The following is a 139,815-nucleotide window of genomic DNA, read 5'->3' as shown; positions in this document are numbered from 1 at the left end:
TTGTTTCGTATACAAAAGTATGAAATTTTAACCAACAGCCCATTCGGACAGTTTTGTAGGCTCGTGCCCCAGCATAAAATATGTTGTCGAATAAATAAAGTGTTGTGAAATACACAAAATCAACGAATGTAAATCTTTACCCTCACTGAACGATAAAAGACTTGACGTTGCTACCATCGTTTCAATATCACGACATCTATTTCGATCGCTAAATTGGCCAAATAATGACCTCTAATTGAAAGAGACCCCTAAGTGTACTTATGCCAAACATTAATTTCTTCTCCTGACCACTACTCACTCACTCATTAAGCTAAATTCCTAAGGAAAAGATCATTAGTAAGATTTATTTCAATCCTCGTCCAAAAAGCCGTTACACGCAGCATTGGGCCCCCGAAAGTCATCGCCATTTCGTCACTCGAGTCACTCGGAGCCCAATTTCGCATTTCAACGCCCGGAAAAGAAGGGGGCCTGGTGCCGGGGGCCAGAGCCACCCGCCTGCCCACTGCAGATGCAGCGTTGTGGAAAGCTTCCCCTTTCTGCAGCCCAGAGTTCCAGCGCCCAGCGCAGCAGCAGGAAGAAGAAAATATAGCCATCGCCCGATCGCACACGTAGTGCGCAGCTCAGCCCTCAGAATGCCTATCATTATATCCCCTTTTTTCTTCCCCCTTTTTTCTTTTTCATTCTTCTTCCCTCTCGGGCGACGGCTTATCTAGATCGCAACGGCTCATTTTTGTGCCGTGGTCCGTTGTTGCTTAATATCTTTTCCAATGTGCTGCTTGTTGTTGTGTTTTTCCCCCTTTCGCAGATAGAACCGCGGCCTGTGACGGCCCAACGGCGGGTGGAGGGACCTGGTGAGGAGGCGATCGATGTAGTAACAACGCTAAAACAACGAACTGTTCAAACGACATGTTGTGTGCTTGTTGTGGCCGTCGGAACAGATCATCAAACGATGCGAACCGTGGCGGTCGGCCTTTGGAGCAGGAGGTGGAGCAGGCGGAGGACTCCGGTATGGAAAACCGAAAACAAAAGCCCTGTTAAGTGGCCCCCAACCCGGTTAGGTGCCGGAACGTGGGCCACTTCGCCCGTTCGCTCGCTCGCTCTCTGTCGTGGGCATAGAAACTTCGCTCGGCCAACAGATCAGCATCATGTGTGAAACATTCACGCTGCAACACTAACTACGGGACCCGGGCTTCTCCGCCGGACCCCCGTCTCCAACCACGCACTGGCCATCGGTGGCCATTATCGTGACGGAACGCGATGGCACCCATCAGCGCTCGGCGAGTGTTTATATGCATATTTTCCATTGTACGACCGTAATCAAACTTTAATGATAATAATAGTTATAAGGTAATAATGAAAAGCTCTCCTGCCTACCCTCGCATCGCCGGATATGCTCATTCGTAAATGCACAATGCCATTTACAGCGCGCACACACTCACCGACACACACGATCGACAGTTCATTACGAACTTTCCAAGCCAGAACGTGGCCATAATGGCCCCGGTCACCACTCCATCGGGTTGCAGTGGCACCGACGCAGCAGCAAATGGCGTTAGCTTCATCGCAATGTCCGGTGCCGAGGGCCAACCCTTGACGCCAGCCGGTCCCATCCCATCCCTGTGCCGACCCGGGCTGTTCCGGCGGAAATGCGTCGGACATTCGTCGCTAATTGTGCCTCTTTATTGAGCGACACGGACAGTGCTAGCGATAGAATGGCTACGATAAGCTGGGCATGCTAGTTGGTCTGTGTACGGTGCGCCATTTTAATTACTCCACGTTAGGGGGCATGTACCAGCGTGACTTTATTTTAGGAGAATACCATGCGTCTGCCCTGGACATGGTGAGGTAAGGAACTTTGTGGAGCAGGACTTCGGCTTACCAACGAGCGATGGTTCGTATTTATATCTTTCGATGCTTGGGGTCCCATGAACATACCCTAAAAGCATTAAATAAATTGATTGAACTCTTAAATTGTACTGAACACAACAGCCATAGAAACCTTCAAAATTGTATAAAAGATCAGCGTTTGATACGATCAGAAAAACATTTTGGCAAATAGACAATCTTTAGACAAAAACCAACGTCCTTTTCGACCAGAATTCGCCATCATCTTCGGCAGACATCACAGTCGCCGTTGCATCCTGATTGGACCTCACGTTGAGTCCGTGGTACTTTAAAAATTGAAAATAAAATTAAAAGGACCCAGAAACAGATTATTGTCCGAGGTGCGGAATGATCGCAAACGTAGATCAATCGTGCCAATAAATGAAATCAAAATGAGTGAATTTTACCCGCCTTTCCAAAGACTTTTCCGTTAAGTTCGCAAGAACCGCAGAAGAAAACAAATGTCTTTTCTTGCCTAAAAGTTTCTAGTTTAAACACAAAAGTAAAAATATTCTATCGTCTTCTGCTACAGCTACGATTTCGATTCCCTTTTGGCAACGCCCATCAAGTTTCAGAGGTCCCAAAAATGGAAAATTGCTTGTGTCGGGCTTTTGTGGCACTACTTTTTGGGTGAAGCTGTAGAGTGTCTAGCTCTTGACCCGAAAAGGTTTACTTATATAAGGTTCGTATGAAATCAAAGTATCGACGAGAGAGACCACGACGAGGGGCACCATCACCAAGACCCATTTCGCACGCCCACGAAACGACGGCTTTTTTCTGTTTTGAGCAAACGACCCGCGGGATAAGTGTTTCGATTAATAAAATGAATACATTCCTTGGAGGATTGGCTCCAGGGGTCTCGAGTTAATCAAAATCATAACGAACGATGAAATCCACTCCGGCCGTCCGGCAGTGACGCTGACGCCGACGACGACGACGACGGTGAGGATCAATTTTAAATGCAAATTTTGTTTGTTTTATTAAGCACACCGGTTGGCAGGCGGGAGCCGTGGCAGCCGGGGCTTGAACGGGGCTCTCCGGGGCGTATATAATACGCATGAAAGTTGTACATTTGCACCTACAACTCCCGAGCGCCCGCCACCCCCGGGGCACCCCCGGGGTTGACGAAAGGGAAAACGTTCTACTTCATTAAAACACAGCACTTTCCACCGGCCATAAGTTTATGGCCGGAACACACGGGCCACACAGCCCTCGGGGGCAGTCGGAATAAAGTTATTAAATTAGCAAACAAGCGGTTCCCTTTACACGGGTAATTTCGATAGTGCAGAAGATGCGCTCAGCGGTTTCGGTGCAGCGGTGGAAAACTTGGAACCAAGAAATAGATCAAGCTGAATGCATAATTTCCACCGATTTGCCGGAATCCGACGATCCGTGCTCCGGAAGGCTCATGCGGCTCATAAATTGTTTTTACGAGATGGCAGCGTTTAAAAAGTTCAACCTATAAACCGGGCAATAAAAGCAAATCAACCGTCAAACGAGGGCGTATAAAAGTGTAATCGTTTAATCACCGCCGCATCCCCGTAATGCACCTCATCAAAAGGCGACACTTGAATGTCGGAATACTTTCCCAGAGCTCACGCATAAAATTCGATTCATGGCCGGTGGTTTCATTCATGCTCATCAGCACGCGAGCAAATTTTCAACAACAACCCCGTGGCCGTCGACGGCGCGACGACGGCGTGAACGTATCATAAGCCAAAGGTACAAATTATCATCGCCGCGTGCAATTTGCATAAGTGTGCTCAAATTCATTCCAGTCCGTCTTGCCGGCTGCGGGGCTTTCGTCTGTTTGTTGGCCCGCTCGCGCTTCGCGTCTGGCCAAGATGCTCGCTCGGGAATCGGTAGCAGTCTTTAATCTCATAAAAACCGCCAGAATCGTCCCGCTTCCACCCACCCAGGGCGGGGGAGCATATCACGATCGTTTACATACCGAAATTATAAGCGATAATAAGATAATCATAGAAACAAACACCTAATAAACAAGGCAGCAACCGTAGGAGTGTGTGGCGCCACGGTCGCCCTCGTGGCCTCGGTGTGGCCGTAAAATATTCAAATGATATCTTAAAATATGCAACGAACTTTGAATAAAAATTCAATTTGTTTGGAAAACTTTTCAGTTTCGGTTCGCTTTGCTCAGATACGAAGTGAGCGACAGAGAGAGAGAGAGAGACCCCGTCGGCTGATTAAAGGATGAAAGAGGCGTTCGTTCCGGGTCCGGGCCGGAGCGTAAGTGAAAATCCCTAACCTTACTCACGCGATTCTTGAGTGCGGCCAAGTTCTTCGGCCCCCTGAGTGCGGACCGGTTGCGGTTCCTGACTTTTCCCGGGTCCATAAACAACACCCCAACACAATCCCGATCGGATGCAAAACCGGGAACCCCAGAAGAGCGGCGGGCCTAAATCATTGGTGGCCACGCTCATAACGACTCCCGGCATAATGAAGCTGCTTCCGACGATCATCTTTAAAGCCGGGCCGGCCGGGCCACCAACAAAAAAATCTCTCCATTAATTCGTGAAACGCGAGCCTCGTCGTGCGGCCGTCGTGGCGGCCATTTTACGCACCCAGACGCGCGCGCGGCCGCAACGGCAAAAAGCGACCACAGCTCCAGACGGTTTGCATCTGATTAAAATAATTTAATATGAATCGTGTAGTGGCCGATTTCGGGCGGGCGATTGTGCAGGGATTGTGCATCGTTAATGCATTATTCACGATGTGCCCGCAGCACATCGGGCAGGCCCGGTTTGTTTTATGACCGTTTAACGATTGATCTCCGGGATCACTACGCCCTCCGGGGGTGTTGCTTTAAGAATACTTCCGCTGCGTACGAACGTATGAATAATGCGAATTATGAGTCGAGTGCTCGTGCGTGGGCTCGATGGTAGCTAATTTTTTCTTCATCCCCTTTAAAGTGTTTTCAAGGACTATCGGCCACCGGAGAGGCGAAATTACTTTTAATCTACTTCAATTCGGTCTCAAAATGATTGCGCTAGCCAAACGTTACGCCGTACGGTGCAAAAGTCGGCCACGCCAGTCGGTCGGTTCGTTGGTCCGCTTTTGGGAAGTCACGTAAGCCGTTCGATCGTTCGCAAGTGGAGCGAATGGCAACCGCATTGGAATGTTCCGCGCACATTAAGCTAACCGTTAACGGTTAAGTGCAGTCCCCACGTTCCCAGTCGGACAGAGGCTTGCGATTGTTATCAGCCTGAATCCACATCGTGGTCACAACATGGCCCGCGATCGGGGTAAACACGTTGATTAGCATTTCACGTGCCCGATGGAGGTGTTACTTTGGGCACACGAACCAGAGTTGACCCCCCGAGGAAACCCCGCGATGCTTGCAATGGCGTGATTTCTTCATTAAACTTACTTTGAACGTTGACCGGTATCGGAACGATACATTCTTGCCGCAATGTTGATGGGTTGCTAGAAATGGGACTATTTGTTTGCCTCAAAACGCAACGACTGGATCTATCGTCTGCAACTGAAATTTGCCAAGAATTTGAATTTTTTCCTTCCTCGATAGAGTAAGTATTGAACCATTAGCAGGGAAAATCCATATGATGGTTCTTTTCTGTGACTCACACGACTGCTCAGTGGCTAGCTGACAGCCCTGACAATAATTGATCACTCCAGCAGTCGGTTGTTTCAGCACAGCCATTACTACGCTATTGTTTTTCGAACACCACCATCGGACCATCGGACGGCTTCGGTCGACCCGGTCAACTTATGCAAATTAACGAGTGCAAGCTCGACTTTGGTCACTGCGACAATCGACGCTGGCCGTTTTTTTTTCCGTGCCGTTGTAGGATCCTTTTCCGTCGCCGAAAACCATCGCGAAGGCGTCCAAAAGTCACTCCCCAATCGCTTCTTTGCATGCCAAGCCACCGTTGCCAGGCAGGTCGCTTTCGGGTTCGCCGGACGCCAACAAATCACTGCAACATGTCCGAACGCCGCGGAGCCCGATTCCCGATGGAGTTACAAATTTTCATTTAATTCGCCACAGGTCACAGGAAACGCCTTCAGGTTGTTTGGGCCTTCGCCCACCAGGATGTCACAGAGCCAGCCGGAGTGCCGGAGCCTTCCAGAGGCCAAGCTTGTTTCCCACCGAACGCTTTCCTTTATCTATCTTCCGCCCATCGACGGCTGACGGAGTGCGAGTAAGCAATCAATCCAACGCGACCTCCCTGAGGGCCTGAGAAAGTGCGATCGACGGATAATACGATCCTCGATACCTAACGGCGGCAGAAGGCGTCTTGCCGTCCTGTCCGTGCGCAGCGAACCATGGAATCCGGCGGTTCGCAGGATAACGGAAAGTTTGGGCCTGCGGTGGACACACGGCGCGTCACAATCACCCTAAAAGTGCACCACATTTGGAGGCATTTCTTATTAACGGAAGGCCTCCCGGTCCGGGGCCAAGTCGCACGCCATCACACGACATTTGGTGAAACCGTTTAACTCATTGAATATTCATGATTTTTGTTTTCTTGTTTTCGGTTTTTTGTTTATCTTCCCCCCACGAAAACTCCTTGAGCCGATTGGGAGCCTACCGCCTGTCCGCAAAGGGGTCCGTCCTATTGTCATACTTCCTTTTTGCTGGAGGTTTTTGTTGTTTTTTTCGATTTTGTCGAAAGGCTTTCTTCCGGTTTCCTGTGGGCTGCTCTTTTGGAGGGTGGCTCACTTCCTACCTATCGATGGTTCCGTTCCCCGGTTTTAGGATAATGTTGCAGAGTCTGTTCAATATGACGCCGTTTTGTTTCTTTTCCATGAATTTATATATTGGTCCTTCAAATCACTGTTGAATTTATGCTTTACTCTTAACCATTCCAAACCTTTTGCCTCTTCTTACGAGTGAAATGCTTAAAAGCATAGTAAAGAAACGAAAAACAAACCCACAATCGCAGTGCTATCAATAATATCCTCTGCCGTACTCTCCATCCACACAATCATCTGAAATAAATCATTAAACCTACAGATTATCGCTCGCCGAGCCAACGGTCGTAATGAAACGTTTCTCGGGCCGTTTGCGATACGCTCGTGCCGAATGCCCACACCGATACTGGGCCAAGAAGTCGCATATTTGAGACGTTCTTTGTTTAAACGTCTCATTAAACTGCACGCCCAACGTTGCACGACCTATGCCGTTGGCATGCCATCGGCACATTAATCAAACAACGACCACAGCAGCAGCAGCAGCAGCAGCAGCAGTGATTGGGAGCAATAATAGACGCCAATCTTTTTCCACCCATCGTGACGATTTCGTGCACTTTCTGGCTGGAACCATCGAAACCGTCGTCTGCGTGCGTGCAACGGTGCAGTTCCAGGCGACGGGCACGAACCTCCGGCACTTCGGGTGACCGTGACGATTCCGGTGGTTCTCCTGCTGGCAGGGAAATTTTTGAGCCACCTCTTGACAGCTCCGGCTATTATGGGTGGACCCCCGTCTGTGTATGTGGGATGGGAAAATCTGGAAACAAAAAACCGGCCAGCCAGCCAGCGAGCCAGAGAACACCCATCAGAACGTCCGCAGCGCACAACGATGGGATAATTATCCACCGGCTCAGCACAATCAGGCATCACACGCGCGGCACAATCAGTGACTACACGGCGACGGCGACATACACATGCACGCACCGGGCGGAAACAACCGCAAAAAAATCATGGCCGCTCGAAGAGGGCAGACCACCCCAACGGGCGACCCCTGGGCCAGCGAATGACCTTCGACGGGGGAAAAACGTTCGTTCGTTAATGATACTACCCCAAGAAACTGGTGTTTGTTTGATGAAAACGGAAGAGTTTAAAGGGAAAACATGCTGAAAAATGGTGCCTCAATGGCCGAACAAAGGTGGGGCCCTTTCGATAAGCCTTCATTTGCTCTGGCAGGTTACCAGGGCGGTCTGGGCGAAACAATTAAAACTCGATTAAAACTCGAGGAAAAACGGGGCATTAAAACATCATTCGAAAGTATTGGCCATTGGCGACGGTGTGCTGAAAATTACAATCAATGTTGGACCCAAATGAATAACATGTCAAAATGTAACCGAGCTATGTCGCAAGGCGGAAATAGCTGACAGGCGTCTTGAGGCTCCCCGCTAAGCTGCCGATTGTTGCAGAATGTGCTAAATGTTCCCACACATACACATTTCACGGCCGATCGTTTTCCGGTTTCCTGGCACCAGCGAAGGGTGCATCCGCCGCCGCCGCCGCCGCCGCCGGAAAGCGCAGCCATCTAATGAATGCATTCGCACCCGGCGACGGATTTGAGTTTCGTTCGCTCAAATAAATCCATCGTCGGCCGGCTGGCCAGCGTTCGGCGAAGAAACAATTAATGTTGGGTGCGTATGCACGAAGATGTTGTTGGGACGCGTCGGTTGTTTTGTTCGTGTAGCTGGCTGCAGTCGCGGTTGACGGATGCCGTTGCATTCGAGCACCGTGGTGGGGTCCGGGCGACGCATCGCACAAAACAATTGTGAGAATCGGTTAATTGCATTTTTATTATTCTCGCACATTCCGGTGCGCGCCGGGAAGGTGCAAAAGCATGTCTGCCGGTGCCGGTGGTGGTGCAAGGGTCACTTAGAACATGGGCCGCAAGTGTCCGCTTGAGTCATTGTTCGGCGTACACATTTTTTTCCAGTTTTCGCCATTCCGGCCCGGAGCCACCGGAGTACATCATGGGCTCACCCTTTAACGATATTCCGGGTGGGGCGATGAGAAATGTTGCCTGTGGGCCGTTGACGCTACGATCGTCGTGATGCAGTGAAATTCATCAAAACTTGGGAGATAAATTATTTTGCTGAACAGCCAGAGGTTCATTTAACAACACGGTAAAACAGGAAAGATTGTCCTCCAACTGGTACGGGTAGCTTCTTGCTCAATGCCATATGGTGCCCAAGGATACACCCGTTTTTAAAAATGGTGTCACAACGATTTCAATATCAAGATTCGAGGCTTAAACCAGTCTCTTGGTTAACATCCTTAGGTAAGTTTGGGATCCCCAAATCGCTCGTTAAGGTGAGCTTCAAAGCTTCAAAGAAGGAGAGAGACAGCAACAGTTTCACACCGAGCTAGTGCGCCGAGTGAACGAGATAGAGACAGCTCGGCGAGCATCGCCCCAAATCATGGGGATGTCTCTATGCCAACGCAGTGCGAAACTGCGCATGCTGTGTTTAGTTGGCGATGTGAAAGGTCAGCAAGCTTGACAAGCTTTCTGACGTCACTGTGTGGATAGTGTAGCAATGTCAGTGGACAAAATTTCAATTTTTTATGCTCAACACTCAATAGGTTAATCGACAATAACATGGCGTCTAACGTTCTGCAGCAACCTATCGCCTTTTCAGGCGATTGTAAAGTGCAATAGGTAACAAAGTTGAGTGTCGACAGTTTTATGGCGGTGCCAATGTCTCTCTCGGCGAGGGGCGCACTAAAACCGTGTGATTAATATCTCCGGGTCTCGGAGTAAAAAGCCCCCCCATTACAGCGTGGATTTAGCAAAGGCCCAGGAAGTGAAAATCGCATCCGACGGCCAAACAATATGGCGGTCCGTAACGGTTCGTAAGCAACTCTTGTGCGCGAGTGGGCGCGCGCTTTACGACATGCATTTAAAGAAATGACACTTACGAACCGAGCTGTAACCGGCCGACCTCGGGTGCGCATCACCACCGAGGCTGACCGTTGGCTAATTAAATCAGCGGCCGGAAAACACAATGGTGCGGTAAACATGTTGCCGCATTTCGGAGCACCGGATTCGAGGCTTTTCCCGCCCACTCAACGGGCGGGCGGGTGGTGTCGCCACGCTTACGTGGCCCAGGCTGGACCCATCCTCTGCTTAACGCAGGTTCAATGAGCCGTGCCACCGTGCACAAGTCATCGTGCGGCTCAGCTCACTCTCCCGCACGGCCATTTGCATTCATCATCGTTGCCCCGGGTCCCCCGGGTGGAAAAGCCTCAAGCCTCGGCCCGGTTTGAAGTCGCCGGATGTTCCGAAAATGGAGAAAACTCTCACTGTTGGCGTGCTGTGCCGTGAGGGGCCGTGGAAAACGGCACCGGTTGGGGGGGCTCGGAAAGAAAGGTGTTACCAGCACCCACACACACACACGGGCACGCACACCTCCACCGAGACACCTTCCGAAGCAGGGGTCCAAAGCAGAGGGAGCGGTAATAAAAAAATGTACAAAACTATTTAAAATTTTTACTTGAGCAACCAAGCGCGGAAACAAAATGGCTCTATAGAAAAATGCTCTGTGTGTGCGGGGGTTTTCTTGCTGACCAGCGGGCGAGGGGATGCCCCCGGGGAGGGGCTCTAAAAAACGGCAAATGCACGCAACATAGTTTACAACAGTGTGCCTTGTCGTGCCGGGGCCGCAATGGTTGGGCCATTGTTTCAGGGGCTCGCCGCCGCTGCCGCCGCCGTGTCGTTTTCACGGTGGCCACAGTGATTTCGCCGCTTGTTTTGTCCACCTGCCTTTTCACACACTGCACGCCCCCATCCGGGGGTGGGGAGGCCAATTTGTTTGGAGGGCCGGAGGAAGTGGCCGCAAAGTCGCATCCGCAAAGCGTGCTCGCGGCGCCGTCCAGCGAAGCCATAATATTTTTCTTTATTTGCCCTGCACATTACTGTTATTGTTTCGTTTTATGTTTGTTGTTTTTTTGTTTTTCATCGTCCGCCCAACATCCCGCCGCCCGTTGGATGCCAGCGGCCAGCTGGCTGTGACGGGGCGAATTAATTTCCTGCGCCACATCCGTCACGGCGCGAAATTAAAGCTTGGCGCAATGTGCATGTGCGTATTGCGCGATGAATGCAGCGCCATTACACCTTAATCCACTGCCGTTCCCGGGGCAGGGCGGACCGGGGACCAGATGCTGCACCAACTGCGGGCGGGCGAGGGGAATTCCGGTGTGTCCGGAGCCATTTACGATGCCCTGATTGCGCTGGGGCCCGGTGAGCCAACTCGCGAGCTGCACAATTTAATATCGCGGTCGGCCGTTTCTCAGTTATGGCACATTCCTGTGCAAAGTTTCAAAAATGTTTTCATTTTTTGTGCTCTCCAAACATGGAATTTTTTGTGCGGTCAACTTGGAAGATGTCTTAATTAAGTTGAACCACAGAATGTTTCATCGTGCGCAATCGGTTTGTAAGCTAATAAAATTGCATTTTGCTGTGCCCATAAATTAAAAGATTCATTATAAGAAGAACATTCGTTGATTGCTGTGGTTAGTAGCTCAATTTTGAAAGGATCTCCCGCCTAAATCACATACGCGCACTAGAGGAGCATCAAGGATTTGATAAAACTCTGGTACAAGTGTACTACTTTGGCCAAAAAATAACAGGAGCCACTTGTCAAGGGTCATTTGCGTAATGCTGTGCGTAAAAAATACCGGATTTATGGAGAAACCATTCTTTAACTTCTTTTTGATGTTTTTGCATCACAATTTTACGATCATTACTAATCATTACTACTAAGATCATAATCACAATTTTACGATCATTAGTATGGGACTTAACTTAATGCCAAGCAGAAAATGAATGCTTTTATTTACTAATAAATAATTAAATAACTTAAATAACAGATAACTTTTAAACAGAATATCTCTTTAATCAGACTTGTCAATCAACTATGTCAGAGTAAATTTCACCAACACTAGTCCTAAACATCATGGTCAACATAAGAACATGCTTATAACATTGTTTATATTCTCTTTTGCATCTGTTAACGCCGAACTAATGTTTCCGGAGCGGTCATTGTCGTTCACTTATTTCCTGCCCTTTTTATAAAGCGTTTACCACTCACAAACATAGCTTCTGCTTTGAATAAATTGCCTGTATGTTTGATGGTAACATATCTAGAGGCCCCGAGATCCAAATTTGACTGTTACACCTATATGAGTAGTGCCGAAGTTTCAGAACGAAGATCGGAGAACTAAGCAGGACTTAATTTTTTTAAATTAAACATCAAAAGAAAACCGCAACAATAACAATACAACCTAAAGTAACAAAAAAGAAACAAATGGAAGATCCATTGCTAGGAATGCCTTAGAAAATTCTCGGTAACTTTGGAACGATGCATCGGTAGAAAGAGACGCGCAACAAAGATGCGTGATTCAAAACGAACATCGTACAATGGCATGGTCCGTCCGTTGAACCATCCTTGAAACGGCCTTTAAATTGAAAACGAAGAATCCTTAAAAAGTCATCATTCCTCATAAATGTCATTGCACTGGCCGCTCGTTGGCCTGCTTCCGGACGCACGACGCTCCTCACGCGTATCTTGCATCGCCGTAACGCATTTTCATGCTACCAATTAAGCGCCCGGCCTCGACCTCTCGAGCGGACAGGGTAACCAATAAAGCGGTGGACAGGTGAAAGTGGACCACTTCACGATCGTCCTGCGGAGAATGCGTACAGACGCAGGACGCCGGGCAGTGCCGAGCAAACAATCGTACGTTACAAACGGATGGAGCTCGGAAAGAAAAACACACGCATCCAGGACGGAGCGCGATGTGAAGAAATGATAATCGAAACGAAGCGAAAGAAACCGGAATCGTTTCAAACCGGAACGCCGCAAGGACCTTCGCCGCTGTACGTCATTAGCCACCACACACAGACACACGCGCGCGGCGTAACTGGCGATGATAAGCGAAAGGATCTTCATCGCTTCTGTACGATGACCCTGTGACGCGCGCGGTCTACCCAGCGCACCAAGGATGCCGTGCTCGGTGCAAAGGACCTTCGGGCAGCCGTCCGGTCCCGCGGCGCTCGACACGGGCCACCGAGCCGGGCAGGTGCAAAAGGTGGCACCCGCGGGCCCGCTCCTGCGTCGGCAATATATATATTTTCCGTTAATTAATAATGATACGGTTGCCTGTCTGTCCTTTTTTTGCGCACCGGACCCGAACCCTTCGGTGCCAAGGTGCCAATTGGCCGGAAGAACGATGGCCCCTGCGGTGCGCCGAGTGAGAGTGACTTTAATAAATGACTTTATGGGGCCCGACTCCACGGGACCGGACCTTGCTTCTTCACTTCACTAGCAAGATAGTGAGATTAAGATCGGCCGACCGCGGGACAGCAGCACCGTTCGGGGTGAGCCGGTTTTTTTTGGGGTAGATTGGAGACCCCTTCTGCCGAGGACATGTGATGGAACGTTTCGGAAGGTCACCGAACCAGAACCGGGCGGTCGTTGCCGGCGAAAAGTAGAACTCCCGTAGATCGACAATTGCTGATCGATATCACTGGAAAAGTAGCGTATAGTGATCGTGATCTCGTGTTACGAGAGTGCTATAAGGACGCAAAAGGCCATTAGCCGAAGAGGAAACCAAAAGAAGGAACAACGCATTCAACGACCGCACAACTGTTCGGTGTCCTTTGGGGTGAGCCAGTGCGGAAAGAGCATAAGAAAACAAATAATGATGCCACGGAGTGTCGCATGAGACCGGTTGAACAAATAAAACAGCAAAACTAAGACCCATTCACTCGTAGAAGCTATCAACGATCCGTTTCCTAACGTTTCTTGTCAGATTATTCACATGGTCAAAGAAAGGGCTACATGATGAATCAGAATGCAAAAAAAAAATAATAAAATATCATCTTTCAGTGAAAAACTCGCCACAAAACACTGTCGGATCGTTTCGCACCCGGGCGTAATCATCATTTTTCAACCAACGCACTTTTCAGCGAAAGGGGACAAAAAAGGGAAGTCCTCGCTCTTAAGTTACGAGAACCCTTTCGCCCGGCGTCATCCTTTGAACACGTCGCCCAGATTAACCTTTGGAGGTCGAGGCAAACGAAATGCAAATCAGCCCGTACCATTGGCCACCGGCCAAACAACACTTCCCACTACGCACAACAAGCGCCACGGGATTTGCAGGGCCGTAAAATAGCAAACCAAACAAAAAACAACATTACAACAGCGAGACAGGCCAGGGAGGCCGACTTCTTCAGATTTTTCGACCGTTTTTTGAGTCAATACTTGAGCGAAAGTTTTTTTCCCTGCGAGTTTCCACTGTCCCTTGCGCACCGATTGGGCGCTGTCAGTCAAAGATCATCGCGCGACTGCTGACGATGATGTTGATAAAGCGCCCGCCATGGTAAATATCCTGCAGGAGCGAAACTTTTCGACGTCACCGTGCCGACACTTAATTCCACCCGAATGGACTCCCCGTTTTGTTTTTTTTTGTTAGACGAGCAGGGCCCTAGGTCTAGGGTTGTGTTGGGCGAAAAAGGCCGAAGAAGGTTTTCCTTCGTTGACTACGCTTTCCAAACATCCTAAAGTCAAACATTGTCCTGACGCGGTCGCTTCCTTTCCATTTGCGTAATGGCGTTTTAAAAAGATGCAAAGAAAGAAGATCAAACACACTTCGGATCAGCACGTGGCCGAGCACCGTTTCCTGGGCTGGGCCGTTGGCAATCGTGTAGTTTGATTGCAGAAAAGTGTCAACCGAAATTGACGAAAGTTCTTGGAGAAGTTTTGTCTTCTTAGCCACGCGCTGTACTTAAATTGACACGAATTATTCCGATCCGCATTTTTTCAGCCGCCCTAACCCGGCTATGCGGTACTAATAAAACAAAGCCCACCAAGCAGCTCTCCGATCGGAATAGTTTACTTTTTTATGCCCCATTTAGAGAGCCACAAACGCACTACTCCCTAGGCCACACTCGCATCATTAAAGCTCCATAAACCGTCATCTTAAGATTCGGAATTAGTTCATGCGCCCGGTCTCGGCCATGTTTCGAGTGCGCCTTGGGAGAGACACTTGGGCCCGGGGCCAGGGTCGCCGAGCTATAAAGCTCAGTTTACACCCGAAATATACCCGCGACGAATGTTGTGTGCTTTTTATGTCTTAATTTGTTTGGGCCGTGGGCCGTCGGCGGATGCACAACGAGCACCCCGAACCGGAAAAGACGGTTTGTAATGTGTCCGCCGGACCACAAATAAGCCTTCAACCGGCCGCGGCCCCGGTAGACAATTGTTCATTTCATATTTCCATGTTTACTGTAAATTAAAAAAGACGCCGAACGACCCTTTTATTGCCGCGTATGAGAGCGCGCCGACCGCTTACGGTTTTTACTGGCCCCCCAAAAGCCAACCCAACCGACCCGGGGTTCTTATGTGGTGCAAATAAAAATCAAATTAGAAGGATAATATTCCGCTCGTAAAGCAAACGGAACGGCCCAAATCCGCCCGACTGGTCCCCCCGGCACCCGGAAAATACCGGGCTAATCTGCTCCTTAAATTCTTCGATACGCCTGCATACCGCGTGGCGGGTCGACTGTGGCGCAATTGGGGCCCGCCCCGAGATTAATAAAAATTTTATATTTTACGATCACGGTCGATATGGTAACAAAAGCGAAGGACCTCAGACCCTCGGTTGCGCAACATCGACGCAACGTCAACATCTACATCTCGATGCCCGCCGCAGCCGTAAACCAGGCTTCGGCATAAAATGTAGCGAAACCATAAGGAATAAGCACAAATTAATTAATGCTACGCATGGCACCCGGACCGGGCATCTTGCGAGAAAATACATCCTTCGACCGTTCGGCCCACCGTCGCCATCAGGCAGTCAGAATCCAGCACCCGAACATTTACACCATTGGGCACCAATCTTCCTGAAAGCTTTTTACTCGCTCGCCACAACCATAAACCACGACACTGCGCATTTGATAGTTTCTAATTCAATATAGATAACGGCATAAATTTGCAGCTAATTTATTGGCAAGGTTTCGCCAAACTACGGGCCACGATTCAGGGCGACAGTTCGGCCAGTGTGAGAAAGAAACTTTTCCGAGCGCTTCTTTCGATGCGGTTCCTGCCGAGTTTCTCGGTGTGGAGCCGAACCGTGCCGGTAAATAACCGCAAACTTCTCGCAAGGAAGGCTCGTAAATCTGTCCATGATCTGGATGCGGTCAGAACTGTGTCCTGATTCTATTTTCTTCAACAATGAAAGACACAACAGTCTTATATAAACCCTGGAGTATCACAATAAAAAAATCGAAATAGATAAATGAAAAAAATCTTTTAATAAAATAGAACATTTCCACGACAATGCGATTTAGAATCTCTACCGACTGAGTTAGGCGAGCCTCCGATAAGTCGAGCAATATTCTACGATATTCCCTCCGGCAACGATTTAATGTGGGATTCAAGATGCTCTTAAATTACTCTGAAGAACGCTCCGTCAAACCCTCAACGGAATGACGACACAATCCGCAACACATCAAAAGAAACGCAACCAGCGCCAGCAACAGCATCGGCTGCCCGCATTTGGCATCCCATTTCGGACGCGCCAGCGCCCTGATGAATGACATCTGATTTTTTATCGCGATAAAACGTGAAGCATTACTCAAGCGGCCAATTACTGGGCCGCGTTTATTAAGAGAACGCCAAACACGGCTTGAAAAATATCATCGGATCTCTCTCCATCATAAGCGGTGCGGCGTTGCGTGCGTAAGCACCATCAAGATGCACCTACCCGAGGCCTGAGGCCGGTGTGCTCCAGGTGTGTTCCATTTACCGAACCCGAGCCTCGCTGTGTCCCTCGATGGTGCAAGTGTTATGTTAATTTCCGGCTTTTTATCAAACACGGCCGACGACGATTCTCGGCAGAAGCGAACCGAACGGAAGGAATCTTCTGATACCGCGCTATCTGCTAACGTCCTGCGGGCTTCGTCCTGGGGCTTACAGGTCGAGTGGCATAAATCGGAATAAAACTCAGCCGATCCGTAGGGGGGAAATGAAATCAAGAACCAGCGTCATTAACCGCAGCGGATCGCGTAACATTACGGAATTAATTATCGCAATCTTCTAGCTCCTGGCTAGCCCTCTACCGGAAGATAAAACGCATTCGACAGCCAGGGAAGCCAGGTCCTTCGGGCACGGGCAAAGGGTCCTTCGCGTGGTACGCTGTGTTGCACATTATCGGACACGTTTCGCCGATCATTAACGTAATGGTATGGACGTGTAATCCGACAGGCGGCTCATCTATTCCCCGCGGTCGCCAGCTTGTCATTTCGATAGCACACACACGGACACACCCGAGTCCACCTTAATGGGACGGTCGAGGACAGGTCCTCGTCCCTTTTTTTGGGGAGCTCCGTACTTTGGCTCCACTCACCAGCACTTGGCACTTGGCACTTTCATCTCGATCTCGTCCTTCTCGGGCCCGGCCGAGAAAATGATAGAACTTTCACCGTTGTCGCGACCCCCACGCCGGTGGAGTAAAAGGATAACAGGACGCTCCGGTGGAAATCTGTATCGGTCGCGGCGAAGATGAGTTGGGGCGCGAACAGGAAGTCCCAGATCGCGGAAGGAAACAAACTGAAAGGCCGCGCGCGAGAGAGAGAGAAAGAGCAGACGAAGAAAAAAGAAAGCTACACTGAAACAGCTTCTATGCAATAAAATTTCATGAATTATTCAGCAGTGAGAAGATATTTATTTTTCTTTGTTAGGACACAACCGTCCCAACGGGTGGGCGCAAACGGTGGAGTTCGCTTTCCGCGCCCGCACTCAACTCATTCGCTTGAAGTGGTTTTCCGGGAAGGAAACGGGCCACCGGTTCGCCGGTCCAGCCGGTCCGGGAAGGACATGCGAGCCCGGTGACGTCCGAGCAGAATGCGATCCGGGGAAAAAGGAGAAAAAAAACATACAACGAATGCAGGTCCTGGATTTATTTGTGTCCATCTCGGATCCCTTGCCCCGCCGAACCATCCAACGCTGGCCCTTACAGCGACGACGACGATGATGATGATGGTGATGATGTGATAATGTTGTGTTGATGTTTTGCCCGGGATTCACTTAAGAAAATAGGACCCCAGCTTGTTAACGGTCAGTTGAAGTTAGTTTCGATCATAAATCATATCCATCAGTGGACCCGCCGCCGCACAGGCGCACTTATCGATGTCCTTCGATTCAGTGAACCGCAACTAGAGCGCATCGGAGTTGATCCTGTCAGGCGGCTGCTGTCGTTACAGCGGCAGCAGTTCAAAATACCCTGTCCCAGTATGGATTCAGATGAGCGGAAAAATCATTATGCAAATGCCGCAAACCTTGGCTTGAGCGCGTGGCCGCTCTAAACAAAACAGGGAAAAAACACATCGCACTCCATTTCCGAGCACCATCTCAAGGACTCCGCCTGAGCGATCTGACGACACCGCCCGGCTGACGTGTATTTGCTTTTAAATAACCACTCCAGACGCGGCGACATAATTCTAATTGCATCGTCGTCAACGTCGTAGGTTTTTATTTTATCCCATTTTCGCCGCGGCCCACCCGGTGGACGTCCGGAATGGAGCCAGAGTAATGAATTGCAGAAAACAACATGTTTGAAACGAATGGCACCGGAAAATGGCAGTGGCGTCTTGTGAAGCACACCGGAGGACACAGAAACAGGACCAAAAAAAAAACTCGGCCACGAAAACTGCCAAACACTGCCGTGGAGCCCCAGGAAGGAAATGTTCATCATCCAAATAGACTCATTGCATAAATTTATCATAATTTAAAAATTATTTCGCTATTTCACTGGAATTGAAAAAAGTGTGTAGAATGTACAAAGTAACACTACCCATTTTTTTCAATGGGGTTTTCCTTTTTCCTTGCGCCTTCAGTAGCATTTTCCGGGACGGCACCGTCTAGCAGAAGCAAAAGGATGGAATAAAAATATGCATTAACTGGCCCGCAACATAAGTCTGGTCGTTGCATTGGCTACCTCCTGTTTGGTAAAGGTTTATTCAGTGCCATCCATTTGCTCATGTCTGATTTGAATATAATTGTAATGCTGCCAGACATGTGCCGACCTTACTATACTTTATCATAATTTTTTGAAAAACATCACCGACAGCAATGAAATATTGTTTAATAGTTTGAAGAAATAGTAAAAGTGTCTGAAGAACCTAATCTAACCAATCCGTCCTTTTAATAAAAATCAGGCACTTCCCCCTAATAAGTAGTCCCTTCGATTGAGTCCTCAGCAACAAGTAGCCATCGTTGACTTAAAAGAGAATTATTGCCAAAGTTTTCCATTGTTGCCAAGGCAATCTTTACGAATCCCTTCTACAATTGGGCTTCCGTAACGTATTTTTGATACATGAGCTTGTTGTAAACGGTGGATAGAAAGACTTTGAAAGTTGCGAGAAGAGGCGTTCAAAAGATGTAATTTATGGCCAGCTCTGAAGCCTGAAAAGAGACTGCAAAAAAATTTCTAAACTAACTCGATACCCGTGTGGTTCCGGCGTGAAGTAACCTTGACATTGGCCTAACCACACTATCGATTTGAAGACAACGCACCTAAAACGGTCATTTCCTTCTCAGTCAACAAGGAAGAGCAGTGTGTCTATGAAAATCTCATCGGAAGAAGTTACTGTGCTTTAAAACGCCTTAGTGTCAGAGTCAGGAACCCGCCCTTGCGAACTCGACGGTGGCAATGGGAGCCCATCATCGTATAGGGGAACGAACGCCACGACGCCGTATCCGTGAACCGTTTCGGAGTAGGCAAATTGAATATTTTAATAATTCAGGACGGAATAAAATTACAATCATTATTATGATTTCACTCTGCAGTTGGGCGTGCGGCGGTGGCCCCCTAAGCAAAAAAAGCGAGGACCACCGAAAGAAGGCGTGAAGGTTAGAAGAAGTTGTTTCATCTCCACCACCGCCACGCGCCTGATCCTTGGCGATGAGCCTGGCCCCGGTTGCCCGAATGTTGTACTACGTTGACTGTGTGCATTTAATTAAATTCAACGATGCAAAGCAGTTACAGTTCCGTGCGCGATTGCTGACCGCGAAAGCAAACGGGATACGAAGGATCTCACACTCGAAAAAGCAACCGTCTGCTCTCGGGGCGCGGCCCTGTAACATAAGAAAGGACATTAAAACATTCCCGGTGTGTGTCCGATACATTCCGCGGTGACCGCGGCCAAACTCGTCGGGCTACAAGCATTCCAGAAATCGAAAGCACTGCGGGTGCGATTTTATCACGAGTGTGAATTTGTGAGTTGATAAAGTTGATCTTGATTTAGGGACCTCAGTTCCTAATTTACATGCCTAATTAATCCATCGGCACCGAAACAACGAGCGAGGGTGCCCGTGGGGGCGGAAGAGGCAGCAAAAGGATTACATCAGAGCGACGAGACCCCAAACCGAACCGATGGACATAAATCAAACCGAACGAAAAATGTGTTGCTAGAAGGTTGTTGTTTGTCGAAAAAAAAGAAACAAAGGGTACGACGCGAGTCCTTTGCTCAACACGCGACGGCAATCAATGGTCGACGAGTTCGGTCTTCATTTCCTGAGAATGGTAATGAAAAGCGATGGAAATTTTTATGATAAGCCACCGCGGCAGGAACATTTCATGCTTTCGGGAGGCAATGGCCCAATACAAGTTCCCCGAAAAAGCCGGGGGAACCGAAGGATAATCGTATGCGCAACGCGTAATCAAATAGGCGAATTTTGAAACATCCAATCGGGATTGTGCCCGGTTCCAGGGAGCTTAGCAGAACTACTTATCGCCATTTAGCACCCCGATTTGGGTAGCATCGTTTCTATTCACGCCCCACGACTTGTTATACAACTAATTCGGGCTTAGTAATGAACACAAAAAGCGGAAAAATTCCACAAATACCTCACATACCTTCCAGAGTTGCGTAAAGCATTCCAAGCCGGGGCCCGAAACATGATAATTGATTCAAATAAGTCACGATCGGCGTCATTAAATCAAACCAGCCTCGATAATGAGGCTCCAGAACATATGCTAAGTTTCCCCATTTGGTGGTGTTTCTGCTAAGGCTTTCTGCTTGACATTAATAAAATCCCCACAAAGATGGCTCATAAAACCCAAGCCAACGTTCGAGGTCAACAATGTGGCACACAAACACTCTCGGTGCCAAATGGCAGCTGGTTGTGTTTTTTTTTTTTGTCCATAAATAAAGCCATCAGCTAACGGTACCCGCCAGCGCTTGCCCTCGTACGCCAAACCGGCCAAAGTATCCCCAAAAGCTCACGTACGCGCACTCCGGCGATGATCTCCATCATAAGTCACGGCGTTCGGTGTGCCGCTCCCCTTCCCGACCCGACACAAATTGGTGCAACATACTTGCATGCTAAGTGCGCCAAAGTGCCATTCTGCCACGCCGCCGGTCGGTTTCGCTCCGCAGTCACAGTCAATCGCCAGTGCCATTGGCGTGCAACATAAATTGAGTTCCCGTCCCGTCCCGTCCGGTCGTTTTGGGATTCGTTTCGTGCAGCTTTCGACTTTGTCTGCGGCAGCTTTCCACCACCGTCAAAACGTGTGATTAGTTTAGCGCAACTTTTGTATAAAACTGAAACTGATCTCACGAACTTTTCGTGAAGTGATTTTTACTTTTGAAATAAACAACGCGATTTTAGAAGCTATCATGTAAACCCCTTTTATGCTGTCTTCTTATATGGCCCCTCTCTCTTGCTGCTCTACCCGGTCGGCGCGCACCAACCCAGGCCCGAGCAATCCGGTTTTTTCCGTAACAGTTTAATGCTGCACTAATTGTACCGATCGCGCAATTTGCATGCGTGAAATGTTTCGCGATGTACGCCCCACAGCAGCGGGGCCCCCGCGGGGGGACCGCCCCTCCGGCTACATTCCGCCGGCATGCAAACCCATCGATCATCGAGCCCCCCGTCAGAGACGAGTGCACTTCATCAAAAGACTTCAATTTGCTCAGTACCCGGGCCCGATCGGAGGGCGAGCGAGCGAGAAGACTTTGGCCGGAGCGGGCCACGATGCAGCGATGCATTTTAAGCATAACGAGCCCTTGACTGACACCCTGTGTGCCTGTGCGAAACCGGCCCACCGTCGTTCCACCGTCGGCCGGGGCCACCTTTTTGTCCGACGCGCTGCAAGCTATGCTGTGCGCGCAAATTTAATGCTAAACATTTGCTATCATAATTATTTGCAATTACGGAACGAAGCCTTCGCACGGCTCCGTCGTCGTCGTCGTCGTCGTCGGCCGTGCGCGCCATATGCTCCGTCTCGGTCGCTCCGTCGGTACATTTTTCCAATCGCCTGTCAGATGATTGAAAATCTTGAGCCTACGCACAGGGCGGTTCCGGTTATCAGGCTCGCGCTCGGCGGGTGAATTTTCCACATCCACGTCCACGTCGACATTCAACGGCCTCGAATCTGTGGAAAGTGGCTGTGGCGGAACCCTCATTAAACTCGCAGCCAGCCGCAGCAAAACACGGCGAAGTGATGCGAAATGTGTTAATGCATCTGCTCAAACATCTTCGAAACACGTGTCGGGCCGTGTTTTGCGGCCAATTGCGTGCGTTATGGCTTTGCGACCAAGATGATGCACGGGGCCATGCGAAGGATGCGAATGCGTTTCTTCCCCGTGCTGCGTCCGCGACCGAGTACCGCCAAGATTGACGGATTGGGGTTGGTGCGAATTGTTATGCTGCGGTGGCGATACTGATGAGTACCGGGAATCATCGCGCCGCATCGCGCCTGCATGCGCATTTCGCGCAATCCGTGCGTTGTAATCGTAAACCGGAGCAGATCGGAACCATTACGATGACGGATTGTCGACGCTGGTAGCACAATGGTTTACGAGCAGCAATTGAGAAACAATGTTAACACAGCCCGGGGATTGATGTTAATAATGCACACCCATTTTTGCCAGTTTTTTTTAACGTGCGTAACGTCATTGTTGCGCATTGTAAGCAACAACATAAAACACTGATTCGTGAAATCGTCACAGTCCTCGCCCTTGCTTCCCAGGCTTTCCGGCGGGCGAACTCATAGCTTCACGCACGGCTCCGGCTTGCACGTGCGCCCCGAGAAGTGGCGTTCCGTCTTCGGCGCAAACCTGTGCTTCCCGTTCTCTGTCTCCGCGGCGCGGTGTCGTAAACTACTTTCGCGAGTTGTCAGGCGTCAGGTTGAGCGTTTTATTGGCTTTCTGCTCAATCAATTTCAGCGAGCTCACTGGCAGACCGTACCGAACCCGCACAAATGCTGCGAGTCTGTCGCGCGGTTAGCATAAATCTGATTGCGCGGTTTGCCGGTTTGAAACCCCCCGTTAATGCGTGTGTTCCGACGATGATTTGCTACCGTGCGCCAGGCAGGCACAATGGCAGCATTTTAAGCAAACTTTAAAACGCACGCAGGAACGCGCAGATAAAACCCACATAAACCTCCCGTTTTGATGGCCCTCTAAATACATCATTCGAGGCTGGCTACCGGGCACAATGGCCACGCGAGTGCGGAGCCACGCTTCCCGGAGAACCATTCCCGGGGCCTCGGGAAGAACGATCGTCGCCGGGTTTGAGAGTTGGAGTTTTGAGTAACGATCTTCGCTAATTTCGTGTTCGGTGCTTTTTCCGCCCGTGATCGCAATAGTGCTGCTGCTGGCCAGGGCTTGCGCCTTGTGAATAAATTGTCAAATTATGTGAAATGAATATTTAAGCATCGTTTGTTTCGGACCGGGCACCGGACAGGACACCCGATGAAGCGGGTTTCACCTACGAGAAGAACAACGGCAGCTTGGTACTTTAGCGAATTTTCGAAGCATTCTAAAAGCACTTTTAGCACAGCTTTGGCAACACTTTTAATGCTCCCGTGACCTTGATCACTGGGGCTTTGTGGCTCGCGTGGTGCTGACGGCTTCGTAGAGAAAACATCCCTGAAGGAGTTTGATAGCTAGCGTGAGGTTTGCGACATCCGTGACGTGCGCTCCATGCAAGGTCCACAAAATGGCAATGAAACAGTTGCAGTAGATGGTTGCGGCATTTCATTCAATTGCGAGTTTGCATGATCGTCGAGCACCGGAACCTCCGCCAGGGGGCTACGATTTCTAGGACGACCGTGGACAATCACGGCAAGGCCAGAGAGTCGGCACTCGAAGTGTCGAACTCGATGAAAGTTCTCAATCTCATCCTGCCCACCCGGCAGTTGATGATTATTTAATGATTGATTGCCGCTGAGATGCACTTTTAGCACCTTGGGCCCCCTTTCACGCTCGCGATCGGTGGCTCAAGTTGTGGCTCAATTAAAACACCATTAATATGTTTTCTCACCACGGGTACAATGTTGCGAAAATCGAGGTGCGCCTGTCATGATCAACCTGCAAGTCATTACGAACTTTTTCTCGCCATACTCTTCGCTACTTTGACGCGGCATTCACGCAAGTGTAACTCACGGAGACGGGGCCGTCGGTCCGGCGGAGAGCCATCGTCAGCCATCTCGGGGCGGGTTGGTGCGAATGCGTGAATGTTTTCCTTGACTGCTTCACGGGGGCCCCCGCGCGATCGGCGAGCATTAATTAGGGATTAAATGATCTGAAAAAATAATTCAGATGCTTTCGGGCGGATTGAAGAAAGCGGCACCCGGGCCGGAAACCTAGCCAAGCGGTCACTGGCGGGCGTTTGATTTCATTAGAGCCTTCGGACCCGGACCTTCCATCGACCCAACCCTACCCAAAAACCACTTCCCTCGATCGGACTTATAATTTCTTTAATTAAACAGCGTGGCAAGGCATCGACAGGGGGCTGCCGAGCGTGTATGTGTACCGCCAGGCTCTCAGTCCTCCACCCCGCACCCTGCGTGCCCTTTCAACCCCTGCCCCCGGTGGTCAGTACCTTAATGAACCGGAATTAAAATAATGAAAAGCGCTCGCGGCCAGATATTGCGCGCTGGTTGAACGCATTTTTCCTACCGATTGCTTCCGCTTCTGCTGTGACCCACGGCAAACACCTTGCACACACCACCACCACCACCGCCGCCAGCCGCTGTGACATCCCGGGGGCCGAAGTGGGACCCTTCCTTTTGCGCACAACGCTACGGAGCGTTTTGTTTTCCTAGCCCTTTTTTGTGTACTCCGCGGCATTCGCGTTTCCGAATTCTATTAGCACATGATTATGCTCGGTGTTCCGCCGGAAAGGCTCCCCCCAGCTGAACTGAAAGGAACAAAAGCCTATCAGCAAGCTTTTCATCCGGTTAGGTAAATTCATTAGGCTCTTCAGATAAGGCGGACGGTCGATTAGGCTACCGAACGGAGCGGGCCTTTTCCGTGGTCGTTGAAGGCTTTCAGCGCCAAGGCTTGAAGCGTGGATTATTTTTGCCCATTGTGTTCTACCGGGGATAAGGTTTTAGTTCCGACCACAACGACGGGGGCTGAAGTGATGGTACTGCTATAAAATGGGTAAGTTAAATTACATTAGCGCAGAAGCGCAGTAAAATATTGTTTCTCGGCTCGCAGGGTTGGCAAATCGCACCAATAACGCGGATTGATTTCGTCTTCGCATGCCACGGCACAACTAGCTCCATCTCGTTCGTCCGATCGGCCGTCGGCAAACTGCGCAAGCTCCGGACCTCTTCCAGTTGGCCGAGAGATAGTGGCACTTCCCCTCAAAATCTGGGGCCGGCCGATTGCCCAACTTCTTCGATAGAACAACGCACCCAACGGGGTGCAAAGAGTATGTAATTTATGAAAATAATAAACAGTAAATTGCATGTCTAAGTTACTGTTGAATGCATAAAAACTGTGTCAATAGCCACCGCCATTTACGTAGCCAGGGGTCAGTATGTTGTCCGCCAATTTTGTGCCGTAATCTGCCAAGCATCCCTTTATGCGCCGTTAAAGAGGAGGTCTTTGGGTTCGGCAACAGAGCTTCGGAAGCATCAAGCTTCACGGCGCATATGCAATTTCGCCGGCAAATCGGTGGCGCGCCCGACGTCCGTCCGATAGAAGGCGGAGTACCTGTTGCGTTTTCGAGGCTCTGTTGGAGGATATGAGCATGCTCGAAAGGTCCTGCGGTAGTTTGCTGTCCCTGCTCGAGCGAGCAAATAAAACTGCAAAAAACTGCAGATTGACAGAAAAAGGTGGAGCTTTTCCGAAAAAGTGGTTGTGCTTCTCTATCTGCCGTTGGGCAGTTAGGGGGCCCACTATCTCCGGCTCCGGAACACTGGGTAGGTTCAGTACCGTTCCGCGTGCTAGAAATGTTTTAAAAGTCAATCGCAAAGCCCCTCAAATTCGTTTGCTGGACAACCTAGCACACATCACGGTGCCAACATTAATCATAAAGCGTCCCATTAGTAGCAGTAATGCCCCACCGAATAATCACGGAAACCGCGGCAAACGCCGCGGTCAACGCGCAACGCGATTAAGATAAAAGCTAGCTCCCTTCGGCCCATCTGTAACCCAATTTCCGGCCGCAAAGCTTAAGTCCATAATTTTCGGACTTTATTTGCGATTTATTTCACGAAACACCGGAGCGGAGCGCCGGTACGCCGGGGTTCTGCTCCACTACGCGCCGGGCACTTGTCGCTGCGATGATGGAAAGGATGTGGCTACTTAAGACGCGGCAGCACGGCCGCCACGTTGTAGTGGCGCCCAGTAAACCGCGGACCCGAGCCGTGGCGGAGGTGCCGTTGTTTTACGGAACATTAAAATTTTTGGAAAATTTCATAATTTAGCTTCTCCGCGGCCGCCGCGAAGTAGCGGGCAAGCGAAAAACGGGGAAACACACTCTAATCCAAATATTAATCGTCCTGGTACGTTAAGTATAATGTAGCTTCGGGCATGAAACATTGCTGAACCGGGCCGACCGGCCAGCCGACCGACCGAAAGCCACACAGAACAGAGCCACGGCCGGTAAGCCGTGTGCGTGGCATAAATTATGTAATTAACAAACTATAAACTTGAAAGAATGGACCATCGCGGCGCGCCAAGGGTACGAAGCGAAAGGGCAATAAAATTGTTAGATTCTTACCGTGCCCCCCGGGCTGCCCGGGTTCCATCTTCACGCCCCGTCCGGCTCCAGCTGGTCACTCGACGCCGTTGGTACCCCTTCACGGAGCTGGTGGTACTTTTATGAGGCCCGCCATAATCCGCCGGCACTGTGCTCGTAAAATGTCGTGTTTAAAAAGGATTTAGTCACTATTTACTCTCTCTCTGGCGCGGGCGCGGTGTAATGATTAACGCGGCCCTCGGCCTACCTTTAGTTTTAATGACGATTTGTTCCCCGGTTTCTTGCGCTTCTGCACAGGGCCCCGGGCGCAATAAAAAGTCGCGAAAGTGGCCGCTTATCGTCACGAAAATCGGGCCCAAGAACACCTTTTCATTGCTTTCGGACCAGATTATGGGCAATCCGGAGTCCGAAATCGGCCGGTTCCGTCCGAAGAAAACAACAATCGCAAGACCACAACACGAAGTAATTTGTCCGACGGAAGTGTTTTGGGATTTCATTTTCAAATGGATGCTTCAGATGAGGATCACGGAACAGAATAACCTGGGCACTGTTCCAGGTTCCATTCCGTCGTCTTCGGAGCGCCAACTACTTAGCTATTCTTCGATGTTTCTTTTCTTTTCTTGCCGGATCTTTCAGAAATGATTTGCACACAAAAATAAGCAAACAACACTGTTATGATATTTCACTGTCCCTATAAAGCTGTTGGCACCGTCAACGAATGCCATTACAGTCAACAGTATTTATTTGAGAGCATAAATAACAGTCCTATACGTTGTATTCATGAGTCGGTCCACAGCCAGCTACGATTTCAGGTGAGCGTGCACCTTGGCAACGCTCCATCGCCCCGGATTGCTACAATTACATTTCTGTCTGCTGCTGCTGCGCCCTGGAAAATATGAAGTCGAAAGGCTTGGCCATCGGGAACCATAAATCACGGGCCCACACCGCCCGGTGCATTAAGAATCAATAACTTTTTCCGGCCCGGCCAACCTGCCAGCCCGGCCAATGAATAATGCATCCCGCGCCCAGGATGCACTGCGCCGGTTCTCGAGTTTCCGCAAAACATGCTTCGGCGGCTCTTGGTTGTTGTGAGAAAACGTGTGCCCACCGAAAGCCGGCCGAATGGAAAGGTGTCTAAAAGGACGCTGGAGCCCCGGTTCCGTGAGCCAGTTCTGAAGGATAAATTCATGTTGGCTGGGCGGAAAACGGGCACATGATACTTCCCACGAAAATATATATATCCGCAAGGATAGGAATTATAAACTTTTCCGGCGCATCACTGGGTCACAGTCTGGGTTGGGGCCTTTTTTAAAAGACGCACCCCAAACAACTCATCGCGATCTTATTTTCGCGACGTTGCAGTGTTCGTATTCCTTTAGAAGTTGGCGACACAGACGAACCCAGTGGCATGTTTTAAACACAAGATTGTCATATCTTATTGTTTACTGTCTTCGTTGTTCCCATTGTTGGTGGGCTGTGGATTTTTTTCCGTATCAGTTATCTTCTCCACGCACCAGGATCGGTATCAGAGATTCTCGTCCACTATTTTTCTCTCGTCGCTCGTGTCCGTTGGCGGCCTCTTTCTAGCGCCCAACGACTGCGCAGCGGCCCCCACGTGCGTTCTCTCTTGCGCGCGCGCGAATGGCGTTTACGCGAGTTGTAGGCGTTCCGCGAATCGGGAGAGACCGCGGCGAGCCCACGAGAGAAAAAGGCGTGGTTGACGGTGGCGTTTGCGTTGGCGTTCGCGCGCTATAGTGTTGCACATGTTCACCTTCCGGTTCCGGTTTCCACCAGACACCGGACCGTTGGGACCGGTGAGTTATGGCAATCCTTTCGCCCACGTTCCCACTAGCAGTCTCACTCTGTCCTTTCGCCCTGCATATCACGCCAACGATTGGTCTCACTTAGCGCTCCACGTCTGACGACAGATTGCATACTTTGTGCAACTGCACCCTGCACTGCACAAAGTCAACAACAACAACCGAGAGAGGAAAAAAAACAATGTGCACCTCCCGAGCTCATGGTTCGCCGGTGAGTTTTGCTGTTGAAATAAAAAACTTTTCCCGTACCGAAAGAGCGAGGTCCCGGTCCCGGCACAACTTCGTCCTGTTTTAATTTCATAATTTATTACAATCTTAACAGGTCGTAATTAAAATGATAATGATATCCTGCGCCAGCGAGCGACCGCGTGTTGAAAGTTTTTCGGTTTTCCGCTGCCGGAGCTAGGTTCTCGGCCAGGACCATCTCCGTCAGGGACCGTGGCTTTCGATTTAAGGAGCCCAATTGTGGCCAAGTTTTGTTGAACGCGGGAATAACTTCAACCCAAGCTTTCGGTGCCCAATTTTTGGTGCTTCTTTACGGGCGGCGATGTGAAGAATTTATTTGAAGTATTTTGCTTTAAGAGACTTGTTTGAACCGGAAGCGAACAAAAGGAGACATTTATTAGTTTTACGTTCTTTTCCCCGAAACGATTCCTTTCTCCATTGCATTATGAGGGTATTTAACGCATTGTTAAAGGGATGACACCCGTTTAGCATAACTTTCTCAACACTTTGTCCAGATGCTATCGACTACGACGTTAAACTACCGCACACCTGCGCGGTTGAGGGCGCTGTTTGTGGAGCCGTAACTTTACGACTCTCCCGAATGCATCGCATCCCGGGTCGAGGGGTATGACTTTTCAAACCGCAACCTGCCACGCTCGGCAATCCTGGGTGATCCTTAAAAAAATAAACATCTTAATGAAACATCAGGTGACTGCGTCTCCGAAGATTACCATAATTAACACAAAAATCCAAAATAAAACAAACTAATTAGTATGCAAATGACTTAAGCTTTTCGAAACGAATCAAAGCTACGCGTCGCGGAACCGAGAGATGCTATCGTTCCGGCGCTGCGGGAACGACGCCCCGGGACGGGGGCACCACCGCACCTCACCCCACCCCGGGTTAGCCTGGGGAGCCGGTCCAAACGTTGATGGGATTCGCCGTGACGCCTGCCACATTCCTCGATTAGTAAAACAAACCGGCTCAGCGATAAGGTTCGGAGCGAACCCGAGCGACGGAGCATATCACCTAGCACCATCTAATCTTCACATCTCGAGTGATAATTTCACATCCATCGTGGTGGTCCCCGCAAAAAAGGTCCTTTCCCCGCCCCCGGTTGGGCATCCGTGTGGTATGGTGGTTGACCTAAAAAAAGATCGGCCCAGGTTCAGGTTGAGGAACGTTCAGGCTCCCGAAAACGGCACTTTCGGGGGTACCTGTAGGTGACACATTGTGCCCCTTGCAACCTCACAGCCTCTCGCCACGGCTCTCGGAGACGAATTTTATGCAGATCCACTTCCCGCCCGGGCTGGGCGAACCACAGAGCCATGGGCACGATTTTCCCACGAGCTAATTCGTCAAGGATCATCCCGAAAGGGACCGGGCTGTCATCGGCGCTGTGGCTGCCACTCGCGGCGATGCCCACTTCGTCACAGTTTGAAAATTTTAATTAAACTTCTCCGAAATTGTGACACCAAATATAATTAAAACCCACACAGCGACACAGCATTCAGCATTCGGGTGAGAATGATGAACTAACGCCGGCAACCATCGTTGCTGGTGGGGCGACAAAAAATAGGGGAGCGATGCTCCGAATGCTCGTCCTCCACGGTGGACACGGCCAGCAACTAATCGGATAACTTCCTAGTTGCCAGTTGGCGGTGCCCACTGCCCAGAAGAAATTTGCTTATAACTCCACCACCCGGATCAGCCCTTTCGCTTGCTTTCTGCGCTTTCTTTTCGTGCACCGAGAAAACTCACGGCAAAGAGTTAGGGCCACAAGGACCACAACTAACTGGACGGCCGGAAGTTCATTAAACAAATATTACGCTTTTCCCCTCAGCACGCTCAGGTTACGCCATTGATCTCGTTCGCCTTCCCGGTTCCACGGAATGCACGGCGCGCCGATTTCTGGTTCTGTCGTAAATGCTATCCGTGCTAATTAGACTTAAATAAATTTAATTAAAAAACTTTCAATTTACATAAACGCAAATTGCTGCGGATTGAGACAGAGGCCAGCGGGCTCGGGCCACGGATTTGGGAGATCGGATTTGCTGGGGGATTTTGTTACACTTTAGCGTACCTAACTTTCGTCCCGTTTCCACAAGTTTCATCCGTTTAGGCTTATAAACATGTTATGCGTGCGATTCGAAGAGATAACAGTCATTTCACCGCAGAAAGTGAATTATTGCAATCGGCGATAAATAAATGAGCGATGCGCAATGTTTCATTCCCAAACCTAGCTTAAAACCTCGAATGTTGATTCTCTCAGCAACAAACTTAAAGTTGTAAATGATAACTGTTGAAACGCTTAAATTTAGGAATGGGTTTCCGAACTTTTAGCAATTACTAAATTCACATTTTCCCTTTTATCTTCTCGCCAGGGTTCGCCCGAATTAGCTGCAGGCAATCGAAACTTTGCATCTCATCAATTTGTTGTCTTTCGCCTAACTCATTTACAAAATACTTTGTAACCAGAGCGCCGCGCCTGAGTACAAATCGTCAAGAAAGAACTCAAAATTTTGCTCTTCAAAGAAGTCTTTGTTCATTTGTAAACTACTTCAGAAAAGTGTTCCGTTTTGTAGAAAACCGTAACGAGATTAATCAAGTACTGTGGCACGATAAATGTGAAATCATATTAAAAGGGGAAATGATTTAGGATCACCCTTTCTCGAAAGCTATTTTCACCGCTTCGAGGCTAAAAAGTTACCAGGCAGGCAAAAAGAGGCTTACAATATCAATGTAAATTGAAAATATTCCCAATATTCCACTCTTCTATTGACGTAACTTTCAAAATGTACGAGGCAGCAGCATTTTTGCCACGGAAAACCTAAATTCGTCACACTGCCTGCTGAATACAGGTTAGAGGTGCTACTCCAACTGGTGCCGATGGAGCTATGGTTTCCTCACTAAACGATTTTCGTACCGGCAAAATCCTTTTAAAATGCAAATACCCAGCCCGGCTGAACGAAACTATTTTTCCATCGCAGGTCATATTTTGCCACTGGCAGAGAGCAATTTTTCGGTCGTCGGCAAATAACAGTGGGTCCACTGCACTGAATGATTTTTGCATAGTTTGTAAAAAAGACCTGGAAAAATATGATAGGAATGACAAATTGTCGTCTTACTATTTCATACAAGCATACCATTCGAAGTATTGGACCTTTCGGTTTTTTTAAGTGTAGACCTTTATTTTGCAATCTACTTTTGTACTAACATAAAATGTCGTCTTGCTCAAAGACTAAAACTCTCCCTCTAAACCATTAAAACGAAATATACGGAACAAATCAAACAAGGAATGTTTATCTAGACACACAAAAGTTCCACCCTCCAGATATGGGGAAACAGTCCTTCGGCACCATTTAGCAACCCTCTCTGGAGGGGAACGATTAGCACACGATTTGACATCACTTAAGCAATTAATTAATTGACTAATTTTCAATAGCACTTCAGCTCACCGACCCGAACCGAACCCTCACGCAATCAAACGATACAAATCACTCGCCTGTCGGGCGAGTTCCTTATGTGGGATGCTGTGCAGGGACAACAGGAGCGTCAGAGTGTCATCGAAACAGGTTGCACAATCCGATGCGATGCTCGAAGCGGCTCTCGCTCTCCTTCGAGGCAGTAAACTGTTACCACAACTGTCACATTCCATTAAATCACTCGCAACTCATCGACCAATCAACGATAAAAGCTCGCTTCCCTTTCACGGAACCTGCACGGCGGTCAATGACTTGAACAATAGTTTTAATGGACACTTCCGACCGGCTGGTCACCCTCCGCAGCACTACGGATGGGATCTTCCGAGCCAAATGTAAAACATAGCAAATTAATAGCTTTTTACCGTTTTCACTTTGTCAATTGTGATTTCGATCCCTTCACGGGGTCGGCGGATGTTATCGATGTGATGTTGCCCCGTGCGGTTTTGGTCGGTCCAGGGTGCGGTCGAGAGGGCGCAAACGGACCGTCATTTATGGGGTACCGTAACATGTGTAAAGCGAACAGAATGATGATTGTGCACTTAAGTTTTCGGTTAGTTAAGTGTCTTTCATCAATTGGTTTCTGGTGCTGTTTTTTGCCCCACCGCCTATTATCTAATGAAATGGAGCAACATGTCCGTTACTGTTAATTATACTAACAAGACTGTGAAAATGTATTTAACAACTAGTAAGTCTAAAATGGATTTGATAAAATTTCCATCTAAAATTTCAACCAAATTTTTACATTTGAAAAAAAAACATTAAATTTCAACTAAAAAACATTTTCAAAGCATGACTATATAAGGGTAAGGAATAGGCCGTCAGTCAGTCTCCTCCGTACTGAGCCATGGCAGTGCATTAATAGCACGCTGTTAATGTTGCCGGAACGAGTCCTCCGAGGCGGTAGACCTTCCCTAAAAGCGTATCAGTCCTTTAACTGTTCATGAAAACCACTTAAAGCACCATTACCGAAAACTCTCCCAATCTAACTTTAAACAACATTACAGCACTTTGATAGACCGCACACGAACACACAGTAACGGACCAGCGAGGTGGGTTCCCGGAATCAACACTTACCTAAAAACAGCTCGTTACCATTTCACTTAAACTACGAAAAACGGGACGGGTCCAGGGTGCCGGAGGATAAACCGTATCTTCCAGGCGCTCCAGGAGGACAGAAATTACGGTTAAGAGAAAGAAAATCTGCACGACAAATCCCGAGGCCCGGAACGCGGGCAGCAGCCCCGAAATTAGCATATTTCAAATTAGAAAAATTCATCACCAAATTCATTAAATCATCTTTTCGTTCGTTTCGCGCGCTGTGGGCGACCGTTTTCGCGAAGTTTTTTTTTCTATCCCCGACTTGCGGTCGGCGACTCCCCTTTTCCGACCGCCGGGAGGGCAAAACAGATTTTTCTGAAATCCCCGCGAAAAGAAATCCGTGCCCCGAGGATCCCAGGACGGAAACTTCAAGAAACGGAAACTTCTAACCAATCTTGCGCAGCTTTTTGCTGGCTCTTGCAGCTCAGCGACACGGGCGTTATCCTTGGTAGTTCATAAGTTGAAACTCCGTGGCCACCGGACCACTTCGACCGAGTTTCCGACGCCCAAAAGAAGCCCTCCGTTCCCGGGATTAGCCTCAAAGTTCCGCGGCGCCCACGAAGAGTTAACGAAGAAAAACCAAACGCTCGGCCGGCCAGCCGGCCCCGGCTGAAGGAGAACCTGGCAACCAATTTGTGGCCGTGGTTCTTCGGGACCACGACCGGGAACATTATGCGGAAGAGCATTAAGGGACAAATAGTATATCATCTGCGACTGCGGTGTGTTTAACTTACCGACCGCGGGCGCCCTGTCCAAAAAGGTTACGCACAGGGACCCTTTTGGCCGTCGTCTTAAAGCGTCGTGTGCAAATTGTGTAATCGTGTTGTTCTTGTCACTTGCGCTGTCGATGTTTCTGTGAGGCAGAAGATTGCGATTCCCCTGTCACGGACAGCTGTTACGTGGTACGATGTCTGCTTTAAGACTGCAGCCCTATGGGGAATGGTTTAACATTTAGACGAGAGTTGTTGCCGGCGCTTACAGCGTTTGACGAGTTGGACATTACACTCCACTGATTTGTCTGAATCTAGAGCAAGGTGGCCCCCAATCACGGATTGTATCATGACAAATACGTTCAATTGCACGCAAATGAGCCAATAAAACCCTATGCCGGCCAGCCACTTACAAGTAATGGTCAGCGAAGTGATTGCTTCATCATGGACGGATAAAAGGCTTTCCAAATGTTCAAAAAACGGATGCCAAAAAATCAGCGAAAAGCTGAGTAATTTATCATCAATTTCATGATTCATCCGTTCGGCCGATACGATCGGTAGCCAGAGTGGCCGCGTCCGACTGTTGGACTAATGACATTTTGATATCGTTGCCAACATGTAATACATAATAAATCGATCATATAATTCAGCACGATGTTGATGTACGCGCGGATTGCTTTTTTCTCCTCAATCTGGCGGCCGTTTTTTTTCTTTTTTGACCTCTCTCTACCGCTCGGTCCGTCCGGGTCAAGGGAGTGATATCCTTCGCCGACTGCTGGCCGTATGCACCGCACACGCCCAACACGAGATTGACGCTCGATTCGTCAGTCATTTTTATTATTTTCCCATTAAGACGTCCGAGCGTTCGTCGGAAAAGCAGACCTTCGAATGGCCCCGGGAAAAAAGGATGAGAAAGGGATTTCTTGGGACGGCATGCATGGCGGCATTTCTACCGAAATTCTACTCCATCATCCAATGTCACTATCACCGTCGTCGAAGCGTCGGCCCATCCATCGGTCATCATCAATCTTGATTGCGCCGTTGTTGCGCCAGGATCCGGACGGCTTAGCGGGATAAATCGATCCGATTGCGCTATCTGCGTTGACCATCATTGACCATTAGTGGTCTCATCATGTCACCCTTCACGGGGATAAAATCATATTTCATAAACAGCCAGCCAAACAGTGACAAAAAACGGACGGCCGGAGCATTATTCTTTCCACATGATTCGAATATATTTCTATCAACGAACGGGGCACGGCCATTTGCAGGCGTCGAGATTTTGATTGTCGTTTACGGGTTTACTAAAACACTGCTGCACTTGATCCTAATGGGCATCCGAAGCGAAATTTCACAACTTTATTAATTTAATCACCGGCCACCAGTGGATTTAAAATTCAATTACCGTGTCTGCGAAACCTGTTGAAAAGTTAGCAACGTGTCGGCGCAAAAAAAAATCATCGAAAATTACGTGCACACGACCGAGTGGGAAGCATAAAAACATTATATTAATATTCCAACCACTCTAACCGATCGCTCGGTGTGGTGTCGAAACAAAAAACAGTTTTTAACTTTTGACTTTTTCTGTCACTTCCACAAAGTGCTAGCAAAAAAAGGTGCACAACTGACTGACACCATCAACGCCCGGCCTCGGCCACAGCAGTGCCGCCGGGTTTGACACGGGCCCCGAATTTAGTAGCCGGCGTGCTTGACGTCTCAATCTCACGCTAATTAATTAAACTCGTTTGAAAGTTCCCACGTCATGTCGGCGTCAGCGCCAGTCGAATGGGATGGAAAAATGGCCCGGCCCTGGCCACGAACACACAGTCAGCAGCAATAGAAGCCCGAGGGAGTGAGCCGGGTAAGGGAGCCAGCAAGCCGGAAAGGAAGTGTATGAACGAAGCGTCGGGTTGATCAACGCGAACCGCGGCGGTTGATAAATATTTTGACATTCGCCGATTGTTGGAAGGCTCTATCGCCAGGCCGCCAGGAGCGTGCACCAAAGGGGTGCCCGTGGTCGAGTCGAAATCCTTTCCCATTCGGGTACGGCGAAGCGGAAAGTGATCCAGATTTCGCGGGGCCTGTGTCACGAATGTTCACACCGTGCATCGGAACCCCTCATTTACGCATCACTTACACCAACCATAGCGACGGCGGCTACGCAACACGCGCGCCACCATCGGGCAAGGTTTCCTCGGGGGTTCGAAGATTTTTCCGCGTGTCACGCCATTGTTTAACCAATTGCCAGTGACACCCGCTCCGTCAATAGAGCGCGCGGAACGTGTGTTTGACTTGCTGCTTTTTACACACATCTATCCCTTCTCTCTCTCTATCGTTCGGAACAAACACAAATCACCACGCGCTCTAAGCGAACCTCAATCGCGGACTACAATCTTGGCACCATAACAGGGTGTAACGCATCGTTGCATAGATCCCCCGGATTGCCGGGACTCCTGTGCGGGCAGAACAGGTCGCAAAGGCTCGGCCGTAGCTCGTTGTCAATAATTTTTACCATTTATTAGATCGGCGCGTGCTCTATTTATTGGAAGGCGCGCGGTTCCTTTTCGGGATCAGTCCTCCCGCTTCTGCACCGACATTAATCTTGTCACCAGGACTGGTGTCGAACGTCAACCAGATTTGCGCTAGCGTCTAATGACGTTCGAACGAAGGTGGCCCGAAGCCGTGTGGTTCTTTGCCGTTCCAATTAGGATGCACTCACGCTTAGTTTGGCTCGGGAACGCCTTAAAAATGCATAAGGACTATTGTGTCCTAATGAAGTCGATTGAAGGACGATTGAGTATTTGAACTCGAATCGAGAGGCACGTAAGAGTCTATTGCTGAACACGCTTTGTTTTCAATACTGACAAAGTTTTTTCGTCTATTATCTTTTAAAAATAGGTTAAGATATTGTTCATGTTGAAAGGAAACAGTGTTGCGCTTTTTGTTAGTGTAAAGGGCCATATCTAGTAATATTTTCACTTTCTAATGATTTGGCCATTTAAAGAATTTCTTTCAATTTAAAATAATTGGTCTTTTGTGCAACATAACCATAATTATCTTAAATCAATCCAATGTCGTATTTTCTTGAGGCTTATTAAGTTTTAGCTCATTGGCATATTTGTTATTCAATGATTGCATACTGCAATGCCACCAAACCAAAAGTTAAAAAAACATGGCTCTTCTGCAAAATCTGCAGACAAGTCTTGTTATTTCCGAATGCTTCTGAGCATTCATTTAAGATACGGCCACCATCCATCTAGCGCTTCTGCGCCGGATAGAAACATCGCTTGTTACCTATCAGCGACATACGCCGCAGACATGTTTCAAATTCAACTGCAGCACAAAACTAGCGACCCTTGAGCTCCGGTGCCAAGACTTTGTGCATGCTGTCGTCTTCTAGCCCACGACAGTGCAAAGTAGTTCTTGCGACGGTTCCGCGACAAAACATCTTCTTTGGCCCTTGAACCTTTTTGTCAATCGCATTCACGCGGAACGATTTATTCTATCTGAATTATTTTTATTTAGTCACGGTGACATCATCAACAACGGCCGCCGACAAAAACGACCCACCGAAATCCTTCGCCCCAGATTTCGGTGCAGAGCGCCGCAAGTGAGCGTGACTTTTATCTCGATGTCGCCTTTTAGTCCTGGCCGCGCGGGCGGGCGTTTTTGCGAATGGCGTTCGGATATAATTCTTTTTTTTCCCGCGGCGTCTGTTTGTTGCTGCCATCATTTATCTCCACACCATTATGCTGCCATTGCGCCACTTTGATACAAAGTAAAGACAGACCAAACACCAAATGATCTGCTTTTCGGACCGTGCCGGGCCGGGAAACCGACTGAAGCACCACTACAACGGGCAGCAGCACCATGGTGCGAGCACACGCCAGCCTTCGGTTCCGGATGGTACGGATGTTTATCTTCAGTTTACGCGAATTCACCGCGGCTCATCCGTCGCGGGCCGCCGGCCATTGCCACGGCCACGGTTGTGATAAATGGAATCAACCTAGCGAAAGGGCGACAGCCAATGATGGAAACCGAGCATCCGCCAGCCAGCGGAAGGAGACTCGCGTCGAATCGCTGCCAACTCCTGGAGGGTCCGGTGGCGTACGCCGTCAACGAGTTCGCGGTTCGTGCGAATTAATCGTGTGAAAAATGTAATCTTTCACGAGCTGGATAAACACTGGTGCAGCCGCCCAACACGATACCCGTTGTGTTGTTGTTGTAGCTGCAGAAGAAGCTTCTTTTGGGTGAGGCTATTTTTTATCTCCTTCAAAATAAGGATGCGATAGTTTGGCTCGGCAATTGGTTGCCCATTTTGCAAACCCTGGTTATCCTGGCGATGTTCCCGGCTAGTGTTCAGCGGCGCCCGTCATCGATGTCCCGGCGGGCCAGTGTAATCGAAAGGAAAACCCCCTTTTTTATTGCCATCCTTTCGATCCGCTTTATTGACATTAGCTTGATCGATGGAGCGAATTAGAAAGCACACACCCCGGGGTTTCTTCCTATTGCTGCTCGAACTAGGTTGCGTCCGAACACGCGCAGCACGCGACCCAAGAGGCTCGGGGTCGAAAGGGACGAAGGATTTAATTTAAAACGATCCTTCCACCTAGCCACAGGGTGCGTGGCAGTCAGGAAAAGGGTTTCGCAGGCTCGGTAACCAGCGTGGCCATTCACCCAAAATTAGGTTCAAATTTATCCCATTTTTATAACCATCTTGATACGAGCCCGGGGATCGGCATAACTCATCGATTTTGGCTAGTGACTTGAGTGAAGAGAGCTTAACCGTGTTCCAATCGAGGTGACCACTGACCAATTGCCAACACCTCAATGGTGACCGCCAGGAAGATATTGGCGGATTATAAGCGCTCGTTATACTTAACAATATTCCGATACACGAGCTCAAGTTTTTTCCAATCCACTTTCCCATGCTCGCAGAATGAGTGTCCAAAATGGCCCGTTTGTCTACACAATCCTTGGAAGCCGATGGAAGAAAATAGAGACATAACCGGAGGATAACCAGTGGCGCCCCGTGGAGCAAACGACCACTTTGGGCAGACACGCACGTGAACGGTGCAGCAAAAAGGGATCCTTTTAATGGCATCCTTTGCGCCGACAACTGACCGGACCTGGTAGCCGCCAATAATGCCAATACAAAAAGAAGTAATAAACCCGACACCCCGAAAAAAAAACCGAAACTGGACTGGAACACCATTTGAATGCGGGGAAAATTGCCGACGCTCTGACGATGGTGAGTGATCTGACTTTTTTCACTTCACTTTCCTTCTTCCACCGAAAGAAGTCAGCGATCGTTACAATATCCCCTGCCCTGGTGTGTTAGAGGGGCAGAAAAAAATAGAAATAACCGGATGAGAGGCGCTTCCAGTGCTTCCGGACAGGATTCCGGGAGGGTCACGGTTATGAGCGCTTCCCAAACCCATCCTAACCCCTGTTTATTATGTTCATTTATCTGTTTATGTTGTTCCGCAAGGGATTCCGCTCGCCCTTTCTGACCGGAGGGTTCCGTTCACCCCACCGCAGGGCTGCAGGATGCTGGGATGTTGGTTTTTTAAAATACATGCTCCAGCTAGAGCGACGGTCTGGGTACGACCGGATCGGGTATTGAAAGTGTAACAGTTTAAAAACACATTCCATCCCGGTTACCGTGAACCGGCGGGTTTTTTTCCGAACCCCTTTCGTAGCCGCAGCAGAATCCTTTCCTGGCCACACTCACATGATGGAGGGTCACCCGTGAGCAGACCCTGACAGACGAGATCTGGCCACATCAAATTAGTCAAATTGAAATATTTCAATAAAACTCCATGATTAACTGTTTAATTTGATTGCACCTCTCGGTGGAACCGAATGTCGGTACTTTCACGGGAAGGGACGGGACTATATGCGAGGCGGGGGGTCCTTTCGCTATTTAGTCCACTACACTTTATTACTACTTTTGTCCCGTTCACAGAACAAGGCTTCGGGATTGTGTCTGTCCACTGCAGCCGGTGCTGTGTCAGTCAGTCGGCACCCGGGGCGCCCGAGTGCTCCAGTTGGGTCTGACAGGACGAAGCCCAACTATCAACACTCCCTTCACCGCACGCATTTCCATTTCATCGGCGGCCCCCGCCCCAGCAGCAGCCAATTGTGCCAAAAGTTCTAATTTGTTGCGGCATGTTGTCGCCATTCGTTTCGGTTGCCGGGCATCGCCGAAAGGGTTCACGCCAAACGGTCGCATTTGTGTGGGCTTCCCGCAAAGGACTTTGAATGCGTAATGAAATCGAAACCCGGTCCCGCCCGGCTCGAGAAGGGTGGATTGTGACTTCGAAACCGGTGGTTCCCGGGGGCCACCGGAAAGCGACGGCTTTCGGAATCGGAATCACTTGTCATTCGATAATGGACTGCTAATTGGTGGTGACTGGGTTGACGGGGCTCGGCAAGGATTGCGAGGACCATTTGCGGCGACCGGAGCACATTCCGAGCGAATCGCTGAAGACTTTTTCATTAACTTCTATCCCGTTTTCGCTCTCCCTCTACTGGGCAAGGGCTCGTGTTGTGGAACAGTTGTGTGGCCAAAACTGATCCATGTGTGGTTACGTAGTTTGAACGAGGTTTAGAAGGAATGTTGGAACAAGCATTTTGAAACAGATTTTCCGTTGAACTATTAACTTAAAATTTGAACGAATAGTTTAAAATACTATTTTTGCTAGTAATATCTTTTGGTAATGAAAAGTTCGTCTTATGTTCTCCAAGAAAACGATAGCAGCCAAATTAGAAGACCAGTTGAAGTTCTGATGTTCGAACGCAAGCCAAAGCCATCGATCGTTACCCACCAACGGTCATCGCAATCAATAAAAGTCAAACGCCGCAAAGCTTGCTGTCACCCGGAGCGCCGATTAGAGGCGGAAAATCAAATAACTTAAAGGCAACAGATTTTCTCGAACAATCTCATCTGGACAGTGCAATAGGAAAGCGGAAAACTCGTGGCCCACGTGAAGCAACAGCGCACCGCTCGAAGGATGGGTGACAAACGAGCGGCTGACGAGAAAGAACCGAATACAAAAAAAATTGGTGCGGAAATACACAATTTGCATAATTTCTTAACGCACGACTGGCGCAATTCTGTCACCAGGATCGTTCTGCCTTAGCCCACCGCATCCCGTGCCACCCGTGGGTTGGGTGCTTTTTGAGCTTAGAGAGTTTTAAATCTGCCCCAACACGGCTCGGCGCGGTCCGGTCTGACAAAAAAGCAATAAATTTGTTTCGAAAAACCGTCGCGGGACCGCAACGACTTTTTTCCGGATGTTTGTCCACCTCGGTCCGCCTCGTTCCACGATCCGGACCGGGGCCCGGGAAACCCCCCGCCCGGCCCGCCAAAGGGAAAGGCGGAACAGTTCCAGGGCGTCCTCGGCCCGGCCCCGGGGGTCGATCCTTGACGGGGGCGAAGATTGGCCATACGCTCTCCGATGTTTTTGTTTCAATTTAAAGACCCGGCGAATCGTCCTTCTTCCGTCGGTTTTGGCCGCGCTTTTGAGTGGGGTGGTTTCAGTTTTTTGCTCGTCGCTGCTCGTTGTGGCCGTCCTTTCACCAAAATCAATGCATTATTAGCATATTTAATTGAAATAACGAAATCCAAGACACTTTAAGGGAAAATGAAAAATCGTGCAAACAACGAACGGTGAAAGGACGCGAACCGCCCACAAAGGCCGCAGGGGTCGATCGGTAAACGGGACGTTAATGTTACCGGGAGTTTGTCCACCGAGAAAAGGGTGATTTTTGGTAGAATAATCGTTTGCCGTGAGATGGTTGAACCGTACAAGGGAGAACCTTTCTGATCCGAAGCGCACAAATCGCCAGCGTAAGCGCTTCGCAATCCAAACGACGGTATTCAATTTTCCGGCATCCTCGGAACGGAACTCGTTTCGCTGCTCGGCAACGATAATCGTCCAGAAACCTCGGTTCGTAGCACGCCCGGCTGAGGCTGAACACTAATTTGCACTCTTTTCATGCTGTCATCGCTTTGGCCACTAGCCAGCCAGGACATCGAACACCGTGGGTCGAGGACGATTTTAATTTTCATATTTTTGTCTCTCGCGCGGAACCTGTCTCTATCCTCCGCAAAGCGCGTTCATTTTGTTATGTTTCTTTCACAATTTATTATTATTATTTCAATGCGAAATCTGGATACCATTACCATTTCATAAACATACCCAATAGGTCTTAAGGCCGATAAAACTATAAAAATGCCCGGCACTCGCAAGACTTTCTCGCGCCAAATCCCTAACATAACCTCACTTTCGCAACTTGGCTTAGAATCGCGCGCCAAGGAGCCGGAAAAATCGGAACAGATTATTATCAATTTTCCGCCAATTTGAAGCTCTGAATATGTCTCGTCAGCCGCACGGGACCGTCAACTCTATGTGCCGTTGTTAGAAGGGGTGGACGCGACACTACAGTCAGTCAATTCTCACTTCCGGCCGCTCTTGGGCACGCTTGAGGAACCGTTCTGAATGCCATTACATGAAAATCCGACATCGAGTGGGGCCGCAGAATCCTAAACCGGCTCGGCCCGTTCTCGGTGCTTTATTTACGGTACGTCGTTTGTCGATCTCGAAAAACTCGTCCGTTAGGATACACGGTCATGGGACCTATTGTTTTTTTCAACATATTTTCCGCCACAAAGCGAGTCGCTGGACAAAGATTTTTCAGGATATTCCGGTAATATTGCTCTCGAGTGGGCTCGATATTTACGTACGCTCGCTGATGGCCCTTCGGGTCTGACATGCAAATTCAGGTGCACACAAATTAAGCCGATAACAAGGGCTTCGAGTGCGAACCGTTGAAAACCACCATTCGATTTCGCAGTTGGGCGGTCCTATCTAGTGCTTGTCGAATCCCGCACTAAGGTCCCGCGGTCGGTCTAAGGCCGTTCAATTTCACTCATTATCCAGCGCGCCGGCTCGCTCCGGTCCGATGCTTGAGTTAAGTACGCACTCTTCACGATCCAATCCGTGGGCCGTGGGCGGTGGCGTGGTTGACAGGGCAGCTCATTATTTTGTCCCCTTTTCGGGGCGCCATCGGGCCTCGGATGGCTGCACACGATGGCCAGGCGAGCGAGGGTGGCCGCTGTGCAGCAATTATTCGTCACCAACATCGCCGGCGCGCCCTCGTCACCGGCACGGTGCCGGGTGGAGTGCATACTTCCGCTCGAGTGTCTCATTAGGTGGCGGGGGTCGAGTGGTCGAAACCATTATGATTTCTCCATCTTGATTTCATCACTCCATCCGGCCGGTCGGGGCGGGCCAGATGGAGCACAAAATGGTGCCATCGACCGGCTGATACCCGGTGCCCGTATGAAATGGGAACCATTAACTTTGATTTGTGGCTTTTCTACTTCACGATTTCGTCCTCATTAACGTTTTGCACTTGCACGTTGAACCCAAAGTGGATACAGCCGCGCGAATCGTCATCCGGATCGATCGGATCCGGACCGGCGACCGTTCGGCGTTGAGTTTCCCCAGCCCGATTCGATGGGCGTGGACACTAATTCGGTCGGAAAAGCCAACATCAAACGTTCGTAACGTTTGTGGCTAATTTGTCTCTTGATCGGTTCGTCCGAGAAAGTTGTTTGATGTTTTGATGTTTCTTTGTTTGGTTTTAGTTGTCTAACTTGTTTGTTCAAATTGGCCAATAATTAATGCTTCTTTTTTGTGGTTTTTGCCTCCCTTCCGAGGGCATTAAAAAATCATAAGAATTTTTCACACTTTGCGTCCCGATTCCTTAAAGCGTATGGCGCCAAGCGTGGCCGATCCGCTACCGCGTAGATATTAATGAAATAAATTCATGAGACGTGTATGCTCCACAGAATCCAATCAATCTTCCTTAATAGATGGATTGCGGTATCCATTTGGCGCTTCCCAAACGTGGCCACCGCAAAGAACCGGTCGCCGGTGTATAAGTATGTATGGCTTCCTTTGCTTCTCCCCCCTCACCGTGGCCAACCAGCCCACCGGCGGAAACTACCGGAGCCGCCTGGCCCCGGGCCTTGTGTTTTATTATCCTAGAAAATGAAAACCGATAGATAAATTGGATTCTAACGGCGGCGGAACAGCCGCTGATCGGCCCGGGCTCCGGTTGGCGTTTGGACGAAGGACGAAGATAACGAACGATTTCAAATTGATAGCGATACCGGAACCCGAACGTGAGTGTGTGGGGTCCCTTTCCTGGGGCGTCGACTGATAGCGTTTTTTTTCCTCTCCCAATTTCTTATCTTTTCTGAAAATAACGAGCTGTTCCTGATCGAACGGTGTGGCCGCGATTCCATCAGCTCTCTCCTCGGCACCGTTCTGTTGGTTTTCGATTCATTTTTTAAATATAAATGCAGATGAAGCTGCTGCTGCCACGAATTGCGTTCCGGAAACTGACTTAAGGATGGTGTACGCGCCACCACCGGGCGATCCGCGGCATCGATCGACTCCCCGAAGATTCTTCACCGGCAGGTCAACGCTACCGGTGAAGAAAAAAAGCATGCCAAGTTTTCCACCTGTAAGGGCGGATGATGTAAGACCTTTTCTTGCCGCGGAGCGACATGTGCGAAATGTCTGCATTTGAAAGTTTATTTACTCAGCTTGGCGCTGCGCCGGGGAGGGCCAATTCTGCACAACCAATTTCAATACATCATTATTCCGCCCGAACACAGCATAATGAAAGTTCTGATGAGTGCGGTACCGTTTGAGGTGTGCGCACTTTGAATATGTTGCCGGCGACATACATTCATGCCCGGCGCCTGATAGCGTGGCTTGTGGCGTTCTGTGCGCCGCGCTTGATCGACATTTTTCCCACCTTTCCACGGCAGACCCTCTCTCCCGGATCCGACCCCCGAGCGGGCGGTAGCATGAGATGAAAAAATTTGCAATCTAAATCATTGTTTGGTCCGCCACACACATTGCACATGGTAAATACATGCTTCGTGTTATTTTTTTTTTGCTCCCATCCCCATTGGAACTCTCTTACTTTTATGATTTACATATTATTGAACTCCAGAAGATGACACGTTCCCGACCGGGCGGCTTGTAAGTGTATACGTCGCACCATGTCACGCGAAGGAAGATCAAACGGACTCGGAGCGACTGCCGCGCAAAGTAAAGAAAGTAACGGTAGCCCACCGCCAAAGGAGGGCTAAACAGTGGCAAAAGAAAATTAGCCGCCGGGCTGGGCCACTGTTTGCGAAGGTTTTCCATTTGACGCGGCGCCTTTCACAGTGTGCGCTTTCTTTGCCCAGCAAATGGTAATGCATTTGCGCACCACGCGAGGCTCAACACAAAGCTCAAATATTACATCAAAACGAGTGACAGATGTTGCGCCACAGCTTGGTCCGGCAGAAATTGTAACGAGCCTGGGTCCATGTACTGGAGCAATCCTACAATCTGAGTTGGAGGATTAAAAACGGAAAGCTTTAACCGCAAGAAAGCCTCCCGCCGATCGTTGGACGGAACACGAATCGCCCCGCTAAATATCCTTCCAGCGAGCTGCACGTGCGAAAGCACCCACCTGCCAAAGGGGCTCATCTCGTTTATCAGCTTCTAATGAGACACAGTTCTTCTTCATTTCATTAACATAAGCCCATTTGACCTCACGGTCCGCAGTCGATCTGCCCATTGCATAACATTTTCCCTTCGTTCTAGTTCATAGCCCGCGGTAGGCACAGGCTGCCCGGTCGGCTTATCCTAGTGATTGCCACAAACCTGGCCGTCTCTGGCAGTCTTGGGGGCCCCCCCGTCATTCCCAGAGGTATTGTTGGTTTTTCTGCACCGGCAAGTGTCGGCCGCGTCGGCGATGGTTCCGTGCTCCGTGTTTTTCCCCATGTTTGCCGGTTTGCGGTTGTCGGTAAGGATGAAAGCGGGAAAAAATTAATTTATTCCTGTGTATGTTTTGTCCAAGTTGAGCCGGTGTTGCGCTTAAACGCTTCCGAATGCTCTATTTGCCTGTTTTCCTGCCACCCTGCCCAACACACCTTTTGGCCACGTTTCACCTTCTCGGACGCCTGGACGCCTGGACGCCGAAGTGTCATGTTTTCAGGCGCCCAGCTTTGGTCCTGCTACGGTTATTGGTGTTTGCGAAAATAGAAGGATTAAGCAAAAAGCGTTGTTTGTTTGAAAACAAAAGGTATTAGTAATTAAAACGGACAAAATAGTTAAACTTTTCCTGCATCGTTTGTGGCCAATGATTTTATACACCATTTTGGTAAGACTAATTTGAGAAAAAAAATGAAATGGAAGCCTCCGTATCCTAGTTGAAGACCATTTCAAAGGACTTCTGCTGCCTGTAGTAATTTGCTCCCTGGTGCACATGTCTTCTGCTTCCGGACGGTGCCGCTTTACTCAGCCAAGCACACTGCAGAGCCGGCGCCTGGTGCATAAATTGCTACGAAAATTTATTTCCTACATACGTTTTCTGATACCGAACAGGGAACCACTTCCTGTGCATGGCTCCATTCCCAACCCACCCCCAGGGAGGCCACTAAGTAAACCTGTGAAGTCTGCTAATGACTTTAGCATCATGTCAGCTCCCATTAGCACTCCTCCCGCGCCTGAGTCCTGTGGTTCTGAACTGAAACTTCTCGTGCCTGCCGGGTTCGGTTTCTACATTATCTTTTGCTTTTTTCCGTTCCCCATCTAGTTCCTGTTTTAATTTTAATTATTCCCTGATGCTCATTTGCAAATCCCACGTCCATCTTGCTGTCCAGGCCGCTCCCCAACCTGAAAGGGAACTCATCGGAAGCCTTTCCGGCAGGCAGGATTAATGAAAGAGCTGAACGAAACAATCTTACTCACCGGGAACGGTATGGCAAAGGTCACCAAGTCGCCTTCCGTCGGAAACTTGCACTTGGTTACGGAGCTGCAAACACATCCTTTGGCGCTTATTTATTGCAAGGAAGTGCCGGAAGTGTTTAAGAGACCGAAAACAAGGCCGATAACATCGGCGGCAACAGTTCCGGCGAAGCTATTCGACATTTGTTCCACATTTGTTAGCTCACATTAGCACTGCGGTGTTCAGCTGCTCTTTCCCTCGCCTGCTGTGTTCGGACAATTTTGCATTTTCTTTGGTAGTCATTCTTTTCACTTACCGAATTAAAAATATGGTCTAATTTCTTTTAAATTATGGGGTTTTATTGAATTCGCTTTATTGTGGACATTACTAAGGAATACTGGGCGTATTTATTTCTAGTTTTCTTAAAGGCTCATCTGATTTAGTTTTACGGGGACTACTTCTGCAGCTTAAGTCAAATAGGTGGCGTACAGCTCGTTCAACTTCGTCTCAAACAGGCCAGATGTAACGGGCGTGCCTAGCTTCCACAGCGGATTCCGAACGACATACTCAACCCAGAGCTGTGAAATATAATGAAACGTTCGTGAATTTCCTATGAGTGTACTAGCCCTTTAGCCCTTTATCCCTTAACTCGCCTTGGCATAGATTGTTTGCAGGAACTCGCGCACTCCGGTGGAGTTGTTGTCCGTGTTTAACAGAAACCTAACACCCGACGGAACTTCCAGGTAGTGAAGAGTATATTTGTTAGTTTTGTACCACTGAAAGCCTTCCTTGGGATCCCATGGTGACGCTCTGCTTACGAACGATCTAATCGAGAACAGCATTCCGTACACTAGTTTTGCTTCCTGTCCGGTTAATTGTATCAACAAAATAAAATACATTGCGTATTTGCCGGATGCGTTGAATTACTCGCGCTCGCATACCTCGTCCATCGAAATCCCGGACTGCTTGGTGCGGTTCCACTCGCGGTAGTAGAGCAGTGTGCCGAGCTTGTCGTAGATGTACAAATTGTAGATAAACATTACAAATCAAGTTTTGCTAATTTTTTGGAATATCTTCGGAGCCGGCCCCAAATCAAAACACTTCGTTGCAGCCGTTTCTGGACACTTCCTCCATCGAATTCGAACTCCGAAGCTTCTTGCGTTAGGCAGCTGGACACAGGCTACCCCAATTTACTATCAGTAGACAAAGTTTTGAATTAAAATTGTGTTAGGAGAAGTACACGTTGGAGCAATGTTTCGCTCATATTTCCCTACTGTTGACAACCAACATTAAAGACAGTATACTTTCGCACCTTACGTTCGAAAAACCTGACGATGGCGATTTAAACATAAGCAACTGGCTTCGCTATCACGAACACAACTGAATGGCGATGGCTGGAAAAACATGAAGCCCCGTCTAATAATGCGCATGTGCAACACAGCGAGTGATGTTTCCGTTGCACTTCGTTTCGCATAGAAGTTAAACAATTTAGGTGAGCATGGATCGTCATCGCTTGGTCTTTCTGTGCCACAGTCTTTAGAAACACCATTGACAGTCCGATTTTGACAGCTGTTTGTTGACATCCGAAACGCGTATTGGCCAAGAATCGTCTCGACGGCAGAATCGGATCGGTAAATTGCAATATTGTGGCCGGTTAAATGTTGTCCAACGTACTGCGGACGATTTCGTCCGGTGCAGCGTTATGTACGCCACGTTCCGTTGTTCAGCAATCGTCCAGGGTAAGGCAAATAACGGCATCCAAGTGCTCTCTTGTGGTTCGCGCAGTGCGGTAACATGCCTTTTGTTGCTCTTCTGAATTGACAGAACACGTTCATCCTGAAACGCCGGTTTCCGCCTAATCTGTACAAGAAGAACCAAAAACCCGGTAAGCTGAGGGGCCGCCACTTCGTGTATGACCTGGTGGAGGATAGATCGGTGGTTAAGAAGCCCAACGTTGAGGTGGTGCTAACCACTTTCGTCGAAAACATCGGCGCCAAGGGCGAAGTCGTCTCGCTCAAGCCCAACATTGCCTACAATAGGTTGCTGCTTCCCGGGTTAGCCGTTTACAAGACTCCAGAAAGTGTGGCCAAGTACGCCCAGGATGTGCGTGAAAAGGAATCGGCAGTGCACAGTTCTGCCCAGGCCGCTGTGGTGAGTGTTTTTGTTTGTTTCCAATGTCGTTTTGTACTTTGCTCATAGCGCCGAATGTTTTATAGACGGTGAGTAAACTCGAAAGCCTCATACTGGCGGTGGTTTTGAACAAGGATCACCCGTGGGTGATCGAACCGTGGCACGTAAGGATGTCACTTCGCAAGGCTGGTTACTACGTACCGACGGAAGCAATCGAGCTACCGGCCACGCCAATCACAGGACCGGATCTGTTGAAGCAAAACAAGGAATTTTACGTGACCATCACCATCAACAACCTGGAGAAGGCACGGGTGCGCTGTCGTATTCACCATTGGAGCACGGAACCGAGTGATCGGTTGCCGTACGTGTTCGAGCACTGGAAACTGGACGCAGAACCGCTCTTCGGTGAAGGAAGTCCGTCAAAACCCAGCGACACAGTCACATCATCGAGTTGAGTCCTTCAAGCAAAGTTAGTCACAAGTGTAACCATCGATTGTAAAATGCTTAAATAAATATAAAAAAACGCATTTCGAAGTTCTTTCCATTAGAAGTACTTTTACAGTGCACATATCGGCGAGCCCCACTCACGTTTAACTAAACCAGTTTCTGCGGTTATAAATAAGAATCACGTTCACCCCGTTCACGAAGTCACGCTCCGTGCGACATTTTAATGGACAAAATGAGATACTTTCACCTCAATGCGGTTAGAGGGGACATGCCCAACGAAGTTTTTAGGGTCTGAACGATGTAGGCCATTTAACCAGGGGATGTATTGGGGATGGTTATTTACAACAGGGATCAACCTTGCTTTCCAAAGGAAAAGAGGATTAAGTTTGGAAAAGTTTAACCTGCCGCCGCCACCACGACACACGATGTTCGTTAGTTCTTCTTTCGCATTTCAAAGCCAACCGCCATAACATTTGCCAAACGTCCTGCCCAGTGCATCACCGGGAGGAGTTGCTTGCCAGATAAAAAGATAATATTTTCTTATCATCATCATCTTCGCTGTCGCGGCGCATCGAACAAAGAGTCGGTGCGGATAAACATCAAAACCAAAAATCATCGTTCTGCAACGCGAAAGCCTCGCCCCGTCACTCAACGGATCATTTTGTCGTCCAGTGAGCAGAAAACGCAAGAAAAATAGACAGTGACACTAACAAACGCCCGTTCCTCTTCGACGGTTCTCCGTTCGAAGGGTGCGTGGGGTTCAGTGTTTTACCACCGCACCGGTGTCCTTGTCGGTCCTTGTCCATCAGCTCTGCCGGTGTCTGCCGGTGATGGAACCGATAAAATAGTCCTTCCGTTTGTCGCCATGCTGGTGTGTTGTTTTCCGATACTTGGTGTCTGGCCCGGGCGTCCCGATCTTTGCTCGGCGAACTTCGCGATGCTTCTTGGGTGTCGGTAGCACGTGGGAGGGTAACATCAATTTACGCCACAAACGATTTATCTCCCACCGGGTGGACGTTGGCAGCCAACATTCAAGCACCACCTCGAAGGAGCCACACTGTATCAACCAGCAACTTCATCTAATCCGCAGGATCTAAAGCAAACGACGCCCCACCGCCCGGCGGAGAAGCAAAAACAACCAAGAAGGCCGATGACGATGACGATGAGGGTTTTGATTTATTTTCCATTGACCACCACGACCACGCCATTACTGTCATAAAAATACAATTTTCCCAAAGTCGGCGACGCCCGGTCGGTGTGCCGCCGTGCGTTGCTATGGGAGTTATGTTTGCCGCTGTTTTTTTATGCGCCATCATCACCGACGACCGCCGGCGGATGAAACTTTGCAGTCACGCCCGAGATGGGCGGTCGATTCGACGATGTGTCAATGGCTTTGACTTGCTCACCCTGCGCGGATGTCCTGCGAGAATCTGACGATCCCGGGGAGATCAAATGCGAGGGCCTCGGGAACCCTGTCGAGAGAGCATACATCGCGCCCGGGGATTACCGTGAACGGAGACGGAGAGTAAAACAACCGACTGTGGGGACGGTGCGTCACACAAAAAAAAACGAGTTTCCCGGTGGTCTGACCCTGGCGGTCTTGGTGGTGGAACTTCTTGAAGAAGTTCGACAAAAAAGTGACACCAAAAGAAGGTCTTTTCCTATCGCTCATCCATCGTCCGTCGTCGGCGCGCCTCGAATTCGACCGGGACGTTGAGATGTGTCATCTTATTTTATTGACATCATATACAATCCGTCATGTTCGTGGGATTTTTCTCGACCCGACTGAGGATAAAGTGGGTGCTCCGTGGGAAGTCTCCCCACGCCTGGGGGGCTTTGGGTAAAAGTTGAATCCCGTCGTCGATCCGTGTCAGCCCCGTCGGGAGGCTTCAAGCTTCATTAAACTTCTGTCGTGTTAACTGTCGTTTGCACATAAAACGGACGTCCGAGACTGATCTGAAGCAATGAGGCTTGAAACTGATCCCTACGGAGGGCTAGTGAAGGACCACCAGAAGGCCGCGGTCGGAATCGTTGTTGGCTCTATTTCACTTGAACATTTTGAAAATCTGTTTCCCTCACTGTAGCTTTTCAATAAAAGAAGTTCCGAATCCTCGGAGAAGGTTTCATGGAGTTGTTAAGCACATACAAATCAACCAGAAATCGCCTTTTCCTATCAGGATCCCTCAGGATTGAAAATTGTCCAGCAGGCGCGTGGTTCGCAGATTACAGGGATCATAGAGGGAACGTGTTTATTTTCTTTATCTAAGGTAAACTGAATTTTTCTCGCAAAGGTGTGGACTTGAGCTGATTTTGATGATGGTGTCAACTAGCACCCAATTGTCCGACTCTTAAATAAAAATATAAATTGTAATGCGTCGATTTTAAAGTCACGTTTTCCACAGCTAATTTCATGCATTGCGTCCTCTTTTACAAATTGTGATAGATAACACATTCACGGGGGCAGACCAGTTGGCGGCCAGTTCCACCGAACCCTGGCACCAAACATTAGACCCACATTTTCCACGCCTGTTTACAAGCACAAACAACGCTCCAACCTTCCGAATCCTGCGATGCGTGACGGGGCGGCTGAAATAATTTCAATCCTTTTCTCACCGACCCAATTGATGGATCAACCGTAACCAGTGATGATGATCATCGTTACCATCATATCGGCGGAACGGTACGCAAATTTGCACCATCAATTCCCGTTCATGTTTCACTGACATCCGTTATCTCACGCACCGCTTAACCCACGGCTGCTGCTGTGGCCACGGCCTGTGCGTTACAATAACTATCGAATGTGTCGAATTCGGTGGGAAAATGTGTGCATGAAACAGGGCCAGGGCCACATCACCGAAATTCTAGCGCATCCGCGTTTTACATATCGTTTCGCACGATAGCAAATAAAAACATACACACTTTTTGCACATCATATAATTCAAATCAATCTTTCACCATGGCGCTCCCTAAACCGCCCGTGGCCCTGGTGCTGTTTTTTTTGCGTGTGGCGCAAATGGCAAATGGGAAGGATATCATTGAACCGGTCCCTGCAACCGATCACTCATCATTTCCGTACGGGCCCGCTCTGTGTGGGCCATTAGCAATTCATCGATGCTAGAATGCTAAAGAAACATTATTAGAAATTCCTCTCAGCCGGGGGGAATCGTGCTCATCATAACCCGGTTTAGCCCGAAATCTGGGAGCCCCCTCCGGTTCTAATTATTTTTACTCCATTAAGCGTAAAATTTTGAGTCGTTCGCTGGAAACCGACGTTTTACCTTAACCGATCGTAAGGTCGAGAAGGTTGGAAACGTTTCGAGAAAAATGCTCTTCCCGGCCGTTAGGTATGGCTTCTTTCCATATTGGGCTACGGTAATCGACGCACATAGCCGGCAGGATGAATGTCAATTATTTGCCGCTCGGAAGCAGGACTCGCACAAGGGCGTACGGTGAAATCAATCATTTCAGTATACTGCACACATCGGCACAATCTGATGTTATCACTGTAAGCTATTAAGAAGAATTTTTGGCGTAGGAATTGCTTGTGAATAATAACCCGAAACGTACCAACTCTACATCCGTAGCCATTTGAATCGAACCACGTGATCTTCAATCCCTTTCGATCACCACGAGCATCGTTTGAATTGGAGAACTCTTTTTCGTTCAAAATGAAAAATATTCCAAAGTAACTGCTTTCATTTTGTTACTTTTAAAGTTCTACACCTTCGCCAACGGCGCTCAACAAGACGCAACCGTTTTTGGATGAATTGTAGCAAAATACGCCGAGGACGAAGACTGCGCCTAACAACATTTTAACTCATAAATAGCAACATACCGGAACCGAGAAAAAGGATACCGACCTCGCAACCCACAAAAGAATTATTGCCCAGCGAATACAATCCTTTTTAACAGTAATTTTCATTTTTTTTTCCCAAAACCAGTTCTGGGCAACCCAAGCTCCAACGCGGTTTGTTGGAACCATGTCCCGAAGGAAACCATCCCGACCATCGTAACTCTTTCGCCAGTGTCCGTGGCGGTGGAAAAGTGTTTTAAAAATGTGAAAAATCCTCACGATAGACCGTGGCCATGTTGGCCAACTCGGAATGCTCGTGGAGAGGCAATGAGACCGCCTCGCGGCCCCCGTTTGAATGGCAATTTTCTAAGCTGTTGCTAAAATGGCTTTTTAGCATTTCAAATGAGCCATTCGTCGGTCGATTTTTGGACATAAATTTCCAGCTTTCACCGCCGCCGGCGGCGGCGCGATAGGTTCGATAGCAAAAGTTTTCCGGCCTCGATTAGTGTCGGCTATCGATGAGCAGACATTTAAATAAGTCCGGCCGTTTGATGGAGCGAAATGAGCGACTTCGGGGACTTTCTTAAAGTGAATTAAAGCCATCGCCTGAAAGCGAAAATGAAAGAAATTACGTGAAATTTGTTGCTAACGAGCAGAACTAATTTTGGGCCTGTTCGCCAAATAACCGCCAGCAACAATTACTTCAAGGATAACAGCTATTGCGTTATCTCTTACGATACGCATTTGAGTTATAGTGACCAGCAACATTATGCCGCAATCCACCATGGCAGAGGATCGCTATACCGGAATTGCAGTCGACGATAATATCTATCCGTAGCAGATGCCAGCATCCAGATATACCTCCACCGAGCCGAGTGGAAAGCATCCAAATGTGGAGGAAAAACCGCCCCGTTGACCACTTCTTTTAACAAACTATCCATCCCGAAGATGGGGAAAAGATTTATCTTCTCGCAAACTTCCAAGTCGCAGGCCAAAATTTATGTTTTCCCGCAACCCGCAATCCGGAGCGCGGTCGTATGTGTGCTGCCTTGTATGTGTGCTCGAGAAATGCTGCGAGAAAATTTATTTTCCCATCCAAATACTGGGCAGGGATGAGCCAAACAAGGATAATAGAAAAAAGTGCTAGATCCTTGTGCCATTTGGCTTAGGCTCAGGGGTTTAGCCCGAATCCTGTGGACCACAGTCGCGGGGACCGGACAAAGAAAAGTTACTCCCGAGTTTATTTAACAACTCGTCCACAAGATTAAAACCCCCCGGAACCGTAGTCGGCACCCCGCGTGCCAGAATTCCCGATTCGAGGGAAGAAAGTTGTTTGGCATTTATTTTTTTAGTTGTTGCCTTTCCCGGGGATGCGTTTATCCTCGCTCACTCACCCGCTCTGCGGGTGAGAATGTCCCCTTCTTCCCGTGGGTGACGGGATAAACCTTGTCCAGGTCCTAAATCGTTGAGGATGAGAATTTATACACCCAACGGGTTTCTCGCTAACCCCACATGAGCCCCCAGGGCACGGAACCTCCTCACACACGGCGTAGCGGGACGCATAGTCGCGACCACTCATAAACAAACAAAGAATTTTTATGCTTCCTGTTTCGTCCACCAACCACCACCCACCGCTGGGAAAGACGAACTCCGCCAGGCGGGGGCCGGAAGCAGACCCAGCGGGCAGCGGCGGTTGGTCAGTGAGCAAAGCCTGGTCGAGCTGGTTATGTTTCTTCTCATCCGAAACACAAACGGAACTCGGAGCATTCCCGAAACGGACGAAAAAAACGGTCGAAACTGAAATGAAATAAAATAACTGCAAACATGAAGTGGAGTCGGGCGGGTTTGGGCGGTCACGCCTGACCAGTTCCGGTTGTCCGGTTAGATTCTGGGACGCCAATAAAAAACCCGCACACACAGGAAGAATCCAACGGGGGCTCGTTATGGGGTGGAAATAAAAACTAGGAAACAATAAAATTCCCAGAAACTCGGGAGAGGTTCCGGGCCGATTGGATCCTCGGACTCGGACGGGTCCTGGTTCCAGGTGGAGAGTTGCCCCAGCTCGTCGGTGGAATCTTTTCTCGCCCGAAGCGCGGAAAAGAAAAGGACGACACGGCTAGAGGATGTTCGGAGTCCGGCGCACATCCTTCGCCGAACTCGCGAAGACCTTTGTCGCGCAGAAAAATAGTGCCACCGGAAAAGGAAAAGCACGGAATGGAACGGCACGGTACCTTCTGCTGACCAACCCGGGATGGGATCCCGGATCCCTGGGATCCAGAATTCCGAACCACACCCCATTTTTGCTGAAGCGAGCAAGAAATGGTCCGTTCGTCCGCTGGGTTGGCAGTCTCTGTCCCACTCTCACCACATCGGGCCGGTTAGTTTTTGGCGAACGGACGAAACGTGAACATAAATTTTCCCATTTCCCATTGCCCGCCACATTATTTCCCACTATCGGACCGATGCTACGCCCAACCCGGAGCGGTTCTTCGCCGGTAGTTGTCTGCCGAGCGAAGAAAATGTTGCAACGCGGGCGGTACATCCTTTTTTCGTCGCCCGCACTCGCCATGGCTTATGTCCTGGAGCAGTGGCTGTGGCTTTTTATTTATTTTCTCAGCTGAAACAGCTGCCAACCCAGCCAGGGCCCGTAGGTTCGGGCACGCTGATGCCGCGGGCCGAGGAGACGAAACCTGAAAGAAACGACCATCTTCACTTTAATCTTCGCAAAAGGTAATCAACTACAGTGGCCACTGTTGTAGCGAAGATAAATGAGAGCGCCCTGACGTACAAAAACAAGCCCGCATGGTGGTCGCGTGGTTTATGGGAGTCGTTTCGAGTAGTTGTATGTGCAAAAACATTTACGAAACTCGAAAGATAGCGCAATTGCGCAAGACGATATCTTACGCCACCACTCAGAGGCGGACATGTCTTGCGCATTTTTTTTTTTGCGAACCAATGGTCTAGGCCGGCCATCATCACGGGGAAATAAAAACCAACCACAGGACCAACAGTCAACTGCAGCGATGCCAAAACAGATGCCGTTTGTCACAGTGTTGTGGCCAGCACCAGTGATCGCAGGGATGTGGTCCCTACCGGACAGCGAAAGATCTCATTTGGAAATGGTCCATTATCTTAAAAACTATGTAACTGCTTCTGCTGGCCAGTGGAGTGGCCAGTGGATTTGCGAATGTACATAAGAAACTGAACTTATTGTTATTGCCAAGACCAAGACTACTGGACGACATGTTGTTTTTTTGTTACTCTCTTTGTGTCTAATTTAAAAGAACTGGGCAATTAAATGGACTGTAGCCCATTTGATACATTTTGAGTCCATTAAACATCTTTTGCTTCATCAACCATTGTTGGTACTGTGATTTAAGTTCTGCTATTCGACACCAACATTAATGCTATAAATCCCAAACTGCCAAAAAGGTTTCAAAAGTTCGCCGCAAAATCTGTACCACAGCGAAAGCAATCAACTTTTCTTCCAATACCGCTGTTTACCGAACAACACTTTCCGGCACAAACAGCGGGCCTAATCCGTGCCCCAAAAAAGGCTACCCACTCTCTGTGGGATCCTTTCCGTTTCCTTCCGAACCGCACAATAATCGTAAAATTGAAGAACAACAAACAGCGCGCCCGATTGTTCATTTCATTAGCGAAAGGGGCCGTTGCGAAAGAAAGGATTCGACTGGCCGCGGCGGACGAAATACGGCCGCTAATCACTGGTTCATCGAACGTAAATCAAGTCAGGCCGGGCTCATTTCCGTCTCCCACCCGCCGTGCGAGGGGCGGGAGACTAATCCTGGCCCTGGGCCAACCAAGGACCCAGGACACTTCCGGCGCGCACCAACACCGGCCACGAGGTGATTGTTTATAACTATTATTTTGTATTTACGATCGAAAACTATTTATTATTCATCTACATGTAGGAGAGTGGTAGGGCTGACCATTCTTCCGCTTCTTAGGAAAGGGTCACAGAAAGTGCGAGAGAGAGAGAGAGAGAGACCAAGTGCACGAGAAGTGTGGCCACTCAAGAGTTTTGAGGAAAGTTTTGAGGAAAGAAAGCGAGAACATAAATAAATTATGCAAATTTAATTACTCTATTTCGGCCCAGTCCGCACTCTAGGCCGTGGGTCCTTTCGGGCCGTAAATGACTTTCTTCGTCGCGCCAGGTGATGGCCGCAGGTCGGAAGAATTAAGCTATCGAATCAGGTTTGGACGATGACAGTAGCCGATGGGTCGAAGATTTTCACGCTAGCCAGAGTTCTTTAATATTTTAGCACAATTCGTTGTCCCGCGGATGCTCGCGAAGACGATAGATTGATGGTTAAGGCAGTTTATATAAATGGTTGAAAATAACCTTTTTTCTGGATTGAAATAGTCGCTTCTCATTGGATCCTATCAAGTACTGGTAATTGTACGTGTTGTTTATTTTTTACACTCATTTCGGCAAATATCTGCAATTACGGACCCGAAAGGGTAAACAACTTAACGACCACAGTGTCGCAGTGACCGCATTAGCACACTGTACTTTAGCCCTTTAGCCCTTAGAAATAGGCCCTTCTTCGCGAGTGGTGTGGCTCCGAAAATCGGTCATCGAACTGCAACCGCCCCGGAAAAACCTCCCCATGTGACCCCCGCGCGGTTCTAATGGGCAAGAGAACGCAACTTCACGAATCATAACGCAGGCCGTCGAGTCCGGGCTTCCTTATTGTTGGTGTTTATAATCATAGGCCACCGCCAGCATAGGTGGAAAGGGGGGTGTTGGAGCCACAACAGCGGTAACATAAACCGGACGAAAACATTGCCAGAATGCTGCGCGATTAACCGACCGAAAGCACCGGTCCGGCTCGGGCCGTCCGTATTTTGATCGCACCGTGTGTACACCTCGGAACTCAACCCCATCATTAACACCGAGGGGAAAAAACCACGAAAATTATGGAGAGGAACTGGGCAGGCCGCCACATGACCCGCTGGCTAGGCGGGGGGCGGATGGGACAAGAGAAAGTAAAGGCCGGCGTTTGGCCGGCTTCCTTTCACCTTGTGGTCGGCTTTCGGCGGGTTAATGAGGGAAAACCAGTACACCGCGGAGTCACCGGAGCCAAGATGGGTCCCCGCCTACGAAAAGGAAAACTCTCTGGCCATCGCCAATCCATGTGAAAACCCGGCACAAAAACAACAACAACGCGCCGACCGCAACATCAATCTCCCGCTGGAAAAGCCCGCAAGGAGGCGTACCGCGCGCGTTAGCACAGGAAAAACGCACAGCCGCGCGCCAGTCCCCGAAAACCCTTGAGTGTGGTGATTAGATTTAATTGGATAACAGATAGTGTTTGCACCGCGCGCCACACGGACAAAGTTCTCTCTCTGTCTCTCTTACACTCCAGCACCCTTGGATTTCGTCTTTAACACTTTCTTATAAATAATTTATCAGAATTTCGAGGTGTTAACCGGTGCTGCGTGTCCACTGGACCGACGACCAGCCGGCCGGCCGACTTAAAATGGCCGATTCCGGTGCCGTGGTGGGGTCCGGGACCGTGCGACAAACATGCGCAACCATGAATTGCAACTTCGCGCGGTCTACATAACCGCCGAAATTCACGGGCCCCGTGACCGGGTCGGATCGCGGACGTGAAAACGACACCAGCCTCGGAGGGCAACTACCTACCTGCAGAAGATTGATAAATGCAACACCGCGGGCTGAATTTGATGGATCATCGTCGCGGAATCCGCAATGTGTCGTGGAACCGTCTCGCCAAACAAACACACAATCGGAAACGGGTTTTCCCGTCGACTCCCGCCGGGGTCAGTGCTGTGTAAAGTTTTCACACTCAACTCACATTATGAACGACTAAGGCGTGATCAGTAAAAAGTGTTGAATCAAACTGAACTGAAATGTAACAATTTATTTTTTTTCAATTTTACCTACCGTTGCATTATTTTTTTTCATATCGCAAAGCTTTGAAAACGGTTACAAAAATAATTATGATTGGTAATGAAACGTTCATGCTTCATTACACTGTAAGTTCTTAAAGCTCCACTCTATAGTTGACCCGCTGGCACTATTTAACCATTAGTTCCAATTATAATTTTCAATAAACTTGTTTCTATTTCCACAGAGGCTTTGGCTTTTTGGATGGAAAATACTTTACATTTTAGTTTAGTTCATAAAGAAGCTTCGGAAGGTTATTTGGTTTTTCATCAGCGAATAAACAAAAGTCTTAAAACATTGGAACCTTAAAGTTTCCCATGAAATGGCGACAGGTTTCAATCATATTAGTGAACAGAAACTTCGTAAATATCATCATATTAAAAAATTGTAATCCGTTCCATGCACTTATTTAAAAAAAACAGTTACATAAATTAATAATGCAATCAAAAACGAGTTCAACAAATTGATCATGCTTTATCTATGACCTGATTCTTTACTGAAGTATACAGCGTTAGCTTGGACGGATATTTACTATCATTATTAATTTATTTTTAGACAGAGTAATAAATATTAAATGCGAAATGCTCAAGTTGATGATTCGAACTGACGAACTGGCCCATAGGAACCGATTACTCGGGGCGGATCATTCGTTAACCGGATGATCTATAGGCGAGCCATGGCCGAAAAGGTCAATCAAATATATTTTTAAAATAATTGGAAACTACAAAGAAAAACTCCCCAAACAAAGACAGAACAGTGGGCAAAAACTATTCAATTCTTTGTGTTTCTTGCCGATATTTGCTTACTACTAATCATTAGGTATTTTAATAAAGTGTCACGTTGAAAGTAAAAACTTCAGAAAACGTGCCACAGAAAAGCTCATCGTGTCAGGTTAATGCCTTCGGGTTGCAGCATTCCTTGTCACCGAGTCCATTGTAACATGGGTAAAAACATGGCAGCCAAATGAACTACTCCGGCGTGTCGATCGGAGATTACTTCACCTGATGGGCCATAGCGACGTTCCGTCTACCATTCGATGAAGTGACAACACAATTTCCCGGCACAAAACAGCCATCACAATCCGGCACCATTACCACGGGGCGTTAAAGTGACACAAATTTAAACACATTCTTTGGTGGTTTTTCTTCGAAATAAACACCGCCGCGGCGTATCGTGTCGCGAGGGCCGTGGAAAAGGCCCTGGTACTGGGAAACACGTGGATGTCCCCCCGTCGACAATCTGCGCCGGAAAATCAGACAACCAAAATCAGCAGACAAATAAATAAAATTTTAAAGCTTTTTGCCCGCTCCCCGGTCGCCGGTTTCCGTGAAAGTGAAGTGAGTTTGATGCGTGCAAAAAAACAGAAACGGAGAGCGCGTCACGCGGTTCCACGGCATCGCGCCGTGACCCTTGCCGAGCCGGGAAAATTCTTCACGCAAAAAGCGCAATCTGTCGCGGTACACTGAGCCTAGCGCTGGCAAAAGCAACAAACTGTCCGAAAGGACTAAAGGACTACGACACCCTGTCGTTGGGGTAAGGACAAGTGCAAACAGTACCGCCAGGAGGAAACTTACCGGTTGTCGCGGAGCGAAAGGAAAAACTTCCATTTCCTAAGCGTATTCAAATTTTATGCAGATCCAATACGATTTAGAAACATACTTTAAGTATTTTCTATCTTCGGTCTCCCTTTCAGACGGATCCGGCCAGCGTGGGCCCTGAGGGAGGCGGTCTACCCCACCCTTTGACACGATGGTCGGCCAAAGGAATGTTCTCACGACTTCTTTTTCCGCGGGGACGAATCGCGATCTTTCCCGGCAAGGTTTTGCCCGGTGTCTCCGGTAACACTTGCCAGACGACTTCATCCAGCCCTGAGCTCTTCATCAAATGGGTGGGATTTTTTGCTCTAAGTCCTTCTAGGCGTTTCGGCCCCGCCCGGACCTTCGCTGTTTCCGGTTCACCTGACGGCAGTATCTTGAGATGAAGTAAAAATCAAACTCCAGCCCGCGTCACAATCAGCCGGCCAGCAAATGCTTGGCTAAGGAGTAGAATAAATTCCAAATGAAGACATTGACGTACTCGCAGAGGTTTTCGTTCGCTTTTTGTAAATCTGCAGCGGAAGTTCCAGGGAAATGGGGATCACACCTTTACGCCAGGGTCAGGAAGGGCTACTGCGCGTGTAAAAAAAACATGAGCACTGTATCGGATCGAAAGGCGATGCAAAACTAGGGTTTTAACACCCTTAATAGCTTTATCTTTCCACAGCTTATGCAGCGTGCGGGTTGGTAGATTTTCCGTTCGCTGTCAGACCGCTGGACACCGTTAGTAAAAATATTTGAATCGCAAACGGAGGACCCGTTTTCTTATCAAATGGTAAGTGGCCAAGGATTAAACGAGCGTTGGTTGGTAAGGAATCAAACTGTGAGGATGCAAGTTTCCATCAACGGAGTAAGATTTTTGGTTGTGCAAATACTTTATGGTGAGAGGAACGGCATGATCAATTTGTCTTTCTTAAAATTATTTTCAGTATTTGAAACCCATTCAACAATTTTCCTTCTACCAGAGTCTGTTTCGATTTATTCCTTGCCATCGGCAAATCTTGTATGACGAGTATACAAACTTTGCTGACAACGGAAGTAGATTAGAAGTGATACTAATATAAAATATTGTCATTTCTATTAGATATTGCCAATTATTTTGTAACGTTTCAATCTCTGATTATAGCTATCCATACTAATTTTATTGTTTCTTGGGATAATTTTCAATTTAATTTTATTTCATGCGACAATCAGCCATATTTTGTAAGGAGCGAACCAGCCATATTTTACAAGGAGCGAACCAGCCACAATTTGTTTTATTTGCAAAGCGTCACCTGGCGGTCAGTTTAGCAACTCATTGCCGCCATCTGCTGGCGACTAGCCGGAAACCCGTCGGCCATTGCGCGCGTGCTTGGCCCGCGTCAGCTGTCTGTCAGTGCTCGGAAGTTCCTAGCGTAAACAAAGTGCGAATCCGCTCTTCCGAATCCATATTCACTCCTTTAATTGTTCTTTTCAGTACGCAGAACTGCATTCCCACGATCCGCGTCACCATGAGCACTAACACGGAAGGTTTTCTATCGAACCCAACGAAATGGAAGCGCCCGGATGACATTATCAAAATGCAGCGACTGAAGCAGAAGCAGAAGGCGTTGCAAGATCGTATAAACAAACCCTCGAGAGCGGCAAATGCTGCGCAGGCCAAAGCGAACGACGATCCCATCGCAAATCGGTTCGAGGGATCCACCAAACGGAAAAACCCCTTCTCGAGGTAATGGTGTGTTCGAGTTGAGTGCGTTGGTGGTTTAATATCGTTTCCCTTTCGGTCTCAGAAACACGGACAATTCAGCCAAGCGCCAGAAGGACGATTCGGTCAGTGGGTCGGCGGCAGGCGAAGAAACGATCTTTGAACTCCTGAGCAAGGCGCAGCAACCGGAGGTGCCACAAATAGAGGCACCAGTCGTGAAACCCCTAGAGCAACGCTTCCTGCAACAGTGTCCCGTCGAGCAAACGTTACCGCAGTACGTGGAGGAAGTTCCCAAAACTAGTAAACAGAGCCCTATCCACTGGAGTGTGAAGAGCAAAATGCGTATCATCTGCCGTACGCCTATCCCGGGAACTAACCTGCGAACGAACCAGGAAGCCAGCGGGCTCACTTCCTTCGTACGATGCATTGACGCAAAGGAATCTTCCACCGGGTTGGACATTTCACCCGGTGCACGCTTCTACCAAGCAACGCTTTACTGGCAACATCCGTATCTGCCGTGGCTTACGCTCTTCCCACGTAACTCACGCAACAATCACACGCAGTCCACGTTGGACGAATCAGTCCGTTCGGTTCTGGCAAAGGAGTGGGTTACGAGCTTCCGCAATCTGTTCCAGCTGCTGCGGGCACGCCAGTGTCCATACTTTTACGTGTGCGCCAACACGTTTACCGTACTCTTCCGGGCGGCCGGTATCGGCGGAAGGGTGGAGACACACGCACTGCTAACACCGACATCGCGAGGGATGCGGGCAGCCCTCAAACAGGAGGAGATCGAGTTCAGTATGCCGCTGAAGAAATCGAGTGCAGCTGCCCCCGACAAGGCGGACCAACTGAACCGATCAAACGAGTCGGGCGTTGGGAATAGCAGTTTTTCTAATTCTTCCGAAGAGACGCAAACGCAAGCTGAGGCGACATCGAATTGCCTGTCGGATGAAGAAAACGACGAAGACGAGGACGATATGGACAGTGAGCAGTGGCTAGAAAGTCTTGGTGTAGATGCGGCCGAGATACGCAAGATTAGCGATAATCACATGAAGAAACAGCAGATGCGCGAGTGTGGCGGAGACTACGGGGACCAATCGCTAGTGCTGATCGAGGGATCGGAGTGCCAGGCGTTCTTTAACTTTCTGCTCAACGCGAAAAGTACCACAGCGAAAGTGGGACGGTTAGCCGGTGTTCCGCCGACACTGTTGGCGCCGGTTTCGTTTGTTGGAGCCAGCCTCCGCACGCTGCAAACCCGTTCCACAAAAATACGAATGGATGGCCAAGATTACCACAGTACCGAACTGCATGGAGTCGTGCTACCGCACGTTCTTCCGTACCTGACGGATTTGCTGTGTGAAGCGAACGATAATTATAGCATAACGCTTGCGACGGTTCCCAGCACGGCGGGTCTGTGCGAAGCCTCGCAAAAACTGATCAACGATCTTGACAAGGAAAATGATGCATCCACGCAGGCCGATCCCGTCTTCGGAAAGGAGAATCTGTCGGACTGTGGACTCAACCAGCGCATCGTTGAGGGTATGTGTCGCGTCACGAAGGACTCCGTGTTCGACACCGAACGTCTGCTGTACAGCCTTGACGCTGGTGGTTTCAGCTGGAGTTGAGCGCCACGTTTTTGGTACAAATAAATACGTCCATTAAGACAATCGTACAAATATTTCCGCCCAGGTCTATTTTCAAAATAAAATTACACTCGTTACACACTAGTGATCAATAATGATTAGTTCGTCGATGCTCCAATCTTCGTACGAAGAGTCGGGAAGGTAGCGCCGGATGATGATGGGGATTTTACGTTGCTTCAACTCCTTCATAGCAATCTGTAGGGGGTCCGTTTCACCTTCCAACTCCACCATGATCGGTGCGCACATTGCAATCTGAAGCGCCCGTGTGCCAAGCACTCGCGCCCGTTCGTACTTCGTCATGTACTTGGTCGTAATGCGTTTGTTTTTCGGCACGCCACCACCGGCCTGACCCGGGTTGATGATTTCAATGTTATCTCCGTCCTCTTCCTGGTTCAGCTCATCAATGTTTTCATCGTCCTCGACATCATCGAAATCATCCCCGCCGACGCTGCAACGTAAACGATTCTATTAAACGAAGAAGGAACGTGACCGAACAAGCTACTTACTCATCGTTATCATAATCTCCATCCTCCATGATTACTTATCCGTTTAGAACACGCGAACACGAGGAAATATCACGAATTTCGAGCGATTTTTGCCTGTTATTCCGCAGCAAGCCCAAGACGCCCGAAATGCTGTTTCCTTTGACGTTTCAAGAGCAGGTTCAGGGTTGTGTTTAGTGCATTGAAATGGACACCTTTGCAAACCGGTTACAGAATTTATTTAATTTGCTCAGAAACATCTACGAATAAGCGAAAATTTGAAATAGTCTAATACTGCATAAAGTAGTGGAAAAGTGTTTTTATCTCAAAAACTTATCATTTGAATTTTGTGTTACCGCTTGAGCAGCCCTGCACAGCTCTTCCGTCAAACGAATGTCAACAGGCAAAACAACGGACTCGCGTGTTTTGATCGCGCACGATCCACGCGGTTCGACTTTGTGAATCCCGATTAGATTTCTTCACTGTTAAATTTTAGGAGAAAATTGTTCAACAGATCAAAGCCCAACCATGGCTGAAGATGGAGACCATAGTGAGAAAAAGAAATCGCACAAGAAGCGCCATTCAGGTAATGTGTCCCGAGTGTGTCCATTTGTGCTCGAATTTGCTCATCTCATTTTTCAATCTTTTCTCAGGCGTGAAGGCGGACAAGAAGAAGGCCAAAAACAAACCGACCGATCGTACGAAAAACCCGAAAGGTTACGCTATCTCAAAAGCACGTTCGGCAGAGAAGCGTTTCCGGCGCAAGGAAGACCTCACCACCAAAAAGCAACACATTCCGCTCGTTGATAAAACGCCCGAGGAACCCCCACCGGTACTGGTGGCGGTGGTGGGCCCTCCGAAGGTGGGAAAAACGACGTTGATCATGAATTTGATCAAAAACTTTACGAAGACGAACGTAAACAACGTATGCGGCCCAATCACGGTGGTGACGTCGAAGAAACGCCGAATCACGCTGATCGAATGTAACAACGATATCAATAGTATGATCGACATTGCCAAGAGCGCCGATTTGGTGCTGTTGATGGTGGACGCAAGCTTCGGGTTCGAGATGGAAATTTTCGAATTTCTCAACATCTGCCAGGTGCACGGAATGCCGAAGATTATGGGCATCTTGAACCACCTGGACATGATTAAAAAGGCAAAGGCACTTAAAATGCAAAAGAAACTGCTGAAGCACCGCTTCTGGACGGAGGTGTACGATGGGGCTAAATTGTTCTACCTTTCCGGACTTATACACGGCGACTATCTGAAGAACGAGATCCGCAATCTAGGTCGATTTATTTCGGTTATGAAGTTCCGTCCGCTGGCATGGCGTGGGGCACACAGTTACATAATTGCCGATCGCATGGAGGATATTACCAACACGGAACAGATACGCCTGAACCGCAAGTGCGACCGAGATGTCGTATTGTACGGTTACGTGCGTGGTGTTCCGTTGAAAAAGGAAAACATGGTTCACATTGCCGGTCTCGGTGATATGCATATTGACGAGCTGAACACCCTTCCTGACCCGTGTCCTTTGCCATCGGCTGAGAAGAAACGCAATCTACTCGAGAAAGAGCGTCTTCTGTACGCGCCTATGTCCGGTGTCGGTGGCATCGTCTACGATAAAGATGCGGTCTATATCGAGTTGCAAGGATCGCACAGCCACAAGAAAGGACCATCGAAAAACACAGAGCAGCAGCAGATCGTTGATTCGTTCATCGGCAAGAAGGAAACTTTCGATGTAACGATCGATAACCAGGAGTTCCGATTGTTCAGCGATGGAGACGTGATCAAATCCGGAGACTTTGTGGACAACGTGCGAAAACGTGGCAATGAGTCTGATGACGAGGAAGATGATGATGCTAATTCTGAAGAACAGCAAGAGAGCGAGGATGATTCAGGTTTGGAAGATTCGGGAGACGAAGCTTCTAGCGAAAAAGGAGCCCGTTTAGGATGGATTCCTGAGGAAACAGATGATGAAGAACAAGAAGACGAATCAGGAAGTGCCTCTGATGATGATGATGATGAAGATATGCCGAAAGGCAGACGAACTGGGTACCTTTCATCGGATGAAGAAGAAAAAACAGCTGGCGGGACCACGATGGCCTGGAAGGATGGTTTGGCTGCAAGAGCACGCAATGAATATTTGGAACGGCAGGCAACTACCAAGAATCTTATGAAGATAGTTTACGGAGTGTTCAGCAAGGCTCATCAAAGAGCGAAGGCGAAGGTAGCCCAGGAGGCGGAAGGCTCTTCCGGCGATGAGGAGGACGATGAACTGCTGGGAGGCATATTTAAAAACCTAAGCCAGAAACAGGCGGAGCTACAAAAGAAAAAATCGGTACAGGATGTAGATGAGTGTTGCTTCTTCGAGGAGTACGGTGATGGTGTGCGCGATTGGACGAAGGCTGAAAACAAAAACCTCATCACGAACTGTTTCGTAACGGGTAAATGGAAAGCATCTGAAGATGCAGAGGAACTGCTAAAACTGGACGATATGAGCGATGGGGATAGTGATATCTACGGAGATTTCGAAGATCTCGAAACTGGCGAAAAACATGAAGCGACAAAAGAGAAGAACACTAAAAGTTTACAGAGTGCTAGTGAAAAGCAAGAAGGCGAAGAACAGAGTGAAGAATCCGCCCTGGGGAAGCGCAAAATAACTAGAATCGAAGAGAAGAACATGTCCCGCGCTGAGTTGATGGCGAAAAAGATGAAGCTGAAAGCGAAGTTTGACTCCGAGTATGACAATCCGGAAAAGGACGATCACCACATAGAAGGCGATCATCAGTACTACGAAAAGCTGAAGGCAGACGCTCTGCGCCAGACGGAATTGAACAAGAAGGAGTTCGCCAATTTAGACGAGGACGTACGGCTCAACATAGAGGGCCATCGGGCGGGTCTGTACGTGAGAATGAGTTTCCGTAGCGTGCCGTCGGAGTTTGTCCAGCATTTTGACGCAAACTTTCCGATTCTGATCGGAGGATTAAACATGTCCGAGGAAAACGTTGGATACGTTAGTTGCAAAGTGAAGAAACATCGGTGGTACAAGAAAACGTTGAAGACGGGTGATCCACTGATCATTTCGCTCGGCTGGCGAAGGTTTCAAACCATACCCATCTACGCCAAGGTGGAGGACGATTTCAAGCATCGGTATCTGAAATACACTCCGAACCACGTGACATGTAGCATGAGCTTCTGGGGGCCGGTAACGCCACAGAACACGGGTCTGATGGCAATTCAGTCGGTGGCGTACGATCAGAGTGAGGTTCGCAAGCTTGGGTTCCGCGTGGCAGCCACCGGAGCAGTGACTGAAACAGACAAGGCAGCCGACATTATGAAGAAACTCAAGCTGATCGGTACTCCGAGCAAGATCTACCAGAAGACGGCCTTCATTCAAGGAATGTTTACTTCGACTCTGGAGGTGGCCAAATTTGAAGGTGCCAAGATACGCACCGTTTCCGGCATTCGCGGTCAGATTAAACGGGCATGCCCACCGGAAGGATCGTTCCGTGCCACGTTCGAGGATCGTATTATGCTGAGCGACATTGTGTTTTGTCGCACGTGGTTCAAGGTGAATGTGCCGACGTTTTACGCACCGGTAACCAATCTGCTTTTGCCACCAGAGCAAAAAGCCCAGTGGATCGGCATGAAAACATTAGGTCAACTGAAGCGCGAAAAGAACCTGCAATTCGAAGCAAAAGAGGACAGCTCGTACAAGCCGATTGTGCGCGAAAAGCTGGCCTTCCGTCCGCTTGTTATACCGAAGAACCTACAGAAGGCACTCCCGTACAAGGACAAACCGAAGCTTGGGCCAATCAAACCGAAAAAGTCATTTGAAAGCGAAAGAGTGGCTGTGGTGAATTCACCCCACGAACAAAAGGTAAGACCCATTCCTTCGCAACGCTTCGCACTTTAACGTTAATACACATTTTCGTCTCGTTTCAGGTTGCCAAAATGATGAAGATGATCAAAACTAACTATAAAACCAAACAAGTGAAGCAGCGACGGCAGGGACAGGAGCGAACGAAGCAATACAAGAAACAGCAACTAAATGAGAACTTCCGCAAACTGCAACGGCAGAAGGAATTGAAAAAGAAAGTGTTCAAAGCGATCAGCAAAATGGATGCCAAGAATGAAGATAAGCTGAAAAGCGGGAAAAAATGATTTGTCAATACAGTAAAGAAAAAAATAAATCGCACGCTCACTAAAAAATAGTTCAAATCTGTTTCGATATTCGAATTAATGTTCGAAAAGTGTCACAGGACTGCCTTAAGGCTCGTCCAAACGTGGCGATTTGCAATGCAATGTCGCTTGAAGTGACAGCTCCGGAGACGTCATAAATGTCACAGCCGCGGGTGGAAATCTGAAGACTCGGCATGCAATTTGTGAACAAATTTCAAAACAGGGTCAGTTTGTCGGTTGGACATGTTGGAATCAGCCATGGAAGCAACACTGTGTTGGTTTGCCTTACCATTGTGCTTTTCGGTTAAAAAGCGAAAAAAGAACGTGCGAAGAGGTTACAGTGTCGAGGAAATTGCTTTTAAATGGCATCGTATGCCTCCGCATTTTTATTCTGATCACTATATTTTTTATTTTTTAGTTGCCAAAGACATGGCAGACTTTCGTAAATTTTTATAAATTCAGTTACACACTTTCGCGAACGTTGACGAAGCGTCCAAAATATAAATAAGAGGGCAAAACAAAACATCAACAAGTCAACCGACAAACTGACCCTGTTTTGAAATTTGTTCACAAATTGCATGCCGAGTCTTCAGATTTCCACCCGCGGCAGTGACATTTAAAACGTCTCCGGAGCTGTCACTTCAAGCGATATTGCATTGCAAATCGCCACGTTTGGACGAGCCTTTAGCCATTCTGGCGGAAAACCGTTGCCATGGTAGCCCGCCAAAACAAGTAGACCTTGCCAAACAGCTGCAATTTTCCCTATTCTGTCTGGTGAGTTTTGCGAAGTGGACGCGTTACGCTGCGGTACTACTTCAAACATTTTTTTTTGCTTACTCCACCTAAGTGTTGCGTTATATCAACCATTTTTGATCGGTTTCGAACAAGCGTACATAAATTACATCCGATAATGTCTACAGCGTTACGTTCTTCGTAAGTATTCAATTTCGCGTTCAAGGATGAGGTGCTTCGTTTGCCCACTAATATGCAGGATAAACGGTACATTCGTTAGTGCATCGTCGAAGGTTTTTCAGTATAAGCAGCATTGCCGTACGGGGTGTTAATTACTCGTTAGTCCACCGAAGTGGTGAGTGGCAGGGAAACAGGGAATCTGTTACAAATCCTTCACGCGGAAATCATACTTCATCCAATTCATTTATCTCAAATGCTTCTCCTTAAGGAAGCCTACTATCACTTTCCTTAGTAACGAAAACACATCCTTAGCGAGCACAGTTCACGAACACCACGGCATGGAATGCTTTCGGGCGGGGGTATTTACTATTCAACGCCACAATACGCACGACGTTGGATGGCAACAAAAGGGAAGGGTTTATTTACGAAAGTAAACATTACGTTGGTCAGTTGCGTCGCAGACATCTTGATTTTTGTCACCTCTTCTAAAAATTAAATTATAATTTGTTTTCGTTCGCGTTATTTCTTTTTCGAGTTTTATTCATGTCCCTACACAGCCGTAGTTAATAATTGGGTGAGATTTCAACTTTTTAACGTTAGCTTATTAATTTCAGATTTTCTATGCAGAGCATGGAAAGCCTTTATTCGAACAACAGTTCAAAGTTTTCGGCGCTCCATCGACGCAAGGCGGCTGCTAGGCAACCGGCCATCGTATTGGCGACGAACAGCGATGTGCGGCATCGGGTCATGTCTGCGCGTATGCTGCGCCTGAAGCAACTGCAAAACCAACTTGAGGTGGCCAATCTACACATTTCGGTAAGTAGCTACAAACTTGTGAACTAATCTCTGCATGGGAAAACTGTAACCGATTAATCTGAACGCAGGAACTGACCAAAGACAACCGTCTGTTGAAAGCCTTACAAAAGCGTCAGGATTCAGCGCTCTCAAAGTATGAAAACACAAACGCCGAACTGCCGAAGTTGCTGCACTCGCACGCCGAAGAGGTTCGAACCTGGCAAACCAAGTATCGCAATCTACAAAATCAAAATAAGGAACTTAACAGTAAACTCAAGGCAAAGGATGCTCATATACTGACCATAACAGATCAGAATAAGCACCTAGTACAACTGAACAAGGATAAGTGCGTTCATTAGGACGCTTTTCCAAAGTCCGCTGATATCAATCGATCCCCTTACAGGCATCTTGAAGAACGCGAGAGGCTGGCGGACCGAGTGCGCTACTTGGAGAACAGGCTTATGGAGAAGGATAACGATACGAAATTAATCGCCCGACGTTTACAACTGGAAACCAAAAACTTTAAGGCTCAGCTGCAACAGGAAGTTTTAAAGCAACGCGAAATGGCTCAGAAGCTGGAACGTACTCACCATGAAATCAATCGACTGAACTCGGTTATTGAGGTAATTTTCTTCCAAAGCGATGTGGCACTGCAGTAATCATTTTTGATTCGTTCATCGATTTAGATATATGAAAAGCGTACCCCATCGACGCTGCTCAAGAACACTAGCTTCCTTCTGAAAACACCGAAACCATCATCCGGGCAGCAACAGCAACAGCTTGTAAGGTACACGAACGGAACCGCTCACAAGCCAGTTTTTCCAGTAAGTACCCTTCACTTGGAAAATCCCTCGAAGTTGGTCTTTATCGTTGAGACCGTTGCCCTTGGTTTGCAGACCTTTTCGGAACCATCGCCAGTGATCAACATGGACGTAACACCAAAACCAAAGTCATCGCAAGAGGGTGAAGGTGATACCAAATCTCCAATCGCGAGTCCCCGATCGTTGCAGCCCATTTCTCCGCCCGAAGATACGCCACCAGCTCCGCATAACTCGTCGAAACCGCGAAAGAAGCACTCCAAGAGGAAGGTAGCGCAACCTACGGACGACGAGTCTAATGGGGGCGAGAAGCGAGAGGAGCACAACTACGACGAGAAGATGTGCACCGAGTTCAACCAGTACGCAATGGAGCAGGAAGCCGAGTTCGATAAGACCATTGCGACTGAGCTGTTTCGTCTCCATACCGAAATGGGGTCTTCGGCAACGAAGCTGCTGAAAAATAGAAACATCAAACAGTACAGCGCCACAACCGCTACATCGTACGAAGACGACTACGAGCCGGATCTGTCCTCGGAGAAAAACGTTTCCAATCTGACGGAGATTTTCGAACACAAGGCTCACATAAACGAGATCGAAAGCCACATCCGTCGGATGGGGTCGCCCATTACCATGGACGGATACCCTTCGATAAAGGACAGCTCAAGTGTACGCAGCAGCACCACCAAGAAAAAATCGTCTGCCCCCCTGGATACGAACGAAACGGACCTTGATTCGTCCGAAAGCGGAAGCAGGTCCTCGGCAAAGGAGTTGGAGGCACTGAAGCAGGAAATGCACCAGAACATTCTCAAAAAGGAGGCCCTGCTGGACACGTTCTGTGACGAAATGAACGGCAAGGGACAGCCCAAGGCACAGCTCAATCGGCCCAAGCTGGACAACTCGAGGCGCACGCAGATCGATCCAAAGAAAAAGCAGAACCTGCTGGAAGTGCTCAAGGCAATCGATGGCGACAGTTTTGACAAATGAGCTGCTCGAAGTGGGTCGTGGCAAATAGTGTACAGTAACGTTTCTACCCTCTAAGACATGAAGTCTTAGCAGCAGCCGCAATCCTATTTATAGGCAGCGAAACGATTTATATTTTTAATAAAAGACACAATTTACAAGGAAGGTGCATGAGACTCGTATAATTTTCTGTGGAGATATTTCGCGACCAATCTATTTCTACCAAAGGGGATTTTTCTTTTAACGGTTATTTTACGGGATTCGAATCGCAACGAACGCAGCCACAACAGCTGATGGACGTGAGTGACCGACCGTGAGTGGCTGCTTTTGACAGCTGGAAATTCTCAGGGCCACTCACCGTGAAAACCCGATTCAACCTACGAAAATCCCGAATGTTTGACGTTTCGGGAGATGTTTTTTTTCTGGCATTTTTTTTCCGACGTGGTTGGCGCCGGACGTGTGTGGTCGGTCTCTGTGTCTTTCGCGTTTTTTCGTCAACCCTCTGCGGCCGGAACCGTGAATCGTGTGTGTCACGCTCTTGTTCACGGTGAAATTTGTGCAATTTTCTGTGCCACACTGAGGCCAGTGTTTGCGGTGGTGACATTCTGTTTCAGCGCAGTGCCACACGATTGGTGCATTCCATCAGGTTTCCTGCCGTTCGCCGCTTCTAGTGGTTCGTGAGAAGGATTGTGCAATACGACAGCGAAGCAGCAAAAGCGTCAACACTGCCCGACACATTGCTGCTGCTGGTCAGCTAAGGAGTCGCACGGGTTCCAAAGCCAACTACAACTACTAGAAAATCCGTTCAGCTCGTAGACACAGTCTTCCAGAAACAAAGTAGCCCGGGCCCCAAACGTCGATGCGTTTCGATGAGCCCCAGTTTGTCGCGGCGGAAAATGGTAATACGCGTCGGAAATAGTGTTAACCACTTCCGTCTGAATTCCCCGATGTGATTCGATTTCGAGCATATAAATGAGCAGCGCTGAGCGAGCGAAAGAGCGTGAGCTAATCGGTGGCCGAGTGAGCGAGAGAAGTAAATAACAAAAAAGGAAAATACGCTTCGTAGTGGCCGCAAGGAGAGTGCGACAAGTGCGTAAGGATAGAAGCCGTGTGTGTATGTGTGTGTGTATTTGAATCAGTCGAAAAATAAATAGAAATTATTCCGAGCGATCGTGAAAAAGTCTAGCTCCCGACGAAAGATCCGCAGGCGCCAGCCAACATAATAACGATGGCGCGGCTGACCGAGGAAATGGTGATTGCCCGGTCGAAGCAGTCCGATCTGGGCGCAATCAAGAAGCTGAACTGCTGGTAAGCATAGAGAACTGAGGCCGGGAAGTCTTGTTTACGTTCGAACTCGCCACTTTTTCTCTTGATCAGCGTGTCTTTCCAATCCTTTGCTTTCGGTCTCAGAACACCGCTCACCGTTGGCAACCGGAAGGTTGCTGTGGTTTCCAGAAAATTATTCCAAAGCCGCCACACGCACACTCATTAGAAGCGATGTTGGAGCTGCTCGCCGCACACTCCACATGCATTCCCCCGGCACGATACCGTTACAAAGAGGCGAAACGTACCCCGAACATAGCCAACCCTCGGCGGGAAGTTCATTGGCAGTGGGAAGCAGGTGTGGGCAGAGGGACGTGGGGTGTCTCAACAGATGCGTCGTCTTGGGGATTCACGATCGTACCTTCGTAGGCAACGGGTTCTTCTTTTCTGGGCGCGTATATTGGATCCAATCCCAGGCTGGGGTCGGAATGGGCTCGTCCAATGTTCGCCGCTTGTTCCGTGGGCGCGACCGTGGAAAGGTTGCGATTTATCATACTTGGAACTGTAGATCAAATGATAAGGGGTTTCCTCCAAAACTCCTCGTTAAGATACGATCGCTCCATTAGCAATGGTAATTGTCGGTTCGAACCAGCAAAACTGTTTTCGATTAATGAATTCAATTCAGAATTAAAGTTCGAATCACTGTGGTTATGAAACGGCAGGATGCTGGGCTCTTTCGTTGGAGAGGCCATTTGCAACATTATGTTGCAAACTTAGTACCGCGCTTCGAGTTCTCCGTTAGTCGTTGTCAGTGCTGATTCGTTGCTTGCGCCTGTCCATGCGGCCAGCCACACAACCGGTTCCGTGTGCAGACTTGTGGCTTGCGGAACCACTTGAAACAGGATTTCAGTTAATTGAAACCGCAGCGAAAGGTCGGCTGATCGCGAATGTTTACCAACGTGCGGTTCATGGTAGAGTTGCCGCCTGAGAACAGATCGCCCAACCTCATAGGACCGTAATTTGAGTCGAATAAAGGTTAGGTAAAAGATTGCCTAACGTTTTGCAAATTGGTATGTGTTTTTGTATGCAAAAACGATTTAAGAAACGTGTTGAGGACATTCTGCCGGTAATGCAACATTTCTCTTCCTTACTTCCTACGGTTTGATGATTCATAAATGGCGCCTTCCATCGATACAACACGTTCGCACGATGCCCCACGTGATCGTTGAAGGTGTTTATCATAATACCGTAGACTAAACACCTTTTCCGAGCAACCGTAAACAGCGTTATCAGCCGCGTAACTTGTTCTTTTTTTTTATCAACCAACAACACTAACACCACTTGTTGCAGTTTGCTTGCAGGTTGCTACTTTCCTTTCGATTTCTCGCCAGCCGATCATTTGGCGCGGAAAAGTTCGTGCGCCTATCACGTGGTCGGTGGTCGATATTTATCGGCTGATAGCATAAATCCTGCCGCAACACGTTTGAATTAATTTCTCCTTTTCTTTTCCCTTTCCAGGGGCAGCGAACTGAGCGACGTTTCCATCATCCGGCGCATGCGTGGCGTGGAGGTGCTTGCTTTCAGGTGAGCTAATCTTAATCGGGACCGGTATTATGGCGTAGGCGAGGCCATGGTCTGTTCACCGTTCACAGACACTGAGCGGCTCATCCTGATAACGCAACGGTAATTTTTTTGGGCCTGAAACAGCAAAATCAAAGGACCGCTGAAGGGAAGCACCTTGAGTGTTGTTTGTTCTACGTCTTACAAACGTCGGTTCCGTGTGTCAAAACCCGCCAACGATTCTATCGTATCACTTGCTAAGCGAACTCGGGGGACTTATTAGTCACGAGGGCGCTTTTCGTTCTGGTTGCCACTTGAAGAAAAACTTTTCCGATAAGCTAACACCCGCCCGGCGGTCACGCAACCTTGGCGGCGAGCCTTGCGTTCTTCGGAAGGCGGCGTAACACGGAAGTGTCGGAGTTCTGGGCGAAACTCAGCCAGAAAGCCCATCCCTGCGTCACAGATTGAAGGGAGCCCAAGGGAATGCCTTGAGCATAGTTTCGTGCCTTTAAAAGGGAGCATTGAGCTGCGTAACGCCTCGATGAAACTAGCGCCTATCACCACGGTCGGTTGAAGGCTGTGTGGTGATGAATTTTATTGCGATACTAAATTAAAATAATGCGCCAGTGGTGGTGAAACTCGGTCCTCATGAAACCCCACTTCCTTTTGCACACGCCAGATGACGTGCCGGCAAGGGTTCCGTGAAGCATACGCGCCACAGAGGCACATTTTTTAAAGCTAACGAAGAAGCATTGGCCGGAATGAGCATTGAGTTAATGAGGCTTAAGTGGGTTCTAGGAGTGAATTTCTTCGTTTCAACTCGCAGCAGCGTTTGTGGTGATCTCACGGAAACGGTCATTTCGCCGTAAAGCTCCACGCGATACGAAACGTTCTGTGCTAATCATGCTATTTATGTGAAACGTGTTGCTGCAAATAGCGACACGCTGGTTTCGTGTATTTTTCAGTAAACCGATCTTTTGCCGTTGAGCGCATTAATCCATTTGTAATCCCGTAAAGCTGCAAGCTGTAGACCAATCTAAGATGCTGGGTGAATGCTAAAAAGCTGCCAGGCTGACGCCTAAAATCGGAATAAAGTCATTAAAAGTAACATCCTCGCAAACACTTAAACCGTACGAGATTCCACCAAAGCTTCGGTCCCTGTTTTTTTCATGTTACGCTGGAATGACCTCTTTTTGTCGGTCTCCGTTTGCTGGAAGCGGATGTTATTACTTTTTCAACGTCTTTTGACCATCGGAATACTAGGGCGTAGAGGAGGAACTACGTTCTTTTTTCTCCTTTTGGCGCAACCCCGAACGGTGGGCCCACGTGGCATTAAGTGTGGCGGCCGCCAGGAATGGTCGCCCCCGTCCAAAGCTTCTTCCCACGGATTGCGTACTTGGCAATCGGAAAACGGCCGCCGGCCAGCAATCGCTTTGCGGCATTTTTGCAAACCACAACCTTCAGCTTAACGCCCAAACTACCGATCCTGTGGCCATATAAGACACTTGGTTACCTTTTCCGCCGTAGAATGCGATCGATACTGAGAGTTGGTGCTGCTGCTGGTGCCCGTTTGCCCCGACCGGGGACGGGTCGTCATCGATGATCTCATCCGCGAGTCGTGGAATCAAATTTAGGCAAAATTGTATCCAGGACGCAATTTACTCGTTTTTGTTGCCGTGAACATTTTTGTACACTCACCTACCATAATCATCCGCTTAGATGGTGCAACCGTGTGCTGTTTCTCGCCATTTCAATTGCTTTCAGATGGTCACTGGATTGGCCGTGGTGGTTTTGTGCAGTTGGCGATGATGTCACACTCACCCATTGTATGGACTTTACCTGTACGCTGCTGATGACCACGTCATCGAAAGGGCTAGTGATTGCGGATTAAGCAACTTTCTCTTTAATGCTTTGGGGGCTTATTTTATGGAAATATAATATATCTTATTATTTCAGAATCTCATTTAATTCAACATAAATTTGCATCAGACGTGCTGGAAGTTTAATATTATTACTAAATAAAAATGATTCGTAGTTAAAGGTATCATTATTGCTCAACTGAGCTCATCAATCCTTTAACCCATTACTAATCGTCCATTAATGCACGTCAATGCACGTGCACTGCACTAATAATGATGTAAGGAAGTTCCCGCTCGATAAAGCACCCCATCGTGTGGGGCTTTCTTGCTCCTTAATGACCCTTTCTGGATGTGGAAACATAACGGTCCCGTTATGTTTTTTATGGCGCTTGACATTCCTGCGTTGATTGAGACGATAGGATACCCTGAAACGGGCGTGTCCAGCACCATTAGAATGTTGGCGACAGAGGAAATGTCACGCCGTTGACCATGTTATTATTTATCACAGCCGAGGCCGGTAACACTAATGACTACGTCTATTCATTTGGGAACCAGCCAACACTGCGTGGGCTCATAATGTATTAATTCGACCAATCTCTTCATTTAGTTTACCGAAAAGAATTTCTTCTCATTTTGGTTTTACCGGTTTCGGGTGCCACCCAGCAGAATTGGTGTACGACTGAAAGTTGGACACAGGCGAAAACAAATTGAAAACTAACATTATTCTGGCTCACAAATCAACGTCGGAATTGAATCCAAGGCTACGACCGTAGGTTGCTAAGTGCCGGAGTGCGAGTTCAGCGAAAATTCAGCCACTCAACGTCCAGCACAATCCTTGTCCAAGTGTACCCGTAGGTGGCGCTGGCAAAAGTCGTCCCGGGCTGTGGTTCCCATGTTCACACGTTCAACCGTAATTAAGGTTAGCGAGTAATGGGAACACACCCGACGAAAGGGACACACCGTGACAAAACTGCAGCCCTCTCGGTCGCTCGTGCTGCAAAAACAGTCGAATTTGTAGGCAGCGAGAAAAGCCAACTCACGGGCTCCACCTGGCATGGCATTGGCCAACATCAAATATGATTTGTTTGCGGACGTCTTTTTGCTCACCCTTTTTTCAGTTGGCCCCGTTTCCGGCGCCCACCGAGCGTTAGATGAGTGTGTGTATTTTGTTTCGATGTTGCCTGGCGAAAGGAAAGTCAGTCCAATTGGGGACCAAAGCATAAAAGTTCCATAGTTTTATGCGCACCGTCATCACCGTCGTCCGTCAGCGGACGGTTGCGGTTGAACGATCTGATGACGGGTTTTGAAAGGACGCTTTACGCTGAATCGCTTCCATATGTGCGTCACTGCCACTAGCCCGGTTCACCTGTTCCTTGGGCCAGTTCTTTACAATGTTTGCGCTTTCTCGTTTACTCCACATATGGTTTATTGTCTCCTTTTCGCATTTTTTTTTATTGGGCCCCAGTTTTGCACCCTTCGATCGTACATTAACTAATTGCCTTTGAATTTTCTCGTTTCTCTAGCGCGTCTAGCGGTTTCACCAACCACCAAAGCCACTGGCGCAAACTTTCCATGCGCAACGAATCGCGAAAAGAACGCTTTCCAACGCGTCGTCCCGCTGTTGCATAGCGAGAACATGAGTGAGCAAAGGCGCCACCGTTAAAAAGACTAATTTACTGGCCATAAAACAACCCGCAGTCTAGTGCGTTCCGGTGTTGGGCACGATAACAAAATGATATCAGTGTCAGGGGGCGGGCTTCGATAAAGAAAAGGAAATACGATGGAATGCGAAGGAAATTTGACGTGCAAGAAAGGGTGGCAAGGTTGCGTTTCACCGACCTAAAGCCAAGTTGCGTCTGGTGATTGATAAGAAACTGCCTTCGGCGGAATGCAAAAACGCGATTGTTTTCACGGAACCAGCTTGGTTTTTTTGGGGGCCTGGCAAAGCTTTTAATCATTTGCTGAGGAGCGACTGCGGCTGGTGATGGGCGTGGATGGATTGAGCAGCTTGTGCTTGCTAATTGATAGGGCCGAGCATAATTGATAGGCTGCGAGAACAAGTGATAAGTGTGCACATTTGTGCAATTGGCATAATTGCAAGGCGGCAGTCAAGATTGTCTGATTGATTGTGCTCCAAGCGCACTCGCTTATCTTGATGCTTATTTGCTAATTTATCATTTTTGCAGCGTTGTTAATGTTAGTAATTTTTTTTTCTTCTTTACACTAAGCGTATTTGCATATATTTTTTTCTATCAACATTTTTTTATTAGAGTTTATGCTTCTGATGATCGACACCGAAAGTTTACCTACCACTGGCTACTCACTGGCACATACCAAACACTATGCTGCAACATACCGCAGGCCACAAGTCACTGGCCGCACGTTTCGTTAGGGCGAACGCCCCATTACCATGCATACCGACGTCAGGAATGAATAAATGAATAGAAATTCAATAGCCAACGTTGGGCGAACTCATATCAGCTGAATTCGTCTCTCGTGGTGGTGCGTTCGGTGTCCGAAACGAAAAGGACCAATTCCCTTCCTCTGCCACTACCACGGATGAAGCTTTGGCTACCACAAATGGGGTATCTTCATCTCCATCACAAAACACAAGCCTCGCGAACGATAGCGCAACCACACCGGAGTGAAAGTGTTACTCCTGTCGGGTCGGGCAACAGGAACACCTATCCAACGAAAATGAAGCGCAATCGAGCGCACGGCTCAAACCGGTTCGTCGTGTCTCGTCGTCGCGAGCATTATCGTCGGGGAAGGTGTTTCGCGGTCGCGGTTTTTCTTTTCCGTTTTGCAAACTTTGCGTGTTCCGACGGAGGGTGTGGAAATTTATGTAGAAACTAATGCCTAGTCAGTCCCTCACCGTCAGTAGTCAGCGTATAACGAGCCACCTACGCGGGGCCACTCCCAGGCTGGGCAAACTTGTTTCGGACGACAATGTCGGATTACGGAGAAGCATCGTACCGCGTGCCGTCCTCCTGCAACCTTGATTTTGAAACTAAAGTTTCAAAAGCTCCGCCACAGCTTTTCCTTTTTTGGTCGCCACACCGTTCCGACCGGTGCCGCGCGGGGAACAGGTTTCGCACAAGGGGGACTTAGTCATGCTACCCGTGCTTTTGACGTGTGTTGGCGTTGGTCAAGACGTTGGGTTTTGGGAGCCTTAATTTTCACTTGTTTTGCGGTAAGGCGATACAATTAATTTTGAGTGTCTACTAAAGTCTTAACTGAGTCTTAGCTCGAGAACGGCCACTTAGCCAGAAGGGTGCCCAACTTGGGCACGTAGTTTTATATCGTTTCCGTTAACATAATGCTCGATTAACGAATGCCGGGGTTCTTATGTTGTGGCGGACATTAAGCTCAACTTTGTTGGGCCAGCGAATGGCCCGAAACATTTTAATGATCCACAAAGCAGTGGAATTGAAAATTCAATTAGCACGCAAAACAATGGGATTACGCCATCAACCCGGGTGCATTTAGCTTCGTATAGGATCCGCCAGCTTAGCGTAGTCGTTGGTAGCCGCGACCGAGTTCCGTTAATAGAGTCATCGCAATCCAATTTGTTGCACCAAACATTTGACGCCGTGTCACGCACAGTGTGTAAACCTTACAACATCGGGAATTGTGTCACAGTGGTGTCGACAAAAAAAAACGAGAGCACCACATCGTCAGACAGAGTTAACAACCGATTAGCGGGTCATTATGGAAACGGAAATACGAGACCCGCATCGGCCTATCAGCGGCGCGCGTAGTGTGTTGATCGTCGAAACGCAATGTTTGTGAATGAAGCAGACGAAAGGCGCGTGACTGGCCCCGCTAGCCCGCTTCCTCGTCCACCAACCGTCCCTTGAGGCGGTGTGCTTCTCTTCAAATTAATCAATCATGAAACTTCGATCGAGGAGTATAAACAATCAACCGCGATCGAAAATTTCAACTCGCGAACTCGAAAACGGGTTGTGAATTCCGCCAGTTTTTTTTGTTTCGCTCTGCGAGCGGCATTTTTCTTGATAATGTTTTTTTTCTGTTTGATTCTTGCATAAGACCGCTCCGATCATTAATCAGGAGTTTTTATTGCGTCTTAACGATTGCCGACGTTTGGTGGCGGCGGGTCTCGTTTAAAACGATCGTTCGCGACCGGGAAGCGTACTCCTGTCCGGGGCCGTCGGGGCCTTATATGGGTGGCGGTTCTGGCCTTGAATAAGTAAAACCTTTGGCACAAGATACATTCACAGTCACTATGCCGGTACCGACGCACTCTGAGTCATGTAGGAGTATGTTTATTCGCGCACGTGAGGTGGGATTCATTCCGCAGTATGGATTATGAATTGTTTACACTATTCCGTTTGGTTTTTCTATCGCAGCTTAACACGAGAACGTGAGCACGGGCTACGAGAAGATTTGTCAAACGCCATTTCGGAAGATTTGAACCACAAATCCGGATCCAGAGCGGAATACATTTTTGATTTCTCATTCACTCCCGCTGAGCCTTGTATGCGCCGAAAAAGACCGGTAGAGAAAGAGCAAGCGCAAGGTGGTTACATTTTTCCACCGGCAATTAGCAGCCGCCAAATCGTTTGTCATTTTCCAGCCGTCATCATCGTCATCATCCATCAGTGTCCATAATGCGCACGCACCAATCGAGCATATAACAGTTCGCCGGGTTTCGACAAATCTGGGGGTTCGGGGCGGAATACGGCCCACCGAACGGTGGACTGTGTCTGTGGCCCAAAACAAGTGGCCCAGGCCCCGGTTAGCGACACTTTTTCTGCCCACGAGTACTCTCGAAACGTAGGTTCGTTCGGCAATCGGTAGGCACGCACCGGAATGACAGAGAAATATTGATTCAACTAATGAATTATGAATATCAAATTAAGGTTACTTACGTTTGCCATCGATTTTGAGGTGCCCGCAGGCCACCGGCACGGGTTTTGCCGGTGTACGGGTGTGGTGTGGTTCGGTAGAGAAAAATGTTCCTCAATGAACAGGCGCAAGGCATCAGCATAGTAAAGAGGCTCGATACAACACGCACACCGCGCGGAATGCACGGCAAACATAATAATCTGATAAAAGTTTTCACGGCGCGTAATACTACACTGTGAATTGTGTGGGGTCTCTCTTTCTCTCCCTCTCTTGCTGGGCGGGTCCGATGAGAATTGTGCCATTCTTGACCGACGGTCAGGCGGTAATTACGACCCTTTTTGACGTTTATATCAGGCCCGCTTTAAGCGGTTTTAGCATTTTCAATTGACGGAAACTTTATTACAGAACGAAAACCTTAACACCGGACGTAGACTGAGTTTAAGCGAATATCAAGACGCTTTAATGTCACTGACCTTAGCCCCAGTCGATGGGTAGCGTGAGTTGCGGAAGGGTTGCCAGGCCTCTAGCAGCAGCAATATTTGGGTTTGTAAGGGTTGAAGCGGGGTTTCTTGAATTTATAAGCTCAGACCCCGTCACAAACGCAACCCTGAACTGGAATCCTAGTTTTTGGCGCTCTCTGGCGCGGTGGTATTACTGACTCTTCTGTCTCTCCTACATAAAGTCACCTCGATTGAGTGGGTGTTTATGTGCCGAATAATGCAAACATACAATTACCGTCCATCGGTCGGTCGAAGGTCAACCATGGCCGACTTCTGGCCACCTACAATCGTTGGCCCGAAATGTTGACCGGAATGGGAGTTTCCAAAATAAGTAAAACACAGGGGTTGCTGTCGTCAGCGCCAGCGCGTAGTGTGCAGCGTGAGCGTCCGAGCGCAGGCCTCATCAGGGTCGCTGGGGCCAATGTGGGCTAATCGTATGCGGTGTTGTTAACAGCTGATATGTTAATGCCATAACCCTTTCCGGCTGAACCAGAAGTACTGCAAGTGGAAGCAGCTCCAGTTTTGTGTTTTGGTAGTTGACTGTTAGTTTCCATTCCTGTCTCAAGGCACTGGCACTGGCGTTGGGAGCCTCGTTACACTTCCTTATTTCATCCTTTCGAAGATGTGATTATGCGCATTCATAAATTACATTTAATAGCCGGAATTTATTCATAGTTGTAATTATTTGTAATGTGTGTCATCAGTAGATAATTTTATTGCAATTTCAAAAGGGACAGAACTGGGGCTGAACAAAACTGGCGAAGAGCTCTCTCTCGTCCTGCAGTAGCTTCGAATCCCTATCATTCGGTCTCAGTCGGCCAACGACACCATCATAAAACATCGGTTTTATCACCCATGGTTTTCCTAGCCCTGCAACCGAGCTGCATCGCTGGATATTTGTGCCATGCCATTTGTGACAAAAAAGAATGCTGCTAAAGTGAAAACATAACTATGTTGAAACTCTCCTTATTCGACGGTTCGTCTCGCATCGGAGCGTAGGATTGGGCCGGAAAAATACCCGCAACAGCGGCACAGCGGTCTCTCTCCGGTGCACTCTGTATCACATGTGCAGTCGGGGCCCGGAAAATTACTCTCCTCTCCGGCGTCCGAAGTCTTGTCCGGAAATCGACAGCTTTTGGGAAAAAAGTGGATCGAGTAACATCCGCTGGGAGCGGCACTGACTTGGGTGCTTCTCTGGGACGATGCTTCGGCCTCAGCGGCGGTCCGTAACGGAATTAAAGTTGCATTTGAAGATCTGCCGCTTTTTTACGGCATGGATGTCGATTTCCTTACGTTGCACCACCGGGTGGATCATAAACCAGTGTTCGCATATGTTGCGGCGCGCCGGATAAGGAATTTATCTCTTCCCGTTTTCCAAATGGCAGCAAACCATTTACTTGCGCCATGGCGGCAGCATTGGCGATAAACGAGGTAATGTGAAGATAATGTGGCTCACCATTACCGGGCAATGTATGGGATACGGAACGCGCGTGCCCGAGAGAGAGATAGGAAGGTACTTGCTTTGACCATAAATAAGCTCCGCGCACGACTATTTCCGTTGTGAACGATCCTCGCCGACTTAAAAAGTGTCCGGAGCCAAACCCAGCCCTGGTGAGCATCATAACGATCTTTCATTCCACTTTCGGAACGTTGCCAACCGAGGCCGAGCATTAAACTTCCGGTTGCTTGGAGTCCTCCGGCGGGCAACAATCGTCGCCGGCTTCATCACATATTCAGCAGGACGTGAGGGAATGGAAACGGGCAGTTTATTAGACGGCGATGCATCTTGGGGACAGTTTTCCATTGCGATCGTTATGGAAAAGTAATCACTTCCATTGCAAACTAATCATCGGACCGTGTCCTCAGGGGACTGTGCCCTTTTGGGGACGCTGTCAGTGCACCGTTGTGTTCCGCAATGATTGTCATTTGCTTGAAATAATCATGCATTTGATGAAGGAAGCAGTCTTCGTGGGCACGAATCGATTCGATTGTGCAACCAAAACCAATCCAATATGAGTGACTCGCGTACTTGTCGGACGATGGTCGTACGTGGTTGCAAGGAAACCGCATTTCAATGCTATCGATAGCTGGAACTGTTACGGAGATGCTTCGATCGCATGGCTCACCGCACTTGTCGGTCGCCCATTTTGAAGATTTTAAAAATATTTATTCGACCCCGTTTCGCGAGGTTTTTGCGCAAAAGTTATGAAGATGTCATACCCAACGTAGCGTAGCTTGGAGTTTATGGTGCAAATTGAGGAAACTACAACAAAAGTCGCTCAGCACCGATTGAGATGCGCTTTCTACTTACGTGCCGACTACTTTGCACTGTGGCCATCAAAGGACGGAGCCGAAAAAGGAAACTTTTGGCACTCTAATTTACGATTTCAAAATAGGGTTTTATCGCTCTTTTTCTTTTTTATCAAACGTGAGGGGTCCAACGATAAGTTATCATTATTTGATGCCTCCGCTTTTCCGAAGTCTAATTGACGTCAAATAAATCCTTCCAAAGCTCCATCGACAGCGTTGTTCGCCCGGGTGGTCATTGAATAACGTTGGGCGTTGCATAAGAGCCGGCTTGAAATTGATACCACACCGGGCTTGGGGCGGGTCAGAGCACCTGGTAAACCTACATCGCTCCGGTGTTCCGGCTGAAGTCCGAAACCGAGGGAATAAATCAAACACACATGAAAAAAAAAACGTTCAGTCAGGGCACGACAGCAAGAAATAAAGAAAAGCGGAAAGCCGTACTTATAAAGCCCTACTTTGGAGTAGCAGTATAAAAAGAGAGTTCCAATTATTAATTATTTCTATCTTTTTATGCTAAGCAAGTAAGGAAAGAGAGTGTACCAAACGGACGCTAGGCGCCGAAGTTTCCACCGCCGATTACTGTGAGCCGGACGCAGCTACATTTCCGGGTCGAAAAAAAAAACCGTCGGCGTGTCGTCGGTTGGTTGTGGCCGCACCGGTCGCGTGGTGTCGCGGAGACTCTTGGAGCGCAACCCAATTATGCTCACCCGCAAGGGCTCTGCTTGCGTGATGTTGGCGTGTTCTGCGCGCACGAGCCGGTGAAGTTGTGCAACAGTTTTACGGTCCGTTGACCCAAGCCACAAGAGCAGTACGTTTGTCGGCGGTTTCGAGCGTCTGAAGGTGTCCGAGAATGTGTAACTTTCCCCGGTGGTTGTCCACCAGGAGGTTGGTTTTTTGCTCCTTCTTCGAGTGCTCTCAACAAGGCTTAGCTGCATGATCTTCTGACACCGAAGCGAGAGCTTACATCTATTGCCACAACCATTTGAAGCAGCCTTAAACATAAGCTCGCCCGCGATTTTGATTACGTCATTCTGAGTAATGGCGTGACAAACATAGTTCGTGGGCAACTAATACGCTACATAAAGAGCGTAGCATTTCGACTATGTTTTGGTGGGCACAGCCCATTCGTTGCGCCAACCAAGCTTCGAACCGAAAATTTGGAAAACAGTTTCAATATATCATCGACTTTTCATTTCTTTCATCGGCTTAACCTAATGTAGGGATCTGTCATTTTAAAATGATACCGTTGTGGAACAAGTCTATTTCGAAATATTTATAAAGCAGCCAAGTGGTCAATATCTACCTTATCGAGCAAATGAATGCACGCATGAATTAATTACCTGTGGTCGGTAGCTAGCCATCCAAACCTTTCGCCATTGACCAGCAACAGATCGAACGGAAACGTTTCACTTTCCCTGCAGCTTATCGCTGGTTGATGCCCTTCCGATGATCAATCACCGACGGCCGGGCCCGATCGAAGAAATGTAGCCAAACGACTTAAGTACCCGACGAAAGGTACGCTTCCCTTCGGTCATCATGATTAGGAGCGCTCAGCCCTGGCTTGTTGTGCATGCCCAGCGAACATAACAGTCCTTTGCTGCGCACTCTTCGTGGCAGGCTGGCGCTGGCTTTCCACATGGGTCCACAAATGGCGGCGAATAACGGTTTAGTGATTGCCTTCGGTGCCCGAGGGCTTCGATAAACTTCGAAGCTGGAGAGACGCATTTTCGTCTGGAAGAAATGTCGAAAGGAGGAGGAACCGCTTTGGGGCGAGCTAAATTGCCGTGGAGAGAGCTTCCCATTGCAGCCAGTGTTGGTGTGAATGTGTCCCGGGAGAAGTGTTTCCGAGTCATTGGCGGGCGGTGAGAACGGCATTATCTTCCTTTGTCGTCTGGTAATCAGTCCCCAAGTCTGGTTCGTTTCTGCTTCAGTGAAAAACCGGCACAATCCCCCCAAAGGAAGTGATTAGTTTCATGCTAACCAGTCTTATGTGCGCCGGTTTCCACGATTTAGCTGTCAAGCAGAAGTTATTAGCAGCTTCTCAGTATTTTGTGGGCGATAATCAGGGATCTTTTGTTTCCCGTCGGTTATAAATCGGGTGTTTGAAGAAGATATACAATATCTGTTTAGAAAATATGTTCAACAAACCTACAGATTTTATGAAAAACAAAGATGAAAAATTAATTCATTAATATACACAGAAGGGACTATTATGATTAAAAGCTATTTGGAACCATTACAATTAGTATTTGAATTCGTGGATTTCGTTTCTTTTACTTTGTTTCAGTTGAAGCAGAGCTATCTATTGAATATGAATATAATATTGAATCTATCGGTTCCATAGATTAAGGTGTAACACCCGGCGAGGCCCAACCGGGAATGGCCACGCTTCACTGAGAATATTTTTCATTAGATAGATCGTGTTTCAGATTTTATAATTTAATAAAGTCAAAATAATGTGCTTTGTTTGAGGTGCGATCATAGTTGAAACGCCCTTTCAACAATGATCGCGTGGTAATGGCCATTAATACAAAGAACCGCGGCTGGAATGAATCAACCACGTGACTAATGACTTCCGTTGGAAAAATCTGCGCGCACTTTGGCCCAATTGTGGGCCGCGATTCCCCCCACAATGGGGTGGGCGCAGGAAGTCGGGTTCCCATCTGTGAACTGCTGAACTTGAGCGTATTTTCCGGCTGCACTCCGGAGGCGCTGACCATGGAAACAGCCCCCAACTAAACCCATTTATGCATTGTTGCGAGGCCGATCATGAATTATGCAGACCGGCTTGTAGACTACGGGTCCGCAACTGATCCGTGAGGGGTTATTTCCCGGTCATGGTGGCCAATGGACAAAGAAGCGTGCGCGTGTACCGTACTGCACGAGGTTTTTTTTATTGGTTTCTGCTGCGTGCTTTGTGGCGGTGGAAGGAAACGCGACTGTTACGCGATCGCGAACTGGTTGGCCTTTCCGCCACAGGGAATTGCCGCTTGTCTGCAAGCCGCGCCCAACTTCCGCCGGTTGAGCCGATTTACCGCAAACCGTTTTCGCGCGATTCTTATTTTCAATGGTCCATCTTCTTTTCTCCGTTCCAGCGTTAATCGAATCAGTACGCTAGCGGATTTCGAAAACTGTATCAACCTACAGGAGCTGTACCTCAGGAAGAACAATCTGACCGACATCGACGAGTTGGTCTACCTTCAGGTAGGTGTTTGCTGCGCCGTTCGTTTCCCTCGATCGATCACATCACCGTCCGGTGTCGTCTTTCAGAATCTTCCGAAACTGAAATTCCTGTGGCTGGAGGAAAACCCACTGGTGGAGAGTGCCGGACCGACCTATCGGCAGATAGTGTTACGCGCGTTGCCAAACCTCAAGAAGCTCGACAATGTCGATGTCACGCCGGAGGAAGTTGCCGAAGCGATGCGAGCGCCGGTCGCTCAACCGCAACCGAGGCACGAGATATACGAAGATCCTTCGCCACCGCCCCAACCGTACCAGCAACAGCCTCCGTCACAGCATCAGCCGCAACAGCAGCAATACCGTCAGCAGAGTCCAGTGATTGAGGTGAGCCGGGAAAGGCATTGCGCGCATGGCTGCTCACTAACCGGACAGTAACCCGACCGATGGACAGTTCGAGAATTTAATCTAATGCGCCTCACACATGTGCTTGTCATTCGGAACTCGGAACTCATGCCTGAGCCCCAGAGGGATTGCGAAAATTGGCGAAAATTTCACTGTGCTTCGTCTCTCTTTCTCGTTTATTTTTTCATGTCACTAACACAAACCTCACATATTCAACCGCCATCTACTGCGTCTACGATCTTCATATGCTGCCCGTGTCCTGTCCTAACATCCTGTGTGTTGTGGCGTCTGTGACGTGAAACACCAAACTTACATTTTTCCACACAAAAATAATTCGCTCGCGCGAAACTAACATAAAACAACGCGGTCGCCGACGCGTGCCCACGGTGCAGCAGCAGATGAGCCCGGAAAATACGGAATCCGAGTGCATCAGCGATCCGGCGGATCGGGCCTCGCTCCCGTCCTCACCGCTGCAGGTAATGAAAGCCCTCTCTCCATCGCAGCCCCCGGGAGGGCTGCTTCCTGTTGCTAGTTTATTTTTATCACAACCTAACCGACCACCTCGAATCACGAATGCATCCTGTGTGTATCCTTTGCACCACCACTAATTTCCGGTCGTTCCTCTTTATGGACTTCGGAGCAGGAGCAAGGACTGTGTGGACACACATTCATAAACCTTGCACCACCAGCTTCCGGGGGTTTCTTTTGGCGCTCGAGTTGTGTTGTAAATTTTGCAAGTTTATGCCATGGAGCTCTTGGGCTGGACGAGAAGTTTTTATGTTGCCCCACCGACGTTTTATGCTGCACCAATGTTTATGACCGTCAGCGCGCGCGTTCGAAAATGTTGCCCACAAACAACAGCCTGTTGCATGGCCGGTTCGGTTCACCGTGCATTTTGTGTATGCTTTCTGTGTGTTTCACCTTTCTATCCCCAACATCATATGCTTGGCCCATTTCCGGTACATGATTTATGCAGCTCTTTGGGGACGGCTATTTACGATCGAAACGTAGTGCACTTTAGCGAATGTAGTTTCTGGTTACGTTCTGTTTTTCACTGGCTTTGGGTGTAATTGCTTGTCTGCACCACAAAACGCTCTTTACCTTTCGGTTTTTCGTTTGCCTCCCCTTTGTCCTTTTCAGCGAAGTCCTTCGAACAGGGAATTCTGCTACTCACCGCCGTCAAAAGCACCGACACAAGCACAGAATCCGACTGCATCATCGCACTGCACCGCAAGCAGCCACCGTGGCTCATACCAGCAGTTTGATGTAAGGAAGTTGTTCCTTTCGGTTTTTTTTTCTCTTCTATCTGCCTTCATGCCTTTTCTGACGCTTTTCCGGGCTTTTTTTTTCGAATGCTCGGAAGGTCCGCATCGCGGATCGTTAATGGACTAGACTGTAAACTTTGCCAACTCCATTACCATAAATAACAGTTGTTCGGTTTCCTTACTCTCTGCTTCGAATCATTGCTCTCACATTCTGCACCACCAACAACCATCCGATGAACACTACCGACACTCGCGCCATTTGCACCAAAAAGAGGTCACCCGGCTCGGACCAGGACAGTCCGGTATCGGGATACCGAGAACGTGTCCCGATTGCACCGAGCATGTCGACACATTCGATGAAGGTGAGCATATTGGGGAAAGTCTCTACCGGTTCGCCGTTTCCTTTTGTCAAATCTTGGCCACTCAACCGTGGATCGGTGCATCGGTGCACCGCCTACAGGGCATTTGGTTGCTTAAACTACTGGAACGCTTCTTCCCTAAGCGAGCAACTTAAGTTTATCGCGGACGAGCCAGAGTTGTTACTGGCTTTTCTCCACTTTACTGGTGATCGCTTTTCTTTTACTTCCCTCGATCAAGAGGCGGATCGGCAGGCGGACAGCATAAATTGGAAAAGGGAGGTGGCTGGGTGAAGGGAATATTGTGTAAACGTTTTGTAGCATATTGTGGCACTTTTTTCCGTGGCCCCTGTTCCGGCCTGTTCCGCTTGTTTAAGGCTGATACAACACCACGCCAAGAGGGGAAAATGCTGTGCGAAGCAGTTTCCCTTTCCGCACCAAGTGACCGTTTAATGCAGGAGCTCGTGTAGTAGCAGTTCGCGGCGACTAATTCCAGGTGTAAATAAAGCGTAATCATAGATCGCTCGATCGGCTACTACTAGCCGCCAATGTCTTGTCGATGCGTGTTTATGCAATTACATTGAATTGAGTAATTTTCCCTGTTTTCCGTCTTAAATGGTCAACGGCCATTTGTCGAAAGCTCGATCTGCCTCGCACGGCCGCAAGTATTAGAGCACTTTGCTTTAGCCGTTTTGACAGTGTCGTGGAACAGGCACAGGCAGTTGGAAAACGACGGTTAACAAACCGTAAGATGCAATGTAAATAGTGGAAGGTGTATTATTGAGCTTTGGTTGTAGAGGCGAAACATAAAGCAATAGAAAAGGAGCACACAAACAAATGGTTTTTTGTGTAACAGAAGCCTAGACAAAAAGGTGCGACCGTCTACTGATGAATCGTGTCTTTGCAGGAATACTATCAGTCGGATTATCAACGGCAAAATCCTCCCGCCCATTACCGTCACAGTCAGATGGATTTGACCGAGTGGGATGAATCGTCGCCAACATCGAACCATCAGAATAACAATAACAACAACGGAGGCCAAAACTCTGGCAGCCAGCACGGCCAGCAGCAGCAGCAAGGCTCGCACGGTCAATCGCACTACCAGCAGAACCGTCGGAGCATCGCCGGAAGTACGGTGAACGAGCGAGAATTGTACCAGTACCGGAATGGGAATGGCAATGGCAAGGGTCCGGATCCGCGGGACGAATGGGAAGACGTTGACCGGCGGCGGAATGAGAACAGGTATGGCAGTAGTAATTGGTATTTGTGGTGTAACTATTGTTTGCTATCAATGTTTACCCAATTGCAGGCGATCCGACTCCCGGTTCAACGATAGCGCCAGTGTCATCTCCAACGCGCTGCTGAATCACTTTGCCGGAGTGCACCGAAGGCCTGTCAGTAGAGTATGTGCAGCGGCGTAGATGCTGGTGTGTTGCGCTTAGACTGATAGGTTGCCATTATCCTTTCTTTGCAGAACTCCAATCTCCTGTCGGCCACGCTGTGTCTGGTGAAGGAGTTGGACTATCCCAGTTTGGAGGTGGTAGAGCATGCAGTTCGTTGCCGTATCGATGAGCTGTCAGAGTAAGGGTTCGAGAAACTCTGCTCCACCATTTTTATCCTCTCGTTCGCCGATATGTTCGACTGTACCGGAAGATGCGTCCTCAATCTTAATCTCCCCGCGTTCTTAGGCTACATTTTTTGTGGTAACACCGGAGAACAAACTTAAACACTTCCTGCTCACAACAATTGCAACAACAATGAATGGGGCAGCATTAATTTTTGCCCTTCATTCCGTTTTACATGATGTGTAGGTTCGCGACGCGTTCTGGCATTTTTCTCAGTAAGTTGGATGCAAGCGGAACGTACGGTCGCAAGTTGGTTGCTGCTACTGGTCTTGTGCCACTGTTACCCCGATGTTTAATATCACTTCTCAGCGCTCAGACTATAATCCCGTTTCACTTATTCACGTTCTGAAGCAATAATAGAAAACCAGCAGGAGAACTATGAATACGGTGAAGAGGCGAAGTTTGTCCGGCGAATAGAGGAACCTCTATAGCCTCTTTGGTCAATCGCATCAATCCGTTATGGGATTGCGCGTAAAGGATTCCAAGCGAAGTGGAAAGGGATACGTACTACGTGGCTTATGCAATCGGTAGGCGGTTGATGATAAACGGATGATAAACTTAACTAATCTTTGTGATGAGGGCAATACTTTAGGGCAAGAGGAGAACCTAAACACAGGACGCAGCTTTCGGTGGGTGTCTTTCTTTTTTGTAACGAGCATACCCCGTCAAATAGGAAGAAAAGACTTAAAAACTTTATAGCAAAACAATACTTCTCGAAGGTTCAATCAAACCAGCTGACGCTGACGGGCTCGGAATGTTTTTGCCAACAAGCGGAGAAATTAGTCGTTAGTAGAGAAAAAGAGCATAGGACATAACCAAACTTAAGGAAATAATAAAACTACCACAAAATACTAGGCGGTGTGAGACGCGAACGTGCAGGGATCATGTTTCGAAATGGGCCGCAAAAGGAAATGAACCGTTTTCTTTCGCAGTGCTTAAATCGAAACGAATGCTTAAGAATGCTTTAGCTAACTGCCTTTCTAAGTTAATGGACAGATTGCGATTGGCGAACTTTTGGTGGTTCGGCGCTAGGTTAATGCAGGAAATGGTCGATTTGTTTAGGTAGGAATTTGAATGCGTTAGTTAAGGAATGCTGTTTGTTGTCTCGAAGAGATGCATTTGGAAGGGACGATCCGTACGAAACCTGAAGTGCATACCGAACTCCGAAGTCCGACGCAGTACAAATTTTGTTAAAAATCTCACAACAGCAGCAACCGTCACATCAGTAGTGGCCGATCCGTTATTTTGCTTGTTTGTTAACCGTCCTTAGCGAGCCCCGGGCCCGAGTGAAGGAGGGCTATTAAGTGCAATCAGTATCTGTCGCTCTCGCCAGCGACAATAATAGGCAAACCAACGTTGCGTCCATGGAATGGAGAAGCTTGTTTGTTTTTAATTTAAAAGAACGAAAGCATCCGCGTTGCATTTGTACTTCGTTTCACTCGTGCAGCATCAACGGCGTAGAGAGAAGAGGCAGAGCGGCTGACGTGTAAAAAGAATTATTTTTACCTTCGCGGCGATCCTTAGGTGGAAATGATACGAGAGATTAGTTAGTGAAGGATGGGAATGAATGGAATCACAGGAACGTTTCGTGAAAACACTAGAAAACGAACAATTCTAATTAATAAACCAGAAAACCTAGTGTAACATATTATTAATAAAAGTACTAATAGAATAACAAAGGCATACTACTTAGTATTTCATTTCAATGCTCGAAAGAAACATCTCGTTTCTTTGTCATTGCTTTGTCAGGTTTGTCGACATTTCTTTGCTTTCAAGAGATGATTTATCGTTGTTCGAAATGATTTTTTGTTTAAAACTATACAAACTCTTTTGGTACTGTTTTTTTACTTTTAGTTTGAAAACAAATATGAATTTTTCAGTAGTATACATTTCCGCTGCTAACAGCGCCCTCTATGTCTGATTAGACACACTAAAACTTTCACGCATTCTTGAACGCATGTGCAACAGAGCAAGCTAGCTGCACGTTCGACATGAGAGAGCGAGATCAAATGAGCAGAGTTTTGGTTTGTGATTTAAAAATTAAATGGGCAGTTACTTACAATTTTCAAGTTCCGTTTAAGGTGCGTAATATATTGTGTTCTATTCTGCTTGAATTTTAAAAAGCACTTCTACTTATTTTAATTCCAAGTTTTAAAACAGCTTCAAAAAAATATACAGAATTCATAAACCAGAAAAGATCACTTGGTAAAAAATGATAGCAATGAATATTGACTGCGGTTTGTTGTACGTACATTTTCCTCTGTACACATTTATTTTAATATCTGCTACGCACTATTATGTCGCATTATGATCCTTTCCGTTTATTTGGCTAACAATTAGGGTGCTTTGCAGTTCTTTTCGCAACGCGATCGCTGAAACCCTACTCTAAGCTGAAACATCGATTACCGCCCCTTCGTGGGGAAGTTTAGCGAAATCGGCACTCGGCGCAAAAGAAACTTTAAACTGTGTCTGATGAGAACGATGGGAGATACATCCGGCCGTCCCGGGTGTACGTTGATGTTCCTTTCGCCAATTTTGCGCTTGTTTTCAGTAATGGGGATTACATCTTTGCTCTGCTAGACGGTCAAACAACAGCTACACAACATTTAGATATCGGTCAAAGCGTTCGGTATTCTGTTCTCTTAGTTTATATTTTGTTGGGATAGTTTAGCACAATTTTAAACCTACCACCGTCCACTCGTCCAAATGGTTTATTTGGGATTTATTGTCTTTCACAGCGTTTTGCAATTTGTTATTATTTGTTTGCAATCGAATTTGGAAAGAAATTTTATATTCGCCCCTCCAACATCGGGTTTATCTCTTTCTCTGCTTGCCAATTTATGAATGATATTACGATCGAATGTCTGAATGCTCAAGATGATGATGAAGATCATGTGATGATGATTGGTGACGATCCGCTTGTTTCGCGGTTTGTGGGAATGATTCTTGTGACTTTTTTCATGCTTTCCAACTTATTGCGGAACTTCAGAGAGATAGGGAAAAGGAATCTCTAACGCGGAAAGCGTATGTCACTAACTAATGAACGTGTGGTTTTTGGTAATTCGCAAGAAAAAAGTCATCCACCGCACACACTCAGTTACTCGCGCGTCTCCGTCGATGTACGCACACACCACAGGAAACGTAAGAGTTTCGTAAGAGAATTAATCCTAAACAAATTGACACGCGGAAGGGTAGTCAACGCCCACCGGAACCAGACCGGATCGCCGGGTGGGGTTTAGTTGTTTGTTTGGTTTTTCATTTGTCTCGTCCCAGTGGTCCCGCATGGAGCCTAGTTTGAGCATCCCGCGGGGGTCCTCTGAAAGCTGACAGGATTCGAAAATGTCAACGCAAAATCCTAACTAGACCTAGAGAACTGAGAGTGTGCTACAGTACTATTATTTGCTAATCAATTTGGCGCTAGCTAACTCTTCGTAGCGTCCTGAAGGTTTCGTCTCGTTGTGTTTCTATGTCTGCGGTCTGCGCGCATTAGCCTATCTGATCGCCTATTTCGATCTTTCGATCGCCTGGAAGCCCTTTGAGTGATCTTTGTCATTTTTGTTTCAATCATGCTCGGCAAACGTTGGTCGAAACATTGTCTCCGCTATCGTTTAGTCATTAAACTCAGGAACACTTGGAACGCGGAACTGAAGGAACGCAGAGGTTAAATGCTGAAATTGCGTGGCAAGCCGCGCACACTCCGGCCTGATATGTAACGATGAAGAGTTCCCCCCCTTTAACCCACTGACTTGTATCTGTAGTTTCATGTTACTTGCCCCCAAAATGTTCTGCCCCAAAAAAAAAAAAATCAAATGCCTTCAAAGTACGGTCTATTTCTTGCGCGCCCTTTGCATCGTGCGGCTGATGTCACAAAAAAGGCAGCAATAAACTTAGGGTCCAAATCACTAGCGAAACCGCCCTGAAATGTTTGCCGCTAGGCTGTTGTGGTGGATTTGGCCAGTCGTCTTAGAAGAACGGTGGCAAATCACAGTTGCACAATGTCCCGCCGTCTCCCATTTTGCAGAATTGCGTGCAGAGCTCGTCCCAGTTCGGTGTCGTGGTTTGGATGCCGTCCGCTACTCCAAGGTGCCCCTCCACATCCGATCCGTCGCAGCGACTGCAGCCGTTTAGCTGCAGGTTGGCCGTCTTGCAGAACGCAACACAGATCAGATCCACGCTGGAGTGACCCTTCGGTTTGTAGCCTTTGCAGCTGCACTTGGACACTCCTGAAACGGAACAATTCTATATTATTGTTTGAGTAGTAAGCCAGCAGCAGAGTATATTTTTGGTGCAACCAGATTGTTGAACAATAATCGTTAACTAACAAACACAAAGCCCCAGCTCAAACCAGATCTTGAACTAGTCTTAATTTAATTTACTTTGTTCTTAAATCTCATCATTTTGAGGCTTTGTCGATTAGAGCTTTATCGGAAACTGGCCGTGCGATACTTCAATTGTCGGCACGTGCGAATTGTGTCGCAATAATGAGATTGTCCAAAACCAATATCTTGAGCTTTGGCATTAAACTGGATTAAGATACTGCATCTTTTTGTCGGCCGGTTGCGTCTCGAACCCCCCGAATGTGCACCTTAGCCCCGGTTGGAAAGATTTGCGAGATTAGCTCCTTGTGGGGCTCGTTCGAGTCACGTCAATCATATCGGGAATTGTAGGTTTGGTTGATTTACGATTCTCTTTGACGTCATCGAATTGGCCTTTTGACCCATAGTCGCGCGACCATCGATTGGCTCTCGTATGACGCTGTCAAGCCCCAGTTCCTTGAAATTTTCCGTATGAGATTCTTTAGATGTTACTTTTAGCTTTCGATTGTAACTCTACATTAAAACTATTGGGATAGTAAATTTACTGTGGACTTACCCAAACCATTGATGCAGAGTACCGGGCAGAGTCCGTCGACTGTGTCGTCATCCACTGGGAGTGGGTGCGTAGTAGTGTCGGTAGCTGCGGGACGCAGCCATGTCGCTCCGCAGCCGGGACCACCAAGTCCCGCGCTAAACCGGAACCGGCGGAAAACGAAACAATATGGTGTTAGTGAGACGGTCAGGAAACACGTGCAACAAGCTGAGGATCAATCATTGACTTATACTATCTGCTAAGGTATTTGGGGTTCAAATGTGTGCTGTCATGGCGCGGGATCTTGATGCGGAATGCTTCGGCATCTGTAAACCGGTAGCATTTATGGTGGGTCGCTGCTCATGGGCGGACGATGATTATTGCGCTTGATAGCAGGTGATTGAGGAAATATAAACGATAAAGCAAGTGCCAATAAACATCAGGCTGAACCAGAAATAGCCTATTGGTTAGAACGCAATTCGGAACAATTTGTCTCCAGGTGGGCGCCAATGTTAAAAATAGATTTAGTTTTAGCTTTAGTATCAATTTGATAATCTCTTCGGACGATCGGTTCTTTATCGGCGGTATGGCATCCGTGACTCAGAACTCCTATCGGTCCACAAGGCTATCGGGGCGTGATTTGGCAGTGATTCAGTTGCCATCTTCATCTCCATGATTCATCTTCAAGGTAGCATCCAAGACATAACATCGGTTTTCTGCTTTCCCTATCAATCAATCGGCCTTTATGAGCCGTAACAACCACCGTCTGTGGGCCCAAAACCAGATACATGGAACTGATACGTCGGGTTGTTCGCACTTATCAAGATTGCTTTTAATTTTCACATTATTGCGCCAAATAATCAGGGAGTGGGCACACATACACACGGCTGGTAAGATCGATGAGCCACAGAGTTACGGTGGTCCGAGGGTGGCCTAATCAGCCACCGATGACGATGATGAAACTTTTCCCATCAACACCAAGCCCACTCGGCGTTTGTTTCATGCGGTCGCGCCCTATCTCACTGTCACAATCACTGTCCTTCTCAGGACTTTGGCAGGTCCACACTATCTGGCCACACGCCACACCAGAAGGGGACCAGTTCTTTTTTTATGCAGAATGTCGCGAAATGAACCACCCTTTCGGGACGGACTTCCAAGAACTCGAAGAACAGCTCCCATAAGAGGACACACCAGACGCTCACAAAATCGACGTCAGCGACTCACCTGCAGAGCTGTTCACAGGTCAGCTTCCAGTTCACAACTACGCTTTTTCCGGCGCTGCCGTCCGTTTTAGTCTCGTCCACCGGAAGCTCCCCAGACGGTTCGTCCTTCGAGTCGTTGGTGGCGTTGGGAGTCGGATCTTGCGCCGTAAGGCTCACGGTACGGGCGTGCGCCGAAGCGACCAGTACCAGCAGCAGGAGCTCCAATCCCAGGACGATTCTACCGGTTGTTGTTGGTTGCTGGTCGGCGAGAGGGGAAAAAAGGTGGCTGTAGTGAAGCACTGGGCGTGGATAATTTAATTCAATTAACCCCGTAACTGGTGCGGGCTTATGTACTTGTCCCGGTTTTTGCTCCTTGCCAAGGCACAAACTATTGAAAGACTAATATAGTTTTTTCGCCGTGCAATAAAAAAGACACGAACATTGAGAGACCATTGAATAACGGAAAAGCTTTATTGGTGTGGTAAATCAAAAAGGACGAAAACTAAAACCGAATCCTTTCGCTAGTCATGGGTCGGCGCTTTCGAACTGGGAAAACCTGTTCGTCCTCGAACAGATGAGTATTTGAAATGAAATTTTCTCGTCTGAACTAATAAAAAGAAAGTCGGACAACACAAAACCGTGATGGGACCGAAAGTTGAAAACAGCGAGCTCATGACACGGTGGTTACCGAAGTGTAGGAAAACCGAATGAAAGTCAGGCACCAGAAAAAAATGACACTTGATTATGATATTTTCGCCGTACGGAATCGACACTGCCTGAACGGAGTCATGGAAGGACACTTTTTATTCGAACTCGATGTTCATTAGCCTTCCTTTGAAAAATGGCACACTTTTTGCTGCTGCAGTGCATTAAACTTTTCCCATTTCCACTGGATTCGATCAACATTACGCAACCCGACGTCATCTTGATTTAGGTATACAAACTCAACAAAACTGTGAGGAACGTTTCAGCAGCATTGATTGCCACAAATGTGATCATTCGTGCACTACCTCCTGCCGGAACACTGGTAGTTTATTTTGGCTGCGATTGTGCACTCGAAACTTAAAGACCTATTTAAACTCGGCTCAATAATCGCCTCCAGTATTACTTCAATTCATTTTTAATTTTCACTGTTTTTCTCCTTTTCACTGCCAAAGGCTTGCGGTCACAATGCGGCACTTACTTTCATAATTTTGCATTCGGCGGAACAGAATTGGCCAAAAGTGTACGGTTGCCTACGAGCTCCGTTTTTTGGTACGTGCTGTCGATTAATTCCGCCGATTGGCAATGCTCGGGAAGCCTACAATTGGCGCGGGTTTTTGTAGCTTTCTCACTGGATTATCACCAGGCCCAGGTGGTAGTATCAGATGGGCCGAGTGATAAGATTGTGGGCCGCGGTATTTATCGACCGGAACGGCACGCTTTCAATATCGCACCAAATTATGGGTGATAATGGAGCGCTGCCGTCCATCAGATGTCTGGAACCATGGCGTGGTGGCAAAGAGCTCCACGTACTGACCGTCTGACCGCTCTGGCTGGAGCTTTCTTATCATTCAGGACCGTAGCCCGTGGCGAAGGAGAGCTTTCGCGGTACCCTTACCTTGCACAATGCTCTGGCATGAGGCTTTGCGATCTAGCTTGGACTTGCTTCTGAAATGCTGGCAAGCCGATATGTCGTGGCCAGCGGTACACGTAATCAAACAATTGCGGGGCCTATTGCAATCATTTAGATACTGGTACTGGTTGATACTCGCTTAAATCACGTTAAATCATTCAAGGGAATTGAAGACAACACACAATATCAATGGTACAAGTTGGACAAAAGTGATTTGATTTGACTGCTGTTGGCAATAAAACGGGAAGCAGTTATCTTTAATAAAATTGGTGTAGTGCATTCGTTAAAACCAGCTCAAGTGCTGACCAAGAATTCCTGTTGGAGTGTTATGAGTAATGCTGTGCATCCTAAACGACCTAATATTTGGAGAGACAATTTTTGGATTCAATCCATTTTCGCGATCACATTTTCGTGATCATTTCGTCACAAACTCGACCCATATCATTCTCTCAACCATCGTATTTGCCTGACTAGACACCATGTGACTTCTGCCTATTCGCCGGAACTTGTTGGAAGCCCTTTGGGACACCATTCAGAGTCGATAATTGAAATGGGAGCCGAAACGAAGAATGTCGTAAAGGATATTGTATAGAATAGACGGATTTTTGATTTATTAGCAAAGTGTAAAAAAGTAGTTAGAATGATAACAGACATTACTAAAAAGAGATTGGAACGTTTTTCTATGATAAAAATAAGATACAAGATTTGGCAAACATTGTATCTTGGAACTATTAATAAAACATTTTAGGGCATCAGTAAAATCCATGATTCGTAAATGATTTTACTATGTTCATGAAATATCCTTATCATTTGCGACAAATAAGCAAAGGTTTTCGAACGCCCAGACAAATGTGGCGCTTTCTGAAACATCTCTTCCCATTTTATTCAAAAACCTTCAATCGCCTTTTGGAATTTATGGCACAAATGGCACATCCATTACCTGTCCCGATTCCGACATTAGCCCCACGAAGGTTGGCGCATTTATTGCACTTGCGTCATTGCGTCGATGCACATTTGGTGAACTTTACAGTTTTACAACCGTTTATCGGGCGGAACAGTATGCTGCGCATCGAGCACCGGGTCCGTGGCCCGTGGGCGCCGTAGGCATTCGGTTTCCACAAATCATAGTTACGTAAACCCTCCTTATCGCTGTCTGGTCTAAAATGGTGAGAACTTTTAAAAGCTCTTCGCCGACCATCTGCTAGCAGTTTGTTGTTTGTTCGAAAATTAATGGCCGACACTTGTGGTGGGCGACTCCAGGAAGTGTTGTCTGAAATGAAGCAACATTAGCGATGCTCGTGGCCGGGTGCGATAATGGAAACATGATTTGTTTTGAAGGTTGTGGCATAGTTTTAAGCTGCTTTCAGTAGAGTTTTGTGTGTCCCAAAATTACCAATTGTAACATGGAGTGGTTTTGTGCATCGTTTGAAAAAGCTCTCACCGTTTTTCTATCTCTCGGAAAGAGTTGAAAACATTGACGTCAGACTTTTCCACTTCAACCTTCCCATTAACTGCGCACAACGAATATCTGCGCGCGGGACGTTCTGTGCGTATTTCCAATCAAACGCAAATCAAGAGCTCATTAACAACAGCAAAGTGTTTTTAAGAGTTAAACGCAACTAATGGGGTATTAATGGGTGATGACCAGCTCACCATAAATGGAACATTAATATGCGGATCGAAAAGGTGGATCGAAACAAACAGACATTTGAGCACTTTTTCATTTATTCACCGTATCATTTCATTCGAATATTATGCTCTGTTTCGTGTGTCGAAAGAGACGCTTTTATTTACGCACAAATATTTTCACAATTGCAAAACAATAAAACCGTCACCGGAGCTTAGCGTAGAAGTGGCGTTTCAAACGTTAGTCCCGACCCAACTGACGTCATCCGGTTCAGAGCCTCGGCGGGCCCGCAATTGGCACACAAAGCGCGACAGGCAATTTGTTCTGCTCTGAAAACTCCTGTCCATTTCGCTGCCAGAAGCATAAACCACAAACAACGGTTCGGCCAAAATGGGCGAATTTGTTTGCCTTTTCGTGTGTTCTTTGGCAAACAAATCGTCGTTCTTCTCGGAATCACTCCTTCCTTTCTTTTGATTAGTGTGTGGCATTTTTGCATAAGTTTATGGTCGGCCTCTTCGGGCCAACGAGTGTCGTCAGTGCCAAAAGCACCTGCAGCAAGGCCCCCTTCTTCGACCACACGAAGTGTGAAGTAAGGTCCTTTTTTACCCTACAAGCATTGTAACATTTTCCACTTTACGATGCCTTCCAGCATCGTCCGCTGACACGTCCGCTGGAATGCTGAAGCTATGTCACCTTGCTCCTCGCGGCCACCACCCACAAGTCTGTCCCCACTCAAATCCCACACAAAATCCTCCACAATCCCCCAATTCGTTGGCCGCGGACCGCAGGGTGGGGATAATACATAAAATATTCAGTTTTCCCCAACCGGGGCAGGCGAAAGCCAGGCCCAGGCAACCCACGGCCGTTTGGCTCCGCCCCGAACCATGATGGCGGCCGGATTGAGAATTTTCCGGGAAAACTCTTGCGAACCCAGCGGCTAGCGGTGAAGTGGGTGCTCCCAAACGATGACGTAATCGCACCAACCCACACAGTTCGGAATCGTACGCTCGGCGCGTAGGAGATCCTGGCGCGGTCCTTGCAGCCGGGCAGCCGAACCCGAAGAAGCCTTCGGATGCGGAACGGAGCTAGAACGCCGTTTTGTAGGTCGAGCAACGCTTCCCAGCGGTCACAGCTCGTGAGAACGTCGGACAGTACGGTTTTGTCTCGAGAACCAGTTCTTCGGTAGCCCGTGTCGGGGTCATCGCTGTGTGTGCAGAACGTGCGTGAACATTCGTGGCAAGTGGCTCTCCTCGGGTGTGACGGTTTTTTGGCTGTGAAAATTCACCAAACCCAAAGGGAAACCCATCATCACCGGGAGAATCGCACGGAATCGAGCGCCATTTTCCCACCATCGCTCCAACCGATCGATTGTTCTGTGAGGCTGTGTTACGTAATCTGTGACTTGCTACCCGTACATCGAAGCGTGGATTAAGAGTGAAAAGCTTCGGGAAACAGGTCGAAAACGTAGCCCGTCTCGTACGTTCTGCTAACACATCCGTCAGTGAGACACCAACTCGTCGAAAGGTAGGTAGTTGAGAGGCTGGAAGACAACAACATTCAAATTTTCAAATATTCACCAATTTTCCGTCATATTCTCTCTTTGATTAGGGCACGAAGGCAACATGACGTCGATAAACGTGGACAAATACAAACTGTCCGACAAAACGGCAAAGCTCACGGCCAAAGGTAGGTTACGTAACGCGTAATTGCGTAGTCGGGAGTGATCGCTCGTTGAACGATTCGCATATAAATTTTGCTTTGCGATTAATCGTTCAGAACGACAAGCTTTGATAAGAGAATTGTAATCACACTCGCAAACCGTAATCGTAATCGAAACGGAACGAAATGGATCTCGTTTAATTTTCGCCCTCCCAGCGTAAGGTCTCTCGAATGGCCGAATGGAAAACCATCATTTCGGTTCATCCTTGAAAAGGAAGGGGTCCCATTAGAGAAGTGCGCAGCAGCAATGCGTTTGGTGCCATTTCTGGGCGCTGTGTGATCTTCCATTAATTTTAACAACCCAAGCATCGTTGGCATCAAATGACCTTCATTAGGGCAGAAACCCGTTACAAAGTACTCCAATTTGTAACGCTGGGATCGGAACGCGATGGAGAAGGTGGCCAAGATGGCCACACGAGCAAACAGGACACTGCTTTTTTTTCTCTGCCTGCCCGTTATAGAGACCCCTAGCTTCAAGTTGCGCAGGTTCTGACGAGCGCAGGTTCATGCGCCATGCGCTGCCCCGGAGGGTGTTCTAGAGAGGAGCCACTACAGCGCTTCCGTTGGCTGGGTAAATGGCCGGACCCGATCGATCGTTACACAACTCGGGGGCCGGGTTTGCCCTAAATTGTAGCGAACGGGTATTCCGGAGGCTGTTGACGTCAGAGACACTTTCTTGCTCGTGGGCCTTGGAATTGTCCTAAATGTTTACGTTTTTTTTTACCAGGTGTTTACTACTGTTACGTAACACTCGGAGTCCTGGATCTGGACTGCGCATGTGTAACAGAGGGCAACATTTTGTCTGGGTTTTATATTGTGGATTTGAGTTGGGATTGGAGCCCAAGATGGGAGCTAATTTTCAATAATTTGACTTGATTTTTGAAGGTCATTTTTTATCACTTTGTGGAATGTAAAAGTCGCAGTGCAGCAGTCAGGTCTTTCGGGGTAAATCTGTTTTTCCCTCACAATTTGAGATGTCTGCAAATATGAATTCGGTGTTCTCATTGTTGTCCCTGTGCTCTTCCTTTCAACAATCTCTGCACAAAACGACGGTACCACTTGGTCCGTGTGACAGCCACCAAAAGGCCAACTTCCGTCGGCGACAAGCAGTCTGCGGCAAGTGTTACTTCCCCGTGCGCCATCCCAATCCCGTACTACAATATGTTTTGTGATATGAAAATGTTTGCCATACCCGGGCGCACACCATTGTTGGCCGAGGGGACGCACTTCCGACGGCCCTCTTTGCTGATGGCTGCAAAATATGACACGATGCTATTGACACAAAGCAAGGGCTCGTCTGGGAAATGGGGAACCAGTTCCCAGTTTTTCCCCTTTCTGTTGAAGCTTTGAATTTTGCACCAACTATTTATCATTTTGTAAAGTCACTCCTGGGCCGAGTTTCACGGCGAAACGAAAATGCTTCACTGCAATTCGGACGGCGCAGAGGAATTCGAAGAATGTGGTCGTTTATTAAATTTTCCCGTGCCCCAGAGGCAGAGGAAAGAAAAACAGACCGAACACAAATTCCATGTCCTTCGTGTGTGCTTGTGTGCGCGGTAGAGCAAAATGCCAACCCCCGGAAGGACATCGGCAAGGGCCACCGCCGACCGGCGACGTGTCATTCGGGCCGCGTGGAGGGCGCAAATATTTGGCTACCGATATAAAACCGATTATCTACACTTTAACGGATCGTTAGTTGCAGACATAATTGAAATCACTCGTGCGCAACCCGACCGACGGCCAGGGATGGCCAGGGCGGTGTGCTTCTGGTGCCCGGGATCTGGTTCGGGTCACCCTGCCTTGCTGTGGCGCGATGGCTACTTTCAGGACCTACTCACTTTGCGGAAGCTGCGCTGTATGCTGTTTGGTCCTGCAGAAGGTCCTACAGTGGAGTGGTGCGCTTTGACCTGTCAGGAAAATGCATGACACGCATCAGGACACTCTGTGCGAGGGCTGTTGGCGCGAGCCGCAATATCTTGAGATGCCCGATAAGCTGAGATGCCATTCTGCGGAGGGGAAAACTTTCCCAAGGAAGGCGCCTTACGTTTCTGACAGCTGTTGGGAAAATGGGAAACAAGATGTATCTTTGGGTGTTTGCCTTGTCATTTCTGAATGAGTGCAGCGAGGCATGTTATCAAGAACTGAGAAACATCACCGAAAGCTAAAGCGAAAGGTGGCCGATAAGGTGGGCCAAACTTAATAAGAAAACTTTCTTCACTCGAAATCCCGTTCATTCATTTTGCTCATGAAAAGCATTCCTTCGCCTTTTTCCATTTTCCAGAGAACAGAAAGTATACATTCTGTAAAAGACATAATAGATTTATCATTCTCATTCTTATCTCGCGGGTTACGATAGCTGCCGAAATGTGATCCTTTTGTTGCGTGGGTCCACAATGCACAGAAGGCCGATGAAAACGAACACGGTTGCGCCTTCCTGGGCCATTCTTTTTCACGGGTCACCGCAAGGTTATCATGCTCGCAAGGAGATGCGCCCCATCGAACGAGACGAGCTCTTGCCCAACCGGGTTCCATCTCGAACCCTGCCCGTCTGTGTTCTACGCGAGGGGAGAAAATCAATTTCCTATTCATTCGCCGAAGGATTAGGCCAATGATGAATAGATAGATTGGCTACAACAGCTCTTCGGCTGCGGTTCCGTCGGAGGTCTAGTCTATAAAAATCGTTTTTCACCATTCTCCCCAGACGACCGACCATTACTGAGGAGGAGGCCCTAATACCTGTCAATATGGTCCATTTTTTATCAGCGTCATGGGCCACCTGATCAACGCCGTCGGTGATGGGTCCCGTGGGGGATTCTCGGTGTTTGGCGAACGGGGGATTAGGTTTGCCACATCGCAGCCTGTGCGCAGGGCGCGAGGGTTGGCCAATGTTTACTACTTCATACCACCAGCGGCAAAGAGTTTCTGAACATGGTTTAACCTTCTCCACGCCGGCCAATAGAGGCATTCGCCGAGAATCCTTAATTAAAACGATATCAACGCTAATTGTTCAAATGAAACACATTCTTTCGTGATTCCTGGTTCGCTGCTCCGGCGGAGTGGAATAATAGGGGCGCTCATGTTTCATCCCCTAAGCCGCCGGGATTCCCGCAGCGTCCCTCTGACGCTGATGGACGAAAATGGGGAAATAAATAGCATCGAAATGTCGCGAAGGGTTGCCTCGCACTCGCACTTGTCGGCGTGCGCCAAACCGGAGGGCTTTAATATTGAAATCCCTTCGAGGACGAATTGTTGCATTAAACCGACACTCGAACCGGCACCGGCTTGAGCGGCAACCGGTCGGACGCAATCCACTCTCTGCCCAAGGGGTGGCCACTGCGCTGAAGGTATTTACGTCAGGTTCCGGTGCGATGGATCGAGGGAGCACCACGGGCAAATTGATTCCAGACAACGAGGGCGCCCTCTTGCAGTGCGGGAAATTTTATTGCAAAAATAACTGCTAATTGAGGATTTTTGAAATAGTTCTGCGAGCGGGCTAGAAATTTTGTTTTTCTTGTTAGCATAAATCGACATATTTGCATTAGATGGTACTCTCGCATCTTCGGGGTTATGCAAAGCTATGCTCGTAAAATATGCTCTGGTGCGGTGGCTATAACCGTTCCTTTTTGAGGTAGTAGTCCTTATTTATAGATCACGGACCACGGGCTATTTTTAATACAGAGCAGACCGTTTTCTAGGGCGCTGTCTGTTAGTACACCTTTCACGACCGACGCCTGGCGAGTGGGGACACAATCGAGGGATTGTCGACGCTGTCGCTACGCGGCTGCGGTATGCTGACGTGCGCGAAAGCGTGTGCTGGGGTCAGTTTAATCGGATCGACCGAACCAGATCGCGTTCACTCAACGGTGGGGCGTTGTTTTATGCTGTGGAGCTGGCTGTTCGGAAAGTGGGTTAAATGTAGTGTGTTTTATTGAGCCTTCATCGGTCAACACCCAACCGGGGGGTGTAGCTCAGATGGTAGAGCGCTCGCTTAGCATGTGAGAGGTACCGGGATCGATACCCGGCATCTCCAAGTAACGAAATAATTTTTTTAAGCCCCATAAAACAGCCGTTAAGTCAAGCAGACCGCCGATAGTCGAAAAGCGAAGATTTACTTAATGTTTTTGACAAAACTAAAGTCATTGTGCGTTATCAATCCAAACTATCCTTCGCACGTGGTGCTGATTGCAGATAGCGAACTAGCTTTAAAACTCGTATCAAAGTCCATTAAATTCACTCCACCCTGCTCCTTCACAGACATCATTCCGGTCGTCCAGTCGTCGGACTCGGCCGAGACTCGCGAGTTTCTGCACACAATCGCCGAGCTGCTGGTCGACTATGTCAACGTACAGAACGACCGGAAGGAGAAGATCCTCGACTTCCACCACCCGGAGGACATGAAGAAGCTGCTCACGCTGGACATCCCCGAGCAGGCGGTCACACTGCAACAGCTGGTGAAGGACTGCGCCATGACGCTGAAGTACCAAGTGAAGACGGGTAAGTTTGTTTGGCGGCCCTTTTGGGGACGCAACAGAAATTGGAACCGAAAAGGACAACAGCAAATCGTTGGCTGGGAACCCTTCGCTGCAAGATGGCGCCACATAAATGGGAAAATAACGAAAAGTAGACGTATATCCGGATCAACATCAAACCCATCCGGCCCGGTTTTGTCGGGGACCGACCAGCGGGGACGGCAACAAATGCGTTCCACAAATTGGGCAACATTTTACCTTTTCGTCCTTCCACCGTCGGATTGTAGCTAATGCTGCCGGCGTGAAAAGCCGTGCCACCGTGGCAACCTACTTACAAGTGTTCGCAGGGCGTTGATTGAACGGGCGGCACAATCTGGAACGGACGCGTCAGGTTGGCCCAAGAACCATTTATTACTCGGCCGTTGCGTTGCGAGGGACACTTGGAACCATGTTTCGGCCGCGCTGCCCGGAGAGTGCTGCCTCTCATTAGGTTGCCCATTTAGAAGCAATTAACTTCACCTCGCCATAATTCCTGTGAGCATTCGTTTAATAAGCGACGCCGAAACTTTCCAAGATGGCCGGCAGGATCCCCGGGTTGGAGTTTGTTGGCCGGATATTACCGGGCCTTATCATGCCACGGCTAGCGGGTGCTTCCTGTCATAACCGACGGGCGGGCGTTCGGATTCGAGATAAAATCGGATCCTCTTCAGTGGGTGCTTAAGATGTCCCTGGAAAAAGCGGCTGAAATTCGACACCCTCTTCAGCCTCTCGCCACAAGACTCCTAATCTGATTGTGCACTGTGTGCAAAGGACCGCAATTTCTGGTGTGGGAAAGCGCAGTTCGAACGTGCGATATCAATCACCCTAGCGAAGGTCCTAACGAATTTTGGGAACTGTTTTTAAGCAACTCTCTGGCACAAAACGATTTTTAATGAAACTTTCCACAAAACAGAATGTGCGGAATGAAGAATCAATTCCAAGACTTTCGGGGTTCCCACCGAGCGGCCACCCTCTCGGTCGGTCGGCTTCCGGACGTCAAAAGGCACTTTTCGCCTGTTCGGACACGTGGCTGAGATTAGATCAATAAACAGCAATAAATAGCGAGGGGACCGACGTAAACCGACATTTCCTGCGAACCCGGGCGTTCCTGCGAACCATTTGCAGCGATGCGTGTGACGAGGATGTCAGCCACAGCCTCACAGTGTCGGCGGTGCGTGCCCCGGTGAGACAGCAGACTCCGCGAGCAAGTGAAATATGTTAATGCACGATGAATTAGGATTAAATTTCGGTTGTAAGAGGTTGCTGTTTTTTGTCGCTCAAACTCTCAGCCCCAGAGGTAGCAGATTGAGTGCATTTTATTACCACCTAATTCCATTATGCTTAAGCCAACACTGCGAAGGGGCTCCGGAGGCCACCCATCCGCTCTTCGGGAAGGACGAAAAAGGGATAAGGCGGTGCGACTGCCGTTGGCGTTGAATCAATTGTGTCGCCTATTCATCGTGGCGGTGTGTGGCTTGTGATTGATTGCGGTTTTTTGTTATCACCTCACCAGGGCCCTTCAGCATTAATTAATGTGGTAAGGCGGCACACCCAGGGCGGTGAAAAGTTGTGCCGATGAGGGCAATTGTGCTGTGTTTAATAGAAAAACTTTCACACAATGTCCTTCCAATACGTCCCATGTCCTAGGCAAGTGCCGACCAGAAGATGATGCTAGAGCCCACTAGGAGTCCTCCGTAAGGGAAGGAACTCCTTAAGGATCCCTTTCAAGCATCTTCAAACGATTTTGTGTGTTAAGCGTTGGGTCAATTGAATTCTAGGCGTTCCGAAGTTAGTTTTTACTAGATAACTTTTTTTTTAAATTTATTTCCTTTAATTGGTTTCCTTTTTTCTATAAAAATAGTCAGTTTCTATAAATATTAAACAAATAAAAGCATCAGAGCTAGTGTGTTTTTTTATGGTAGGAAAAGATGCTTTATGCCACATTACGACACAATAGCATCCCATCTAGCCCGTATCCTTTATCTATTGCTCGTTCTCTCTCGCGTAATCCGTTTATCTTGCGGTGACCTAAACCCCCGCGATTTCTGCACCCTATTCTGCTTCACTGCACACAATGCAATCGAACTCGGTGCTACCCTCGGCGCTAACCACACGCATCGTGCCTCTTCCGGAAGCCGGAAGTGTCGCAGGACGGCCGCCGGCAACCTGCCCCCCTTTCGGTGCGGTTCAATAGAATCGCAATCAGGATTTCAGGATTCCACAAACCCGGCCGAGTGTATCGATGTAATGGAATAGAAAATGGTTTGGCCCGATTCGATCCGTGGCCGAAGGGTTAGCGAAGAGTATCGCGTCGTAATCCTCGTCGGTCGGGCCGGGAACCCTCACATCACCCGGGTGCGGAGTGTTGATTGTTGACATTCTTCATCCTATTGTATGTCCCTCTCTGGAAGTTGCTTGTGAAATTTTAATCCTTTTCGCAAACAACGCGCTTCACGCGCGATGCGATGTCTCCGAGTTTGGAGTGTGGTCCGAGCATCTGCTTTAGGTCCGATAGTGGTCGAGCGACATTTACATAAGCCCCCGGGATCTCGGATGTGGCGAGAGGGCATGATAAGAGCAACGCAGTTCTTTCAGTGTTTCGGGCTCGGTGAAGAGCAATTCGGTGCGGTATTATGAGCGGGATGAGCGACCGATCACGGGATGGCAGGTTGGATCATTACGCTACATTTAGCACGGCAAGTGATTGTCTAGCGCTGCCTGGCCCGGCATGAGTCCGGCGACGCTCATAATTAATGATCCAGATTAGGCCTTAAAGCTGGGCGATTTCGGGGCACTCGCAGTGATGGATTGGACAGGAGTCTATTAAAGGTAGTCGCTTTCCGCTAGGCCATCCGCATTTCTTCAACCAACTGTCGTGCGGGCTGGACGTGGTTTCGATGGCTGGTGAGTGGCTGACGGCGACGGCCAACACCAACATGTTCACGTACGAGATTGCACCGGTGTTCATCCTGATGGAGAACGTCGTCCTGTCGAAGATGCGCAAGATCATCGGCTGGGACGGTGGCGACTCGATCCTGGCGCCGGGCGGTTCCATCTCGAACCTGTACGCGTTCCTGGCCGCCCGCCACAAGATGTTCCCGAACTACAAGGAACACGGCGCCCGTGCCTTACCCGGTGAGCTGGTGATGTTCACGTCCGATCAGTGTCACTACTCGATCAAGTCGTGCGCCGCCGTGTGCGGACTCGGCACGGACAACTGCGTGATGGTGCCGTCCGACGAGCACGGCAAGCTGATCCCGGCCGAGCTCGAGCGGCTCATCCTGGAGCGGAAGGCACGCGGCCAGATCCCGTTCTTCGTGAACGCGACCGCCGGCACCACGGTGCTCGGGGCGTTCGATCCGATCAACACCATTGCCGACATCTGCGAGAAGTACAACTGCTGGTTCCATGTTGATGTAAGTAGCCAGACTCTCCTATTGTTTGTGTTTTACTCTTTCTTAACGTTTTTCTGTTTCCAAACATTAAACCAAGTTTCCGTTCCTTTGTTTTAGGCTGCCTGGGGTGGTGGACTCCTGCTGTCCAACAAGTACCGCCATCCGCGCTTCGATGGCATCGAGAGGTATGTGTCGGTCTTGATCCCTAGCCCTTGCCATTATTTTCCGACTCCAACTCGCCCTTTTTTGTGGGACAAAAATCGATACGCTGGCCACGCACGCATCCCACCGACCAGCATAAGCAGTCGCACCATCCTTTCTCTCTCGTCGAGTCGAGTGCTGCAATTAGGAAAACAACGCGCTTTAATCTCTTTGCTAGCTGACAAAAAAGAGGGAAAAAAATGGCAACGCTCGGCTGGAGTCAAACAATCACGGCCTCAAGGAGCCGTTCCGCCGCTCAGCTGTTTCCGCCGAACGAGCCTTCGGGTTGGCGGCTTTAATCACTCACCCGACTGTCAAAACGGCCTCACACAATGACGGCCTCTCCTGTGGGGAGGGTGGCCGGGAGCGCAATGCTGCGCTGACACCATGTGGGAAGTTGTCCGTCAATCCGTCGTCGGTGGGCACCACATCCGTCCCTTTCGGGCGTGGTTCCGGAACCCACCGAGAGGCCCCTCCAAATGGCCTCCAGCACCTGCTGGCAAGTGGGACAAAAGTGTAATCATTCTTCGGTCGCATGTCTGTGCGGGTTTGGCAAAAGAATTTTCTTTAAAATGAAAACTAACGGCACGGGAAAATCGGTCGGGGCCGGAGACGGCGGAACGTAACAAAAGAGTGAGGAAAATTAAAATACCGAACCGTGAAAAGTCAGGAAGCGGTGCCAGTCCTTCGGAGGGCAGAGGCCAACATTACGGCCAACTGCTGCACAGGAATCCTTTTTCTTCGGGATCTCTCTCTCTCTCTTTCTTCCGCTCCGTATCCCTCCGCTATTGATTTCCGTAGGTCGGGTGCCGGCTTGTTCCGGTAGTAAAGCGGCCGGACGGAAATGGTACGCATCGGAGGCTACTGTAACTAATTGTTACGAAATTAAATTCCTTCGACAGGGGTCTTGGGGGGTTAGGCAACAGCTTGGCCGACATGTGCCTACGATGGATGATGGGGTCGATTGAACCGTGAAGGATGCTACCGTTTGGCGTTCTTGCAGGAAGAATGAAATGAATTGTCTTTACGCTGCTTCTATTTTGTGAATTTTACCAAAACAGGACGATTTCACTTTTAAATATTCTTACAAAGAGAGTGACACGAAAAATGTAGAATCCGTTCGACATGTTTTGCATGTTGTGTTAGAATCAATTGCATATCATGCCAATTACGTGGGCCAATCCTGTGTGGCCTATTTTTTATGTCATGTGCTTCAAAATCGGCCTCGCTTTTCGATCGTTGCATAATTAATCATAGCCACCCGGCAGCCCCGGTTGTCCCGAATCAGGCTAAATCTGCCCGATCATTAACGGCACGGCCACTGGGCTTGCTGGCACCACCTCGGCAGCATGAAACTGTCATTAGGCTAAAAGCTTTCCGGCCGATTTTGAAAGTGGGCCGACTGGTGAAAGTGCGCCGCCAGAAAGTTAACGGAAAATGAATTGTAATTTTATGATAATCCTTCCGGTGGACCGCAAAAACCGAGTCGTTTTGGTGCCTTTTGTGCAGGGCAAACCACGAAAACCCATGCCGGAACGGGAATTGAGTAACAATTAGCGTTAAGAGATACGATTGGAAGGATTTTCCTGGGCTTTCCGGATCAGTTTTACAGCAAAATTGTCCGACAGGCGCGGTGTTAAATTTAATTAAAATTCTCAGGTTTTTACCGTTCACAAGCACCACGGAAGAGTGGCTAAATATTTCATTAATTTCCCAACTCCCCAACACTCCCAACCCGGCGCACTACGGCGAGGGTTACAGCAACGCAGGGCTTCAACAGCCCCGCTGTATGGACACTGTAGTTTAGCGTTTAAAATTAATTGTGGAAATGGCGCTTAAAAAGTGTGCATGAATTACGGGCAGATTATGAACGGGACATGTAGAGCGCTCCGTTGGGCTTTAAAAATTAGCCCACGCCGAGAGTACGGGCCACAGTTTATCAAAAGCGTGACTGGTGTAATCCTGGCCCGAGAAATGATTACACCTGCGACACCTTAACTCTGCTGGCCGGAACGAATGAGCAGGGCTTCAAATGTTTCCAGTCCTTCCTTTGTGTTATATAACTTTATAGCATAGACATTCTTCATCCTGAGCTGTGCCCAGAAATTGAATTCCATTCTCGCTACTCCTTTTTATTAATCCGTAACGTCAACTTTGCTACTTCCTCCAGACGTCGGTGTCAACTCACCGGATAAAGTGCATTCAAATTTTCCTCGAATCTGTACAAACAGCGATAAGCTACTCTTGGTTCAAATGCAAATGTGAGCGCAATCTGTATTCGGCCGTTTCAGCACTGGGCGAGCTCATAAAAAAGTGGCCCTCGTTGTGTACATTAAATTAATTCCTAAACACTCCTTCGGGTATTGCGGTACCGCTGATGGTGGATGTTGTGGAAAAATTTGTCACCACACTGCCGTTACCCGGAGGAACCCCTTTTCGGGTCGGGTCGGGCACACCCTTCTGACAAGCGAACCCTTCGCCCTTCGCTAACCCACCAGACCGTTCAATGTCCCTTCCGCTTTTCTTCCAGATGCGACTCGATCACGTGGAACCCGCACAAGCTGATGGGAGCCCTGCTGCAGTGTTCATCGATTCACTTCAAGGAGGACGTAAGTTCAGGACTAGGGGTTGGTGGGCCTTACCGTGATTGAATTCGTGAGGTGCCGGGCGGTGTGTTTACGAACCGCCGGCCCTGACGTGATGAGCTCATAAATCAAGCGCATTTTAATATCAACAATATGGCGCCGGCCTTGCGATTTTTTTTTTGCGATAAAATTACCATTTTTACTGACTTCCGTGGTCAAACTAGAATCTATAAAATGGCACTGTTGCCATCCATTCCGCCCGTTGCGATGACCGGAGGCAGGTTGTACGGTGAGACGAGTGGCCCCAACTGCTGCCAGCGAACGGCCCATTCCGATGTTGGAAGTTTAGTCTAGTAATCTTTAAATCCTCCGAATAACTCCTCCGTCCTGTCGCGGGAAACAATTCGGCCCCGGTCCGATGCGGGAAAAGCGCTTAGGCAAATTGATGAACCATGTTCGGGCCGGTTTCACGCGGTTCGGGAGGATGATGCTATTTACTTTACGATTGATTGCTCGCCGTGCCCTTCGGTGGCAGATGTGCCGGTTTCCATGAGTGTTACACAACTCAATCAAGCGGTTCGGACACTTATGCGGGAGTGGCGAACTGTGGGAAGATACGTCGGATTTTTGGGATCGTTTCTCGAAAACGGGGTTCTGAAATTGTGAACTAGTAAGGCTTCTCTCGCGTTCTAGGGCCTCCTGATTAGCTGCAACCAGATGTCGGCCGAGTACCTGTTCATGACCGACAAACTGTACGACATCAGCTACGACACCGGCGACAAGGTGATCCAGTGCGGTCGCCACAACGACGTCTTCAAGCTGTGGCTGCAGTGGCGCTCGAAGGGTACGGAGGGCTTCGCCAAGCACATGGACCATCTGATGGAGCTGACCGAGTACGAGGTGCGCCGCATCCGGCAGCAACCGGACAAGTTCCACCTGATCATGGAGCCGGAGCTGGTGAACGTGTCGTTCTGGTACATTCCGAAGCGTTTGCGTGGAGTGCCGCACGACGCGAAGAAGGAACAGGAGCTGGCCCGGATCTGTCCCATCATCAAGTCGCGCATGATGCAATCCGGCACGCTGATGGTCGGTTACCAGCCGGACGATCGTCGCCCGAACTTTTTCCGCTCGATCATCTCGTCGATCGCCGTCACCGAGGCCGACGTAGATTTCATGCTCAACGAGATCGACCGTCTCGGGCAAGACCTGTAAGAGGTGCCAGTGTCGTTAGTGTCGCCGCAGGCATTGTTTGGGGTTGGTGTCTCCGTGCGCAGTCCGACGGGAGACCCAGTGAACCCTGTTCCTGTCGCTAGCTGCCGGGAGCTCGGAGGGGCAGCTGACATTTTAATCAACCAATGAGTATCAGTTATGAAGACATATCAATATATCTTCAACAAGTTGTTGTGTTTCACATTCCAAAGCGAAAAAAAAACAAACATACGAATGCTTTATTGATGTCACAGTCTGTGAGATTTTTCTTAGGAAGGCTTAGAGGAGGAACTTAGATCCATCGTTTCTAGAAAACGTTTTCGTTATCCATGTCACGGACATATCAGATGGTTTATCTCTCTTTTTGAGTTTACGTGTTCTGCATGTTCTGCTGAAAAGAATCACTTTGACGATCGGTAGACCTAGCCGTAGAGAATTAAGTTCCCCACAAGGACCCCGTTTTGCTAGGTTCGTCCCCTAGACATAACTATTTACCCTAAACCTTGACTGTTGAATCCCAGCCGCGGGGCGCGGGAAACCCAATTATATATATACAACAATCGCAAAACGGTAACCGTAGAGATATACTATATATACACGTATATACACAGCCACCCAGTAACACCCTAAGGACCGCAAAATACACACTAAATCGGCCGGCGAGAATGCGAGGCTCTGCGAGATGGCATTGCGATCCCAGCATAGTCCGCGAATTCTGCCGTTTGCGTAGATGTGTTTTAATTCAAATTCACACTGGCCCTCCCCGGCACGGCACTCATAGGCGGACATCATTGCGTACAGCAGCCCATTTCAATGTACCTTAAACCCTACATTCGGTTCGGCCAGACCTTCGCGGGGGGGTTTACGTAAGCACATCCTGTGGCGAAGCTGGTGGCCGAGTGTAGATTGAAAAGTCATTTGAACAAAAAATTACCTACTGGTCTATGTGTAGTGTCGCAATAACAGCCACGGAAACGTTCTGGCGAAAGTTCATCCTACAGTCCGTTTCCGCTTTCGCCAAGTATAATCGACCGACAGCGTATCCTAAACGGAGGCATTTATGGCTACGGCCTCGAAACTATCCTAGGTTGTGTGGTGCGTATCTGTGTCAGTTTTGTGCGATTGATTTTGCCGTTTAGTTCCGATTCGTCCTCCATCGCGCGTGCTCGACCAGAGCACCGTGCAAGGACCGTAGACTGTGACAATGTGTATATATTAGGCTTCTAGGTATGTTAACGCTTACTGTCTCCTGTCTCCTACCGTCGAGTGAAGGGATTTGGGTGAAAAGAGAGTTAGAGAAAGTAGTGCGAAGAAGTGTAAGAAGTGTATAGAACGGTGCGCTACGGTGCGGTTGAAACGAAGCGCAACCTGTAACCTGACTGAGAATGTTATCGCCACGCGAATATTGTTGATACTGATTGCAGTCCAGCCGGTTAGGTTGGAGCACGTGTTCCACGACGACGAGATAGCCTGCGGTAGTGCTGGGAGACAGATCGTCGATGATCAGCTCTAGGGGCGGCCAGCAGACAGGATATTAAATTTGCCAGAGTTTAGACAAACATGGACGCACGGTAAGGGACAAGAGCTCCACTTGTTTTGCCTTATCCTGGCCACAACTGAGTTGCCTCTCGTTGCATTTTATTTTCCATTTTGGCACAGCCAGTTAGGAGGGTTAGGTTCCGTGTATGTAATTCGTTCTCCATTTCTGCAGCCAAAGAGTTCAACGGACGCAATGCAAAGCATTTAACGCGTGGTCTACGTTACTAGAGCAGTGGCCACGTGTGCACACGTGTGTAGGTTATATCGTACTGTGCTTAGGAATTTAACTTTGCCAAGACGAATGGTAAACGAACACGTAGTGGGTATGATTTTAGTAGAACCCTAATTTTAAGACGACTGTTTGAGGCGGTCTGCTCTCCGTCGGGCTCAGGGGCGCGATGTGGAGCTGTGGACGGAACCAAGTTCCGGAACCGGGCTCGGCATCGGCATCGGGAGCCTGCCAGGATAGGGAACTGATGCGAACAGTGAAACGACAAAATCACAAAGTCTTCCTTCAAATGAAATGTTAATTAATCAACGATTCATGCTCACTCTCAGATACGCTCATTTGTTGGCACGGGACGGCTGGTGGCCCCCTCGGGTAGCCGGAAGTGCACGAGCACATCGAGCCAGATCGAGCCGCCCCGGTCGTCCCGGTGCCCTATTTGTATATTTCATCTGAACAGTGATGTGAATCGTTTATGTAATGTATCGGGTGGCGAGAGATGAAACACACAAACATATATATGCAAAAATCGAAATGGACAAAACTACGAAACAACCTTATTGCTGTACAATGTCGAGCGCGCGGAAAGGAAGCCAATATATCACACGAAATCCAAACACTGGTGCAGCGCAAAACAAATTAATTGCTCCACTTTAGTCCCCAACGGTTTGCTTTAGAGGTTCGAAGTTGCCATAAACGCATTTACACGCAGATAAAGGGAAATGAGCTTTCCCCCGTCGTATTGGTTTTTGGTAAACGTGTCGCCGACCGATCGTAACCGTTGTAAAGAAAACATGTTATTTTTGCCCCTGGCCGGGCACGTTGAGTAGTGTCAGCTACTCTCAGTCCCCTCCCTTCCGGATACCTTCCATTTCCTGCCGCATAAACGGGGACTGCAACATTAGCATGTAAAGTACGAAGGCCGGTACGAGGAATTGGACCGCCAAATGTATGCCAAAATCGGTGAAACGAGAACAAATCCCTACCTAGATGTTGTGTGTTGTTGAATGCAAAAAAACGAATATATTTCACACGCCGCAGTCGAGAAGCGACAACGAAGAAATCACTACAGCAATCCGATGAAGTACCCTCTGCAGGTGGATTCAAATGAAATAAATAAAGCGTATAATATCTATTGGCAATTGTAGATGGAAATACACATCGTTTTGCTTTCGCTGAGCGCAACATTGCAATGAGTTTATTTCACATTTGCATAGCAGAGTCATTGCCGTGTCCGAGAGTCTACTCGAACGGTGTTGCGGGTAGCACCAGACCGTGGCAAGAGCCGAACCCGATGCGAAGATCGCCATTGCTACAGTGACCGCGCACGATCACCTCGTCGTTGTCCTGCAGAAACTTGCGCGTCTCCCCGCCACCCAGCGGAACCGGTTTCGTACCCTTCCAGCTTAGCTCCAGCATCGAGCCGAACGAGTCGGACGCATCGCCACTGATCGTTCCAGATGCCATCAAGTCGCCCGGCTTCAGATTACACCCGGTAACTGTGTGGTGAGCGATCTGCTGCAGCGCCGTCCAGTACAGGTTTCGATAGTTCGACCGACAGACCGTTGTCGCTACGCCCGTAGAACTCGCTGCAAGAATGGAAGCATGAAGAAGAATACGGGTTCTAAAACAGGTTTCACTGTCATACAGGACCGGCTAGAATTCGACCGGTTCGAACAACGTACGCTTGATGTCGACTTCCAGTTTGATGTCGAAGTTAAACTTTTGCTCGTGGCGAAGATACGGAAACGGTTGCGGATCCTGCGGGAAGTTGTCCACCAGGAATGGTTCCAACGCGGCCACCGGCACCACCCACGGTGAGATGGTGGTTCCGAGGTTTTTCGCTGTAAACGGCCCCAGAGGCACGTACTCCCACTTTTGAATGTCCCGGGCGCTCCAGTCGTTCATCAGAACGAAACCGAACACACGTTTGGCCGCCTCTCCGACGGGAACTCTTTCCCCGAGCTGGGTCGGTGGACCACCGACCAGGAAGGCCATTTCTAGCTCAAAGTCAAACAACCGGCAGGGTCCGAAGGCGGGGTCAGCACCGTCCACCGGAAGTGTCTGTCCGTACGGGCGACGAATCGGGGTACCGGACACCACGACCGAACTGGCACGCCCATGGTAACCGACCGGAAGATGCTTCCAGTTGGGCATCAGCGCGTTCTCCTTGCCCCGGAACATCACCCCCACGTTGGTGGCGTGATGTATCGAAGAGTAGAAATCGGTGTAATCACCGATGTTGGCCGGAAGGTGCATTTTGGCATCAGACTGCGCCACCAGGGCACGAGTCTGCAGGGCGGCATCCTTGTGCAGCGGTGAACCAGTGAGCAGCAGTTCGCGGGTAATGCGTCGTACTTCGGCCCACGCTTCGCAGCCCAAGGCCATCAGGTCGTTGAGCACGGTAGCACCAAGAGCAGCCTTGACAAAATAAAGGATCGGTGAAGCTTGATCGGTGCACTGTGCTCGTGCCACGCTTTTACTTACCCTTAGGTTTTCCGGATAGAACTGCGCAACCTCCGCGAGGTCGAGAATCTTCTCGCCGATCGCCACTCCGATCCGGGCGGTAGGCTGAAGACAGAAAACCATCGTTAGACAAACCTGCTCAGTGCCGAAATCAATGTGTTACCTTGGCGGAGGTACTAAAGACACCATACGGAAGATTTTCGAGTGGGAAATCACTTCCCTGCGGTACGGAAACGAACGACATCTCGAAGCTCGGTGTCTGCGGCGGGGAGGCGAAGAGAAAAACACAACAAACACAAACCGCACCCACGATAAGCGGTAACCGCCGGTGGACAATCTTTGAGCTTGCTCCGGAGATAACTAACTTGAAGAATGCGTCGCAACTGGTTCCAAACCCGGCGGCGCAGCGCAGGTTGTTTACTTCCAGACCGCGGAGTTTATGCGATGTTTGTGTGCGTATTGGTCGCGGTCTCTAACGCGCTTCAAACGTATTCGTGTAACCGTTTTGGCGCATGGGAACAGCGGTAACAATGTCGCTGGCGTGGGCAACCATGCGGAGATAAGCTCATTTACATTCTTGACGATCAACTCGACGATCGCGCGATACATGAGCCATCAATTTATCCATTGGAGTCTCTAACCAATATCTCAATGCAACACTTAAAAGCAGCCGTACTCTTAATATATTCATCTTCTTGAACGATCATTCAAATTTCTTTCTGTTATAACATTTAAGCAATACGGACAGGCAAGCGGTACGAACCTAAACCACGCAATAGCGTATTAAAGTAAGAATATCGTTTCATCTACATGCAGAGGATAAGCCATTTTATTGGTCAATCTTTACACAATGCTCCGATTCCAATTTACCTAGCCCTGAATGATGTGATGCTGTTTGGCGTATTCCCAAATGAAAATGGCACCAGTAACGTGCACGTTGAGAGAACGAACCACGCCGAACTGCGGTATTTCGCCAATCAGATCAAGATGCCGAATGATATCTGCCGGCAAACCATTCTTCTCGTGTCTGAAAAAGAATCAAATATTAAAAGGGAGTAAAACACCCATGAACCAGCATTTTCCACACACCCGAGAACGAGGATTGATTTTTTGGGGAACACGAGCTGTTGAATGGGTTTGCTTCCCGTTGTCTGCTCGGCCCCAACGATGGCGTATCCTTTGGATTTCATCTCTCGTAGATACTCGACTATCTGGTGAGCCTTCAGCTCTCCAATGTTTAGCCACTTTTCGGCGGTCATGCTAAAGAGTAAGTAAAGAGAAAAAGCAAGAAACAGAAAGCCGATATTATCCCATTGCGAGAGAGTTACCCGTCGATCGTCACCTCAAGGCTTGAAATTCTTTGTTATCGATGTCTCGCAGCGAGTTTGTGACAAGTTGTTTCACAGCAAATATTTCGCAGGTTCTGGCCAAACCTCCGAGGTTGGGAGCTCGGTTAATCAAACTTGCTACAACAATTAGCCCCTCATTGTAGTCCTGAAAAAGTGATCAAAATGAGAGAATACTGTCCTTTTCTACATTCGTACACTGCATTCTACCATCTTTCGTAGGCATAGGTTTTCGGGTAGTCCAAACAGCAGCTCTTGATTCGGTTCCAGGCATTTTAGTGGCACTAATTTCCGTTGAATAAAATCCGCACCTCCGACCGACTGGGAAAGGAAGAGATTTTCCTTTTTCTGCGCACTCAACTCGCCGAAATCAAGCGCATGGCCCAGGTTCGTTTCGTCTAGCTGAAGAGTTGCAAAACACTCCCGCAGTATTTGCGTTCCAACGACGTCTTCCAGCGGTGCGCCTGATACTCTCGGGATGTTGTGAAAGATGTTCTCGAGCGTCAAGAGGTTGGCATAATCGAAAACGGTATTAAAACGAAAATCTTTCATACACTTTTCAATGTTACGCTCAACGTTTCCTTGCCGCAGGTAGCTGTCGACAGCGGCATAGATCTCCTTAAAACGACCGTGCGTGGTGGAAAAGGTTGCGATCAGCTTCTTGATCACGATCTGTGCGTACAGTCGGGTGGAGAAATTTTGTGCCATTGTCCACGGTAGCAGGAGATAGATATAACGTTTGTCGAGTGATCTCGTTTGGCAGCACCGGAGCCACAGGATCACGAAAATGGACTGTATGCCGGATACCTTTACCTCATTATCTTTCAGCTTGTTCGCAATGGTTAGCGTGTCGATCGCACTGTCGGCCACGATCAACTCGATGAGGTAGTTAATGTTGGGTTGATTCGTTTCATAAAGCATCACCTCTAACAGTGGGTAAGGCTTCGTTCCGGTTAGTTTAAGAACAACGCAGAGCGCTTGAATGATGCGCAGCTTTTGCCGATGCGTGATAGAGTCGGCATAATATCTTTCCTTTGCTTTCGTTATTTCCGTAAATTTTTCCACAAGCATTCGCTCTAGTTTGAGTAGAAACAGCATGGCGTCGGGGTGATTGGTCTTCGCAATCTGATATAGAAACAGCACGCACAGGACGCGAACGCGAGCGTCTGCCTGGCTCTGATCTGCAAAGCTGTCATAAATGTGTTAGTAGCGAATCTAGTTTGAAACATTCCTCGATTTACTTACTCTATTTTCATCCCACAGTGTTCCAAAGCCTCATTTTCAATCCTGGAAAAAGAAAATAATTTGTTGAAATTACAATATTTTTTACGGTTTCATCTTCATACCTCTGTTCTCGCTTTTGAATGTCACCGAAGATCATCCCGCCCAGCAACATTTTTGCAAATGGTTTGTATTTCAGAAGAATACCGACGTGAGAATGCAGTACATTTTCGAACACAATATTTGCCAATCCGTAAATGGTTCTGGCTTGTTCGAGGAACTTATTAATGTACTCCTCGACATCGGTTGCCATCGGGCAGTCTTCATCTTCGATGTCTATCCAATAAATATTATTTCTTTGATATGGTTTCAATAGCATTTCGATGAACGATTTAAGCAGCCACACAAAGTGATCCGATTTACGATAGTTTAGTATCTCTTTGTAGCAACGCCGGACGACATCCAGAATTGGATCATCACCATCATCAAGTGGTAGTTGCAGACAGTAACAAACAATCGAAATAACGTGACTCAGCACCTTGTGGTTTCCCACTTCTAGTAGGCTGATTAGTTTTGAGCTATCATCGTCGCTTACCAATATTGTATGGTCGACTATTTTAGCATGTTGAAGGTAGATTTCAGAGATCATCACATAAACTTCGTCGATCGAAGGACCAGTCGACACATGGCGCCGGAGCTCATTCTTTAGCTTACGGAGGCATACGTAATTGAAAAATGTCACAGGCACTTCTTGGCATTTGAGCTGAACCGCACAAATATGCGCCAATTGAATGGTCTGAATTGCGACGGATTGTTTGTAATCGAAGCAGCGCAAACGACGATCAGTTTTTTCGTATAGCTTGTAGAAAAGATCTTCCCATTCTTCACATTCTTCATATATCGACCTATACGCCCTGCGCGTGTATGTCCCAAATAGTGATGCCAATTCACGCAGAACGAAAAATGATTCCTCGTCAATGATTTCCGATTCAATAGCTTTTCTAATAACATCCATCGTCAGTTGCGTTATCTCAGAAATACGCCCATAGCAAACATCTTTTGGGAGAAGTTTGATAACGTGCAATAACGTTCCCAGATTGGCTCGTGCCAGTATGTGAAAAGTTTCGTTTAGATCGATGTCGTTCGATTTTTCCACGATTAATGCATCGAGCAGAGAAAATTCATTTTCTGCATTCAGGCTGAAAGCAAATTCTATAAGAGATTTTTCGTCGATTGTGTCACAAAATGATGAGCCCGATTCATCCTTCAAGTGTTCAAATGATAGCGAAAATTTTGGTAAAATCTTCTCAACTTCCGCCACGATCGACAGAAGTGTGTTAGAGCTGTTCGGTGGTTTATGAAGTTTCACAAACTTGCTAATAGTTTTCAGCAGCAGCAAGACGATTACGTGTCGCAGAGAAACGTTTTTTACATGTTGGCAACATTTTACACACTTTTCCAGTGTCTTAATAGTTTCTCGATCGGCGTTTTCCACAAGGTTAACTTGTTCGTATATCACACATGCTACACAATAATATTGGACAGAATTCCAAGGAATAGCCTGTGCGTAGTCCAGTAAGAAATCGAACGCCGTGGCTGTACTATAGTGCTTCTTAAGGTCACGGATCGTATCCTCAACTGGCTCGAACAATGCGACTCGGTTGAATGTTTCCAAAAAAAGCTTTTCCAGTGTAACGTCAGCAGCATCGAACGAATGTAGCTCCAGAAAATGTTGTATTCCATATTGGATGACGTGAGGGCTTTCGTGAAGCAGTATGCGCCCCAAAACGACGTTCCTCCAAGCGATGTGAAGTACAGAAATTTTGCTCAATAGCTCCATGGCGGGCAGAACGAGATGCGCTTGTGTTTCGCTCAGTGCTTCGATGATCGTCACAAGTGATTGCCAACCCGAGGAGACCAATTTCTCACTATTCTCTTTTTGCGGCCAGTGAAAAAACGTTCCATTTATATCTGAATTGCGCTGTTTCGCATATCCGATGGCATATTGTAGAACGGCGAGTGACTCTTTGCGACATACGGTATCCTTCGAGCGCAGTCCTTCCATTACGATGGTCCACACGCGATCACACTGCAACATCTTTAACATTTCCATGCTCCGGTCATCCATTCGCAGCAACGTTTCCATCAACTGAAATACTATAAACGCACGTTGCTCAACCATTAGCCGCTGTTTGTCGTCCATCAAGGTCAAAAGCCAATCGTCGAAGATCCGTGGGTTGAATTGCAGCAACAGCTGCAGACAGGCCAGACTCTTCATTCGTATCGCGTTCGACTCAGACGTTAGTCGACGAACCATTTGCCGGGCATCTAATGTGTGCAAAATCCCTTCGAGCTCCGGCCGTTCTTTGGTCAATATTAGCAGCGTGCGTAATACATCGTAGTATAGGGGCAGCTCGTGCAGATTCTCTTCAAACTCCGTCACAAACGCTGCCGCTTGCGAACGAATTACTGTGGCATCGGGTTCGAGCAACACAATCAGCGCTAATGTACTCAAGAGGCATCCGAACGTATCGCTTTCTGACTGCAGCCGTAAATGGTTTTCGTTGATGATAGGTAAAAGGAGCCGCAGCGTGTAATTTTCGCTCCTGCCACACAAGTTTCCGGGAAGCGTACCACGCTGTTTCATCAGCAACACGTACAACAGCGCTTCTAGGGACGGCTTACGGAGATTGTGAACATTTTGGAGAAATTTTTCTTCACTGGACGCAAAAAGTAGCAGTTCTTCATAAATTTCGGTGCGGGTTTTGCACAGATCCTGCACGAATCTCGTTTTGTAGTTCATGTTTGCACTGAAACGATTATCTTGTTTACGTTGGTTGAGTTTAGACGTTGACAGTTCGGCGTTTCACGCACAAGATTTTGACAGCTCGGATGTAAACATTCAGGCAAAGCAACAGGGTGATCCAGAAGGGTCTAATGAATGAAACAACAAACCGTTATTTGTGATTTCATATTGGTCTGCGAAATGTTTTTATTCGAGAAAAAATTAAGTGCGCAAATTAACACTGTTTACAGAACACTCTTGCTTTTGAATTAAGTGAAATGGTGGTGGAATGAAAGGTTTTTTGACCACTTGTAGAGCACACAAGCTTCCCATGTGCAAAGCGTGTTATGACAGCTCGAAAGATTCACACTTGTTTCGGCCTCCTGAAGGAAATTGTACAATTTTCTTGTGAAAAAAATGTTGCCACAAACCGAATCCGCTCTGCAAGATTTAACGTGAGACCTGACAAGTTTGTTTTCCCGTCTTTAAGTATAATTGTTCAATGCGTATCGCTCGTTTCAGTATTTCCGGCACAGGGACGGCGGAGAGTGCTGTACCTCCGCCGACGGAAAATCCTCTACAGACAGCATGGACGGACCTGGCGGCACAGAAAAATGCTTCACCCGACGAGTGGCGCAACATAACGACCGAGTTTTTTGACTGTGTAAAAGGTAACGGTACTTGGTATTGGGCATTGAGCAGTTACTTCTAAGTAGAAACCATATTCATTGTTAGATCTAAAGCTGGGCGAATTGGTGCATGACTCGATGTTTGGTTTGCTCGAGGCAATGTCCGCTATCGAAATGATGGATCCGAAGATGGACGCAGGAATGTGTTGCAACCGAGAAGCCACACCACTCACGTTCGACACGGCAGTTGAGGTAATTGTTTTTGCGTATGACGACATAGGTATCTAACTTATTTTATGCTTCACTCAATAGACGGACGTGATGAAGTTGAATAATTTCGATCCGAAGGAACTGATCGGCATCATTGACGCCGTCTACTCGTGCATGGTATCGTGGCTCGAGGGACACTCGATGGCTCAAACAGTCCTCACATGTCTCTACCTTCACAAACCGAACCGCATTGAGTGTAAAACTATGAAGTCGTTTTCTATTTCCATACAAAAGATCATTAATCTGATCCGTAACTTTACCTTGAGGTAAGGCTGCAATGTAATGTACTGGGTGAAACACTACTTACTTTTGTCAAATTCTACAGGGCTCACGTATTCGAAGAGGAGGACTTCCAGCACAGCACTTTCGACTATAGCTTCAGCGCAGAAGTGACGGAAGGGAAAGCGATCAACATGCTGAAGGCCGCTGAAGAGGATCTAATTAAGAAAACGAAGGACACGGAAGAAGAGCGCGAGAAGGATGAGGTTCAAGCCTTGTTGGCACGTATTCGCTTCACGAGGCTGTTTCTGCAATGTTTGGTCGCGCTGTACCCGTCCAAGGTATAAGTGGTGGATCTCACAACCTGTAGGTGCGTCTGCCCTGAACACTCTTTTTCTTGTTTTTAGCAAAGCACATCGTGGCAACATGGACAAGAAATTACGACGGTAATTTGAAGGCTGGTTGTGGTTGGATTTTATGGGACACTGTCTTATAGAGTGCATATGCATGTATTTTTGTTTTAGCAAAGTGTTTCGCCGACAAAGAACGAAATGATCGATATCGTAAAGACGCTCAATGGGGCCCTCGAACTGGCACAGACGATGGAGAAAACGATCGATCTTGGAACGCAGCCCGAAGATGGGTGTAAGCTCGAAGCAGCCCGAAGATGCATGATTTTCCCAAAATTATCATTTTACTTTCATGACTTGCAGCTGATGCTCCAAATCCGATGGGATTCTCGATGATGGTCAATCAACGGCTGCTACCGCCTACCTTCCCGCGAAGCACAAAAATCAAGGATCGGCATTTGAGCATTCAGTATCTCATCGAACTGATACAGCGCATGAAGCACGCGTGCAAAATTGTCAACTGTAGCAACTTCCATGCCGCATTGGTAAGTGGCTTATGGTGCGTTTGTTAGTTCCAATACTAAAATTCTGTGGCAATAGAACTTTCTGATGGATTTTAGCAAAAAGTTTGGTCCCTGTCTGCTGTCGAGAAGTATTCCCCAAACGCTATATCTGCCGGCCTACGGAAAGGTTTTCGGTGTGCGGCCTCTGACTGACGTGCTGAAGGAGTCGGCCAAGGCGTTCATTGCGCCACCGGTGCTGCTCTCAGACAGTCAGCTCTACAGCAATCCTTATGTAAGTTCAACGAATCTCGGTTATGGCACACTTAAATAGTATAAAACTCACAAGTTATGTGTAATCTTACTCTGTGAAATCTATTTGACCACATTCACAGGCCGTGAAATGTGTCAATTCGTTCTTCGAATACAATGAGGCAACATTCAGCACCCTGTTCGCCATCTGTGGCTACAACCGGGCTCGACAGCGCGATCGACTGGGCATGATAATGGCCAATTTTTCGCTGCTGCAGGAGGAAGCAGAAGGGGTGGACGCATACCTTCACTCACTTTCGTTCAAAATTGAAAACTCGCGGCAACATTTGGCCTGCTTCGGCACATGGGTGTTCTATCACTGTCTCCGGGCGATGTCCCTGTACCTGTTGGCCGGGCTGGAGCTCGAACTGTACAGTGTGCACGAGTATCTCTATATCTTCTGGTATCTCTATCAGTACCTGTTTAGCTGGATCGTATCTGCGCTGACCCGTGCCGAGACGTTCTTGGCCGAGCAGGAGTACATTGCCGATCTGAAGGCAGCCAAATCGAACCAAAAGAAACCAAAGACCAAAAAACGCAAAGCGCGCGGTGACGCCAAGGAGATCGTCTTTAATCAGGCAATGCAAACACTATGTGGTGGGTACTACAAAGCGTTGGCCGGGTTTTGCAAGGAGAACCGCATCCCTGAGCCGCTGCCAATGTTTGACAATGAGCAGGTACGCTTCGAGCATCGGTTTGCACCGTTTGCGCCGCTCTCGACCCCACCGCCCATACCGTACAGTGAATTTAAGCAGATGAAGCTGTTTATGCTACAATCGCCAGCCGAAGATCTTTACGCGGCAGCCGCCAAACACTTCCACGAAGCGCGCACGCTGCTCGAAACGTTCCCGAATCCAGATGAGGAGGTAAGCCTGGTACCCGAGTTTCTTTCGTTATTTCACTGTTCTTTCTCAACTCTTTACGCAGTGGAATGATGTGGTGAAGGTAGCGAAAATGAACTACGTCATGATGAATCTACTGGCGAGCGGCCATAGTCGCCAATCGAAGCTGCCTCCGGAGTTTGATTTTTCCTGTCACCGCTACTTTCCAATCATCAAGCAGCGGAAGTAATCATCGATGTCGCTACGGGTACTAGATTCTCTGTGTGCGATCGTCTCTGCCAAGGAGATGATCGTTCAACCTTAACTTATCGCAAACCCTTTTTGTAAATTCTGCCAAAGTAGGACGAAAAATGAATAAATACATAATTTTTAAAAGTATCGCATTTTTTAAATTATGTTTCACCTACAAAGTGCCAATCCTTTAGGTACCATCTACTCTCATCGAGTTCCTAAACTCCGTTTTTCAGTGGGACTGAGAGTGTGCAATGTTTTGATGATAATTAATTTGTTTGGAACCGGGTTGCAATACTATGAATAATCTATCAACATTAGGGATTGGTAGCCCCAAATGTGACAAAATAAATTTATGAGCACGACCACGATTGATAATGTGCCGGTTCGCCGTGGACATAAAGTGAGGACATCGGATGGCGCCGTCGAAATGTGGGTCGAATGTGCGAAGGAGTTGAGCTTTTACGGTGCACCATTAAACAGACACCGTTCGCGGGGCCCGGGGCGGTACTGGGGACGGGCATAATTCAATCAGCAAAATGATCCCATTTCCGGGTCCCCTAGTTATGGGCGTAAGTTGGTTGGTTCGTTTTTGAATCACCCTTCTGCCGATGCCGGCTGCATGTCGATCATTTTATTAACCGCCATACCGGCTGATGGCAGTGGCAATGAGCCGTGTGTGTGTTCGGTGGAGTCGTATCCTATCGTAAAGCAGCTACTCTACCCGGGCTCGTTACACGGGCCATCCTTTGACGTACCTTTGGCCCCGGAAGCCCACTTTGCCTGTGGAAGTGCCCCACGGTGAAGATGCGTTAGCGTTTGCAGTCCGTAATCGGTTCCATTTTATGACCGTCGAGGGAAGCACGGTTTAGTTTTGCAATTTTAATTAAAGTACTCTAGGAGGGCTGAAGGCTTTGCTGGCTTACGCCGATAGGCTATACGGTAGAGCTATCGCATTAAGGTTTCATATTCAGGTTCTGCACCGGTAGCTGTCTTCGTTGGAGTGTCGACAATCTGCACTATTCCACAAGTCGTGCCGTAAAATTCGTTGATTTGATTGAAAACGTAAATTGAATGGTAGTCGAAGAGCAGCAAAATTTTTCTATTGAATACTGATAAACGCATCGATACATTCGTTGAGCGCTATTGCAGAATTATTTTACAATAATGCATTTATATATACAAAGATATAGTGTCGAATTTCGTTAAAGTTTCAACTGAAACCTGCCACCACAGCTGGTGGCACGTGGCTCTTTGCGCGGTGCACACCGTTGATTGGCCCTCCGTCGAAAAGCGGCCAATGCTCGACTTTCCCGCTCGTAGTTCGGCAAAACTTTGCACCAAATGCCGATTGCCAATCTGCCCGAATTCGGGCCATTTTGGGAAAAGTGTCGCCTAATGGGGAAAAGTTGCACACTTTACGATACAACCATTTAGTGGGTGCGTGGGCACGTGAGGCCAACGCAGCGAGAAGAGGCGCTGGCAACGCGAGTGAAAACTCCCATTAACGCACGCACGGAGCACTTTGCGTAATCGGTTACACGGCCGGCCGAATTCATAGTGGAATTGGGGGTGCAATTTGCTTGGAGCTTAAGTAAGAAGGCGTTTTAACAAAACGCCCGCTCCCCCGTAGGACGATGAACAATTTCCCGGATTTATTGTATTGACCGGATTGGTAGCGTAATACAGACATTGTGAGTAGCGGATTGTTCAGCATAAATACAGTAATTGTTTCTAGAAATTTCAATCATGTGAAACAATAATTGCAAATGATAACTACCAACCGAATAATCATCAATTCATCAATCAATCAAGTGCATCAAGCCCACGTGGAATCCAGGGGTGGGATGCTCTTAATATAATAGTGGGATGATAGATGTGGAATGCATTCAATGATGATAAATTAATCGAAATCATCAGCTTATTAGTGTTTTATGCATTCGAGTTTAGATTGATGTAGCGAAACAAAAAAACGAGGCGGCCCGGTAGAGTGGCCTCGCTTGCGGGTGAGGAAGTAAATTAGATTTCAATATCCTCGCATTGCACCACTAATAGGTTTTGGGGTTACTTTCCGTTGCACCAGGACGTGATCCGGCCATGAAGGAGGGTTCGTTGGGGCCACGCAATTGAAGCCACCGAGTGACCACATTGCAGCCGGTTGTTTAGGACGTTCCGCACCCTCGCTGACTGACTGCGTTGGAACCTTGGCGCAGGTTTGTCAGCATCGGACGGACGAAATGTGCTCGGCGTTACTACGTGCCCTGGAAGGGATGGATTTATGATGATAAATTAATTAGACGTTTGTTCCGTTGTTCCACTGTGCACTGCAAAGACCAGACCTGCACAGACCATTCCCGAACTTCCGGTGGTTGGCAAGAAAAAGACGGGGGGCAAAAAGGAACCGCACATGGAACGCCAATCTCGTTCGTCCGGGGAGAATCACCGCAAATGCAAATGCGACACAAATGCCCGGTCGGTACCGGAGCGAAATTCAATCGGTTGTGACCTGTTGTAATCGATCCCACGGCGGCCCCACTGCCGCTTCTGGGCGGGAACGAGATCAATGAATCTCTAGTCCCAGCGGCCACATGGAGGTCGACCTAATTTCACGATCCGCGACTTGGGAATCATTCGGATGCAATTAATTTGGGGCCCAGATCCGGGGCCGGGCCGTGTTTTCGACGTGGCCGGCGTGAAGTGGAGAGCAAATGGTTCATTAACGGGAATCGGTTCGATTTCGGCGGACTGTTTCGCGCCCGGCCGGCCGGTGTGCGGTGCGAGATAGGTCATGGGATTCTTGTTCCGGCGTGCCAAGCATTACGCCAATGGCGATTACAACTCTGATTACGCGTTTCGGTGCTCTATCTGGTCACCGAAATCAATCAATGACTTCGTGACGATAGTTTGCGGATAGCCACAGGACCTGTTTTTCGTGGCTACTTAAACGACACGCCAGATGAGTTGAGCCGGGTATGCAGACGGTGCATCGTTGGAAATATGCAAACCCATTTGCAAAGGGATGTGGATATATTAAAAAGTAAAATGAATCACGTTCGAGGTGCAAGTATCGCATCAAATACACGTTATTGATTTTCAATGATTTTTCGAGCGATTTTTCTCGTCACTAGTCACTCGGAGGATAATTGAAATGCAATATCCATTCGCACTGCGGTGCGCATCTGCGGTGCTGTGTAAACCAGTGACAAGGTAGAATCTTTTTGAACGTTTTTGTAAAATTAACACAACATTAATTCAAATTAAAATTTACTTGCATACATTGCGGAAAAAAATAAACAAAGAATGATAAAATGTGTGAGTTATCACAGTGAAAAGTTGAAGTTGATGACCTACAACAGAAATGGTCAAATATTTGTTGCGACAACAATTTTTATATTGTGAATCACCATCCGGGAAATATTGAGTCTGCCCGTCTGTAAGGCAGTGACGAAATTCATGACCCGCCACTTGCCCATCCGAAGCTTTCAAGCATCGTTAAGCGCCATTAGGTTTCATCAACATTTGGCTAATTTTGCAGCCACGCTTTTAACGGCAATGTAAAATCATACACAAGAGAGGCAGAGCATCCAAATCGTCAGTGGCGATGCCATCCCTAACAGCTCGGCGCTGAAAACGCTTCATGGTTAGCAAAACATTTACCAAACATTTAAATTGGGTCCCATCGTCCCCATCGTCAAAGCTTGCATTCATCCCATTCCGAGTGGCACGTGCTCGGCGATGACTTTACTACCGTTTTGATGATCCTTCGCCGAATGGTAAACAACTTATCCTTTTACGCTTCCGTGCCACGGTCCCGGTCGGTCGGTAAGTCCAGGCTTTCTGCACCGCGTTGCAGCGGAGCGGGCACCGTGTCCACGCCGAAGGACTGCAGCGTGCCGACAAATGTCATTTCCCATATGCCGAACGCCGCGCATTCGAGGACACGGTGGTAGAATTAGTTTATATCTAATTGCCATGCAAATGGCCGGGTTGGGACGGTGCAGACGACGGTGGGCGGGGTTTCCGGCGGGGTGCCCGTGTGGACCTTGACTTCCGGTAAGACGGGTACCGAGTGCGCCCCTCCAAAGTAGCTACATTGGCCGGACACTTCCCGCATGGCAACGGCCAGTGTTGCGAGTGCGAAGAAGTGATGAACTCAGTTGCGCCGGGAAGCGCAGGAGAGGCCCTTGCGAATCCGCGGTCGTGTGTATGATTTCGTGTTCGGTGGCGCTATTTTATGCAAATATTTGCCAGCGCGCTTCCGCCCGAAATCGAATTGCACACACCGAACGGCCCCGTTATTACGCACCGCGCCGGGACGACCGGTGGCTTCCGAGTGAAGTCTGCTCCCGGCTGCTACCAGGCGGGATCCAGTGACGGAGAAACGGTTGAACTGGGCGGGCGGTGGTGTAGTTTTTGTCAGCCGGACCCAGGCGGTCCCAACGAAAACGGTTACGTAAATCGAATTATTATCATTATCTGATGAAGCGCCCGGGCAGCGCCCTATTGACACATCGGTCCGAGATGTGCATTCCGGTGCATTCGGGATCGCAGTTGCAAACGTGAAAAGCGGGCTGTGCGGGAATGGAAACGAGGGGCCAGCATAAATTGTGGCAGTAAATTGGCGTTGCTTCGACTTGCCACCGCAGGTTTCTGGCCACACCGGATAATTCATTGTCGCGGTCGTGGGATAACTATATTTTCTGACAATTGATGCTTTCAGCCCGCTTCGAATGCTTGCAAATCCGAGCGGCAGTGGCCACATTTCGATTCACTTCAGCCAGCACTTCATTTCAATAGTCACCAAATCGATGATCATAAACATGACCAGCAGCGTGTATAAAAAGCTTAGCCAATAAGGTCTTTTTAAATTTTGTTTAATTTTAACAAACGCCGTGGAGAATATAAATTCAAATGAGTCGTGAAGGGTATAAATAAGTTAGACAATTCGATGATCTTCTCGGGAGTAGCATGTGCAATGTCGTTATGCTGCATGCCATTAGTTTGCTGGACGAGTTAAAGCGAGACTTTAAACAGTGACCAACAGTCAAATCGCCTTTGGGATTCGACTTCAAAGTCGAAGAAAATTGCTTCGTCTCGCTTCACCGGCACCTGAACTCCAATCCGCCAATTTCCTGGGGGGTGGTGTAATGAGACGGTGTAACGGTTGCTCGGTAACTCAATACTCCGGACCGGCGTGCATGACTTGCATCGGGATATAAATTGCAATTAGTGTAGATGTCTGATTGCGTGTGCCACTAATGCGATTAGGTACGACAGAAACGATCGACATGCATATCAGGTGTCTCATCCCTGGCGAGGACTCCCCACCAATTCTAACCATTAGCATGAGGGCGACGCTTAATGCTGGGCCAAAAGAATGAAAGGAACTTACAGAGAGAAATATAGAGAGAGAGAGCGAAAGAGAGACTGATAGAAAGAGTGGTGGGCTCATCTGTCGTCACGTGTGACGGAGTTGACTGCAAAATGTACGAAGCACTTTAAAGGCACTACGAGAACGGTCTTCTTGACAAGGGAGAATGCTTGAGGAGTTTGGTCTGATTTTATACCCCGTCAAAAACCTTTCACGAACTCATTCTTCTACGACTTTCTTCTAAATGGAAACTTTATGGAACTCTCTGCCGCGTTTGCGCGTTTGTATGAACAAAGTTGCACCAAATCTTGGCAGATCTTTCGCGCGCTTACGATAAGGACTCGCATACGTCTTAACACCAGAACGGGCGTACGCAAACCGACACCGATGGCTTCAAGACCCAAGACCAGGAAGTCAAACCCCAGACCGGAGCCCAGACCAGGGCAAAGCAAACATGCCGCACACACATGTGCACGTAATCTGCCTACACGGGAATGTTAGATAAATATTGTACGGAAATAAATTACAAGTACACAAGCATTGTGTGGAGCGCCGAAGTTCCCGGTCCCTGCAGTCACATAAAATAAGCACACTTCTTGGCTCAGCCGCCCGTCCGCCCGCCCACCAGCCAGCCCGTCACGGAATGGGCCAGCGCTTTCTTGCGGGCTGGCTTGGTCCGGAGGCCGAGCAGTACGGGTTGCACTGGTGTGGCGCTGGCGTGGATTAAGAAGAGGTGCGTTACGTTCATAAAGTGCTTGTTTAGTTACTTTTGTTGTTGTTGTCCTGGCGTCCTTCCGTTACTTCCGTCTAGCCACCGTCCGCTTTGTTTAGCCTTCCGTCGCAGTCGCTCGCACTATCTGTGCCTTCTGTGTCGCCGCCACTGCTCGTCTCATTTTTAATGCGGCCAAGTGTTTGTCGAGTTATTTTCGTTCCATTTCTTGGGCTTCTTCCGGCTTCTTTTAAAAAAGATGCTGGGCCGTGCCAAAGATGGTCGGTGTCGCCGACTGCGGCCCCATCCCTGTTTTGCCATATGGTCCTGGTTTTGGGACCATTTAACGCTTACCGGCGCAAGATATACGTGCCGGTTTAATTTCGTATGATCCCGTTTCGGGTGACTTCCCCATAAGTTAAACCCCAAGCCGATGCCAGGAACGGTTCCTTCCGGTTTGCGTTTCTCAGGTGGTTCGCAAGCGATACTCGGTTGCGGCTGAATGTGTTTAGCTGGGCTGTGGGCAAAACAGAGCGCCGTACCGTTTTTATTGGTTCGGACAACCTAACGGAGCTTAACGTGGAAAGTCGGCATTTAGTTATGCTACCACTTGACCGCGTAATAAATGAAATGCTGTGGCCGATGGAGGCGCCCGGTTACTGGTTCCACTGTTCAACATAATGCTCCGGGAGAAAGCCCGCCCCGCGGGGGGCGATGCTGGTGACAAATGGGTCGGGGATTTTTGGGAGTAGTGAAATTTTGATACCCCCTCCGTGAGCATTCCTCTGGTCGGCGAATAGGTCCTGTGAAAACATTGAAACGGGTCCAAACAGGACGGCACACAAAAGCACGGTTACAAAACCGTGACCGCAGGAAACATGCGTTTCAAGTGGCGTGTTATGCCGAACGGCCGCAGCCTAGCGAATCATGATATCGCTTGAAATGGACAGTGCCAAGACGGACACTATTTGGCAGTCCGCTATCTAAGCGCTTCAGGGTGTGCAGATAGTGAGCCGCGTATGCTTCGAGTTGCATTGACCACTCCGAAACCTCGACGATGAGTTACTATAAGCAACAGGCGCGCAATTTGAATTGTCAATTGCGTTGGCGGCGATATAGAAATTTACAATCAAATTCTTTATTTCGGTTCTTCGGTATGGTGCGAGAAACAAAAACTAAATGATAAATTCTGTTACTCAATTTATGCTTAATATTTATACTTACTTATATAAAACAAGCAAGCAAGATGGGGCCAAAGAAAAGAATCATTACCAACCATAGAAGTCCCTTCCCCATTGAAGCTCGCGATACAATGCCGAGACCTCAAATCGCGCTCATAGTGCTTCGCGGTGTAAAGGGGCCAAAAAAACGGGCGAACGAAAATTGCAGATAAAGATGGATGACCATAAAAAGTCACTCGTATTCGACAAAAAACAAAATCGGATCCGGACGATGCCGATGAAGTGCAACTAGCGGGCCCCAGGAGTATCGCTACACGCTTCAGCACGGTCCAGTGTCAACCCGTACGATACGTGCCGGGACGGACAGTGGGCCAACCACAAGACAAAGCACGGCAGCCAAGCGATCCCGAATTCCCTGGGTGAACTCAACATAAACGGATTATGCCTTTCAAATATGGTGCGCAATTTTTTAAGCTGTTTTACCAGCAGCTTTTTGCCGTGCGAGTTTTTTATGCCTCAAAGTCAGTTGCCATGCATGTTGAGCTTCTGACAAGTAATTGCATCTAATCAAGTGCTGGGTGGGTTTTTGCACCGGACCGTACAAAGTTGAGCCACCAGAAATGTTGGTGTAGAACGAAACATTGTACATCTTTTCAAAGTGGTAACTATTGCGATTTTTTATTATAAACATTCATTTTGTACAGTTATCAGATACGAGGAAAAGCTGTAATGCGGTCAACTCTTGTTCGCATAGGACCTTGACGTGCCTTGGAAGCGACAGACTGCCAACAATATGGTGCGCCGAGATTTGAATCCTGTTCTTCCGGCAGACGCATCTTCTCGCGGACCAGGTGCGGTGCAGCCAGACAGGATGCCCTCCAAGAGCCAGCCAAGAGGTTGGCACCTTTCGGCGGAGTTCGTTCGTTTTTTTTGCCTCCCACCTTGATGTCTCAAGCGGCCGTCCTTTTTTTCTGGCGAACCAAGCAGGTTCCAGCTTCCTTGCAATACGGGACACGGGCAGCCATCGACACACACCACTGGAAGTGCGTAAAACGAATCGGATGCAGCTCTCTGTGTTGGTGCCAATAAAGGAGAGAAAGTAAGAGAGAAAGTGGTGTCGGAAGAGCATCTCTCTCTGGGGTGGCAGGATTGCTGAGATGAGCGAAACGACCGATGGAGGGGAATTTATTGTTGTATCGTTTGACAGTGTTGGTTGGTGCTGTCCGAGTTCGAAACGGTGCGCATGAGTCACGGCCACGGCATTAATCGCATTCTGCCGCGGATGATGAGGACCAGCAGCAGCAGTGTGCATTGTGCTGCTGTGCTCCCGGTGCTAATGGTGAGCATGTTTTGTAGGCGAACAAGGCCTCAAGCGAACAAGTAAAATATTCATCATTTATCTTGCACTATTGCTTTCCTTTTTTAGATAATCTAATGCTGTGTATGATACACGCTGGAGCTTATGGGGATTCGCTTTAACCATTGCAACGTAAAAAGGTTAATATTTGTGATGAATTTCTAATCAGTTAGTGGTTCATGTAAAATTAAATAAAAAACCCAATGCAAGTATAGCTCACCGGACCGGTTTGCTTTGTGCTGCTCCACGTGCCCTTCACGAGGAGCACTAAACTCGCCTCGCCAACGTAACGCTTCTTCTTTGTCCAAAACGGCAAACGCGGCTGGCGGCTGCCTCTTTGTTGGCATCGAAAACGTCGCCTGGAGCAAGCGGAAAAAACATCGCCACAAAGAGAAAAAACATCGAACGGGGGAAACATCACCAGAGCCGTGTCCGTGCCGGTGCATGTGTGCGTGCGCGAGAGCGAGTCAAAGCAAGCCGGGGGAACGATGAGCCTGCGATCCTGCCACTCGGTAGCTAGTCCCCTTAGTCCTGGTTTGTCTCTCCGCCATCGTGGAGGCTGCGTGGTGAGCAAGCGTTCCCGTTCTCCGAGCGCCGTGCCACGGTGAACCGAAGAAGTGCTGCCAGAGTGCTGCAGCGATTAATTTCTGCAGACTCCCCCCGTTACGCTAGTGGCTGGCTGACCGTGCGCTGGGAAACAAAAGCACGAAGAACCAAATCCGGGCCACCGCACGGATCCTGCTGTGCGTCCGGTTGTGTGTGTTTCGACCAGTGTGACATTGGCCAGCAAAACGATGGCTAGTGTCGACGAATCGCGCGTGTGACGGATCGTTGGCCCGAATTTGCCTCAATTCTGTGGCCCCCCCACAATCCTTTGTATGTGGGCCGCCGTCGACCAAAGCGCGAAACCCTGAAACGGAGCGTGTGCGATGGTGAGTTGTTGTTGGTGAGAAAGGTGAACCGAGCTAACCTTCAAACAGTGCCAAACCATGGAGCCGATAAATCGAAGTAAGCGATGGGCAGTAAAGTGAGATGGAATAGTGCCGGCGGACACACTCTTGGTACCATATCCTTAAATCTCTCCGTTCAATTATTTTATCGATTGGTCGGAAAACGGCTGCTGCAGTTTGGAGCTCTCTAGTCCGGGTCGCATCGCAGGAACCGGAGGATTCGTTTAGCACCCTTTCTCACTCCAAAGTGGTCATGCACTCGAGGAGGAGGATCGCGGATGAACCGGATTTGCGGTCGTGGCCACCCGCATGTAGCCCCGAAACCGGTGACCGTGATTAATATATATAGTGAGGGCAGCTCTTTGTCGCGCAAAGTTACCCTTCAGGTGGTCGTGGTCGCTTTGCTACAGATAAGAACTCTTTTCCACGTAAAGCGGCGACGGATAACTGCCCCACGAAATACAACAAGTATTCTGCTTCACAGTGCCCACCAACACACACAGAGGGACCGTCGACGGAACGTAATCGAGTTATCCGTTTGCCTTCCTTGAGCTGCGTGTTTTTTTGTGTGTCTTTGACCAACCCGCGGCTATGCGCGTTGGGGACATTGTGGCTCATTGTTTGTGTTTGGAATTGTTGGTATAACGACCACAGAGCCCTTCGACCAAGGTGAACGAAGGCGAGCTGGTGGAGCGAACCATAAAGCGAAAGAGAGCGAGAGAGAGAGAGAGCGCCAGAGAGAGAGAGAGAGAGAGAGAGAGAAATAGTGGCGGTAAAAAGGACATCAACATCCGCGCACCGTGTTTGTCACCACAGCAAAGGATGTCCCCGTCGACCGAGGGTTATGGTGGCGGGCGACCCGACACCCTGGACCATTATTTTGATAGGGAAAGGATAATAAGAATAATGAAGTATCATCATCGCATCGTTAATGTCAAACAACCTTACCATTTGAAGTGTGCCTGTGTGTGTTTGTTGACGTTTCCGGGTGTCCGGGTGCCCTTGTGCCTTGTGCCGTCCTTCCCTGCGCCACAGGATGATAAACTCTGTAGGTGCCAAAAAGCAGTGTCTCTGTGGGTGCAACAAGGACACACTGCAAGGCGTGAGGACCACTTAATTGATTTTATCTCGATAGCGTCAACCGTTCTCAATGGCGGTGCTTGGTGCGGCCGTTGTGGTTCCCGTACATTTTTTGTTTTTGTTTCGGGTCGCCAAGGACCAGAGAGCAAGGATGATCGGAACGGGCGGTGTAATCGATTTAATTACATGCCAAAACAAACCCGGTCTGTGCCCGGATCAACCCGGCCGGTCGTGATGGGCCGAACGACCGGTTGAGTATCGTCCGAATGGGGGTTAGACCTCACTTACTAGGCAACGGTCCACTAGATATTTATCGATGAACAATGCATTTGGAAATCTGGTCTAAAGTTTGTCACGGTCTGTTAAAGATTTAAGGTCACCATCTTAGAGCGGAGTTCCACCTTGAAGGTGTACATCAATTTGCCTCCAGGAACATTGCCTACCACCGCACATTGTAAGCGCGAACAGAGAGAGAGAGAGAGAGAGAGAGAGAGAAAGAGAAATGGAGAAACAATTTTCCGTCATCGGATTGGGCTCCACTCCAGGGGTCTCCAGAAAGCTGCTGCACTACAATGTGCTGTGCGCAATTATGCTGATCCGGGACCGGGCGACCCGCACCACAGTTCATCTCAGATGTTGGTGTATGATATCCTGGGCACCGTAACCGTGCCCAGCGCACATCGTTTACGTCGCGGTGACGGCGGCCGTTTGTTTTTTTTGTCATCTTCAAATGAGAGTTCCAGAAGTTAAGACAGTACAAAACAGAAAAAGAGAAAGACACGCGGGGCGTTTATTGTGTCCCGGGAGCTCGGTGTCGGGACCGTCCCGACAGGATCGACCCGGCCCCGGTCACCCCGGACTTCGGTCGGTCGGATGGTGGTAAGCGAAAATTAGAAAACCATTCGCCTTCGCCTCTGTGACCTGATGTTTTATTCAAAAGCATTTGCGCTGCGCTGCCACCGTCCAGCGCGTCGGCTACGGGGCGAAACAGATGTGTGGAACGCGATAAGGTCCTCCCGGTGCCGGGAGCGAACTCCACCAGTGCCACCGTGAAACGTGTCACACCAACGTGAAACGGCTTCTCCGACAGCCCAGCCCGCGCTGTCGGCGGCACACTGGAAAGAAAATTCAATAATCCAAGGGCGGCGGAACAGTCACCGGAATGTCCTGCCTGCTGTCTAACCCCGGATTACCCCGGCAGCCCACCCGAGGGTGTCCTTGAGGTGTGCGGTGGGTGATTGAGTGATACCCTGGGGTGGCGTGCGAGACTTTGAAACTTTTCCACCAATCAGCGCCGTAAGGATGCTTCGTTCTTCGGCATGTCCTCGGAATGAGCCCGGAGCCCGGCTGCTCGCTCCAAATGCGGTGACACTTACGAGGTTGTGAGTTTAATTTTTGTTTTAAACATTCCCACTATTGGTGGTGAAAGGTTCACCGACAAAAGCCTTCAAAGGTACACCGGATTCTGTTCTCTGGTTCTCTGGTGATCAGATGGCTCCAACTGGTTCCTAGCTGCCGAGTACAGCGTACGGTGGCCGTTATTTTAATTGAAAAACTTTCCACCTTCACGGTCGCATGGTACGGCGGCGAACGAACAGTCTTGCAGCGGATATCCTCCATGGTGTAATTTTTAAATCACTTCCTTCCACGTTCGCCGTTGCCAGGATTATTCGATGACAATTTATTCTCTCGCGCCTCGACTCTGTCACTTTCCCCGCTCGGTCTTTATTAAAATGTATCCTTTACTTCACCGAGTGGTGTCGGGTCCACACGAGTGCCGCTGGTACGTATTATGTTAAATGATGTTTTAGAGTGCTCTTCACAGCGGCCGCTCGCTCGCCGGAGAAGTGCTTGAGCTGCCTGCCCGGGCTGAAGTGTTGATGTGTTGAGGTGTGTGTTGCGGTTAGAAAAATCTCTTCAAAGTTACAATATTTAACACCCGACAACCGTGTGCTTCCGGCGACCGGCTATGAGGCTGCCGGTGACAGCCATTG

At 48.5% G+C, this 139,815-nt stretch overlaps 12 protein-coding genes and 1 non-coding gene across 13 annotated transcripts; 8 read left to right on the top strand and 5 right to left on the bottom strand.

Annotated features, from left to right (window-relative positions):
• Positions 1-47,115: 47,115 nt before the first annotated feature.
• On the bottom strand, positions 47,116-48,013 carry LOC131216586 (trafficking protein particle complex subunit 1-like). Its single transcript, XM_058211117.1, has 3 exons — positions 47,696-48,013; positions 47,408-47,617; positions 47,116-47,332 (listed from the first exon to the last, which is right to left on the bottom strand). The coding sequence occupies exons 1-3, from the start codon at positions 47,792-47,794 to the stop codon at positions 47,222-47,224; spliced, it is 420 nt and encodes a 139-aa protein (XP_058067100.1). The 5' UTR covers positions 47,795-48,013; the 3' UTR covers positions 47,116-47,221.
• A 336-nt stretch (positions 48,014-48,349) lies between these two features.
• On the top strand, positions 48,350-49,411 carry LOC131216228 (large ribosomal subunit protein bL9m). The gene is made up of 3 exons (XM_058210661.1): positions 48,350-48,493; positions 48,579-48,905; positions 48,971-49,411. The coding sequence occupies exons 1-3, from the start codon at positions 48,413-48,415 to the stop codon at positions 49,337-49,339; spliced, it is 777 nt and encodes a 258-aa protein (XP_058066644.1). The 5' UTR covers positions 48,350-48,412; the 3' UTR covers positions 49,340-49,411.
• A 12,676-nt stretch (positions 49,412-62,087) lies between these two features.
• Positions 62,088-64,007, top strand: LOC131210898 (protein downstream neighbor of son homolog). Its single transcript, XM_058204215.1, has 2 exons — positions 62,088-62,362; positions 62,424-64,007. The coding sequence occupies exons 1-2, from the start codon at positions 62,145-62,147 to the stop codon at positions 63,961-63,963; spliced, it is 1,758 nt and encodes a 585-aa protein (XP_058060198.1). The 5' UTR covers positions 62,088-62,144; the 3' UTR covers positions 63,964-64,007.
• Positions 64,006-64,625, bottom strand: LOC131210907 (DNA-directed RNA polymerases I, II, and III subunit RPABC2). Its single transcript, XM_058204227.1, has 2 exons — positions 64,488-64,625; positions 64,006-64,429 (listed from the first exon to the last, which is right to left on the bottom strand). The coding sequence occupies exons 1-2, from the start codon at positions 64,514-64,516 to the stop codon at positions 64,063-64,065; spliced, it is 396 nt and encodes a 131-aa protein (XP_058060210.1). The 5' UTR covers positions 64,517-64,625; the 3' UTR covers positions 64,006-64,062.
• Positions 64,626-64,991: 366 nt separating this feature from the next.
• LOC131205412 (ribosome biogenesis protein BMS1 homolog) lies at positions 64,992-68,665 on the top strand. The gene is made up of 3 exons (XM_058197494.1): positions 64,992-65,049; positions 65,117-68,352; positions 68,418-68,665. Exons 1-3 carry the CDS (start codon positions 64,992-64,994, stop codon positions 68,634-68,636), a joined length of 3,513 nt encoding a protein of 1,170 aa, XP_058053477.1. The 3' UTR covers positions 68,637-68,665.
• Positions 68,666-69,482: 817 nt separating this feature from the next.
• On the top strand, positions 69,483-72,163 carry LOC131205335 (lebercilin-like protein). Its single transcript, XM_058197399.1, has 6 exons — positions 69,483-69,587; positions 70,181-70,382; positions 70,451-70,707; positions 70,765-70,984; positions 71,048-71,185; positions 71,258-72,163. The coding sequence occupies exons 1-6, from the start codon at positions 69,565-69,567 to the stop codon at positions 72,161-72,163; spliced, it is 1,746 nt and encodes a 581-aa protein (XP_058053382.1). The 5' UTR covers positions 69,483-69,564.
• A 497-nt stretch (positions 72,164-72,660) lies between these two features.
• LOC131205979 (nuclear transcription factor Y subunit beta) lies at positions 72,661-92,983 on the top strand. Its single transcript, XM_058198311.1, has 10 exons — positions 72,661-73,447; positions 74,921-74,986; positions 87,596-87,704; positions 87,771-88,064; positions 88,475-88,558; positions 89,223-89,348; positions 89,620-89,709; positions 90,611-90,945; positions 91,013-91,106; positions 91,178-92,983. The coding sequence occupies exons 1-10, from the start codon at positions 73,368-73,370 to the stop codon at positions 91,286-91,288; spliced, it is 1,389 nt and encodes a 462-aa protein (XP_058054294.1). The 5' UTR covers positions 72,661-73,367; the 3' UTR covers positions 91,289-92,983.
• A 588-nt stretch (positions 92,984-93,571) lies between these two features.
• LOC131215778 (uncharacterized) lies at positions 93,572-98,567 on the bottom strand. The gene is made up of 4 exons (XM_058210175.1): positions 98,562-98,567; positions 97,401-97,636; positions 96,201-96,334; positions 93,572-95,551 (listed from the first exon to the last, which is right to left on the bottom strand). Exons 1-4 carry the CDS (start codon positions 98,565-98,567, stop codon positions 95,292-95,294), a joined length of 636 nt encoding a protein of 211 aa, XP_058066158.1. The 3' UTR covers positions 93,572-95,291.
• Positions 98,568-101,782: 3,215 nt separating this feature from the next.
• LOC131206126 (glutamate decarboxylase) lies at positions 101,783-117,181 on the top strand. The gene is made up of 7 exons (XM_058198542.1): positions 101,783-102,144; positions 102,229-102,306; positions 106,594-106,833; positions 109,695-110,263; positions 110,360-110,427; positions 112,974-113,052; positions 113,722-117,181. Exons 2-7 carry the CDS (start codon positions 102,243-102,245, stop codon positions 114,238-114,240), a joined length of 1,539 nt encoding a protein of 512 aa, XP_058054525.1. The 5' UTR covers positions 101,783-102,144; positions 102,229-102,242; the 3' UTR covers positions 114,241-117,181.
• Trnaa-agc (transfer RNA alanine (anticodon AGC)) lies at positions 106,297-106,369 on the top strand. The gene has a single exon. It is a non-coding gene; the product is annotated as a tRNA-Ala (tRNA).
• On the bottom strand, positions 117,174-118,862 carry LOC131206127 (fumarylacetoacetase). The gene is made up of 4 exons (XM_058198543.1): positions 118,632-118,862; positions 118,490-118,573; positions 117,688-118,423; positions 117,174-117,591 (listed from the first exon to the last, which is right to left on the bottom strand). Exons 1-4 carry the CDS (start codon positions 118,710-118,712, stop codon positions 117,245-117,247), a joined length of 1,248 nt encoding a protein of 415 aa, XP_058054526.1. The 5' UTR covers positions 118,713-118,862; the 3' UTR covers positions 117,174-117,244.
• Positions 118,863-119,338: 476 nt separating this feature from the next.
• LOC131215777 (uncharacterized) lies at positions 119,339-123,838 on the bottom strand. The gene is made up of 7 exons (XM_058210174.1): positions 122,124-123,838; positions 121,161-121,949; positions 121,060-121,101; positions 120,025-121,003; positions 119,811-119,962; positions 119,558-119,728; positions 119,339-119,495 (listed from the first exon to the last, which is right to left on the bottom strand). Exons 1-7 carry the CDS (start codon positions 123,836-123,838, stop codon positions 119,339-119,341), a joined length of 4,005 nt encoding a protein of 1,334 aa, XP_058066157.1.
• Positions 123,839-124,198: 360 nt separating this feature from the next.
• Positions 124,199-127,282, top strand: LOC131213707 (N-alpha-acetyltransferase 35, NatC auxiliary subunit). The gene is made up of 11 exons (XM_058207822.1): positions 124,199-124,275; positions 124,343-124,491; positions 124,556-124,701; positions 124,762-124,985; positions 125,045-125,279; positions 125,346-125,384; positions 125,463-125,583; positions 125,652-125,833; positions 125,889-126,083; positions 126,184-126,966; positions 127,028-127,282. The coding sequence occupies exons 1-11, from the start codon at positions 124,238-124,240 to the stop codon at positions 127,169-127,171; spliced, it is 2,256 nt and encodes a 751-aa protein (XP_058063805.1). The 5' UTR covers positions 124,199-124,237; the 3' UTR covers positions 127,172-127,282.
• Positions 127,283-139,815: the final 12,533 nt, after the last annotated feature.

This window comes from Anopheles bellator, chromosome 1 (genome assembly GCF_943735745.2).
Source record: "Anopheles bellator chromosome 1, idAnoBellAS_SP24_06.2, whole genome shotgun sequence".
NCBI lineage: Eukaryota > Metazoa > Arthropoda > Insecta > Diptera > Culicidae > Anopheles > Anopheles bellator.
This window is presented reverse-complemented; position numbering and strand designations above follow the sequence as displayed.

Excerpts from the sequence above, each read along its gene's own strand:
- LOC131216586 (XM_058211117.1), bottom strand. The coding sequence starts at position 47,794 with ATGTTTATCTACAATTTGTACATCTACGACAAGCTCGGCACACTGCTC. Across the intron at positions 47,618-47,695 it reads CCGGGATTTCGATGGACGAG|GAAGCAAAACTAGTGTACGG; the intron begins GTATGCGAGCGC and ends TTAACCGGACAG. Across the intron at positions 47,333-47,407 it reads TGCAAACAATCTATGCCAAG|CTCTGGGTTGAGTATGTCGT; the intron begins GCGAGTTAAGGG and ends TATATTTCACAG.
- LOC131216228 (XM_058210661.1), top strand. The coding sequence starts at position 48,413 with ATGTTGTCCAACGTACTGCGGACGATTTCGTCCGGTGCAGCGTTATGT. Across the intron at positions 48,494-48,578 it reads TTGTTCAGCAATCGTCCAGG|AACACGTTCATCCTGAAACG; the intron begins GTAAGGCAAATA and ends CTGAATTGACAG. Across the intron at positions 48,906-48,970 it reads GTTCTGCCCAGGCCGCTGTG|ACGGTGAGTAAACTCGAAAG; the intron begins GTGAGTGTTTTT and ends AATGTTTTATAG.
- LOC131210898 (XM_058204215.1), top strand. The coding sequence starts at position 62,145 with ATGAGCACTAACACGGAAGGTTTTCTATCGAACCCAACGAAATGGAAG. Across the intron at positions 62,363-62,423 it reads CGGAAAAACCCCTTCTCGAG|AAACACGGACAATTCAGCCA; the intron begins GTAATGGTGTGT and ends TTTCGGTCTCAG.
- LOC131210907 (XM_058204227.1), bottom strand. The coding sequence starts at position 64,516 with ATGGAGGATGGAGATTATGATAACGATGA. Across the intron at positions 64,430-64,487 it reads GGAGATTATGATAACGATGA|CGTCGGCGGGGATGATTTCG; the intron begins GTAAGTAGCTTG and ends TTTACGTTGCAG.
- LOC131205412 (XM_058197494.1), top strand. The coding sequence starts at position 64,992 with ATGGCTGAAGATGGAGACCATAGTGAGAAAAAGAAATCGCACAAGAAG. Across the intron at positions 65,050-65,116 it reads GCACAAGAAGCGCCATTCAG|GCGTGAAGGCGGACAAGAAG; the intron begins GTAATGTGTCCC and ends ATCTTTTCTCAG. Across the intron at positions 68,353-68,417 it reads ATTCACCCCACGAACAAAAG|GTTGCCAAAATGATGAAGAT; the intron begins GTAAGACCCATT and ends GTCTCGTTTCAG.
- LOC131205335 (XM_058197399.1), top strand. The coding sequence starts at position 69,565 with ATGTCTACAGCGTTACGTTCTTC. Across the intron at positions 70,708-70,764 it reads GTACAACTGAACAAGGATAA|GCATCTTGAAGAACGCGAGA; the intron begins GTGCGTTCATTA and ends ATCCCCTTACAG. Across the intron at positions 70,985-71,047 it reads GACTGAACTCGGTTATTGAG|ATATATGAAAAGCGTACCCC; the intron begins GTAATTTTCTTC and ends TCATCGATTTAG.
- LOC131205979 (XM_058198311.1), top strand. The coding sequence starts at position 73,368 with ATGGCGCGGCTGACCGAGGAAATGGTGATTGCCCGGTCGAAGCAGTCC. Across the intron at positions 88,065-88,474 it reads AGCAGAGTCCAGTGATTGAG|CAGCAGATGAGCCCGGAAAA; the intron begins GTGAGCCGGGAA and ends CCCACGGTGCAG. Across the intron at positions 89,349-89,619 it reads GCTCATACCAGCAGTTTGAT|AGGTCACCCGGCTCGGACCA; the intron begins GTAAGGAAGTTG and ends TGCACCAAAAAG.
- LOC131215778 (XM_058210175.1), bottom strand. Across the intron at positions 96,335-97,400 it reads ACCTGTGAACAGCTCTGCAG|CGCGGGACTTGGTGGTCCCG; the intron begins GTGAGTCGCTGA and ends GTTCCGGTTTAG. Across the intron at positions 95,552-96,200 it reads ACTCTGCATCAATGGTTTGG|GAGTGTCCAAGTGCAGCTGC; the intron begins GTAAGTCCACAG and ends GTTCCGTTTCAG.
- LOC131206126 (XM_058198542.1), top strand. The coding sequence starts at position 102,243 with ATGACGTCGATAAACGTGGACAAATACAAACTGTCCGACAAAACGGCA. Across the intron at positions 106,834-109,694 it reads GAAGTACCAAGTGAAGACGG|GCCATCCGCATTTCTTCAAC; the intron begins GTAAGTTTGTTT and ends GCTTTCCGCTAG. Across the intron at positions 110,428-112,973 it reads CGCTTCGATGGCATCGAGAG|ATGCGACTCGATCACGTGGA; the intron begins GTATGTGTCGGT and ends CTTTTCTTCCAG.
- LOC131206127 (XM_058198543.1), bottom strand. The coding sequence starts at position 118,712 with ATGTCGTTCGTTTCCGTACCGCAGGGAAGTGATTTCCCACTCGAAAAT. Across the intron at positions 118,574-118,631 it reads TCTTTAGTACCTCCGCCAAG|CCTACCGCCCGGATCGGAGT; the intron begins GTAACACATTGA and ends TTCTGTCTTCAG. Across the intron at positions 118,424-118,489 it reads TCTATCCGGAAAACCTAAGG|GCTGCTCTTGGTGCTACCGT; the intron begins GTAAGTAAAAGC and ends TATTTTGTCAAG.
- LOC131215777 (XM_058210174.1), bottom strand. The coding sequence starts at position 123,838 with ATGAACTACAAAACGAGATTCGTGCAGGATCTGTGCAAAACCCGCACC. Across the intron at positions 121,004-121,059 it reads CACTGTGGGATGAAAATAGA|CTTTGCAGATCAGAGCCAGG; the intron begins GTAAGTAAATCG and ends CATTTATGACAG. Across the intron at positions 119,496-119,557 it reads AAATCAATCCTCGTTCTCGG|ACACGAGAAGAATGGTTTGC; the intron begins GTGTGTGGAAAA and ends ATTCTTTTTCAG.
- LOC131213707 (XM_058207822.1), top strand. The coding sequence starts at position 124,238 with ATGTTGCCACAAACCGAATCCGCTCTGCAAGATTTAAC. Across the intron at positions 124,702-124,761 it reads CGTTCGACACGGCAGTTGAG|ACGGACGTGATGAAGTTGAA; the intron begins GTAATTGTTTTT and ends TTCACTCAATAG. Across the intron at positions 124,986-125,044 it reads ATCCGTAACTTTACCTTGAG|GGCTCACGTATTCGAAGAGG; the intron begins GTAAGGCTGCAA and ends CAAATTCTACAG.